Source organism: Salvelinus fontinalis, chromosome 27, assembly GCF_029448725.1.
Source record: "Salvelinus fontinalis isolate EN_2023a chromosome 27, ASM2944872v1, whole genome shotgun sequence".
Classification (NCBI taxonomy): Eukaryota; Metazoa; Chordata; class Actinopteri; order Salmoniformes; family Salmonidae; genus Salvelinus; species Salvelinus fontinalis.
Genome location: NC_074691.1, coordinates 1,138,177 through 1,282,355, shown reverse-complemented (window position 1 = coordinate 1,282,355; position 144,179 = coordinate 1,138,177). Strand labels below are relative to the sequence as shown.

At 42.4% G+C, this 144,179-nt stretch overlaps 6 protein-coding genes and 1 pseudogene across 6 annotated transcripts; 3 read left to right on the top strand and 4 right to left on the bottom strand.

Moving 5' to 3' along the window:
- Window positions 1-20,039: 20,039 nt before the first annotated feature.
- On the bottom strand, window positions 20,040-21,440 carry LOC129824841 (putative nuclease HARBI1; annotated as a pseudogene).
- Window positions 21,441-26,133: 4,693 nt separating this feature from the next.
- Window positions 26,134-28,731, top strand: LOC129824840 (proteasome subunit alpha type-6). Its single transcript, XM_055884346.1, has 7 exons — window positions 26,134-26,332; window positions 26,990-27,084; window positions 27,203-27,284; window positions 27,524-27,679; window positions 27,944-28,122; window positions 28,316-28,410; window positions 28,537-28,731. Exons 1-7 carry the CDS (start codon window positions 26,257-26,259, stop codon window positions 28,592-28,594), a joined length of 741 nt encoding a protein of 246 aa, XP_055740321.1. The 5' UTR covers window positions 26,134-26,256; the 3' UTR covers window positions 28,595-28,731.
- Window positions 28,732-31,359: 2,628 nt separating this feature from the next.
- On the bottom strand, window positions 31,360-33,839 carry LOC129824839 (NF-kappa-B inhibitor alpha-like). Its single transcript, XM_055884345.1, has 5 exons — window positions 33,527-33,839; window positions 32,893-33,001; window positions 32,360-32,656; window positions 31,980-32,237; window positions 31,360-31,764 (listed from the first exon to the last, which is right to left on the bottom strand). The coding sequence occupies exons 1-5, from the start codon at window positions 33,769-33,771 to the stop codon at window positions 31,732-31,734; spliced, it is 942 nt and encodes a 313-aa protein (XP_055740320.1). The 5' UTR covers window positions 33,772-33,839; the 3' UTR covers window positions 31,360-31,731.
- Window positions 33,840-57,475: 23,636 nt separating this feature from the next.
- Window positions 57,476-65,837, top strand: LOC129824837 (heat shock protein HSP 90-beta). Its single transcript, XM_055884344.1, has 12 exons — window positions 57,476-57,624; window positions 58,899-59,042; window positions 59,281-59,487; window positions 59,582-59,741; window positions 60,577-60,710; window positions 60,847-61,155; window positions 61,685-61,850; window positions 62,102-62,292; window positions 63,707-63,854; window positions 63,967-64,235; window positions 64,833-65,166; window positions 65,282-65,837. Exons 2-12 carry the CDS (start codon window positions 58,899-58,901, stop codon window positions 65,392-65,394), a joined length of 2,175 nt encoding a protein of 724 aa, XP_055740319.1. The 5' UTR covers window positions 57,476-57,624; the 3' UTR covers window positions 65,395-65,837.
- A 22,301-nt stretch (window positions 65,838-88,138) lies between these two features.
- LOC129824836 (adenosine 3'-phospho 5'-phosphosulfate transporter 1-like) lies at window positions 88,139-106,352 on the bottom strand. Its single transcript, XM_055884343.1, has 4 exons — window positions 105,838-106,352; window positions 101,579-101,766; window positions 101,145-101,305; window positions 88,139-95,414 (listed from the first exon to the last, which is right to left on the bottom strand). The coding sequence occupies exons 1-4, from the start codon at window positions 105,855-105,857 to the stop codon at window positions 94,482-94,484; spliced, it is 1,302 nt and encodes a 433-aa protein (XP_055740318.1). The 5' UTR covers window positions 105,858-106,352; the 3' UTR covers window positions 88,139-94,481.
- Window positions 106,353-108,212: 1,860 nt separating this feature from the next.
- Window positions 108,213-117,496, bottom strand: LOC129824835 (NF-kappa-B inhibitor epsilon-like). The gene is made up of 6 exons (XM_055884342.1): window positions 116,739-117,496; window positions 114,073-114,175; window positions 112,722-112,932; window positions 111,666-111,754; window positions 110,593-110,841; window positions 108,213-109,173 (listed from the first exon to the last, which is right to left on the bottom strand). The coding sequence occupies exons 1-6, from the start codon at window positions 117,074-117,076 to the stop codon at window positions 109,105-109,107; spliced, it is 1,059 nt and encodes a 352-aa protein (XP_055740317.1). The 5' UTR covers window positions 117,077-117,496; the 3' UTR covers window positions 108,213-109,104.
- Window positions 117,497-122,361: 4,865 nt separating this feature from the next.
- LOC129824834 (transmembrane protein 151B-like) lies at window positions 122,362-143,976 on the top strand. Its single transcript, XM_055884341.1, has 2 exons — window positions 122,362-122,997; window positions 142,408-143,976. Exons 1-2 carry the CDS (start codon window positions 122,911-122,913, stop codon window positions 143,848-143,850), a joined length of 1,530 nt encoding a protein of 509 aa, XP_055740316.1. The 5' UTR covers window positions 122,362-122,910; the 3' UTR covers window positions 143,851-143,976.
- Window positions 143,977-144,179: the final 203 nt, after the last annotated feature.

Genomic DNA, 144,179 nt, shown 5'->3' with positions numbered 1-144,179 from the left:
TTTTTTAGAATAAGGCTGTAACGTAACAAAATGTGGAAAAAGTGAAGGGGTCTGAATACTTTCTGTATGCACTGTATACATGGTTTCAGTACAGTTACCCAGTTTTCTATGTATGCTATAGATATATATTTTCAGATCTACCCCACTGAACAGACCTGCAATGATATAACAAATGGAAATGCGCTGTCAGAGAATATATATCTGTCCCAAATGGCACCCTATTCCATACATAGTGCACTACTATTGACCAGAGCTATATGGGCCCTAGTCAAAGGTAGTGCACTACAAAGGCAATAAAGTGCCATATGGGTCTGGCCCTATGGCCTACTAAACTCGATCGCCACACTGACGTGCAGTGTTCCTGTGGCTTGGCATATTTATGTTTGTTGGTTTATTACTGGCTTATTTATACAGTCGTGGCCAAAAGTTTTGAGAATGACACAAATATACATTTTCACAAGGTCTGCTGCCTCAGTTTGTATGATGGCAATTTGCAAATAATCCATAATGTTACGAAGAGTGATCAGATGAATTGCAATTAATTGCAAAGTCCCTCTTTGCCATGCAAATGAACTGAATCCCCCAAAAACATTTCCACTGCATTTCAGCCCTGCCACAAAAGGACCAGCTGACATCATGTCAGTGATTCTCTTGTTAACTCAGGTTTGAGTGCTGACGAGGACAAGGCTGGAGATCACTCTGTCATGCTGATTGAGTTTGAATAACAGACTGGAAGCTTCAAAAGGAGGGTGGTGCTTGGAATCATTGTTCTTCCTCTGTCAGCCATGGTTACCTGCAAGGAAACACGTGCCGTCATCATTGCTTTGCACAAAAAGGGCTTCACAGGCAAGGATATTGCTGCCAGTAAGATTGCACCTAAATCAACAATTTATGGGATCATCAAGAACTTCAAGGAGAGCGGTTCAATTGTTGTGAAGAAGGCTTCAGGGCACCCAAGAAAGTCCAACAAGCTCCAGGACCGTCTCCTAAAGTTGATTCAGCTGCGGGATCTGGGCACCACCAGTACAGAGCTTGTTCAGGAATGGCCGCAGGCAGGTATGAGTGCATCTGCATGCACAGTGAGGCGAAGACTTTTGGAGGATGGCCTGGTTTCAAGAAGGGCAGCAAAGAAGCCACTTCTCTCCAGGAAAACATCAGCGACAGACTGATATTCTGCAAAAGGTACAGGGATTGGACTGCTGAGGACTGAGGTAAAGTCCTTTTCTTTGATGAATCCCCTTTCCGATTGTTTGGGGCATCCAGAAAAATGCTTGTCCGGAGAAGACCAGGTGAGCGCTACCATCAGTCCTGTGTCATGCCAAAAGTAAAGCCTCCTGAGACCATTCATGTGTGGGGTTGCTTCTCAGCCAAGGGAGTGGGCTCACTCACAATTTTGCCTAAGAACACAGCCATGAATAAAGAATGGTACCAACACATCCTCCGAGAGCAACTTCTCCCAACCATCCAGGAACAGTTTGGTGACGAACAATGCCTTTTCCAGCATGATGGAGCACCTTGCCATAAGGCAAAAGTGATAACTAAGTGGCTCGGGGAACAAATCATTGATATTTTGGGTCCATGACCAGGAAACTCCCCAGACCTTAATCCCATTGAGAACTTGTGGTCAATCCTCTAGAGTCGGGTGAACAAACAAAATCATACAAATTCTGACAAACTCCAAGCATTGATTATGCAAGAATGGGCTGCCATCAGTCAGGATGTGTCCCAGAAGTTAATTGACAGCATGCCAGAGCGAATTGCAGAGGTCTTGAAAAAGAAGGGTCAACACTGCAAATATTGACTCTTTGCATCCACTTCATGTAATTGTCAATAAAAGCCTTTGACACTTATGAAATGCTTGTAATTATACTTCAGTATTCCATAGTAACATCTGATAAAAATATCTAAAGACACTGAAGCAGCAAACTTTGTGGAAATTAATATTTGTGTCATTCTCAAAACTTTTGGCCACGACTGTACGTGAACTTACAGTAATGCTGGCCGGTCAGTCCAATGTGCATATACCGTAGATAGCTTGCCTGAATGGTTGTGTCTACGTCTGTCTAGCAGGGTTTCATGCGAGTTATATTCAAACGTTTTACTGTGACATTCATGGTAGGATATGTGGGGTAAACCACAGATATCCCCCTCTATTGTTACAGCCAACACCTGGTAGTTGATACACAACATTTGCTCATTCATTCATTCATTCAGAGTAAATGGTACATCTCTAACTCAAATGCAAACAGAACCCTACTCAATTTATAGATCGGCAGGTAAGGATGATTCATATTTACTTACTCACTAATTTCTCAGAGAAAAAAACAGTTATAGATCAGTTTTCTATCGGAAAAAGCGAAGATAAGGTGGGTGGTTGTAAAATACAGCCAGGTCCATAATTATTGGCACCCTTGATAAATATGAGCAACATGGCAGCACAACATGGTAGCAGCACAACATGGTAGCAGCACAAAACATTGTACAAAAATTATTGGGCACAGACAACTGCACAAAGGTCAAGAAGGTAGAGACAATACATCACGCAAAGCAGCCACAACTGTCAGTAAGAGTGTCCATGATTGAGTCTTTGAAGGAAGAGTTTGAGATAAAACTGTCAAGTTTGAGTATTTTTTGCAGCTTTTTCCAGTCGCTAGCTGCAGCGAACTGAAAAGATGAGCAACCCAGGGATGTGTGTGCTTTGGGGACCTTTAACAGAATGTGACTGGCAGAACGGGTGTTGTATGTGGAGGATGAGGGCTGCAGTAGATATCTCAGATTGGGTGGAGTGAGGCCTAAGAGGCTTTTATAAATAAGCATCAACCAGTGGTTCTTGCGACAGGTATACAGAGATGATCAGTTTACAGAGGAGTGCAGTGATGTGTCCTATATGGAACATTGGTGGCAAATCTGATGGCCGAATGGTAAAGAATATCTAGCTGCTCGAGAGCACCTTTACCTGCCGATCTATAAATTGCGTCTTCGTAATCTAGCATGGGTAGGATGGTCATCTGAATCAGGGTTAGTTTGGCAGCTGGGGTGAAATAGGATCAATTACAATAGAGGAAACCAAGTCTAGATTTGACTTTAGCCTGCAGCTTTGATATGTGCTGAGAGAAGGACAGTGTACCATCTCACCATACTCCCAAGTACTTGTATGAGGTGACAACCTCTAGCTTTAAACCTTCAGAGGTAGTAATCACACCTGTAGGGAGAGGGGCATTATTCTTACTAAACCACATGACCTTTGTTTTGGAGGTGTTCAGAACAAGGTTAAGGGCAGAGAAAGCTTATTGGACACTAAGGAAGCTTTGTTGGAGAGCTTTTAACACAAAATCTGGGGAGGGGCCAGCTGAGTATGACTCTCTCATCTGCATATGGATGAGAGAGCTTCCTACTGCCTGAGCTATATTGTTAATGTAAATTCAGAAGAGCATGGGGCCTAGCATCGAGCCTTGGGGTACTCCCTTGGTGACAGGCAGTGGCTGAGACAACAGATGTTCTGGCTTTATACACTGCACTCTTTGAGAGAGGTAGTTATCAAACCAGGCCAAAGACCCCTCAGAGACACCAATACTCCTTAGCCGGCCCACAAGAATGGAATGGACTACCGTATCAAAATCTTTGGCCAAGTCAATAAAGATAGCAGCACAACATTGCTTAAAATCAAGGGCAATAGTGACATCATTGAGGACCTTAAAGTTTGCAGTGACACATCCATAACCTGAGCTGAAACTAGATTGCATACCAGAGAGAATACTACAGACATCAAGAAAGCCAGTCAGTTGATTATTAACAAGTTTTTCCAACACTTTTGATAAACAGGGCAAAATAGAAATAGACCTATAACAGTTAGGATCAGCTTGATCTCCCCCTTTTATTTAAGGATGAACCTTGGCTGTCTTCCAAGCAATGGGAACCTCCCCTTAGAGGAGAGACAGGTTAAAAATGTCAGAGATAGCCTTGGCAATGATAGGGGCAGCAACCTTAAGGTCAATTATATTAATTTATACTAATACAATTGCTCAGAGAAAGAGATTTTGTTTAATTAACAAGTAATAAAAACAATATATAAAGGATAGTGGTATAAATTATTGGCACCCCTGTTTTTAATACTCCAGGCACCCTACCCTAGCGAGGATAACGAGCCTTTTTCTAAAATGTTTTATGAGATTGGAGAATACATTGGGAGGGATCTTAAACCATCCCTCTATACTTTTTCCCAGATCCTTGATATCCTTTGTCTGTGCTTATGGACAGCCGTCTTATTATAATAATAATTATAATACATTTCATTTGTATAGAGCTTTTCATAACTCTGTAATCTCAAAGCTCTACTGAGGAAGAAATAAAAAAATATATATACAGTACCAGTCAAAAATTTGAACCCACCTACTCATTCAAGGGCTTTTCTTTATTTTTACTACATGGTAGAATAATAGTGAAGACATCAAAACTATGAAATAACACATATGGAATCATGAAGTAACCAAAAAAGGGTTAAACAAATAAAAATATATTTTAGATTCTTCAAAGTAGCCACCCTTTGCCTTGATGACAGCTTTGCACACTCTTGTCATTCTCTCAACCAGCTGCACCTGGAATGCTTTTCCAACAGTCTTGAAGGAGTTCTCACATATGCTGAGCACTTTTTGGCTGGTTTTCTTTCCCTCTGTGGTCCGACTCATCCCAAACAATCTCAACTGGGTTGAGTTCGGGTGATTGTGGAGGCCAGGTCATCTGATGCAGCACTCCATCACTCTCCTTCTTGGTCAAACAGCCTTTACACAGCCTGGAAGTGTGTTGGGTCATTGTCCTGTTAGAAAACAAATGATAGTCCCACTAAGCACGAACCAGATAGGGATGGCGTATCGCTGCAGAATGCTGTGGTACCCATGCTGGTTGTGTGCCTTGAATTCTAAATAAATCACTGACAGTGTCACCAGCAAAGCACCCCCACACCATCACACCTCCTCCATGCTTCACGGCAGGAACCACACATGCAGAGATCATCCGTTCACCTACTCTGCGTCTCATAAAGACACAGCGGTTGGAACCAAAAATTTCACATTTGGACGTACCAGACCAAAGGACAGATTTCCACCGGTCTAATGTCCATTGCTCGTGTTTATTGACCCAAGGAAGTCTCTTCTTCTTATCCTTTAATAGTGGTTTCTTTTGAAGCAATTGGACCATGATACCATTGTACCATTGATACCATTGTATAATGGTGCCGGAGAAGATGGCTGATGTTTTTTTGTTTTGTTTTTTTGCAACTTATTTTTTAACTTATTCTGTACATAATGTTGTTGCTACTGTCTCTTATGACTGAAAATAACTTCTGGACATCAGAACAGCGATTACTCACCGATGCTGGCACTAAAACTGCATTCAATGAGCTGTATTCCTCCATAAGCAAACAGGAAAACTCTCATCTAGAGGCGGCGCTCCTAGTGGCCAGGGACTTTAATGGAGGGCAACTTAAATTTGTTTTACCAAATTTCTAGCAGCATGTTAAATGTGCAACCAGAGGGAAAAAACTCTAGACCACTGTTACTCCACACACATTTACTCCACACACATTTGGTCAATCTGACCATAATTCTATCCTCCTGATTCTTGCTTACAAGCAAAAATTAAAGCAGGAAGCACCAGTGACTCGGTCAATAAAAAAGTGGTCATATGAAGCAGATGCTAAGCTACAGGACTGTGTTGCTAGCACAGACTGGAATATGGTCCGGGATTCTTCCGATGGCATTGAGGAGTACACCACATCAGCCACTGGCTTCATCAATAAGTGCATTGATGGCGTCGTCCCCACAGTGACCGTACTTACATACCCCGACCAGAAGCCATGGATTACAGGCAACATCCGCACTAAGCTAAAGGCTAGAGCTGCCGCTTTCAAGGAGCAGGACTCTAACCCGAAAGCTTATAAGAAATCCCGCTATGCCGTACGACAAACCATCAAACAGGCAAAGCGTCAATACAGGACTAAGATCGAATCGTACCACACCGGCTCCGACACTCGTCGGATGTGGCAGGGCTTGCAAACCATTTCAGACTACAAAGGGAAGCACAGCCGAGATCTGCCCAGTGACATGAGCCTACCAGACGAGCTAATCTTCTTCTATGCTCGCTTCGAGGCAAATAACACTGAAACATGCCTGAGAGCACCAGCTGTTCCGGACGACACAGCCGATGTGAGTAAGACCTTTAAACAGGTCAACAGGTCTCTGTTATTATCTATGCATAGTCACTTTTATAACTCTACCTACATGTACATATTACCTTGACGAACCGGTGCAGCCGCACATTGACTCTGTACCGGTACCCCTTGTATATAGTCTCGCTATTGTTACTTTACTGCTGCTCTTTAATGACTTGTTCCTTTTATTTCTTATTCCTATTCCTATTTTTTTAACTGCATTGTTGATTAGGGGCTTGTATGTAAGCATTTCACTGTAAATCGTACGTCTACACCTGTTGTATACGGCGCATGTGACTAATAACATTTAATTTGAAGGCCTGATTCACACAGTCTCCTCTGAACAGTTGATATTGAGATTTGTCTGTTAATTGAACTCTGTGAAGCATTTATTTGGGCTGCAACTTCTGAGGCTGGTAACTCTAATGAACGTGTCCTCTGCAGCAGAGGTAACTCTGGGTCTTCCTTTCCTGTGGCGGTTCTCATGAGAGACAGTTTCATAATAGCGCTTGATGGTTTTTGCGACTGCACCTGAAACTTTCAAAGATCTTCTAATTTTCCCAATTGACTGACCTTCATGTCTTAAAGTAAATATGGACTGTCGTTTCTCTTTACTTATTTGAGCTGTTCTTGACATAATATGGACTTGGTCTTTTACCAAATAGGGCAATCTTCGATATATCTTCACAACACAATTTATTGGCTTCAATGCATTAAGAAGGAAAGAAATTCCACAAAAACAAGGCACACCTGTTAATTGAAATGCGTTCCAGGTGACAACCTCATGAAGCTGGTTGAGAGAATGCCAAGCGTGTGCAAAGCTGTCATCAAGGCAAAGGTGGCTACTTTGAAGAATCTCAAATATAAATATATTTTGATTTGTTCACACTTTTTTGGTTACTACATGATTCTTTGTGTGTTATTTCATAGTTTTGATGTCTTCACTATCATTCTACAATGTAAAAAATTTAAAAATAAAGAAAAACCCTTGAATGAGAAGTTGTGTCCAAACTTTTGAACTGTATGTAAATGTGATATTTCAATTTTTATATATATATAAATAAATTAGCAAAACAAATACACTGCGAAAAAAAATAAAGGGAACACTTAAACAACACAATGTAACTCCAAGTCAATCACACTTCTGTGAAATCAAACTGTCCACTTAGGAAGCAACACTGACTGACAATAAATTTCACATGCTGTTGTGCAAATGGAATAGACAAAAGGTGGAAATTATAGGCAATTAGCAAGACACCCCCAATAAAGGTCTAAATATTGCTGTTACATTGCACAACCTTCACAACCTTCACCCTGACCTTAGAGAGCCTTTTTATGTCTCTATTTGGTTTGGTCAGGGTGTGATTTGCGGTGGGCATTCTAGGTTTTGTTTAATTATTTCTATGTTTTGGCCAGGTATGGTGCTCAATCAGGGACAGCTGTCTATCGTTGTCTCTGATTGGGAACCATACTTAGGTAGCCCTTTTCCCTCCTTTCAGTGTGGGAAGTTAACTTTGTTTGTGGCACATAGCCCTTTAGCTTCACGGTTGTTTTGGATTGTTTATTGTTTTTGTCGGCGTCATAATAAATAAAGGAATATGTACGCTCACCACGCTGCACCTTGGTCTACTTCTGTTGATGGCCGTGACACTTCAATGTTATGTCATAATTATGTACAATTCTGGCAAGGAGTTCTCACATATGCTGAGCAATTACGGCCTTTGTTAGGAATAAATGGACTTCACACAGTTCGCAACGAGCCAGGTGGACCATACTGCTGCATATACCCTGACTGCTTGCACGGAACGCAAGAGAAGTGACAATTTCCCTAGTTAGAAGAAATTAATGTTAGCAGGCAATATTAACTAAATATGCAAGTTTAAAAATATATACTTGTGTATTGCTTTTAAAGAAAGGCATTGATGTTTATGGTTAGGTACATTGGTGCAACGACAGTGCTTTTTCGCAAATGCGCTTGTTAAATCATCACCCGTTTGTCGAAGTAGGCTGTGATTCGATGAGAAATTAACAGGCACTGCATCGATTATATGCAACGCAGAACACGCTAGATAAACTAGTAATATCATGAACCATGTGTAGTTAACTAGTGATTATATTAAGATTGATTGTTTTTTATAAGATAAGTTTAATGCTAGCTAGCAACTTACCTTGGCTTCTTGCTGCCCTCGCGTAACAGGTAGTCAGCCTGCCACGCAGGCTCCTCGTGGAGTGCAATGTAAGGCAGGTGGTTAGAGCGTTGGACTAGTAACCGGAATGTTGCAAAAACGAATCCCCGAGCTGACAAGGTAAAAATCTGTCGTTCTGCCCCTGAACAAGGCAGTTAACCCACCGTTCCTAGGTCGTCATTGAAAATAAGAATGTGTTCTTAACTGGCCTGCCTAGTTGAATAGAGGTGTAAAAAAAAAAAAAAAAATCGGTGTCCAAAAATACCGATTACAGATTGTTATGAAAACTTGAAATCGGCCCTAATTAATCGGCCATTCCGATTAATCGGTCGACCTCTACTATACACACACTTACATATGGATGTTGTGTTGTAGATATGTGGTAGTAGAGTAGGGGCCTGAGGGCACACACTTAATGTGTTGTGAAATCTGTTGTGAATGTATTGTAATGTTTTTAAAATTGTATAACTGCCTTAATTTAGCTGGACCCCAGGAAGAGTGGGGATTCATATGGGGATCCATAATACATACAAATACATGAGCACACTGCCTAAAAGCCATAGGATTTACCTTTTCTCTATTTGTGGTGAGGTGATAGACAGTTTAACATTGACAGTGTTGTTTTTTTATTCCTATTTTACCATACCAAAGTCCTATTCTTAAGCATAAATTAACGTATGTTACTATTGATACAGCATCTCACATTAGCCAAGAAGCTATTGACTGTACCAGCACAAGCACACTTCTTATTTCTGCTGAAATTCAGCCCTAACAGGAAAGGAGACCGGAGACCTGTGTGAGAATCTTCTAAATATTTGCTGCAAATACAGAACTGAAACTTTCTGGAAACAGCAGAGAATGGGATGGGTGTAACAGAATCATCTTACACCTGGCATTAGCTCAGGTCAGGGAACATATAAAACGCTGGCTGTGTTTTCCAGGTACAGACAAACCCTGGGGTGAACAGAAACCGCAGACCACGTGTAACCACACCAACCCAGGACCTCCACATCCGGCTTTACCTGCGGGATGGTCTGAGACCAACCACCCGGACAGCTGATGAAACTGTGGGTATGCACAACCGAAGAATTTCTTCACAAACTGTCAGAAATCGTCCACGTGCTCGTCGTCATCATCAGGGTCAGGAATTGACTGCAGTTCAGCGTCGTAACCAACTTCAGTGGGAAAATGCTCACCTTTGATAGCCACTGGCACGCTATATATATATATAAACAAAGGTATGTGGACACCCCTTCAAGTGAGTGGATTTGTCTATTTCAGCCACACACGTTGCTGACAGGTGTATAAAAGTGAACACACAGACATCGAGCACAAATCTCCATAGACAAACATTGGCTGTAGAATGGCTTTACTGAAGAGCTCAGTGACTTTCAACATGGCACTGTTATAGGATGCCACCTTTCCAACAAGTCAGTTCGTCAAATTTCTGCCCTGCTAGAGCTGCCCCGTTCAACTGTAAGTGCTGTTATTGTGAAGTGAAAACGTCTAGGAGCAACAACTACTCAGCTGCGAAGTGGTAGGCCACACAATCTCACAAAATGGGCCCGCTGAGTGCTGAAGCACGTAGTGCATAAAAATAATCTGTCCTCAGTTGCAACACTCACTACTGAGTTCCAAACTACCTCTGGAAGCAATGTCAGCACAATAACTATTAATCTGGAGCTTCATGAAATGGATTTCCATGGCCGAGCAGCTTCACACAAGCCTGAAATCACCATGCACTATGTCAAGCGTCATCTGGAGTGATGTAAAGCTCGCCGCCATTGGACTCTCTGAAGTGATGAATCACGCTTCACCATCTGGTAGTCTGTCGGACAAATCTGGGTTTGGCGGATGCCAGGAGAACGTTTCTTTCCCCAATGCATACTGCCAACTGTAAAGTTTGGTGGAGGAGGAATAATGGTCTGGGGCTGATTTTCATGGTTTGGGCTAGGCCCCATAGTTCCAGTGAAGGGAAATCTTAACGCTGCAGCATACAATGACATTCTAGATGATTCTGTGATTCCAAATTTGTGGCAACAGTTTAGGGAAGGCCCTTTCTTGTTTCAGCATGACAATTCCCCCGTGCACAAAGCGAGGTCCATACAGAAATGGTTTGCCGAGATCGGTGTGGAAGAGGCTGGCTTGCACAGAGTCCTGGCCTCAAACCCATCAAACACCTTTGGGATGAATTTGAAAGCCGACTGCGAGCCAGGCCTAATCGCAAAACATCAGTGACCGACCTTACTAATACTCGTGGCTGAATGGAAGCAAGTCCCCGCAGCAATGTTCAACATCTAGTGGAACGCCTTCACAGAAGAGTGGAGGCTGTTATAGCAGCAAAGGGGGGACCAACTCCATATTAATGCCCATGATTTTGGAATGAGATGTTAGACGAGCAGCTGTCCACATACTTTTGGTAATGTAGTGTATGTCTGTGTGGCAGGCTTGGCACACAGCCAAGTCAACCGCCTCAGTGCTCCTAATGAGTTTAGAAGGTACCTGACCACAGAGAAGAGCTGTGAAGATACAGGGAGGTCACATCTCTGCTCATTGTGGGTGGTAGTTAGGGGGTTGGGTCAAAGGTCACAGAAGGAAAGGTAGCTTCTCTTCAGACACCCACGGATTAACACTCTGAGGCAGAGGCAGGCTAACGGGGGGTTTCAGTCAGGCCGCCTGGTTGAGAATCACTGAGGTAAGCCATCAAAACGGCAACCTTTTTTCACACCTTTTGATGCAGAAAGGCGTGGTGGGATTTACAAAGCAACTGTTTTAGTATTTCACAACCATTCCTCCATGTCCCACTAATCAAATACCTCTCAAAGTTTTTTTTCTATGAATAAATGCTAATATTGAGTGTCAATCTGTTGTTTCATGATGTGACTTGATAACAACAAACCACAAGCTTTTAGAAAAGGGATTGGCGTACACAAGTCCCCAGAAATCAAAAGTAAAAGTAAAACCACATTGTAAATTCATCTTGCTTATCCACATATTTTATTCCTTTTTCCTTCAAGGCATTCTCAAAAACATTCAGTTTCTAAGAAACTGTGAAATGTACAGCACCAACATTTTATTCTTATCTCAAGAAAGTACAGTACCTCAGTACTTTGAGATTTGCTACTCTCACTGTGATGAACAAAGAATTTATGAAGAACTTACTATCAACTTTATTTCAATCAGGGATATGAGTTTCCTAGAACTGTGTGTTCTATTTGTTTTTCTTACTAAAATCATTATGCGTGGAAAGATAAGTTCACAGACGTCTGGAATATAAATGTGTCAAATGTATGCACTTCAAATGAATGGATCCCACGATTACAAAGGAAGGCAGTGTCATTGAGTGTCTCTCACCTATTAACCTTTGGTATGTTTGGAAAATATGAGCAAAACTATGATGGCTCTGAATGAAAATATGTACTCACTGCCAGTGGAGATCCCCCAGCACCCCATGAGTAGGTCTGTGACTGTCTGTCCCACGCATCGCTACATGAGGAATGGCGGTGGGGGTCTTTCCTCTCAAAAAGGGTAGGTAGGCTATAGACTATAATGAATGAAATATTCTGCTTCCTTTGATATAGAAAGAACAGAAGTGAGAAATACAGAAGACAGGAAAGGGAAAGACTAATGAGAGGTATCAGGTCTGTTTAATGGGGTTGGGGGATGTCTGTGTACATTGTGAAACATTAAAACAAGGTGGCAGGTGGTGCTTTTCAACAGTCATTTTCTATTTCCCCCAAAATATTTTAAATTCCTTTGTTTCAAATGTCAGAAGGTGGCTGAAAAATCAAGTCTGTTTAGAGCTATTGTCTGACATTTGCTCTGACGTTTTACAAAAGCAAATGAGTTATAAAACTAAACATTGCAAATATGTGCCCTTACCACAATAGACAGTCTGGAGTTGTGAAATCCTATGTGGGCATTTTAGTCTTGTCACACCCTGATCTGTTTCACCTGTCCTTATGATTGTCTCTACCCCCTCCAGGTGTCGCTTGTTTTCCCTGGTGTATTTATCCCTGTGTTTCCTGTCTCTCTGTGCCAGTTCGTCTTGTATGTCTTTCAAGTCAACCAGCGTGTTTTCCCGTACTCCTGCTTCTATTCTCTTTTTGCTAGTCCTCACGGTTTTGACCCTTGCCTGGACTCTGTACCCGCCTGCCTGACCATTCTGTCTGCCCTGACCTCGAGCCTATATGCCACTCTGTACCTCCTGGACACTAAACTGGTTTTGACCTTTTTCCTGTCCACAACCATTCTCTTGCCTACCTCTTTTGGATTGATTAATAAATATCAAAGACTCTGCCTCCCGTGTCTGCATCTGGGTCTCGCCTTTTTCCCTTCTAAGTCTTTCCAAACAAAGCCCTATCTCTCAACACTATTGAACCCGAGACAACATTTAGTGACAAGGAGTAACTATGGCTATAGGGAAGCAATTTAATCCAGCCGTGAGTCCAAAAGGGAAATGCCTGGCCTGCGAAGTACGTACATGGTACAATTCAATCCCATTATAATCCCTGTTCTCAAACATTACCAGGAACAGGGAAAGATAACCTCTACACAAACAGTCAGGCCTCCCAAGAACAGGGTAAAGGAAGTACTGTATGTTCTGCCACATGGACTACAGTACTTTTTGTTTATTGGTGATTACACATAAGAATTTCATAAGAAAAACGTTTCCCTCCAGCGGTAGAGTGCTTTCCTTCCTTCATGGAAGGAAGTTTATGTTTTTTTTGTCTGGTAAAATTCCTGGCAGGAACTCCCCTGTCTCTCTAGAGGAGCACACAGAGGCCAAATAAGGAGTACAAGGAAATGGGGGATCATGACTTGGGCTGTTACAACATTTAGTGACAAGGAGTAACTATGGCTATGACTGCAGACTGCAGTCAAATTTCACGTGACCATTAGTCACGGAAACTAGGCTTCTCCAAGCTCTGATGCTGCTCACGGTCATTAGCCTACCAAACTTGCTAACTGCCTGGTACTCAGCACTCTATTGTCCCTCTAATCATTCTGACATCAACACAAATGTTTTTGAAAATCAAATCAAACACATGAGAGCTCATGTTGCGCAACATTTCTATAGGCTATGCAATTGCGTGATTAAACAGAGTTTTGATGGCCTCTATTAAAACAGGAGGATCCCATCAGCTTTCTATAGTCTAGGCCTACTATACAGTTGAAGTAGGAAGTTTACATACAACTTAGACAAATACATTTAAACTCAGTTTTTCACAATTCCTGACATTTAATCCTAGTAAAAACTCCCTGTCTTAGGTCAGTCAGGATCACCACTTTATTTTAAGAATGTGAAATGTCAGAACAATAGTAGAGAGAATGATTTATTTCAGCTTTTATTTCTTTCATCACATTCCCAGTGTGTCAGAAGTTTACATACACTCAATTAGTATTTGGTAGCATTGCCTTTAAATTGCTTAACTTGGGTCAAACGTTTCGGGTAGCTTCGGTTCCACAAGCTTCCCACAATAAGTTGGGTGAATTTTGTCCCATTCCTCCTGACAGAGCTGGTGTAACTGAGTCAGGTTTGTAGGCCTCCTTGCTAGCACACGCTTTGTCAGCTCTGCCCACACATTTTCTATAGGATTGAGGTCAAGGCTTTGCGATGGCCACTCCAATACGTTGACTTTGTTGTCATTAAGCCATTTTGCCACACCTTTGGAAGTATGCTTGGGGTCATTGTCCATTTGGAAGACCCATTTGCGACCAAGCTTTAACTTCCTGACTGACGTCTTGAGATGTTGCTTCAATATATCCACATCATTTTCCTCCCTCATGATGCCATCTATTTTGTGAAGTGCACCAGTCCCTCCTGCAGAAAAGCACCCCCATGATTTTTCCATGATGTCAAGCAAAGAGGCACTGAGTTTGAAGTTAGGCCTTGAAATACATCCACAGGTACACCTCCAATTGACTCAAATAATGTCAATAAGCCTATCAGAAGCTTCTAAAGCCATGACATAATTTTCTGGAATTTTCCAAGCTGTTTAAAGGCACAGTCAACTAAGTGTATGTAAACTTCTGACCCACTGGAATTGTTATAAAGTGAATTATTGTCACGTTCCTGACCTATTTATGTTAGTTTTTGTGTGTTAGTTGGTCAGGACGTGAGGTTGGGTGGGCATTCTATGTTATTTGTTTCTATGTTGGTTTTGGTTTGCCTGGTATGGCTCTTGATTAGAGGCAGGTGGTTTGCGTTTGCCTCTAATTAAGAGTCATATTTAGGTAGGACATTCTCACTGTTTGTTTGTGGGTGATTGTCTCCTGTGTCCGTATGTTATTTTCGTACCACATAGGACTGTAGCGTTTGTTTGTTTCGTTTTCGTTTCGATGTCGTCTGTTACCTGTACGTAAGTTTATGTTTAGTTATGTAAGTTTATGTTCAGGTCTCGTCAACGTCGTTTTGTTATTTTGTAGTTTGGAAAGTGTTTTGTTTCGTTTCGTGTGCCATCGTAATTTATAATAAAGATGGCTTATTTCCCTGAGCCTGCGTTTTGGTCTGAAGATCCTTCTCTCCTCACCTCTTCCGAGGATGAGGAGAGCGTCATTCGTTACAGAATCACCCACCAAGCTAAGACCAAGCGGCAAAGGAAAACGAAACGGAGTAAGGGACAGGAGAGAAAGGATTTCTGGACATGGGAGCAAATAATGAATGGAGAAGGTCCCTGGGCTAAGGCAGGAGAAAATCGCTGTCCCAAAGCTGAGCTGGAGGCACGGAGGAGAGCAGAGGCTACCGGGGAGAGGAACCGGAGCTATGAGGGAACGCGTCTGGCACGGAAGCCAAAAAAGCCCGTGAGTAATTCCCAAAAATTTCTTGGGGGGGGCTAGGAGATAGTGGGCCAAGGGCAGGTAGGAGACCTGCGCCCACTTCCCAGGCTTACCGTGGAGAGCGGGAGTACGGGCAGGCGCCGTGTTACGCAGTAGAGCGCACGGTGTCTCCTGTACGAGTACATAGCCCAGTGCGGGTTATTCCACCTCCCCGCACTGGTAGGGCTAGATTGAGTATTGAGCCAGGTGTCATGAGGCCGGCTCAACGCGTCTGGTCTCCAGTGCGTCTCCTCGGGCCGGCATACATGGCACCTGCCTTACGCATGGTTTCCCCGGTTCGCCTACATAGCCCGGTGCGGGTTATTCCACCTCCCCGCACTGGTCGGGCAACCGGGAGTATTCAACCAGGTAAGGTTGGGCAAGCTCAATGCTCAAGAGTGCCAGTACGCCTCCACGGTCCGGTATTTCCGGCACCACCTCCCCGCCCCAGCCTAGTACCTACAGTGTATACACTACGCACTAGGCTACCAGTGCGTCTCCAGAGCCCTGTACACACTGTATATTCTCCCCCTACTAATCCTGATGTGCTTGTCCTCAGCCCGGCGTCACCAGTGCCGGTACCACGCATCAGGGATAGAGTAGGCTCTGAGAATACAGTGTGCCCTGTCCCTGCTCCCCGCACTAGTAGGAAGGTGCTTGTCATTAGCACGGTGCCTCCAGTTCCGGCACCACGCACCAGGTCTACAGTGCGCCATATCCGGCCAGAGCCATCCGTCTCCTCAGCGCCATCTGAGCCATCCGTCTCCCCAGCGCCATCTGAGCCATCCGTCTCCCCAGCGCCGTCTGAGCCATCCGTCTGCCAGGAGCCTGCAAAGCCGCCCGTCTGCCATGAGCCTGAAAAGCCGCCCGTCTGCCATGAGCCTACAGAGCCGTCAGCCAGACAGGAGCCGCTAGAGCCATCAGCCAGACAGGAGCCGCTAGAGCCGTCAGCCAGACAGGATCTGCCAGAGCCGCTAACCAGACAGGATCTGCCAGAGCCGCCAACCAGACGGGATCTGCCAGAGCCGCCAACCAGACAGGATCTGCCAGAGCCGCCAACCAGACAGGATCTGCCAGAGCCGCCAGCGAGCCATGAGCAGCCAGAGCCGTCAGAGCGCCATGAGCAGCCAGAGCCGTCAGAGCGCCATGAGCAGCCAGAGCCGTCAGAGCGCCATGAGCGTCGAGAGCCGTCAGCCTGCCATGAGCGTCGAGAGCCGTCAGCCTGCCATGAGCGTCGAGAGCCGTCAGCCTGCCATGAGCGTCGAGAGCCGTCAGCCTGCCATGAGCGTCGAGAGCCGTCAGCCTGCCATGAGCGTCGAGAGCCGTCAGCCAGCCATGAGCGTCGAGATTCGTCAGTCAGCCATGAGCTGCCCTTCAGCCTGAAAAGGCTAAATACCCAGAACTGCCCATCAGTCCAGAGCTGTCTCTCTGTCCGGAGCTGCCTTTCAGTCCGGAGTTGCCCCTCTATCCTGATCTCCCTCTCTATCTTTATCTACCTCTATATTCTTATCTATCCCTCTGTCTTGGTTTATCTCTCTGTCCCGGTGTTGTCATTATTAGATGTGTTATTAAGAGGATTTTGTGGGGGAAGAAAGAGGGTGGACATGCTTGGAGGGAGGAGGCTAGGATGGATTATGGTGGGGTGGGAACCGCGCCCGGAGCCTGAGCCACCACCGTGGTTAGATGCCCACCCAGACCCTCCCCTAGACTTTGTGCTGGTGCGTCCGGAGTTCGCACCTTGTGGGGGGGGGTACTGTCACGTTCCTGACCTATTTATGTTAGTTTTTGTGTGTTAGTTGGTCAGGACGTGAGGTTGGGTGGGCATTCTATGTTATTTGTTTCTATGTTGGTTTTGGTTTGCCTGGTATGGCTCTTGATTAGAGGCAGGTGGTTTGCGTTTGCCTCTAATTAAGAGTCATATTTAGGTAGGGCATTCTCACTGTTTGTTTGTGGGTGATTGTCTCCTGTGTCCGTATGTTATTTTCGTACCACATAGGACTGTAGCGTTTGTTTGTTTCGTTTTCGTTTCGATGTCGTCTGTTACCTGTACGTAAGTTTATGCTTAGTTATGTAAGTTTATGTTCAGGTCTCGTCAACGTCGTTTTGTTATTTTGTAGTTTGGAAAGTGTTTTGTTTCGTTTCGTGTGCCATCGTAATTTATAATAAAGATGGCTTATTTCCCTGAGCCTGCGTTTTGGTCTGAAGATCCTTCTCTCCTCACCTCTTCCGAGGATGAGGAGAGCGTCATTCGTTACAATTATAAGTTAAATAATCTGTCTGTAAACAATTGTTGGAAAAATGACTTGTGTCATGCAAAAAGTAGATGTCCTAACCGACTTGCCAAAACTATAGTTTGTTTACAAGAAATTTGTGGAGTGGTTGAAAAATTAGTTTTAATGACTCCAACCTAAGTGTATGTAAAATTCCAACTTCAACTGTTTTTATTCATGAACTTTCCTGATTTTAAGTACATTGCTTTCCTTATTTGCTTGACAATCACCTGCTCACAAAATGTCATGACCGTAATCATGACGACACTCCTCTCTGAATATGGCTACATATTTCTGCTACTGTAAATATCTGATGGATGACGAAGAGTGTGAGTAGGAAATGGGCTGCTGATCATTGCTGAAAAAGTTGGCATTCATTGTGTGTCCAATGAATGTCCAGCATTGGCCAACCACGTATGCCTAGAACTTGGAATAGAATAGGAATAGCTTTAACTTCTATTCTATTAAAAACTGTTTTAAGTGAGAAGTAAGGATTGGTATGAAGCCGAAAAAGAAAGGAAATTCACATTAGCACCACAATGCCTACTCCACCCATGATCTACCAAGGTTTTCCAGCACACAGCTTTGACCTAATAAAGTAGCTACACTATACTGTATATACAAAAGTATAGCTAGGTAGTTAGGTAGCTAGCTAATGTCAGCTATGCTAGTAATGATAGTGATAAGGATTATCAAAATATACATAAACAGATACATAACCAGCAGTTTATGGTCTATCTACCGGCACACTCATCACCACTGGTTGGTCTCCAGCCTCACCACCAACGGTCATTGATGAGGTGAACAGTATTAAGTTTAGTAGGTAGGTTTAGTCTGTCCTGTTCAAACTTCAACATAGTACATGTTTGTTTGTCAGACATCACCTATCCCTAACTGCCATTGGTAATAGAAAAGTGACTGTTTGTATGCGTTCACAGATGCAGAAAGACCTGGGGCCTGTTGCACAAAACTAGGATAAGGGATTAAGCCAGGATATCTTGGTGATCCTGGCTCAATTGATCCGTAATCCGGTTGCACTAAAGATGGATAGGGGGCAGGAGGATATGTTATGGTATAAATTACCATGGAGATTTATTCTGTGGAGCTAGCCTGCTCCAGACCAGGCTAAATTCCAGGATCTATTTAATCTCATCCTTAATGTCAGTCAGCAGTCACCACAAATGGAAACCAATAGTTATTTCACTGCTCACTATACATTGTTATCACATATAACTAGACCCACTGTCATTATTTAAACGTTTGTGATCATTCATTTCAATGATTTTGGATAAAAAATAATTTTTAGATGATGTTGCTATCATTAGATAATTTACAGTTTCCCATAGACTATAAGGCTATATATAAAATGATAGAATATTAGGGCCACAGAGGGGAAAAAAACACAAGTAATAATATTGTAACCAGTTGTTTTAAAGGAGGACAGTTGTTAAAATGACAGATGTGGGGCATTTCGTGAAATTGTACTTCAGTATGGTTTCATAAACAAAGACATGCTGATGTGCCAGAATATTAAGTATCACATAAGTATCAAAACTGTAAAAACAATATGTAGCTTTTCTGCAGAAAGAACCAGCCTCATAAATTTATGACTTTATCCTTTTTCTTCAGTGTGGCCCTAGTACTCTGTCATATAAACAAATACACATTCCATATGAATATAAAAACACAATGTGTAACATTATGTTCCTTTATTGAATAAGGACAAAACAAAGCAGGTAAACCATCAGCTCCTTTCGAAACTGAAGTCACAGTGACTCTACAAGATGGAAAGCACAGAATCCAAGCATATTATACAAAATGATACATACACATTCAAAGGTCTGTATATAACACACCCTGCATGTCTGCACACTAAAATAAATGCAGGACAAATCCATACACATCAACTGAACAGACAAATGAATGGATGCAGTAGCCTCCCTGCAGCCTTGTATTACACACAGTATACCGCACAAACATCATAAGAGGCCAAATTCGTAAAAAAACGAACCCAAAAAAAAACAAATTCCTCTGCCACCGCAGGACATATTTAACCAAAATTGAAAGCACACATACTAACTAAAATAATTCAACACATATTGGTCCCTCAGCAGCCGACCACTGTCGTCATCAGGGAAGATTGCCGGATTGTCCCAGTCCATGGCTGGTGGCACTCTGGGGGCCCTCTCCTTCCTCAGGCAGGCCACATTGTGGAGGACAGCACAAGCCACAGTAATATCACATGCCCTAACAGGGCTGACCCTTAATTTGTGAAGGCAGTGAAAGCGTGCCTTCAGGAGGCCAAAGGTCATTTCAACTCTGGCCCTGGTCCTGGCATGGGCATGGTTGTAGGCCTGCTGTGCTTCCTGGGGGTCTGTGAAAGGTGTCAGGAGAAAAGGCTGGCAGCCATACCCCCTGTCTCCCAGCAACACACCAGAGAATTCACCTGTCAACACAAAATCTCATCATTACTACCTCATAAACACAGTGATATTCTTGACACAGCCATGATGGTTATAAATAGGGGTTGTGTGGCTTACCTTGTGATAGGCACTGATAGATTTCAGAGGCCCGAAAGATTCTGGAGTCATGGACTGAGCCAGGCCATTTTGCCACAACATTGCTGATCACACAGTCAGCATTGCAGACCATCTGAAATCATAAGATGAGGAATATTACACCAATCAATGCACATCACTGGCAATGCAGAGTGTTCGTCAATGGACAATATCAAAAAGTTATGTTCACCTGAACATTAATGCTGTGAAAGGATTTCCTATTCACAAAATCGGCCTCATGGGCACCTGAGGGGGCTTTTATCCTTGTGTGTGCAGTCCACTGCACCAATGACATTGGGGAAACCTGTCACACAAAGTAATGAGTATCCTACTATGTGTTAACAGTTGTCCTGTAATTTGTAGATCCTCTTACCTGCAATCCTATAGAACTCCTCTTTGATGTCACAGAGTCTTCTGTGGCCAGGGAAGGAGATGAAGACATCTGCTAATGCTTTGATAGCCAGACACACACTCCTTATTGTGCGGCAAATTGTGGCCTTGTTCAGCTGTTCTGCATCCCCCACTGAGTACAGGAAGGCTCCACTAGCAAAAAAGCGCAAGGCCACACAAACCATTTGCTCCACACTCAGTGCATGGCTCCGTGCAGTGCGGTGCTTAATCCTGGGACCCAGTAGTCTGCATAGATACCTGATGCCATCTGCAGAAAACCTGTATCTTTCATATAGATGGTCATCAGGGAAGGCCAGTGGGTCCAACCGGTCCCTGAAGACCCTTTCTCGCCTGAAGGCTCTCCTCAGCACAAGTGCTTCTTCATCCACCACATCTCGCACGAATGGGCATGCCATTGTCAGAGCAGAAAGGAACACACAATTTTGGGCCTTCATATAGGCTAGTGGCCACACCTGGTGCTGGGGGGGTGGGCAAAAGAGGGCGATGCCTTATAACGATGACTTGGTTGTACTGATTGCTGGGAAAATAAATAAAAAACGTAGAAAGATGCCACCGTCCTGTGTGCTCACAATAAGAGCTCATATGTCATGGCTCACTTGACTTTACGAGAATATACCTAATTTTTATTTTGAGCTGTGTCATCTTCTTGGAGCTGGGGGAGGAAAGAAAAATAATGATTAATACATTTGTGTTACAGTTAGCATACAGTGTACATTGAAGGCATATCTCACCTCCCTCTCAAGTTTTTTTATTTCAAGGTCCAATTTCCTAATTGTCCTCTTTTTTATTTCGGACTCCAGTGCAAGATTTTCCATCTTTTTCTTCTTGTACTGAATGTCTATGTCTGCCAGTTCTATTTGGCGCCGGAGGTGGTTGCCATACAACTTTCTGATAGCTTGTGAGCTCTGTGAACACAATACAATTAGCGCAGCTGGAATTTGGCAGGATGTGGTGTCCTTTTATTAATACGCACTATGTTGCCAGGCTGGTTTTCCCACTGTATAGCATCTGGGTCCTGTAAAAGAAATTAGATTTTTTGATTTTGATGAGGACTCCTCACCATTGTAGAGTAAATAGTACTTTCACAGTCTTAACATGATACCTCATGCCTTCTGGAATCCAGAGAGATGGTCTCCTCCTCATCATCGTCTCCATCATGTGCTGTTGCTGCTGCACTGGGGCCTTCACCCTATCACATTTAATCGGATTCATATTGAAGCTAGTAGACAAGACATGCCAGGCCTACAGTATGCCTTTGATGGAGTACTCACTGGATCAGCATCGTCTGGTGCTTGTGCTGGTGGCTCTAACAGGAACACAGTGCTGCCAGACACTGCAAGGCAATAGGTAAACCAAAGTCAGACAGTCCAAATTGATTCAATATGAATGTGGTTGTATCCCATGTAGAGATGGAAGGACATACCTTGAATGAAGCGGGTGGCATCTTGGGAGGAACCTATGCTCGTCTCTTTCCCCCCAGGGATCCCCTCTAAGACGGGCCTGCCTTTATTTAGCTCCAAGGCCATGTCCTCTGCTGGGGTAAGGTCAGCCTTTGGTGACCCACCACCCGTGCCTTGTCTGTGGGTATTCTTTTTCACTGCTAAAACAGTACAGACAATGTGTGAGCAGGCACCTTCTGGGTACAATATATGCTTGTGCTTTGTTAAATATTAGTCAGGGACCATACCATTCTGCAGAATGTTCTTGTATTTGATTTTGACCTGCTGCCATGTCCGTTTTGGCCCGTTCATGTTTAATCTACACACACACACACACACACACACACACACACACACACACACACACACACACACACATTTAATGGAGTCACACTGCAAAAAATTACTTGGTATTTTTGTCTTGTTTTCAGTAAAAATATCAAAAAATTTATCATAGCTTTATACAGTGTGATGGAGTTACTTTACACAATTTCACTCATATCTGCAGTGCATTTCAATTAAAAATGTAACCGTTTCATAATTACAGTACAACTGCATTTTTGGAGATGTGAATTAAATATTTGAATTGTAATTGTGATGTTTCAGCGGAGCGGTGACTGTGTAATTGTGCACTACTTACGCATTCAGGCGGTCTGCAATACTTTGCCACGCTTTTTCTCTTTGCTTTATCACTGTGGCGGTGTTGCCTTTCTTCTTAATTATATCTTTTACCTCCTCGTATGCCTCCATGAGGATTCGTGCTTCCGACGGGGAAAAGTACGCGGCTCTAGTTGCCATGGTAAATCAGTTAATCTGTGATCTGTGGCGGGGTCTATTTGAGTGAGCCGTGAGCGCGCACCTATCCAGGATTGGTTTCACCTGGCTTAATGAATCCGTGTCTGCTCATCCTGGCTTGGTCTTTGTGCAACCAATTAAGCCTGGACGCACATGTTTTGGCTTCAGTGAGCTCAGCTGAGTCATTTATCCCGGATGTCTTAATTCTACTTTTGTGCAACAGGCCCCTGGCACTCAACACATCCACTCAACACATCCACAATGAGGTGATTACTAATAATACAGTGCAGCAAAAATGTCCATTTTCATTCCATGTGCCACTGATGAACTCTGCCTCAACTGCTTTTGTCTGATGGTAGCCTCAGTTGTTTGATGGAGAGACCATAATTGGTTAGGTTTTATCAGATATTACCTATCCTGCCATTGGTAATAGAACAGTGTATGTAAGCATTTTTATGCGTCTGGCCATGCTTTCCACCTGGCTACCCCTACCTGTCAACAGCCCTGCACACCCCACAGCAACTCGCCCAAGCCTCCCCAATTTCTCCTTCAACCAAATCAGTGTCAAATCGGAGGGTCTGTTGTCCGGACCTCTGGAAGTCTCTATGGGGGTGCCACAGGGTTCAATTCTCGGGCCGACTCTCTTCTCTGTATACATCAATGATGTCACTCTTGCTGCTGGTGATTCCCTCATCCACCTCTACGCAGACGACACCATTCTGTATACTTCTGGGCCTTCTTTGGACACTCTGTTAACTAACCTCCAGACGAGCTTCAATGCCATATAACTCTCCTTCCGTGGCCTCCAACTTCTCTTTAATGCAAGTAAAACTAAATGCATGCTCTTCAACCGATCGCTGACCGCACCTGCCCGCCCGTCCAGCATCACTACTCTGGACGGTTCTGACTTAGAATATGTGGACAACTACAAATATCTAGATGTCTGGTTAGATAGTAAACTCTCTTTCCAGACTCACATTAAGCGTCTCCAATCCAAAATTAAATCTAGAATCGGCGTCCTATTTCGCAACAGAGTATCCTTCACTCATGCTGCCAATCATCCCCTCGTAAAACTGACCATCCTACCGATCCTTGACTTCGGTGATGTCATTTACAAAATAGCCTCCAACACTCTACTCAACAAATTGGATGCAGTCTATCACAGTGCCATCCATTTTGTCACCAAAGCCCCATATACTACCCACCACTACGACCTGTACTCTCTCGTTGGCTGGCCCTCGCTTCATACTCGTCGCCAAATTCACTGGCTCCAGGTCATCTACAAGTCTTTGCTAGGTAAAGCCCTGCCTTATCTCAGCTCACTGGTCACCATAGCAGCACCCACCCATAGCACGCGCTCCATCAGGTATATTTCACTGGTCACCCCCAAAGCCAATTCCTCGTTTGGCCGCCTTTCCTTCCAGTTCTCTGCTGCCAATGACTGGAACGAACTGCAAAAATCACTGAAGCTGGAGACTCATATGTCCCTCATTGACTTTAAGCACCAGCTGTCAGAGCAGCTCACAGATCACTGCACCTGTACATAGCCCATCTGTAAATAGCCCATCCATCTACCTCATCCCCATACTGTATTTATTTATTTATCTTGCTACTTTGCACCCCAGTATCTCTACTTGCACATTCATCTTCTGCACATCTATCACTCCATTGTTTAATTGCTATATTGTAATTACTTTGCCATTATTGCCTTGCCTTATCTTACCTCGTTTGCACACACTGTATATAGACTTTTTCTACTGTATTATTGGCTGTATGTTTGTTTATTCCATGTGTAACTGTGTTGTTGTATGTGTCGAACTGCTTTGCTTTATCTTGGCCAGGTCGCAGTTGTAAATGAGAACTTGTTCTCAACTAGCCTACCTGGTTAAATAAATTAAAGAATTGAAATGTGTTCACAGAATTTTGGATGGAGCCAGCACGTGGAGACTTGCAAGATGATGCGATGAAGTCCAGACTGACAGACAGGCATGATACTGATGTCTCTGAATGTCACTAGTCATAACATTTTTACTAGCTACAACTTTTACTTGTATTTGCTTTTTTATTATTGAATTGAATGGTATCAGTCAATTCGGGGAGGCATTGACTGATACCATTCTGTGTGTTCTGCAGCAGTGTCAGGTACTCCTGTTTTATACAGGACACCACACAGGAAGGTATGACATGTTTGTCAAAATGCAGATAGGCACAGCATCTGTATCAGCTGTGAATGACAATGAAATAAAGATGAAAGGTGCATATTGTTATATTGGCAGAACACTGCTTCTAAGGTATTATGTAAAGCACGTGTCAAACTCGTTCCACGGAGGGCCTAGTGTCTGCAGGTTTTTGCTCCTCCCTTGTGCTTGATTGATGAATTAAGGTCACTGATTAGTAAGGAACTCCCCTCACCTACTTGTCTAGGTCTTAATTGAAAGGAAAAAACAAAAACCAGCAGACACTCGGCCCTCCATGGAATAAGTTTGACACCCCTGATTGAAAGGATTGTTTATTCTACATGTACCTGTTACTACATTTGAAAGTTATCAGAACACTTTAGAATATCTCCATAAATTCAGCAATTGCATTCTCATATTACTCTGTTGGTTACTGACCTATTCAAAGCTCCCTCCAGCATCTCACCATACATCTGTCTGTAGCTATTAAACTGCAGGAGGTTTATTTGTTGTGATTGAGTGGGGAGAAACAGCTGCGGGCAAGGTTCTGACAAATGGGTGTGTCTTGTTGTTGGCAAGTACATACCTAAGAATCACTCACATCAAACCACACTCCCAAGCCAACTCACGCCTCACTTCTGTCTTGGCCACCAGCATTTGTTGAGTAGCAAGCCAAAAAACAAGGCTAAATCAGCAAGTGCAGTTCCCCTTTAAGCTGTTTGACCAGAGTAAAAGGCCAGCAACACTCAGTATTATTCTCAGAACCCCATGAAATGACACCATATAATGATTCTACAGACCCTACTGAAAACTCCCCACCCAACTTTTACATCTGAACAAATAATTGTTTTTCCTGTATAGTGCTATAACTGTACCATAGATATTGTCCATGGCCAGGCACACCCATTTTAAGCTGTTTTACCACAGTAAAAAGCCAACAACACACTGTATTATTCAGAGCCCCATGAAACGACACCATATATAAATTCTACAGACCCTACTGAGTACTCCCCACCCCATTTTTACATCAGCACAAATCGTTTTTTCTCTATAACCCAATATGTAATGCATACATAGTGATTTGCATTGGGGGCATTTATTTGACCTTGGACATATTTTAAAAACCCACATTTAATGCAAATGTCACTTAAATATGAACAAATATGAATCAATGTTCATGTTTAGAGGATTATTTTTCATACATCATGAATAAATACAGGGTAATGACACCTTTTACTACCATTACGTTGGGGACGTTTATTTAGAACGTTTCTCCGAAATTCCGTGATCCGGAAGTACTTTTAGTATTGCTGAGACGCTGATTCATTTATGCATGAAGTGAGGTTTGTGTTTACAACATATTTCTCACTTTTTAGCTAACCAAATTCCAACCAAGATGTCCCGGGGCTCAAGTGCAGGTTTTGATCGTCACATCACTATCTTCTCTCCAGAGGGTAGACTCTACCAAGTTGGTTAGTACGGTATATTTTCATTTGCATGCACACAATACTGTACCCAGCTAGGTAAATGCTCTGTCATTGTTCCTAGCTAAGTAGCTAACGCTAATAAGTTGATAACTAGCTAACTTGCATTACGTCTATAGTCATTTTTTAATTTAACATATTCAAATTCTGCATGTAGTTTTAAGTTTCGAAATTTAATTTGACTGCCCCCCAACGATATCCGGACAATAAGCAGAATGCTCAGCTTGCTAGGCTAACACCTGATAAGAAACACAATTAAAATAACTAGCTAGCTACCTACTCACTCAACGTGAAAATGTAATTTGTACTATATTGCTACTGAAAACATGTTGCTTTATTGTGGTAATTGCAGTCGTGAGTGCAGCTAGCTAGTTGCTAGTGAGGGAATCTAGCTAACCACAGTATGTTGTTAGCAAGCTAGAAGTCTCGCGAGGCCATCTTGGTCAATCTCAACGTGAAGGAAGAATGGGTGTCAGATACAATTATGTGTATATTCATTGGTCAGACATAGAGATCCTATTTAATTAGAATTGTGATTCCTAATTCTATGGTGCCAGAGGTGTGCAGTTATCTGAAGTGCTTTTGATTTTTGTTGTATGCATTGATTCAATCATGTTCTGAATAATCCTGTTGTGTTTTACACAGAATATGCTTTCAAGGCCATAAACCAAGGTGGTCTCACGTCAGTAGCAGTCAGAGGTAAAGACTGCGCAGTAGTCGTCACACAGAAGAAAGTACCGGTAAGTTCAGCTGTAAAACCATGACCTCATTGTTTTAGGCTTTTCACAAGTGGAGTACTAACTTAGTCCAACAATTGGATTCCTTAAAAAGGATGTTACCTTGTTTTGTCTCTACTAGGACAAGCTGTTGGATGCCTCCACAGTCACTCACCTGTTCAGGATAACAGAGAACATTGGCTGTGTGATGTCAGGGATGACAGGTAGGAGTAGGATACACAATACCTTAGCAAGACTACTTGGTAAACTGCTACGATGGTCAAAGCCAACTCTTATTAACAACTACAACAACTTCACTTTTACTTGTATCCCAACTCATATAATTCAACTCTTACCAAGAAAAAGTACTCTTTCCCCCTTCCATGTGCATAACATTAAGGCCTACCTTGAAATTGCCAATTCCCAGTGCTGGCTCTAACTGCTTGACTCTTCTCTCCTCCAGCGGACAGCAAGTCCCAGGTTCAGAGAGCGCGCTACGAGGCAGCCAACTGGAAGTACAAGTATGGTTATGAGATCCCAGTGGACATGCTGTGTAAGAGGATTGCTGACATCTCTCAGGTGTATACACAGAATGCTGAGATGAGGCCGCTGGGATGCTGTAAGTGCATGTTTATTCATGTTCACCATCACTGGATTTATGTGTGTTGGAACTGAAATTTGAAGCACAAGTTCTACATACTAGGCAGTCAAAAGCATGCAATTGTAATAAGCTGTGTTGTACTCCTAATTTTAATTCTGACAATTATAGAAAGACAATGCCAATGTATCTTTTCCCTGATATTGTTTACAACTCTTAGATTATCTTCTGCACAAACAAAATGTTCTCCTTGACCAATATCATGTCTTTCCTTCTGCTTTTCAGGCATGATAGTGATAGGTGTGGATGAGGAGTGTGGTCCCCAAGTGTACAAGTGTGACCCTGCAGGCTACTACTGTGGCTTCAAGGCCACTGCTGCAGGGGTCAAACAGACAGAGGCCACCAGCTTCCTGGAGAAGAAAGTCAAAAAGAAACTCGACTGGAACTTTAAAGAAACTGTTGAGGTAGAAAACCCCTTCCACTCAGCTAACTGTGTACATACAGTACAAAGTTTAGTGATACAACAAAATGAAAGTGAAATTAACTACAAAGTGAAATGTTGTACGGTCAGCATTTGTTTCTCCCCTCTGCAAAAACAGTAGATGTGATTGCAAGTGGTTTAATTGTATCTCTCTCCTTCTGCCTCCCTCTCTTCAGACCGCCATCACCTGTCTGTCAACAGTCCTGTCAATTGATTTCAAGCCCTCTGAGCTGGAGATAGGAGTCATCACAACAGAGGATCCTAAGTTCAGGTGAAGCACCACTCTGCTCTGAACACTCTCACTTAGCATCATTAGGCCCCATATAAAATACAGTAAGACCTTTAAGTTCATAGTGAGGAATGTCGAATTTGAATCTGTATTTTTTTCTAAATGCAGGATTCTGACCGAGTCTGAGGTGGACATCCACCTGGTGTCCCTAGCGGAGAGAGACTAAGCCCAGAAAGACTACAGAGTCCCAGAGAGAGATGTGTAACTGAATGATGGGATTTGTAGTCCCCCAGTTGAAGAATGGTGTTATCCTTGTTTGCTGTATATTTTACCCCCTGTTCCATTAAAAATGTTTCTAGTAAATTCTTATATTTGAATTCATTTATTTTCAGTTAGATCTCTTAATGTCGGGACATGTTTTTTTCTCAGGTACTAGTGACAGACTGTGTAGGAGTATGACAATATTTTTCTTTTTAAATCAGTGCTCATTGTGTGACCATAGATTTGACTGAATTCTGTGCACCGGGCCTTTGTTATATGACCTAGTACTAATTTGACATTTTTTTTTACCTGTTTAAAGATCTGTTCCAGAGGTTTTGTATATGTTTTCGCTAATAATTCTGAAAGTAGTACTCACGAGGGAAAACGGGGTTCAGGAAATGTTGCACAGTTGTGTATTACGTCATCCATTTCGTATGCTACATCCAACATATAAATAAATTGCAATTCGTAGGATGTGTTCCGAATTGCAATTCGTACAATATATTACAAATTTGTAAGTGCATTTCTACAATATGTTTGTAAGTGCTTAAGATCCTATTCTCTCTTTAAATTAGGTGACCTGACTGAGACAGATTTAGAAACTGGGAAACTTTTGAACATTGCTGCAGAGTAGAACATTGACTTCCTGTTGTGGTTCTGCTCATTTAATCACGTCATACTACTGCAGAACTGTGGTAGAGGTTCTTTACTACAGTCAGTCAAAACTGGTTGTGTCCTGTTTAGCTCCTATCATTTCTATGCATTCTCCACTTTCAGAAAGTCAAAAATAAATTTGTTTGAAAATGCACCTCAGGCGCCAATCACAAGGCAAACTGTCTTGTGCAATATTTATATGTGATGAGAGAGATGTGAGTAAAAGGTGTTTACATACCTGAATGCATAGCGGGTAAAGGTTTAATGTTTTCCAGATAAATGTATTATCAATAAGTGAACTAGATGGGTTATTTTCCTATTGGAAAGGGTCACATATCGAATGTGGTTTAGATTACAGAGGCAAAAGACTAATCCAAAGTCTCAGGATTAGTGTTTTGTTGACTCGTCATGTTAGTTCTATGTCCAGAGGGTATGAACAGATTACATGCAGAGGTACTGTTGTGTCCTTGGGTGAGGCTGAGTCAGATTCCTTAGGAAATCCCCTGAGAATCCAGAGGTCCATAGGCCAACTGATGTTTATGACCCACAGCAATTATAGGGTCCATTTTACACTGCCAGTAGTCCAAAGATCATGCATTTTTCTACCACTGACTGACTATAATAGTGTTTATCAGATGTGCAACTGGGAGCAAGGGTTGCTGAAGGAGAGCTGCGGATTTTAAAATATTCGTATGAAAATCTGTCGCAAATTGGTTGGAAACCTGGGGTATGTTTAGTCAGCTGAAATGCAGCCTTGTCCTGTGTTATACTTTTAGCTCTCAGGGTTTCCCAGTAGTCATTACTGCTACTGGTAATACAAATAATAGGCATCGGTAGTCCAGTCTGGTAAATTTCAGTAATTCCCAGTTTGGTGAACAGTAGGTTTTCTACAGAATGAGTCGGCACTTCCTATGCCTACCCAGACACTGATTCAGTGGTACTTTTGAGGTGTAATGTTTTGTATAAAACAGTGCAGAACAGGAGCTCCTCTAACACATCCAATCCGGGAGGGACTTTTAACTATGTGACTCACAGATCTGATGACCCCACCCCAACCAAGAAACCCCAGACTAGTCCTCTGTAGCTCAGTTGGCATTTGCAACACCAGGATAGTGGGTTTGATTCCCAGAACTACCCATATGTAATATGTGTGACTGGTACTTTGGATATAAATGGCATATATTATATATTTCAAGTCCTGTGTGTGTTATGTGGGGGAAGGGGAATTCACTTGTCTTGCAAGTCTGTGAAAAATGTACATGAGCCTTGTGCAATGGTGGGAAAAAGTACCCTGTTTTCATACTTGATTAAAAGTAAAGATACCTTAATTGAAAATGACTCAAGTGAAAGTCAACCAGTAAAATACTACTTGAGTAAAAGTAAAAAAGTATTTGGTATTACATATACTTAAAGTATCAAAAGTGAATGTAATTGCTAAAACATAAGTATCAAAAGAAAAAGTATAATTCATTTAAAATTCCTTATACTAAGCAAACTAGATGACACCGTGTTCTTGTTTTTTTAAATGTGTGGATAGCCAGGGGCACATTCCAACACTCACACATAATTTACAAACGAAGCATTTGTGTTTAGTGAGTCCGCCAGATCAGAGGCAGTTACATTTTGGAATGTTCTCTTTGGCCCTTTCTCCTGTCCTACTAAGCATTCAAAATGTAAATAGCACTTTTGGGTGTCATGGAAAATGTATGTTGTAAAAAGTACATTATTTTCTTTAGTAAAAGTTGTCAAAAATATAAATAAATAGTAAAGTACTGATACGCCAACACAACTACTTTCAAGTATTTCTACATAAGTACTACATAAGTACATAAGTACTACACCACTGGCCTTGTGTGGGATTTTCCATGTCAGTTAGTGAGTAGTGTTGGCTAAGTTAGGCAGTTTATTGAGATGGTTTGATACTGTATATTACTGTGTAAAAATGGACATGGAGAATTACTAGTGTGACAGGAAATTCAGGACTGTACTGTGAGACAGTTTGCTGAAATAATCATTGTGTCACAGGAAATGAACCAAAACCACAGTGCGTAAGAGTAGGAAATAGAGCAGTCAAAATCCATTTATAGATGCATATTTTATTCATTATTTTCAATAGTGTTTCACTCACATTTAATAAAAACATTCACAAGTATAAAAATATCTCTGTGTATTTACAATATATTACTGATATATACATGAAAATAGGAGAATTCTGAGGTCAGAGGTCATATTATGTGTTCCGGTGCGTTTGATCTTCATAGAACACCAGACTTCCATCCCGACCGAACGGCATCTTCAGTCTTGTCTCTCTGTCGCCTTGTATGTCGGCAGGCTCTAGGCGGCTCTCCCGAAGGCTTCTGGGACCTGGAGTTCCCAATGGGCTTTGACTGGACTGGCCCATAGCAGCTTCATCGACTTGACTTCACATCACCATGTGATGTGACCACTTCAATTCTGCCCGAATGTAATGTCATCGTACATCTGTGTAGAAAAAAAAGAAACGAATCTGTAAACTCAACTGTCATTTAAATAGAAAAAAATATTTATTTGGTAGTAAGTATTCAATCCATTTGAACAGATAGAGCCTTCCCCCCCTCTCTCTAGTACTGCAGTTTTTAATTAATTTAACCTTTGTTTATATAGAGATCAAATCTCTTTTACAAGTGAGACCAGTGTAGCTGTTGTTAGCTTCTCACCTGTTCATCATCAGACATGCACTCCTCCTCGCTCTCTTCTGATTCGCTCTCAGGCAGCTCTCTAAGCTCCTGGTCTGTCTTCTCATACAGCTGGTGGCAGATCTCTGTGTTCTGACGCCCGTAGGTCAGGTGGTACGGCGTGTAGCCCCCGTATGTCACACTGTTGACGTCTGCCCCCAGGGAGAGGAGCCGGTGGACCAGGGATAGGTTCTGGAGGTCTACAGCCAGGTGGAGCGCTGTACGACCGCTACATTGTTCCTGAGGGGAAACAAAAATACACCAAACATTAGTTTTTTGGGGTTTGAGAATACATTTAGGTTTTCAATCATCAATGGGGATACTTGATTATTGGCAACAGAATACCTGTGTGATGAACATACCTGTGCATTGATGTCGGCACCAAGCTGAACCAGACTCTCCACCATGGAGAGGTATCCATTAATGGAGGCGAGGTGGAGGCAGTTGTGTCCGCTGTAGTTGGGGAAGGTGAGGATGTAACTGAGGTGGCGGAGACAGTTCTGGGTGATCACACTGAAGGAGGTGAGAGAGCCCTTCTTACAGGCGATGTGGAGGGCGGTGTTCCCACTGTCGTCTACTAACCGCGGGTCACACCCGGCCTTCAGTAGCCTCTCTACCAGATAGGGCTGTTCTGTGATTACTGCCAGGTGGAGCGCAGTCTGAGAGAAGAATTAGGTGGTTAGATATTGTTTTCAGGTGTAAATACCACCATTTAGATGGCTTGTTTATAACAGTTAATAACTATATGTGTAGTAATGACCACTTGTTTCAATAAGACAGTTGTTTATCAACCAATGAATTGTTTTAATTAACGAATTAAGTATGTTTTTTTATTAACCTATATATTTGTTAAATTGATCAATTATCTATTTCCCCATTGGTCATCAATGATTACCTGTCTCTGATTGTTTTGTGCGTCCAGTAATATATTATCATTGTGTGACAGTTTGATCATCTGCTCGGCTTGTTCTGTGGCTTCATGAATAATGGCCAGGTGGAGAAACCTGTGTGGAGGAGGGGAAAATAAAACGTTTAAAAAAAGGCTGCGATTCAGATATGCATGGCGCATAGGAAGTGGTTGAACAAAGCGCGAACACTAGAGCCTTGCGCAATAAAGGATTATTTTGGGTTATTTCCACCAGTTGCGGCTTGACACATCTGATGCATTATCATTCCTGGCATCTCGTCAGGGACTTTCCTAACTGCGCAGAGCTGAGTTTAGCAACGCCTAGGCGCAGCTCTGAGGCAAAGTACATACTCATCATACAACTGAGTCCAAAAGTCATGTTGTTTACTTGCAAATTATGACTATCAGCTGCTCAATTTTACAACATCTTGGTAAAATGAGCCTATCTGTGAGTTTTGTATACTTTATGAAAGCACAGGATTTTGCATAAAATGCTGTATTCTTAAAACATTGTTTTAGAATATAATAGGATATTTCAATTTGCCTTTTTGCACTTGCAGTAGGCCTATAGGCCTACATCCCTTTTAAATGCAACATTACCCAAAGATAAAAGTGAACTTACGTGTCGCCGTCCTCGGTCACTGTTTTCCTCCAGGGTTCATTACTGCAGGGGTTTGCCAAGACTTCGACATTGGCCACTCTCAATTCCTCCAGCTCCTTCACAAGGTTACCATATTCATCATCTTTTAGAGAATCCAGACCGCTATCAAAACGGTCTTCTTGGTAAGGTACCATTTTCCCGTGTTTTGATTCCATATCATCATAGTTATAATCCATTTGTTTGTGGTTTGAAACTGTAACATCCATAGTGAATAAGACAAGTCGACTCACTTCTCTGTTCTCTCTCAAGTTTGGAATTGGAGTGTGTGTTGGAGGGAGGCGCCAGCGGGTTTAATGCTCTACGGGGAGGAGACAAAAGAATGGGGGATTTCCACATTGAGTTATCTCAACACAACTAGCAGGGAAACTCATAGACTGGGCTTTTATGAGAAAAATTCCCCTTCGAATTAGCCCCACAGACTCAGAGTAAGAATGAAAACTTGTAGTTTCCTATTAGACATCCAAATCTACCTGTGATGCAGACAGAAATACCTTCAATGAATGAGATAAATGAATGAGAGACAAACGGGTGCCTTTGACAGGTTCTAGAATAAATCCCTTTTCACTTAGGGAATTAATGTGTCATAACGAGGTAATTGAGGGAAATTACATAATTGTTCAGCACATTTTGCAGATTTTGACTGTATACAGGAGAGACTAGTATTTTGATAACTATGCATGCAGGTGTTCCATGGAATGTAAATTGAAGGTCAACCAGTGTGTGAAATATCATATTAGTTTACCCTATTTATTATTGTACGATTACAGTTCTGCACCTCACCTGATCTCATATGCTATCATACATGAATAAAATGCATATCTGCAAGCATAAACAGATAATACATTGCAAATGTATTCTCCATATGGCCAGGTTTTTAATCCAGGTTGGGATACCATGTTGGAGGGATGTTTGCAGCCTTCATGTAAGAATACAGAACAAAAGTCCAGTGTGGGGAAAACAAAACCAAAATCTTCCCTCTAGTTGCATGGTTCACATGTCTTTGGTGAATCAGATAGAGTTGGGAGACAGATGATTCCACAGGGACTCTGACTGCAGAATAAAACCAGGGGGCATGGTGTACATAACCCCACAATGAAACTGACACTGCTGCATGTTCCTTCATGGGATATAGCCTACTGGAGTAACCCTTGATGTGCTGCAAATACCTAATGTAATATTACATGACATTCCCTTGGAAATCAAAAGAGTTTCCCTAAAACAACACTATTGAGAGATGTTGTGAAGATGTAGGTTATGCAAACATCTTTGGTATTTACATCATGCTTGACGTCTGACCCAGTCCAAGGATGTGAATGTGCGAGGGGGATATCACCCCAGAGGGAAACTTCTCACCTTGCATAACATCTCTGCTGGCTTTACCTTGCGTGACAGCGTTTATAAACTCTATACTGTCTACCTGGGATAGCCTCACCCTGACAAATCAACTGAAAACGTCATGTTTGCACAGGGACAGATGATTTTAACAACATAGCAACCGTAACCACTAACAGTAAGCATGCACACATCTGTGGGGCGATACTGGGTGAGATGACACTGTACACACACACACACACACACCCTGCTGTCTGATGTAAAGTGAGGGTGTGCGTCACACCGTCAGGAGTCTGCCTGTTGTGGCAGGCACACTCCTCTATCTGTGTAACAGAACATCTCTCTGACAAGTAAAGTGCCACAATACTGAAACTAGGCTAAGGACATAATATGCTTTTTCTGGAGGGGATTTCAGTCTAATTTCATAATGTTATCATGACTTTTGATTAGATTTTTTTAAGGAACCCCCCCCCCCCAAAAAAAAAAATATAGGAAGTTCCTGTTAATTTGCTATAGTAAAATGTTGTAACATCCTTCCTTCAGCCACTTTGTTTTGTGTTTACTATGGTTTCCATGCGCACCATTTCTATTGCCCTCTATCGGGTTGCAGTTGTAACAGCTACTTCCTTGCTTGACTATTACACAAGCATATGCATTGCTCAAGGCACCACATAAACTTGTTTGCAAAGATAGTGCCCTTATGATGTTTCCAGTGACCTAATGATTTTAACATTTAGGCTTACTCCAACGTATAACTTTAGTCTGGATTCAGACTTCAACTATCTATTTATGGGACGTCATTTGTGTGATCACATCTTATATTCAACTGATTTGGTAGTTTCAGTAGTCATTCATTGTTACATTAGTCACATTCGTTTTTCCAGTCAGTTTTGTGTTACTGCCCTATTTTGCTGTTCAGTCTTATTAAAAAGCCCTAGAGTTGATGTCCGCGCCCCCGTGGAAATCTAATTAGCATAATCAAAAATCCCCCTAGAAATCTGCCTATTTAAGCTAGAGATATCTGTTTGTATGGGTGGCGTCACAATCCACTGCATCTGCCAATGTCATCCTTCCGCATCTGCGGTGAAAGGTGGGAGAGCTACAGTTGTGTTTGTCAGACCAGGAGACATCCTGAAAATCGGTCTTATCGAAAGTGTCTGTAGCACCCGAACGGTTTGGCGTACAAAACTATTATCACCCCTCTATGGAAAGACGAGACTCTCATGAACACGTAGCTCTCTAGCATGCCCACAAGCCTCACAAGACTTGTCTGAAGGTAGCCCGGTACCAGTTTTAAAAAATTAAGGAAGTAGTTTAGTGCCTAAAAAAGGGGTTAAATATGTGAGGGTTTTTAATGCCTAGAGCGGTCCTAAAATTCAAAATCAAAGCTACATGATCCTTGCTATGACCAATTTAAAACAATTCATATGTTAACTTTGTACAGTAATTTCCAGTCTGTTTTCCAATAATACTGCAAGGCAAGTTCCCCTTTCTAGGAACAATTTGATATTCCAGTCTAAAAATAGAATCACACAATGACACAGCATGTATAACTTCCTCCACTGTTCCATATACTGTATGTCAGGGGTCAGGTGTGTGTGTTTGTGAGAATGCATGTGTGTGTGTGAGTGGACACAGTTACAATACCATGCAGATTGATTTAGTTTAAAATAATGCCTTCTACCTTCTGTTCTAGGACCTTAATCTGTGGACACAGCACCCACCCACAGTTCTTACTGACTTCCCCCACTTTCTGTTTAATGAGCCAATGTGAAAATGAAAGGGCACTTTAACATGTCAATCAGATGGCACCATTTATGTTCCACTGTCTGAATAGTATTAAATAGTCAACCTTTCTGCTCCTGAATTGACATGTCAGAAGTGACTCACATCCGACTCATGCTATGGCCAACATGTCTAAGGGACTTCACCCGTCCCTTATCCACATAAATATATTTATAACGTAAATTGGACTGATGTAATTTGACATAATAGTGGATGTCTGATGAGTTATTCTCAGACACAGATTACAACAGGGTTTCAGTTAGAGTGAGGTGACAATGAGGACATACTTTGTATATATAGTGTATCTTATTATGTGGACACCCCTTCAAATTAGTGAATTCAGCTATTTCAGCCACACCCGTTGCTGACAGGTGTATAAAATCAAGCACACAGCCATGAAATCTCCATAGATAAAACATTGGCAGTAGAATGGGCTTACTGAAGAGCTCAGTGACTTTCAACGTGGCAGTGTCATTGGATGCCACATTTCCAACAAGTCAGTTCGTCAAATTTCTGCCCTGCTAGAGCTGCCCCGGTAAGTGCTGTTATTGTGAATTGGAAACGTCTAGGAGAAACAATGGTTCAGCTGCAAAGTGGCTGGCAACACAAGCTCACAGAACGGGACCTCCGACTGCTGTAGCGTGTAAAAATCGTCTGTCTTCGGTTGCAACACTCACCACCGAGTTCCAAACTGAGTCTGGAAGCAACATCAGCACAAGAACTGTTCGTCTGGAGCATCATGAAATGGGTTTCCATGGCCTAGCAGCCACACAGAAGCCTAAGATCACCATGCGCAATGCCAAGTGTCGGCTAGAGTGGTGTAAAGCTCACCGCCATTGGACTCTAGAGCAGTGTAAATCCGTTCTCTGGAGTGATGAATCACACTTCATCATCTGGCAGTCCGTCGGACCAATCTGGGTTTGGCGGATGCCCGGCGAACAATACCTTCCCGAATGCATAGTGCCAACTGTAAAGTTTGGTGGAGGAGGAATAATGTTCAGGGGCTGTTTTTCATGGTTTGGGGTAGGCCCCTTAGCTCCAGTGAAGGGACAACTTAACACTACCGCATACAATGACATTTTAGACAATTCTGTGATTCCAACTTTGTGGAAACAGTTTGGGGAAGGCACTTTCCTGTTTCAGCATGACAATGGCCCCGTGCACAAAGCGAGGTCCATACAGAAATGGTTTGCCGAGATTGGTGTGGAAGAACTTGACTGGCCTGCACAGAGCCCTGACTTCAACCCCATCGAACACCTTTGGGATGAATTGGAACGCCGACTGCGAGCCAGGCCTAATCGCCCAACATCAGTGCCCGACATCATTAATGCTCATGACTGATAGTTGAAGTCTGAATCCAACTCCATATTAATGCCCATGATTTTGGAATGATATGTTCAACGAGTAGGTGTCCACATACTTTTGGTAATCTAGTGTATGTTTCTAATAGGAAAGGTATGAGGCAAGTTTTAGCTGAACCCATCCTTACTACAACAAGAATAGTCAAGGTATGTTCGTACATTCCTCAAAACAAGCAGAGATTTGGTTACAAATCTTGTTACCTAGAAAAAGGTATATCTCCTAAATGAACAGATTGTTCATGTAGCAAGACAATGACCCAAAACACACAATCAAGTCTACATAAAAATAGCTGGAAGCAACTTATTTTAAGTTTTGGTATGGCCTAGTCAAAGTCCAGACCTAATCCCAATTGAGATGACTTGAAATGAGCAGTTCATGCTTGAAAACCCACATTTGTTACTGAGTTAAAGCAGATATGATATAAGATTGGGCCAAAATTCCTCCACAACAACGTGAGAGACTGATCACAGGAAACGTTTGGTTGGAGTCGTTGCAGCTAAATGTGGCACAACCAGTTGAGTGTAAGGGGAGAAATAGTTTTTCACATAGGGGCATTGGGTGTTGCATAACATTGTTTATGAAATAAATGAAATAAGTATGTCATTGTTGTGATATTTTATCACTCCAGTTCCCTCTATCTAATATTAGGTTTTGCTTGAAGATCTGATAACATTCAGTATCTAAAATATGCAAAAGCAGTGAAAATTAGAAAGGGGGCAAATACTTTTTCACGGCACTGTAGAAAAGGAGCATACAAATCTTTGGAACAACTTCAGCTGTCCAAGATCTAGCATGCCATTCTAATATATTTCTATGGTCTATTCTAAGGACTTGGCAAATACTTTTTCACGCCACTGTAGATTCACCGAAACTAAAACAAAATCAGTCCTCAGATCATGCCTCTCCCCTCGTCGTTCTCAGGGTTTCATGCTGAGTGTGTGGTGCTCCTGTGTGGTGCACATTTTCGAGGAAACGTGGGTGAATTTCAGAGTAGGTGTAATACCTTTTACACTCAAGCATTCCCATGGTCAGATAATGACAGACCTGAGATCTGGGTGTCATGAGGGCGTTCCTCTCCCTGTCTGATCCACTGCTCCAGTGATATGGTTGAATGCATTCAGATGTGCAAGTAACTAGGTTCCTTTTTCAGTTATTTTTTATTTTTTACTGGAGCTAAACTTCTCACTGTTTAGGCCTATATCAAGGTATCACTTCCAGGCTACCGAATCCCCCAAAGAGTTCAATCACTTAATGGTCAAACTCTGTGAAGTGTCCCATGTCTTCATATCTTATCTTAGCTGTTAAGGGTCTAAGGTGAATAGAAGCCCCAAAGGTCTCTATTTCAATGTCTATACTAGCATACCCCCTTTTATCATTTGGACAATGAACGCAAATGGACAATGAACCCAAGCATACTTCCAAAGTTGTGGCCAAATGGCTTTAAGGACAACAAAGTCAAGATATTGGAGTGGCCATCACAAAGCCCCGACCTCAATCCCATAGAACATTTGTGGGCAGAACTGAAAAAGCGTGCGCGGGCAAGGAGGCCTAAAATCTCAGTTACACCAGCTCTGTCTGTCAGGAGGAATGGGCCAAAATTCACCCAACTTATTGTGGGAAGCTTGTGGAAGGCTACCCAAAACGTTTGACCCAAGTTAAACAATTTACAGGCAATGCTACCAAAGACTAATTGAGTGTTGGTAAACTTCTGACCCACTGGGAATGTGATGAAAGAAATAAAAGCTGAAATAATAAATAATTCTCTCTACTATTATTCTGACATTTCACATTCTTAAAATAAAGTGGTGATCCTAACTGACCTAAGACAGGGAATTTTTACTAGGATTAAATGTCACGAATTGGGAAAAACTGAGTTTAAATGTATTTGTCTAAGGTGTATGTAAACTTCCTACTTCAACTGTACGTATGTGGCTGTGCTCAGTAGCCAGACTAGTGACAGGTTCACACACACAGTGAGATCAGGAAAATACTGGAGATACCAGACTGACAATCACAGGCTCACAGCAGCATTATATCCTGTGTGGGGTGTATTCTAGGTCAACTCAAAGGCTTCAAAATGAAGCTAGTGTAGTGGGTAAAAAAATCTTTGAGTTGAAACTAAAAGTACAGGAGATTCAGGGGATACCTTTTTTAAATTTTTGCTTAGACTAATGCTATTCATTCCTATGCTGTCAGGCATTCATTATGCAGTAGATGCAATTACAGTCGGGACACAAGAGGGCGCTCTTACTATTGTCTTGGACTAGGGATCAAGGGACTTCTGAGCTGGCTTGATTATTAAAATAGAGTCATTTGATAAAATGTTATCATTCTCATGTTCTTTCTTTTCCCACTGCATTTCAGATTACTGTTCTGCTGCTCTCAGATCTACATTCTGAGGGTAGCAACCCCTGTTAGTCTAGCATATTACCAAAAATGAAGCAATGTATTAGATGTGTGCAGTGGCGATTTTAGCATGTAAATCTTGGTGGGGAAACAAAAAAAAAGAAGTGGGATGCATGCCAGCAAAGCCACTACACTACACAACACAACACGAAACAATACATTAATTGCACTATAATGGTGACAAACGGTGCCCACAAACGGTTAGGGCCTACATAAAGCTCTCCCAACAGCAGAGTCCCAAACAGTAGAGTCCCAACACCTTACCACTGCTACACCTGGCTATCAGTGGAGCCTTGTCTGGCAGAGAAACAGTTAATTCAGCCTAATTTTCTGCCTTTAAAAAAAACATAGCTGATATGGCTGGCTTGCTTAAACAAATGTGGTTTCTACTGACAATTGAGATGTACATACTATGGCGTAAGGGGACGACAAGCGGATAAGAGGCAATCTGTAGTTTCGATTAAGACATTAATGAGCAAGCGATGATGGACGTAGTCAACGTAACTATTTGTTCAGCACTTTTGAAATGTACAGCGACAGAATTCAGAACATGGGCCATTCTTACAGTGCTCTCCCTGTACAAGTCAGAACCATAGGATAAATACAGATGGCATCTAAACAGACAATGAAAGCTCCTACAATATTCGATGATTACGTTTCTCTAAAACATGTTATAGGCTATATGTGCACCACCAAGTTAGAACAATAGGTGAAATTAGGAGGTGAAAATAGACCAAATTATTAGGGTGAGGTCAAATAACACAATTCTATTATAGAATGTTGTGTGTGCTGAATTTGCACGTGCAAGCCAAGCGCCACCACTATTATCAGTAGCACTGTCAAAGCTGTACAAAAAAGTTGCAAACAAGCACACACCGGGCCACGAACAATGTGTTTACAATACTGTGTTGGTGAAAATAGACCAAATTATTAGGATGAGGCACATGGGCTACTAACAGTTTACTAAATCAAATCAACTTTTTGGGGTCACATACACATGGTTAGCAGATGTAATTGCGAGTGTAGCGAAATGCTTGTGTTTCTAGTTCCGACAGTGCAACAATATCTAACAAGTAACATCTAACAATTCCAGAACAATACCTAATGGAATAAGGAATGGAATGGAATAAGAATATATAAATATAAATATATGGATGAGCATTGACAGAGCAGCATAGGCTAAGACGCAGACGAAGATGGTATAGAATACAGTATATACATATGAGATGAGTAATGCAAGATATATAAACATTATTAAAGTACACAACATACACTTAGTTTTACTTTCTTATACATATCTCCATTGCATATTATATCATTTATGCAGCAGCACACAAGACATTTTTGGACTCCCCTCGTGAAGGAGGTGCAGCAGTAAATTTTGTCATCAAACTTTGTCATCAAAGTCTGGTATTCTCTGGATTTATGGTGGGAACTCTGGAGAAAAAAACACACAGCCACTCCATTGATTAACAGGCTAACGTTAGTGGTTTCTTTGCAACGCTCGCGGTTAGCCACTGATTCCTTCCAAACGACTCATTGTTGAATTTGCGATTTCCAACTTGTTGTGTAATCTTTATGTCCAATGGCCGATGAGCACCGATACGTTTTAGCTATAATTTCTCTTCATTATTTCTCTTCATTTGACAAGAATTAAAAAGGATTTGCCAGTAGAGTGTCAACTTGATTCATGATGATGACTGCTATAGTAGCTAAGACTTTGAAAGTCAGTCCAATCAAAGCTACTGTAAATATAACGTGATTTGATATCCTTTTATTTGTGGCCAATGACCTTAATCCTTCTTGGAAGGGCATCTGTAATAAAACTCTATGGCAGGATCCAAAGGGCTGAAATTTTGGATTACTAACCACTTAAACTGGTGATGACATACTGTCCCCATGAGTGACAGACCACTGAGCCAATCACGGCGCAACGCTCCGTATTTTCTGCTGGCTCGCCCCACCACCACAGAAAGTACTGAGCTAGGCTGAAACACCTGCATTTTGTAGCTGCCTTACTCAAAAAAAAGAGATAATGTGTTTATGCAGTTTTATTAACTGAATGATATATTTTTTTACAATGTTTGCAAACTGATATGTGACACGTATTAATGCCCAAATAACATGCAAAACAGGCAAGCCCCCCCCCAAAAAAAATATATAGAGATATATATATAGAGAGAGACATTTAGATATATAGATTTATATATATATACAAATAAACAGTATATTTATGTTATTATTCATTTATTTTTTGCTAAAAATGTGGGTCTGCCCCACCTGCCTTGACTGACGGATCACCACTGGAAGTGTGAAATTCCAGAAAATGATGTTAGGGCTTTAGAAGCTTTTGATAGGCTAATTGACATAATTTGAGTCAATTGGAGGTGTACCTGTGGATGTATTTTAAGGCCTACCTTCAAACTCAGTGCCTCTTTGCTTGACATTATGGGGAAATCAAAAAAAATCAGCCAAGACCTCAGAATTTTTTTGTTGTTGTTGGTTCATCCTTGGGAGCAATTGCCAAATGCCTGAAGGTACCACCGTTCATCTGTACAAACAATAGTAAGCAAGTATAAACACCATGGGACCACACAGCCTTCATACCACTCAGAAAGGAGATGCGTTCTGTCTCCTAGAGATTAACGTACTTAGGTGCGAAAAGTGCAAATCAATCCCAGAACAACAGCAAAGGACTTTGTGAAGATGCTGGAGGAAACAGGTACAAAAGTTTTTTATCCACGAGTCCTACATCGACATAACCTGAAAGGCCGCTCAGCAAGGAAGAAGCCACTGGTCAAAAACCCCCATTAAAAAAACAGAATACGGTTTGCAACTGCACATGGGAACAAAGATCGTACTTTTTGGAGAAATGTCCTCTGGTCTGATGAAACAAAAATATAACTTTTCCGACATAATGACCATCGTTATGTTTGGAGGAAAAAGGGGGAGGCTTGCTAGCCGAAGAACACTATCCCAACCGTGAAGCATGGGGGTGGCAGCATCATGTTGTGGGGGTGCTTTGCTGCAGGAGGGACTGGTGCACTCCACAAAATAGATGGCATCACGAGGGAGGAAAATTATGTGGCTATTTGAAGCAACATCTCAAGACATCAGTCAGGAAGTTAATCCTTGGTCGCAAATGGGTATTCCAAATGGACAATGACCCCAAGCATACTTCCAAAGTTGTGGCAAAATGGCTTAAGGACAACAAAGTCAAGGTATTGGAGTGGCCATCACAAAGCCCTGACCTCAATCCTATAGAACATTTGTGGGCAGAACTGAAAAAGCATGTGCGAGCAAGGAGGCCTACAAACCCGACTCAGTTATACCAGCTCTGTCAGGAGGAATGGGCCAAAATTCACCCAACTTATTGTGGGAAGCTTGTGGAAGGCTACCCAAAACGTTTGACCCAAGTTCAACAATTTAAAGGCAATGCTACCAAATACTAATTGATGAAACTGGAAGGAAAGGCAGTCAAATGAAGTGTTGACTTTGGGGATGACTAGTGCAATGTAACTGCTGGAGCAGGTGGGTGTTGCTATGGTGATCAGTGAGCTGAGATAAGGCTGTGCTTTACCTAGCAAAGACTTATAGATGACCTGGAGCCAGTGGGTTTGGTGACGGATATGTAGTGAGGGCCAGCCAACGAGAGCATACAGGTCGCAGTGGTGGGTAGTATATGGGGCTTTGGTGATAAAATGGATGGCACTGTGATAGACTACATCCAGTTTGTCTGTGTGGGTGCACCATTTCAGATTGTCAGTGATGTGTACGCTGAGGACCTTAAAACTTTCCACCTTCTCCACTGCTGTCCCGTTGATGTGGAAAGGGGCGTGCTCCCTCTGCACTTTCCTGAAGTCCACGAGCAGCTCCTTCATTTTGTTGACCTTGAGGGAGAGGTTATTTTTCCTGGCATCACTCCACCAGGGCCCTCACCTCCTCCCTGTAGGCTGTCTCGTCATTGTTGGTAATCAGGCGGCCTACTACTGTTGTATCGTCTGCAAACTCGATGACTGAGTTGGAGGCGTGCGTGGCCACACAGCCTTGGTCGAACATGGAGTACAGACGGGGGCTGAGCATGCACCCTTGTGGGACCCCTGTGTTGAGAATCAGCAAGGTGGAGGTGTTGTTTCCTATCTTCACCACCTGGGGGTGGCCCGTCAGGAAGTCCAGGACCTAGTTGCACAGGGCGAGGTTCAGACCCAGGGCCCCGAGCTTAATGATGAGCTTGGAAGGTACTATGGTGTTGAAGGTTGAGCTACAGTCAATAAGCAGCATTCTGACGTAGATATTCCTCTTGTCCAGATGGGAAAAGGCAGTTTACAGTGCGATATTGATTGCATCGGCTGTAGATCTATTGAGGCGGTAAGCAAATTCAAGTGGGTCTAGGGTGTCAGGTAAGGTGGAGGTGATATGTTCCTTAACTAGCCTCTCAAAGCACTTCATGATGACCGAAGTGCGATAGTCATTTAGTTCAGTTACCTTTGCTTTCTTGGGTACAGGAACAATGGTGAACATCTTGAAGCAAGTTGGGATAGCAGACTGGGATAGGGAGAGATTGAATATGTCCGTAAATACTCGAGTCAGCTGGTCTGCGCATTCTCTGAGGCCACAGCTATGGATGCCGTCTGGGCCGGTAGCCTTGTGAGGTTTAACACGCTTAAATGTCTTACTCACATCGGCCACAGAGAACGTGAGCCCACAGTCCTTGGGAGCCATGTGTTATCCTCAAAGCGGGCGAAGAAGGTGTTTAGCTTGTCTGGGAGATTTAGACATTGGTGTCTGCGATGTGGCTGGTTTTGCCTTTGTAATCCATGAATGTCTGTAGACCCTGCCACATACGTCTCGTGTCTGAGCCATTGAATTGCGACTCCACTCTGATGTTTTGCCTGTTTGATTGCCTTATTGACGTAATAACAACACTCTTTGTATTCAACCATATTTCCCAGTCACCTTGCCATGGTTAAATGCGGTAGTTTGCGCTTTCACTTTTTTGCACGAATGCTGCCATCTCTAAACGGGTTTCTGGTTTGGGTAGGTTTTAATAGTCACTGTGGGAACAACATCACCTATATACTTCCTGATGAACTCAGTCACCATGTTATTCTCAAGAGGCTACCTGGAACATATCCCAGTCCACAAGATCAAAACAATTATAAACCCAGATTTTAGTCTGTAGCCTATGCCTATTGACAAGTCAAGTCAATCTCGCAAATGGGCCATTTATAACGGTTTGTAGTCTTAACATCTGGCACATAGCCTAACATTCATTTTTTAATGTTCATCCAAGTGTTTCTTGCTCAGAGATTTCGAGATCCTCTGTCTAACTTTCATCACTCAATCTCTCCTGTCGGATGTATCTATAGTTATGCACATGCGCAAAGAGAATTTATTTTAAATTATAAACCTGGTTCGAGCCCTGAATGCTGATTGGCTGGAAGCCGTAGTATATCAGACCATATACCACGGATATGACAAAACATCACATTTTACTATTCTAATTACATTGGTAACCAGTTTATAATAGCAATAAGGCACCCTGGGGGTTTGTGGTATATGGTCAATATAACATGGCTAACAGCTGTATCCAGGCACTCCGCGTTGCGTCTTGCTAAAGAACAGCCCTTAGCTGTTGGCCCTATATCATACCCCTTGTGCCTTATAGCTTAATCATAGCAGTCAAATCGACATCCATTGATGGAAAATTATCTTTTCTCTTGCCACAAATTCAAATTCCTTAATTACATCACGTCATAGCTTGCAATAATAATTATTTTGATGAAACCCAATTTTTTTTAAATCTAAAGTCGTTACAAGTTACTATGATATTCCTTCTTAATTGGCTCGATAATGTCATGGGAAAAGGGTTTATTGTATAGATATGACAACTCCTGTCTTGCTTTTGTGAGGGTTTTGAGTGGTCATTGGGTTAGACCTTTTAGCTTGACCTGGCAACCCTGCCTTACACAACATTTAGCTAGCTCGTCTTCGCTTGTTGCTGTTAGCTAGCACATGAACAAGTAGTACTGCAGTAATGACATGACACAAATGACCATCATAGCTTGATTCTTCATAAATCTTTGCACTACACAATACATTTATGAAAACAGTCAGCCTTCGAATGCTAGCTACCTAACTTTAGCTAGAAAATCAGCGTTGAAACAAGTTACCTAGCAGGAATTTTAGTTTGTCTGGACGTATTAAAAGCTAGCTAGCTACATCATGTCAATCCTGTCGTATGGTTTGCTTGGTTAGCTAGCTAGCTAATAGTCAATGCCATGGCAAGCAAGGTAGGAATTAAGCTAGCTAGCTAGCATATCATGCTAGTGACAATGCTAACCATTTAGCTCGCTAATGTCAGCAAGCTAAATACATGACTCTGAGTCTGGCTGGCACTGGCAGGAGTATGGGGTAGGTTTCTCAGAATAGTTCCTGATTACACTAAAGAGGGTTTTTAGTCTCTCTTACTACAAGAACCCTTGGTTTGGACTTGAACATAATTTTCAGTTGAGTTGAATTTCAAAGCCGGCTAACGTCCAGCTCAAAGTTTATGGAATAAGCTATTTTCACTTTAAATTGACTTAAATGGTGCAGATCTCGGTTCCTTATCGTTTAAGTTCACTGCTCCTATGTCTTTGACTCATCCTACTATAGTTTATACTTTTATATAATCTTTGTTGTTTTGTCTTTGTCTTTAGTTTCTCTTAATGCTAGGGGTTACGAAACAATGTGAAGCGCAAGGCCTTATTTTTATTTGCTAAACAATTTCGAACAGATTTTTGCTTTCTTCAAGAGTCTCACTCAATTTCGGCTGATGCCAACTTCTGGAGGTCACAGTGAGGCAATGATATTTGGCTTTCCCATGGATCTGAACGCTCCGATGGTGTCACTACAATGGAAAATACCTTTGGTGGTAATATTCTACACTCGGAATGTGACCCCTTTGGTCACTTTATTTGTCTTGTGGTCAGTTACAATGGCATTTTTTTATTTTTTTTTATTTATTTTACCGTTATTTTACCAGGTAAGTTGACTGAGAACACGTTCTCATTTGCAGCAACGACCTGGGGAATAGTTACAGGGGAGAGGAGGGGGATGAATGAGCCAATTGTAAACTGGGGATTATTAGGTGACCATGATGGTTTGAGAGCCAGATTGGGAATTTAGCCAGGACACCGGGGTTAACACCCCTACTCTTACGATAAGTGCCATGGGATCTTTAATGACCTCAGAGAGTCAGGACACCCGTTTAACGTCCCATCCGAAAGACGGCACCCTACACAGGGCATTACGCTCATTACTGTAAACTTCTACGGTACAACACCTTCGTTATTATTGATAGGAGGGGACTTTAACATTACTATAGATAATTCAACTGATAGATGGCCTCCAGGTAGACCAACCAATCAGAATTTGGGTTTAATACTTTTTATGGAAAAGTTTGATCTTACTGATATATGGAGAGAGAGGTTTCCGGCTGACAGATCATTCACTTGGAGTAACAAAACAGGTTCCAGACAATCCAGAATAGATTTTTGGCTTATATCCAAATGTATTGATAGTGAGTGTTACTACAAATATCTGTACTACTCCCCTCACAGACCATAGGGCTATTTACATTGATATCAAAATATTTACCCCTGATACTAACCTTGGCAGAGCATCCTACTGGAAGCTAAATAGCTCATTATTAAATAATGATATAGTTAAATTTGAGGTTAAAGATCTGCTCTCATACTTTTGGGAAAGGGCTTGTGAAGAAAAATCTTATTGCAAGAACTGGGAGCTCTTTAAATTTGAGGTGTCCAAATACCTTAGAAAATATGGTAGTAATCTTGCTAAGACCAGAAGAGCTGAGGAGGAAAAGGTGATCATTAAGATAACTTCCCTTTCTCAGAGGTCCCCAGCCGGCCTCTCGGGGGAGGAGAAGATGGAACTAATTGAGTTACAAAATAAACTGGATAATATATATAGATTAAAAGCAGAAGGAGCCTTTATTAGATCTAGGGAAAAAATGGATTGAGGAGGGAGAACAGAATTCATCCTATTTCTTTAGACTTGAGAAATTTCACTCTAAAAATAACACTATCCATAAATTAAACATTGATGGTGTTATTACAGATGACCAAAAATGAATCGCTAAATACTGTAGCAATTTTTACAGAAAATTGATTAGCTCTACGTACTGTCAGGAATCCACAGATATGTTTTTTTAACTCACTGAATAATGTTCACTATATCAGTGATATAGAATCTAAACAGTGTGATGAACCCATCAAAGTTGAGGAGATTATAGAGTCAATAAGTGCTGCTCATCGATAACTGGCGTCCAATTTGTCTTCGTAATAATGACTATAAGATATTAGCCTTACTACTTGCAAAAAGAATTAAAGAAGTCCTGGATGCAATCATTGATGAAACACAGTCTGGCTTCATGAGGAACAGACATATTTCTAACAATGTCAGACTAGTATTAGACATACTTGACTACTCAGACCTAATAACTGAGGATAGCTTCATATTATTTTTTAGATTTTTATAAAGCATTTGACACAGTAGAGCATCAGTTTCTCTTCCACTCCCTTGAGAGACTTTGCTTTGGGAATTTTTTCTGTAAGGCTATTAAGACTCTCTATGCAAATGTTAACAGCTCTATCAAATTGAAATATGGCACCTCACCTAGATTTTAGTTAAAGAGAGGAATTAGGCAAGGTTGTCCTATCTCCCCGTACCTGTTTTTATTAATCACCCAACTTCTTGCAAATTCTTTAAATAATAGTCCTGTACAAGGTATTTCCATAGCTGGTAAAGAAATTATTATAAGCCAGCTGGCTGATGATACTACACTTTTTCTGAAAGACCCTAACCAAATTCCCATATCGATCAATGTGATACAATCCTTTTCCAAAGCATCTGGTCTATATCTTAACATTAATAAATATGAACTCATAGCTGTCAAAGATTGTGTGACACCTTCATATTATGGTATTTCAGTAAAAAAAAGAACTTACATATTTAGGCATAACTATTACAAAGGATCAGAAGTCTAGAGGCTTACTAAATTTTAACCCTCTTATTAAAAATACCCAGAAGAAGCTAAATCAATGGCTACATAGGGACTTATCTTTAAAAGGATGAGTCCTAATAACCAAGGCCGAAGGTATCTCTAGACTAACATATGGCACTCTATCTTTATATCTTGACAGTAAAATAAGCAAGGAGATAGACCAGATGCTTTTCAACTTTCTTTGGAGAAACTGTACCCATTACATTAGGAAAACTGTTGTAATGAACACTTATGAGAATGGTGGACTGAATTTTCTGGACTTTACTATTTTAAATAATACTTTTAAGATCAATTGGATAAAACAATTCCTAAGAAGACTCACTTCTATCTGAAATTGTATTCCTCATCATGTCTTCTCTACTTTTGGTGGCTGTCACGCCCTGGCCTTAGTATTCTTTGTTTTCTTTATTATTTTAGTTAGGTCAGGGTGTGACATGGGGAATGTTTGTGTTTTGTTGGTTTTGGGTGTTTTTATGGTAAAGGGGTTGTTGGGTATAGTATATGGGTTTGTGTGGAGTACATGTGTCTAGTGTTGTCTATGTATGTTTAGTTGTCTAGGAGAGTCTATGGTTACCTGAATGAGTTCCCAATTAGAGACAGCTGATTTCGGTTGTCTCTGATTGGGAGCCTTATTTAGGGTAGCCATAGGCTCTCATTGGTGGTGAGTAATTGTCTATGTCAGAACGTTTGTAGCCTGTTGTATGTGCACATCGTTATTTAGCTTCACGATCGTTTTGTAAGAGTGTTTTGTTTTCGGTTTGCCTTCTTCACCAATGAAAGGAGATGGCTTATTTTCCTAAAGCTGCGTTTTGGTCCGTCAATCCACCACACGATCGTGACAGTGGCTTTAACTTCGTGTTGTTTTGCAATTATAATATTGACAAAATTCCAGTGAAACTTTCTGCTTTTCATCGGCAGGTTTTCTTGTCATGGTCCTTAATTTATAAACACAATTTTTCTCCATATTATATATGGAATAATCGGGATATATTGTATAAAAATACTTCTTTGTTTTTAGAATATTGGTTTCGAGATAATATCCTATTGGTGAGCCAACTGGTAAATGCAGAGGGTCTTTTACTCAGTTATAAGTATTTATTATCACTTTACAAGGTCCCTGTGACACCTAAAGATTTTGCAATTGTTTTAGACGCCATTCCCTCAGGTGTTGCTCTGATAATCAGGAATGTGTCAAGACCTGACCTTCAGAGCCTACCTTCTATTGACCCTGTTGACTCATCAGTAGGAAAGATTTGTTTCTCTTTTGGTCCATTCAACAACAGAGCGGGATGTTGTATCTATACCTTATGTCATGCCTTATTGGAATGGATTTATTGATAATATCTGTTGGGAAAAAGTTTGGATGTTGCCACACACACCTACTTGTTAACAAAATTAAGGAAGTTTACTTTAAAATTATTCATAAATATTATCCGGCCAACCACTATATGAAGAAGTTTAAGAAAAACATCAACTCAAATTGCTCCTTTTGTAATGACCACCCAGAAACAGTGTGTCACGTTCCTGACCTGTTTTCCCTTGTTTTGTATTTATTTAGTATGGTCAGGGCGTGAGTTGGGGTGGGTTGTCTATGTGTGTTTTCTATGTTGGGTTTTTTGTGTTCGGCCTGGTATGATTCTCAATCAGAGGCAGCTGTCAATCGTTGTCCCTGATTGAGAATCATACTTAGGCAGCCGGGGTTTCACGTGTGGTTTGTGGGTGTTTGTTCCTGTGTTAGTGTTTCGCCACACGGGACTGTTACGGTATGTTCGTTTATTGTTTTGTATCGTGTATTGTTTTCGTGTTCATGAAATTACCATGGAAACGTACCACTCTGCAAATTGGTCCTCCGATCCTTCTCGTCCGATGAGGAGGACGACTTAGACTACCGTTACACAGTGTTGCATCTTTTTTGGCATTGTATTCATGTAAGAAAACTGTGGCAAGACATCAGTAGATTTATAATTGAACACATTTATGAAGATTTTACACTATTGTGGAGAGATGTACTGCTTGGATTCTTTACATAGCAGTACATCTCTCCACAATAGTGTAAAATCTTCATAAATGTGAATTAAGCTGAAACATTTTTATGTAAATCATTTCATATTTCTTTTGGCCAAATTTCATATACACAAATGTAAAATTACAAACAAAAAAAACACATTTTCTTACCCTACAAAAAGAAATTGAACTGTATTTTAAGACAGTTAAATACTCTACTAACAAAAAAGCTGTTAGAATTGTAAGTGTATGTATGTCCCTTAAGGTCCTTGTGTAATTGTAATGTGATATTGTACCCCCTAGCTCGATTGTCCATTGTATATAATCTATATATATGTGTTCCCTTATGTACTTTCTGTATTGATTTGTTGTTAATAAAAAATATATTTTAAAATAAATAAATAAAATCAAATAAAACAATGACTCGTGACTTGACTTGGAATTGAGCCTTATAACTCGATCTGACTTGATACCCTCCCCAAGCCCAAATATGAAAAATTATGCCATTAAAAAAAGTGTGCAGCGCATCAACTCATCATTTAACGTATTACAGTTTGAATCGGACAGCAGTCAATCACAAAGAATGGTAAGTCGTGGCTAATATAGCCAACAGCTATATATTTTATTACTTTACTAGTGTATCATGTAGGCTAACGTTAAATCAATGAGCCTCCACACAGTCAGTCAGTGCGGGAACGTGATCATTGCACCCAAGATTGAGCTACAACTGGCTAGGCAGTTGGTAGCCTAAATCCTGCCTGATGGTACTGCTGTTCCTAAAACGATTAACATACTGTAACCACACAGAGAGAGAGTGTGTGTGTAAGGTTGGGCGATTGTGTTCAAGCCTACATCGCCCGATTGCGCCCCATAGCGATCCTCGATAGTCGATCACTACTTCCATGGAAATATATAACGTTAATTTGGAAAGTAATAAATATGTAGGTATTTTTAAAAGCATTCATGATTTGCGTAAATGTAATATACAGTGGGCAAAAAAGTATTTAGTCAGCCACCAATTGTGCAAGTTCTCCCACTTAAAAAGATGGGAGAGGCCTGTAATTTTCATCATAGGCACACTTCAACTATGACAGACAAAATGAGAAAAATAAATCCAGAAAATCACATTGTAGGATTTTTAATGAATTTATTTGCAAATTAAGGTGGACAATAAGTATTCGGTCAATAACAAAAGTTTATCTCAATACTTTGTCATTGCCAACAAAGGGTATATAACAGAGGTCAAACGTTTTCTGTAAGTCTTCACAAGGTTTTCACACACTGTTGCTGGTATTTTGGCCCATTCCTCCATGCAGATCTCCTCTAGAGCAGTGATGTTTTGGGGCTGTTGCTGGGCAACACGGACTTTCAACTCCCTCCAAAGATTTTCTATGGGGTTGAGATCTGGAGACTGGCTAGGCCACTCCAGGACCTTGAAATGCTTCTTATGAAGACACTCCTTCGTTGCCCGGCCGGTGTGTTTGGGATCATTGTCATACTGAAAGACCCAGCCACGTTTCATCTTCAATGCCCTTGCTGATGGAAGGAGGTTTTCACTCAAAATCTCACGATACATGGCCCCATTCGTTCTTTCCTTTACACGGATCAGTCGTCCTGGTCCCTTTGCAGAAAAACAGCCCCAACGCATGATGTTTCCACCCCCATGCTTCACAGTAGGTATGGTGTACTTTGGATGCAAGTCAGCATTCTTTGTCCTCCAAACACGACGAGTTGAGTTTTTACCAAAAAGTTATATTTTGGTTTCATCTGACCATATGACATTCTCCCAATCTTCTTCTGGATCATCCAAATGCTTTCTAGCAAACTTCAGATGGGCCTGGACATGTACTGGCTTAAGCAGGGGGACACGTCTGGCACTGCAGGATTTGAGTCCCTGGCGGCTTAGTGTGTTACTGATGGTAGGCTTTGTTACTTTGGTCCCAGCTCTCTGCAGGTCATTCACTAGGTCCCCCCGTGTGGTTCTGGAATTTTTGTGATCATTTTGATCGAGGGAGATTATCAGTGGTCTTGTATGTCTTCCATTTCCTAATAATTGCTCCCACAGTTGATTTCTTCAAACCAAGCTGCTTACCTATTGCAGATTCAGTCTTCCCAGCCTGGTGCAGGTCTACAATTTTGTTTCTGGTGTCCTTTGACAGCTCTTTGGTCTTGGCCATAGTGGAGTTTGGAGTGTGACTGTTTGAGGTTGTGGACAGGTGTCTTTTATACTGATAACAAGTTCAAACAGGTGCCATTAATACAGGTAACGAGTGGAGGACAGAGGAGCCTCTTAAAGAAGAGTCTGTGAGAGCCAGAAATCTTGCTTGTTTGTAGGTGACCAAAAATTTTCCACCATAATTTGCAAATTCATTAAAAATCCTACAATGTGATTTTCTGGATTTTTTTTTCTCATTTTGTCTGTCATAGTTGAAGTGTACCTATTATGAAAATTACAGGCCTCTCATCTTTTTAAGTGGGAGAACTTGCACAATTGGTGGCTGACTAAACACTTTTTTGCCCCACTTTACTATTACTCTTGTTAAAAATATGAAATGGTAATACATTTGGTGAAGAGCACATTATGACTTGTTTAGGACTCGAAACTTTACTTGATACTTGACGGTCTTGACTTGAGACTTGACTTGGGACTTGAGTGCTAAGACTTGAGACTTACTTGTGACTTGTAAAACAATGACTTGGTCCCACCTTTGCTTATCACCCACCAGTATGCTATGCACATTTGCAAGCAATGCATGTGTGGATCTATCTGTTTGCTAACCAGCTAAAGTAACTAGCTAGCTAGATTGCTTCACTTACCAGTAGCAGAGTTGGCTTTCGTGATTATTATCGCTAGTATCCAGCATGTTGGTGTAGCACATGGGGATGTGTGAAACTTACTCCTCAGCCTGAAGTGTCCCCACATGTGCTAGCGAATAGCTAGCTTGTTGCGTGCGCTAACTGATAAGACACTTCACAGTAGGGTGGTCACGCGTGCTAGCAAGGCAGAGGTACCGAGTTCGAGCCAGGTATGGTCCGAAGGAAGTGGTACTTGCTAAGCATACAGCGTGATGTCCTTTACAGTGGTGCTGTGACCCGGATCTACAGTTGCGCTCAGATCAACACTGGGTTCACTGTTGAATAAGTTTGAGGAGTGAATGTAGCACTTGGGGATGTGTGCAACTTACTCCTCAGCCTGAAGTGTCTTCACTTGCGCCAGCAAATAGCTAGGTTTTTGTGTGGCACCGACTGGTAAGATGCTTCAGGAGGGTGGTCACATGTGCAAGCAAGGCAGAGGTCCCGGGTTCGTGCCAGATATGGGCCAAATCGGGAGGAAGTGGTACTCGCTAAGGAAACAGCGTGTGATGTCCTTTACCCTAGCACTGGTCGTGCAGAGGAGTCTGAAATATGGTCCAACTAGGAAAATATTCTCAATTCCTTGCTGAATGAAAATTGCACACAATTCCAGTTTTCATTCAGAAGCTGAAACTAGCATCAAAGCAACTTTTTACTGACAGTGTTTCCTAATCTCCGCTCGTGGGCATTATCAGCTGTCGCACAGACGGACTGACAGGCAGGAGCCATTACGACAATTACACTTTTTTTCTGTATCACTCAACTAATTTATTAAGAGTCTCGTTTGTAATGAGCGGGATATAGTTATATATGTAGCCTATTGTTGATGTGTTGTTGTAGTCGTGGATGGATCAAAGGAACAAATAAAACGTGCGTGAGATAAATTATCAATAGGCCTATATGAGTCATAATTCCATTGAGAAATCTGACCTGCAATAGGTCTCTATCAACAAAATATCACAATACAGTGCAGAGTGTTCGATTTGGCTGCTGGAGGGCAAGGAGGCCCCTAGCTCCGCTAAAACCATTGACAGTTGTCAATGGTTTTAGCATGCCATTTTTCAAGGGATTGTTAAATAAATGCTATAGCTAATTATTTGGGTTTTAATATCATCACCTATTTGAAGAGTACAGTCAGAACTACACATTTCCGATTTTTCCACATTTAGCTCTATCGTCAGAGTTATACAGCAAGTAACTGCATGCTTTTCATGATCAGTAAACATCAATTGATCACATCATTTCAGATACGCAAGGGTAGCCTATCCATTTGGCATGTAGCTAGCTAGCTAAGAAAACAACATGTTAACAACAAGTGACATCACCCAGGTGAGTGCTACATTCCTGGAAATGGAGGACCAGAACCAGAGAAGTGGCTCCTATGGAGTGACTGACCAGCAGGTGTGGTGCCCTGTTGTAGAGCTCGTTTTTTTTTTCAGACTCAATCAAATGTATTTATAAAGCCCTTTTTACATCAGAAGCACGGTGGCTAAGAAAAACTCCCTAGAAAGGCAGGAACCCAGAGAGGGCTCTGAGGGGTCTGAGGGGTGGACAATCCTCTTCTGGCTTATAAGAGTACATGGCCATTAAGGCCTATTTGTAAAAAAAAAAAAAAAAAAAACTGCTGTACTTATAATTCGTTAAATCACTTTGAAGTGACCTAAATGGCAATTTAATCTTTCATAGATACATTTCGAAAGATGTATTAAACCAGAAAAAAAAGTAACATTCTATTTGGGATTTACTGAGTCTGGCTTTAACCCTAACTTTAACCACAATGCTAACCCTGTACCTAACCTTAATTTTTTTCATACATTTTTATGATATACTTTTCTTTGCAAATTCACTCTATCTACTCCGATTTCAGAGCACTCTCATCTGATTGTGCGAGAGTGCAGAATAACTGATGAATTTACAAACACGCAACACCTGTTGAATGACTGTTGTCAGTAAACTTCAGCAAAAAAAAAAACTTTCATTGTTGCCAGCAGCACTTTTAGTCACTAACACTCTTTATAAACTGGGTGTTTTGAGCCCTGAATTCTGATTGGCTGACAGTTCGAGCCCTGAATGTTGATTTGTTGTACCCATATACCACAGGTATGACAAAACATTCATTTTAATTGCTCTAATTACGTTGATAACCAGTTAATAGCAATAAGGAACCTCAGGGGTATGTGATATATGGCCAATATACCATGGCTAAGGAGCTGTGTCCAGGCACACCTTGTTGCTTAAGAACAGCCCTTAGCCGTGGTATATTGGCCATATACCACACCCCCTCGGGCTTTATTGTATATAACATGAAAACAGCCTAACCATGGGCGAGTAAAATGGTCAGAGTGAGGAGTTCTCTCGTTTGTGTCTGGAAGTAGCTAGCAAGCTTGCCAACTTTAGCCAGTTAGCTTGAGTGCTTCATTGCCGTTGTGAGGTCAGAACTCTGGGATCAATCCTTTTCCTCGGCCAAAGCGAAAGCTCAGAATTTACGAACTACCCAGAGCCACTCTGACACACTGGAGACAATTTACGAACCCTTTGTGTCTGTGGTGCTAGGACTGAGTTTGACAAGCACGTGACGTCAGTTTTTAGGCGGGTTTTTCATGGAAAGTGCTGGAAAAAACGAAGTACAGCCACTAGAGCTGCTTGATATTCTTCCGCGAGATTAAAACGATAATTTCCACCGTTTTGTATATATTTTGTAATATGTGGCAACTTGATACACAGTCCGATTGATATTAAATCACATGCTTCTTTCTCTATGCAGTATGTCCACTAAATGTGAATATTTGCTTTAAATAACTCTAGTCTATCCTGCAATGTCATCAAAAGTCGGCAGTTCAAATAACTGTCAATAGCCTTTCACAAAGATGTTTCTGATAATTTACCTGAGTGCATGCTGAGGAAATTGATGATAAAAATGGATGAAGATCATCATCATGATAGAACGAAGGAAAATAACAATCACTTCGGTTAAGATATTCATATTTATTTTTAACGTGACAAGAATTGACATGCATTTTAACTTGAATGTATGGGATTCGTAAAGGAGATGCTGCACCCACTGATGCCGCAACACAGCTACAAAGTGCTGCGGATGGATACCCCCGCACAGTCAAACACACAAGAGGGTATAAAGATATCGGTCTTTTAAAAGCAAATCCCTTTCTAGTTTCCTGCGTCATAGAGCCGAGGGGACTGGTGATATTGGTAGCATTTTATTCAAGAGACGTGAACGGAACAAATAAAGGTGTGTACATACTGTATTAACCCTAAAGCTCGTCTACGTACTCAGATATTGTTACCTTTATCAAATCAGCGCTCAAAAGTCACCCTCATGCTAGTTGGATAACGTTAGCCTGTCATCTCTGGTTTGTCCAGCATCAGTCTTCGAGAATGTTCGATTCGGTAGCTAGCATGCGCGCTAACTAGTTTACAAACGTCTGCTACATGTTAAGTACATAATGCTTTTATTTATTTTCCTTATTTGTACACTAAATGATCTAGTTAGCCTTTCCGGCAATGTCATTCACCACATCCACTGTGACAACTGATTCTGCCTTACTGGGTATTAGCTAACTAACGTTAGCCAATCTAACGTTGGCTAATTAACTTTCTAAGAAGGTAAATTTAGGTTAATTTGAATTACTTCACTAGTAAGTGTAGATGACAGAACGTATCGTTAACTGGATTGGCTATCAAACTGTCAACGACTTCGTCAGCATAATGCTACTAGCTTTCATTGTCCGGTTGGCTAATGCAATTAACACTAGCTGCACTTGCATGGCTTCTGACACTTAAATTGATGCAGTGTTATTTTAGTGGCCAGTGGAACTGCCCTGAAGTTGGAATTGGTTGTGCAAAAGTGTAGGTAACTAATTACGTTACATTTGCTACAATGGGTGACCTGGTCCCTTTTCAACTCCAGTAGCGTTAATTGTACAGTCTGGACATCGGCAGCATGACTTTGCGCAACGACACGCTAACTAACTTAGCTACTTCCTCGTGCTTGTCTTGCATTGCTGAATCGTCGTCGCCTTTCCATGGAATTAGCGACTTGATAACTACGTGCGATTTAACATTTTAATTCAGTTAACGTGCTGGAAGTCAATTTGGAGGGAGTTCTTTATGGATTTCCTTAACCGTTCACCGAGTTTGTAAACCACGTGCTGGCGACGTCTATTGTCTCCAGGATGTCGCCATGTTGTTGGATGGTTCCTCAACATCCGGTAGTTGGTCTTTATCAGGAGGAAATGCAAATGATTGTGGAACACTTGTTCGAAGTCTCCAAAATGGAATTGCTTGTGTTAATGCATACTTTTATAGTACATTATGTGGCCAGATTGGCATGACAATTAACTGGTGGGATTTGATGACTGAACTATGGGGGACATTTCAACTGAAAGCAATTCACTCAACTTGTTGCTAACAGCAATCACTAGAATGCATGCACTTAATTTAATTCTGTACTTGTAATATACGGTCATTTGGGCAATTTCATAACGTTGGTACTTTTGCCCCCAGATGCCTGAAGAAATGCGCCAAGAGGAGGAGGCTGAGACCTTTGCCTTCCAGGCAGAGATTGCTCAGCTCATGTCCCTCATCATCAACACCTTTTATTCCAACAAGGAGATCTTCCTCAGGGAGTTGATCTCCAACGCCTCTGATGTAAATATTTGTTTATTAGGGAAGCATCAAGCTGTTCAGTCTAATTGTTGACACTACTGTACAGTGTAATACTTTAGCATCCAGCAAGCTCATCCATACAATAACCAAACTTCAGTGCATAAGGATGATACCAACTTTGAAAAGGATGTGTGGTGGAGGTTGCGTATGTAATAAAATACCCCTTTGGACTTTTCCAGATACTTTGATGCTGTCGTCTGCTTTGTTCAATATCTTTCAGGCTTTGGACAAAATCCGCTACGAAAGTCTGACGGACCCCACCAAGCTGGACAATGGCAAGGAATTGAAGATTGACATCATCCCCAATGTGGAGGAACGCACCCTGACCCTCATTGACACTGGAATTGGCATGACCAAAGCTGACCTCATCAACAACCTGGGAACTATTGCCAAGTCTGGCACCAAGGCCTTCATGGAGGCCCTGCAAGTATGTCCATTGCATTACAGCAATATTCAATAATATGCCTCAAATACTATTCAGTTGAACATTGAGTGATCCATTTTTTTCCTGTCTTTGCTAGGCTGGAGCTGACATCTCCATGATTGGGCAGTTCGGTGTGGGATTCTACTCCGCCTACCTGGTGGCAGAAAGAGTGACCGTCATCACCAAGCACAATGATGATGAGCAGTACATCTGGGAGTCTTCAGCCGGAGGCTCATTCACAGTCAAGGTCGACAGTGGTATGTGTCTCACCCAATGAAGGCTATGCGGGTGGGTTTGTAAAATGTACAAATCCATGAAAAACATAAATTGCCTCTGCATTGTTTTGAGATTGGATCACAGGTAGGGCTGTGGCGGTCATGTAATTTTGGCTGACTAATTGGTCATCCAAATGACCACGGTCACATGTCTCTCACATTTCTCCTCCAAAATGCATGTGCTTCCCTAGAAATAGAATGGGTTTCCCCATGCAAGTTAATGATGGCATAATGGGTGGACTGGCAGCCATTGCGAGTGTACCCATAGGAGAAAAGCAGGAAATTAAAGCACACAATTTACCCATCAATAGGTGCTGTGACTTGATTCAACTGACATGACAAAAATACATTCTGTTGCATGAGCCCCCTCAGAAAACATAATTTGAGCAAATGTTCTACATTTACCATGGAAATGATTGCCTCTAAATACCAGGCAGCCATTGCGAGTGTACCCGTGAGTCAAATTGCCAGGGTTAGAGGTTCCAGGACCATTCTATTGCATAGGACACCAAATAGTTGTTTGCTACATCACGTGTTTTAGCAAGGATCAACAGTTTCATCATGTTGAAGTCCATGTTACAGCAGAAACAAACTCAACCGCGCGAATGCCTGGCCGCCCCTGCTTCAGTCAGATATTTTTGGGGTGGAACAAACAGCTAAGACAGTCATGCAAATAAAATGCCAGTGAAAATATATACATGTCTGTTATACGGTATTGTGCCAGCCCTAATAATAGATGTTATTAAAGCATGTCTATTGTAGTGATGCTGGAATGGGCAATGATGGGTGTATACTTTTCTGTTGACTTAATTTCCAGGGGAGCCCATGTTGCGTGGAACTAAGGTGATTCTGCACATGAAGGAGGACCAGACTGAGTATGTTGAGGAGAAGAGGGTCAAGGAGGTGGTCAAGAAGCACTCTCAGTTCATTGGATATCCCATTACACTTTTCGTGAGTATAGAATTATGGGAGTATTTATAACTAAAGTGTGATTAGTGACATTTATGTAGGACTGGTTTAGGGCACTAAAGTTAGGGGAAGTTTTCCATTAAATAAACAAAATTGTTTATTTTTTTTGTGTGTGCAGGTTGAAAAGGAGCGTGAAAAAGAGATCAGTGATGATGAGGCTGAGGAGGAGAAGGAGGAAAAGGCAGAGGAAAAGGTGGAGGCTGAGGACAAGCCCAAAATTGAGGACGTGGGCTCGGATGACGAGGAGGATTCCAAAGACAAGGACAAGAAGAAGACTAAGAAGATCAAGGAGAAGTATATTGACCAGGAGGAGCTGAACAAGACCAAGCCCATCTGGACCAGGAACCCTGACGATATCACCATGGAGGAGTACGGGGAGTTCTACAAGAGCCTGACCAATGACTGGGAGGACCACCTTGCAGTCAAGGTACTATCACTAAAATGTACATAAATTACGATGTCAAAATGGTATGCCGAGAAGGTATTTCTAGATGGCCTGGTTCCAGATCTGTTTGTACTATTTACGCATACACTACATACAAATTCGCGTAACACGCATATTGACCCAACAAACACGCATGCGTACACATTACATACGCACTCACACTTTTACACTCATTTGCTGGTGCTACTGTTATATTTTACTATCCCGATGCCTAGTCACTTCACCCTGCCTTCATGTACACATCTACCTCAAATACCTCTGCACATTGGTCTCATACTCCCTGTATAATGCTTAATTCTTGTTTATTGTATTCCTCTTGTTACTATTTAAATGTTAAACTCTGTATTGTTGGGAAGTAAGCAAGCGTTTCATGGTAGTCTACAACTGTTGTAGTTAGTGCATGTGACAATTTTTTGGGGGGTGGGATTTGGCTACAAAGCACAGACAGATCTACGTGCAGGATAAGGTGATGGGCGTGTAGTAACCCTCACCTGCTTCTTCCCCTTTGCAGCACTTCTCAGTGGAGGGCCAGCTGGAGTTCCGCGCCCTGCTCTTTATCCCCCGCCGCGCACCCTTTGACCTCTTTGAAAACAAGAAGAAGAAGAATAACATCAAGCTGTATGTCAGGAGGGTCTTCATCATGGACAGCTGCGAAGATCTCATCCCGGAGTACCTGAGTAAGTAGCCTAGTCTCCAGATAGTCTGGAGGTCCAAAGTGGCTGCCACTTTGTCCCCTGGCCGTGTATAATTTCAATGCCACCGACTACAAATAAAGCATTGTTTCTTCACACGTAGGCTAATGGCAAGCATAGATAATGCCCCTCTGAAATAGTTGGCTGCTTGCCTTCTCTGTAGCCGTGTTTAAATACAGCAATTTCTGTAATGGAAACCGCTAAAGAAGTTAAATGTCTTCCTTCTCCCCCTGCAGACTTTGTGCGTGGTGTGGTGGACTCTGAGGATCTCCCCCTGAACATCTCCCGAGAGACGCTGCAACAGAGCAAGATCCTCAAGGTCATCCGCAAGAACATTGTCAAGAAATGTATGGAGCTGTTCGGTGAGCTGGCAGAGGACAAGGAGAACTACAAGAAGTTATACGATGGCTTCTCCAAGAACCTCAAGGTAACTTTGGGAGATGGGTGGGAACTTAGGGATCTGAATTTCTTGAGCAAAGATTGTTTTGCTACTTGTAATCAAACTTGTCCTGTGCCACATTTGCTGTCATCTGGTGTTCTTCAATGCATAAATGTGATTAAACCAAGGTTTAAAGGTTACACACACCACACTGACCAAAAAGTTATTTTGTTGGCATTGCCGTATGTTCATATTAACAGTAAAACATAATCAAAACCTATTTATTTCACTTGCTGTGCTGTTACCTTCAGTTGTTTCATTCTAAACCAGGATTTCATCATACATGTTATGCAGTAACGTTTCAGCTCCGTGGCCTCTTCCTCTTTGCACACTCACTGTCCGTTTCCAGTGTATGCAACATTTCACATAAACCCTGTTTCTTGTCTGCATCGACGTAGCGGTCCTTGTACCTAGCATCGAGCATGGCGGCGACACAGTAAAGAGGCTCGGAATGCCACTGACTCTCTTGTTCACAGCGTCAAGTATATTTTAACCCCACGGTCTGTCGGCAGTTTTGTTGAGCAGGCGTTTTAATGCCATGACAGGGTATCGCGTCTGCTGCAGACGTAGTTGATTTGATTGTTTGTTGAGTCAGTAGTTTCGAATGGTGCTAGGAATGTTCATGTTCTCAAATGGCAGCAGCGGTATGAGAACCAGCACATTCTTGAGCATGCAATACGGCTTCTTCAGTACTAAATCCTCATCGACCCACTGTGCTGTCAGACTTGGCATGCTCATGGGGCTGACATCACTGGGCCAAATGTCAGTCGTGACACTCATAGATGTACGTTTCGACAATACTGTAACTCTGGTAAAGCATCAGCTGAGAAATTGTGTGTACCGGGTGCTCGACCAGCCGACGAAAGCCAACATCCACAACAGAGGACGGTTGCTTGTCAAGAGCAATGAATTCCATTGTCTTGGTGTTTTTTAGTGGTCTCGCTGGAATGTACAGATTCTTTCAAATGTGTGCTTAGTATTTCTGCTTTTGTTCTGTAGTGCTATATATATTAAAAAATGTGGCGTTATGTAGGTATGCACGTCAGCTGTGACATCGGTTTTGCACGTTGGCGTTAAACTGGGCCTTTTTGGCTGATATCGGCTGACGTTCCCCTATTTATTTTTTAAAATTTAGCAATCCCTAGTAGTTTGCCCAATTTCTTAAATATAAGCTCTCTCCGCATACCCGGTGGGTCTAGTTATTGTGCTGTTCCAAACCAGTATCCATCCCTATTTAGTATTTGAAGAACTATTGACTATATATTTAGACTGGCTTCAAGAGCCACAACCTTAAACTTCAATAGCTAAATGATTACATAGAACAGTTCCCCAGGAAAAAGTTGAATGTGTAGTAACTCCTATTGACTACCAGGTTTTACTAATGGTAATTATTTCTCTGCAGCTGGGGATCCACGAGGACTCCCAAAACCGCAAGAAGCTATCCGAGCTGCTGCGCTACCACAGCTCCCAGTCCGGAGATGAGCTGACATCCCTCACAGAGTACCTCACCCGCATGAAGGACAACCAAAAATCCATCTACTACATAACCGGTGAGTCTAGTTACACATTCAGTCAACATAACATTGAGCTCCAAGCCCAATAGCAGTCATTGAATTTAATCATTTAGACACAGAAGTTGACTGACGTCACATTTTTCTTAAGGTGAGAGCAAGGACCAGGTGGCCAACTCCGCCTTTGTGGAACGCGTGCGCAAGCGTGGCTTCGAGGTCCTGTACATGACGGAGCCCATCGACGAGTACTGCGTCCAGCAGCTGAAGGAGTTTGACGGTAAAACCCTGGTCTCTGTAACCAAGGAGGGGTTGGAGCTGCCTGAGGATGAGGAGGAGAAGAAGAAGATGGAGGAGGACAAGACAAGGTTTGAGAACCTCTGCAAGCTCATGAAGGAGATCCTGGACAAGAAAGTAGAGAAGGTAAATGATGGTAACCAACCTGTGCTTTCTGCAAAAGAAAATTGCCCATGCCTTTAATCTCTTTCTGTGCTCTGAATTTTGGTGATTGACAATTAGATTTTTTATTTCTGGTTGTGAACAGGTGCCATAGTTCATCATAAGCTAACATTGACCCTGGTGAGTCCTTTGACCATGTAGATTGAAGTGTCCAGTTAGGCTCGCGTGGTTGTTGTGAAGCTGTCCCGGCTTTGCCATTGGCTTGACTGGGAATGCCCAGTGTGTCAATGTAGTTTGTCCCCAGGAGGTTATGCCATTACCTAGATGACCTTGTGAGTTTGACGCAGTGTTTCTTTAGTGGTGAATGCTTGCAATAATGACGTTCTAACATTAACACCAACCTTTTCCAGAGTTGAGAATTTGCCTGTTTCTGACTACATTTTGGATGTTTTGTGTGAAATCTAACAACTTTCCAGCACAATATTTCACTTACGATTTTTCCCCCTTGTTTTTAAAGCTGATCTTTTGACAATTCAATTTAGGGTCAACTTGCCTGCACTGGCTTGTCACACCTGTGTGCTGTTAGTTTGTGACCTAACATTTGCCTCTCTGCCCCTTCAGGTGACTGTGTCAAACAGGCTGGTGTCGTCGCCCTGCTGCATCGTGACCAGCACGTATGGCTGGACGGCCAACATGGAGCGCATCATGAAGGCACAGGCCCTGAGGGACAACTCCACAATGGGCTACATGATGGCCAAGAAGCACCTGGAGATCAACCCAGACCACCCCATTGTGGAGACCCTAAGGCAGAAGGCTGACCTGGACAAGAACGACAAGGCGGTGAAGGACTTAGTCATCCTATTGTTCGAGACGGCATTGCTCTCTTCAGGCTTCAGCCTGGATGACCCCCAGACTCACTCCAACCGCATCTACAGGATGATCAAGCTGGGCCTGGGTAAGGATGCACACTCGGAACTGTTAGGGGGAAGGACACTTTTCTAAAGGGTAACATGGTTGACTATAATGGAAATGGGGCTGTAGGCTAGGTCTAATTTCTCTTCCCCTTTCAGGAATCGATGATGACGAAGTGATCCCTGAGGAGCCCACCTCTGCACCCGCCCCAGATGAGATCCCACCTCTAGAGGGAGATGATGACGCTTCACGCATGGAGGAAGTGGATTAAACCTACCCCTGTATAGCCTCACTTTTTTTCCCCAATCGAACATCTGTTTATTTGCTCTTTTTTTCTAAACTGGAGAAACCTGGTCGGTGTCCTTTTATGGTATAACAAAATAATTATCTTAACTCCTGCTGCCCAGTGGACCAGTGTTGCTCTTGTCTTGAGCCTTCTGTTAAAATTCTAGAATAGCAGTTGATTTTGTAATAGTTATCGGTGGGCAATTCATTAAAAAAAACAGTACCCTGTTGCACTGAGTTTTAAATGTTGGACTGGTAGCTATGTTAGGGGAAATGGAACATTCCATTAGACTGACACTGGGGGGGTGGTTCTTCTGATGTGCAACTTGCACGCTGCTTGGAGAGTGGACTGCAAGATTCCTTTGCCTGAATCCAGACCTGTCTGTTCATTTTTTGTTTTGCAAAAATTAAAAGACTTAAGACCTTAAATTTTCTAATTTGTCTGGACTATTAGTTTGTTCTTCCTAACATTAGAAACTGGAGGTTGATGAAACAGACCTCAAGAATGAGTCATGTCAGATTTCCATTCAAACAACCACTATATGTCCCTGTTTCTTAATCTTAACCTAGCCCTTCACAATATTTATGCTTGTGGCAAAGGTACAATGCTTGTTTGAACAGTTAACACAGCAGGCTATAAACCACCACATTTATTGGGAAAACTACACTTGTATAAATGCAACAATTTTACAGAGTTGCATGTCAATTGAAATAAGTAAGCCCTAATCTATGGATTTCACATGACTGGGAAGGGGCACAGCAATGGGAGGGCATCGGTCCACCCACTAGTCAGTTTTATCTGTCAGGGGGGCTGGTCTCAGACTTGCACTGGATGTGGCGGTCCTGGGCTGGCGCGTTTACACGTGGTCTGCGGTGGTTAGGTCAATTGGACGTATTGCCACTTTGTAAAAACGACAGGTGGGTTATGGTAGCAAAATTAACATTAAATAATCTGGGAACAGCTCTGATGGCTGTTCCAGCAGTCAACATGCCAATGCAGGCTCCCTCAACTTGACATCTGTGGCCTTTTACTGTCCCCAGCACAAGGTGCCATGATCAAGCTGTTCAATCAGCTCATTGATATGCCACACCTGTCAGGTGGATGGCTTGTCTTGGCAAAGGTGAGATGCTCAAATGGATGTAAACAAATGTGCACAATGTGCAGTGGTGGAAAGTCATACTTGAGTAAAAGTAATTACGCCTTGAATAGAAAATGACTCAAATGAAAATCCCTCAGTAAGATTCTACTTGAGTAAAATGATTTGGTCTTAAATATAAGTATCTAAAGTAAAAGTAGAAATAATTTCAAGTTCTTTATATTAAGGAAACCAAATAGCGTTTTTTACATTTACAGATAGCCAGGGGCACGCTCCCAACATTTGCATTTTTATTTATTTATTACAATACCAATATTACACACTAATACAGGGACATTCCTGTGAATAGAATGATAAAATAAACCGGGCGTTTTAAGTTTCACACGTTTGAGGGATTTATAAAATTGCAACAGTTCAATGAAAACTTAAAAAGAAGGAGTTTTCCCCACCCCATTTACAAATTGTGAATATAATATTTGACCAAGAGAATAATGTTAATAAAATAGTTATGATCGGAATTACAAGGATAAGCATAATGCCATTTAACATCAAATGTAACATTGGTAACTTTTGAGATCTCATACACAACCATTCATGAATTTCAATTCATAGTTTACTAGAATGGCGGCATGAAAATAAATGTTCTATAGATTCTGAATCAGAGGAACAAAAAACGAGGCATTTTGTCAAAATGAAACCTTTTGTGCAAGAAATTAACAGAGTAGACGGAGGAAAATATTTTCTAAACTAAAAAATGTGTTTCTTTAACTTGGGATAACTGGACAATTAAGGTAAAAGGTAGTTGCCTTAGCATGGGTTGGTCACTTCCATAGCAATATATTGAATTATAATCACCTAAAATGACTGAATTAACTGCCAATTGTATCCACTTATTGTTGAATTTTTTTATCCAAAAGGTTCAAGTCATTAATTTGTCAACTTGGAAAAGTGGGAACAACCTCATAATATAACAAAGGGTTCTTAATAAGTCCAAGTAAAGGAAGTGGAATTGCTTTGCAAACCTGAAATGTATCAATGAACTCATTAAACGTCAGAAACCCCTCGGTGTTGTCTAACAAATCACCAGCAAAATTAATACCCTTGTCAAACCAAAGGCTTTTAAAAATTGATTTCCTATTAATTTTAATAACTTGAATATCTTTTTTCAGAAAAATAAAATGTTCTGGTGAAACTTAGACAATTTCACAGGTAATTAAATCACATTTCATTAGGAATTCCACCAAGTCCACCAAGTTTATTAAACAGACTGTTAGGGATATGATACCACATAGAGGATTAGACAAACATCATTTCAACCATTTAATTCTTAAAGTACCCACTAACGACTCAAAATCAGTAGCCTGTAAATCTTCACGATCATAGTCATTCACTAATTGAGATTTCCGAAAATAATGCATTTCATTCCTCCAAATAAATCTAAATATAACAGAATTGACTTTTTTGATGTTATTAGAAGAAAGAAAAAAGGGACTGACTGGGTAAATTATTCTAGATAAACCATCAGTCTTGGATGAAAGAATACAACCCAAAATTGAGATATCACGTTGCAGCTCCCAACTTAACAAAACTCTCATGGAATTAATGCTATTATCAATGTTTAAAGATTCTCTATCTGAATTTGTTTTAGTGAGAACAATTCCAAAATATTTAACTTCCTTTTTAACAGGTATGGAGGTCATGTTGACCCTATCCTTTAGGAAAAGGGCAGTATCATCTGCAAATAGACTTATATTTATAACTTTGACTGACATTTATATATTTATCTTTACCAAAAATACAGATCCCTTTTAAATTCTCAGATTTAAGAAATAAGAAATACGGCTAGTAAATCTGTGGCTAAAATAAATAGAAGACGGGAGATTGGACAACCCTTTCTAATTCCTCTAAAAATAAAGAAACAAGGGGATGTTCCATTACTCTGTCACACCCTGGCCTCTGTTATATTGATTTTCTTTATTAGTTTAGTCAGGTCAGGGTGTGACATGGGGGATGTTTGTGTGTTTTGTCTAGTTTAGGGTGTGTGTATTGTTTAGGGGGTTTTGTAGTAGGTATGGGGTAGTGTTCAGTGTAGGTGTTTAGGAAAGTCTATGGTTGCCTGATTTAGTTCTCAATCAGAGACAGCTGTTTATTGTTGTCTCTGATTGGGAGCCATATTTAAGGCAGCCATAGGCTTTAGGTGTTTGTGGGTAATTGTCTATGTTGAACGTTTGTAGCTTGTGTATGCACTTACGTTTGTAGCTTCACTTTTGTTTTGTAAAAGTGTTCGTTTCGTGTTTCGTCATCTTTAATAAAAGAAGATGTCTTCATATCCCGCTGCGCCTTGGTCCGCTTATTATGACGATCGTGACAGAATTACCCACCAACAAAGGATCAAGCAGCGGTGTAACGGGAGAAAGCAACAGGACCCACCTACACAGGATTTCTGGACATGGGAGGAAATACTGGATGGTAAAGGGCCATGGGCTCAACCTGGAGAATATCGCCGCCCTCGTGAAGAGCTGGAGGCAGCTAAAGCCGAGAGGCGGCGGTATGAGGAGGCAGCACGGAAACAGAAGAAGGATGTGGGCTACACTGCGTGGGAAGAGATCGACAGATGGGCGATTGACCCTAAGAGAGTGCCGGAGCCCGCCTGGGATTCTCTGGCGCAGTGCGAGGAGGGATACCGGCGAATGGAGGCAGCACGGCAAAACGGTAGGAAGCCCGAGAGACAGCCCAAAAAAACTTGGGGGGGGGGGGGATTTGGAGCAGTCGGCGAAGTTGAGGGGTGAGTCTGAGATTGTCGAGAAGTTATTGGACAGATTGGAGGAGAGTGAACGAAGGGGAGATTATGAGACATTCGAGGAGTTGTTGACAAAATTGGAGGAGAGTGAAGAGAGAGAGCTGTTGATTTGGCAGAGTATGCATGGCATTCTCCCTGAGGAGCGTATTAGCTGTTCGATGCCACCTGTGTCAGTTCCTCGTACTCAGCCTGAAACTTGTGTGAAAGTTCCGGAAGATTTGATGCCGGCTATACACACTAGGTCTCCAGTACATCTTCACAACCCGGTGTGTCCTGTTCCTGCTTCTTGCACTCATCCTGAGATGCGTGTCCCCAGCCCGGTACCACCAGTTCCGGCACCACGCACTAGGTCTAATGTGCGTCTCCAGGGTCCAGTATGCCCTGTTCCTTCTCCCCGCACTCGCCCTGAGGTGCGTGCCCTCAGCCCGGTACCACCAGTCCCGGTACCACGCACCAGTCCTATAGTGCGCCTCGAGAACTCAGTGTGCCCTGTTCCTGCTCCCCGCACTAGCCTTGAGGTGCGTGTCTCTAGTCCGGTACCACCAGTTCCGGCACCACGTACCAGGCCTACTGTGCGCCTCAGCCTGTCAGAGTCTGCCGTCTGCCCAACGCCGCCTGCACTGCTCGTCTGCCCAGCGCCGTCTGAGCTGCCTGCCTGCCCAGCGCTATCTGAGCCATCCGTCTGCCCAGCGCCATCTGAGCCATCCGTCTGCCCAGCGCCATCTGAGCCATCCGTCTGCCCAGCGCCATCTGAGCCATCCGTCTGTCCCGAGCCATTAGAGCCGCCCGTCTGTCCCGAGCCGTCAGAGCCGTTCGTCAGTCAGGAGCCGCTAGAGCCGCCAGTCAGCCAGGATCTTCCAGAGCCGCCAGTCAGCCATGACCAGCCAGAGCCACCAGCCAGAGCCGCCAGCCAGCCATGACCAGCCAGAGCCGCCAGCCAGCCATGACCAGCCAGAGCCGTCAGCCAGCCATGACCAGCCAGAGCCGTCAGCCAGCCATGACCAGCCAGAGCCGTCAGCCAGCCATGACCAGCCAGAGCCGTCAGCCAGCCATGACTAGCCAGAGCCGTCAGCCAACCATGACCAGCCAGAGCCGTCAGCCAGCCAGAGCCGTCGGCCAGCCATGACCAGCCAGAGCCGTCGGCCAGCCATGACCAGCCAGAGCCGTCGGCCAGCCATGACCAGCCAGAGCCCGTCGGCCAGCCATGACCAGCCAGAGCCGTCAGCCAGCCATGACCAGCCAGAGCCGTCAGCCAGCCATGACCAGCCAGAGCCGTCAGCCAGCCATGACCAGCCAGAGCCGTCAGCCAGCCATGACCAGCCAGAGCCGTCAGCCAACCATGACCAGCCAGAGCCGTCGGCCAGCCATGACCAGCCAGAGCCGTCGGCCAGCCATGACCAGCCAGAGCCGTCGGCCAGCCATGACCAGCCAGAGCCCGTCGGCCAGCCATGACCAGCCAGAGCCCGTCGGCCAGCCATGACCTGCCAGAGCCCGTCGGCCAGCCATGACCAGCCAGAGCCCGTCGGCCAGCCATGACCAGCCAGAGCCCGTCGGCCAGCCATGACCAGCCAGAGCCCGTCGGCCAGCCATGACCAGCCAGAGCCCGTCGGCCAGCCATGACCAGCCAGAGCCCGTCGGCCAGCCATGACCAGCCAGAGCCCGTCGGCCAGCCATGACCAGCCAGAGCCCGTCGGCCAGCCATGACCAGCCAGAGCCCGTCGGCCAGCCATGACCAGCCAGAGCCCGTCGGCCAGCCATGACCAGCCAGAGCCCGTCGGCCAGCCATGACCAGCCAGAGCCCGTCGGCCAGCCATGACCAGCCAGAGCCCGTCGGCCAGCCATGACTCAGTGTATTGTAGAAAGAGTGTATTTCCTTATTAATCATATCAAGATCATCAGATATAGTGTCATTTACATAAATGGATGAAATACTATTCCTAGTCTGCCTACTTTTCTACAAGTTAAAGAAATAAGATGTTTTTTTCACCTTTCTCAATCCATTTGGCCTTTGAACAGATGAAGGCACCCTGTGCCTTATCATTGTATATGTCATCCAGTTCACATTGGCATTTAGCAAGCTCGGCTTTTTCATCTTCATTTAAATCAAATCAAACTTTATATATCACATGCGCCGAATACAACATGTGTCGTAGACCTTACCGTGAAATGCTTACTTACAAGCCCTTAACCAACAGTACAGTTCAAGAAACAGTTAAGAAAATATTTACCAAATAAACTCAAGTAAAAAATAATAAAAAGTAGCACAATAAAGTAACAATAACGAGGCTATATAATGGGGGTACCGGAAGTCAATCCGGAAAATTTCAGGAACTTTGAACGTTTCTTTAAGTTCAGTCGCAAAAACCATCAAGTAATATGATGAAACTTGCTCTTATGAGGACGACCACAGGATAGGAAGACGCAGAGTTACCTCTGCTGCAGAGGATAAGTTCATTAGAGTTAACTGCACCTCAGATTGCAGCCCATAGAAATGCTTCACAGAGTTCAAGTAACAGACACATCTCAACATCAACTGTTCAGAGGAGACTGCGTGAATCAGGCCTTCATGGTCGAATTGCTGCAAAGAAACCACTACTAAATGACGCCAATAAGAAGAGACTTGCTTGGGCCAAGAAAAAATTAGCAATGAACATTAGACCGGTGTAAATCTATCCTTTGTTCTGATGCGTCCAAATTTGCGATTTTTGGTTCCAACCGTTGTGTCATTGTGAGACGCAGAGTAGGTGAACAGATGATCTCCACATGTGTGGTTCCTACCGTGAAGCATGGAGGAGGAGGTGTGATGGTGTGGGGGCGCTTTGCTGGTGAAACTGTCTGTGATTTATTTAGAATTCAAGGCACACTCAACCAGCATGGCTACCACAGCATTCTGCAGCGATACACTTCGTGGGACTATCATTTGTTTTGCATCAGGACAACCTCCAGGCTGTGTAAGGGCTATTTGACCAAGAAGGAGAGTGATGGTGCTGCATCAGATGACCTGGCCTCCACAATCACCCAACCTCAACCCAATTGAGATGGTTTGGGATGACTGAGTTGGACCGCAGAGTGAAGGAAAAGCAGCCAACAAGTGCACAGCATATGTGGGAACTCCTTCAAGACTATTGGAAAAGCATTCCTCATGAAGCTCATGAATGCCAAGAGTGTGCAAAGCTGTCATCAAGGCAAAGGGTGGCTACTTTGAATAATCTCAAATATAAAATATGATTTGATTAACACGCTTGGTTAATCTGATTCCATATGTGTTATTTCATTGTTTTTCCAGCGGACCACCAGCGGACCAGCTGACACCGTTCATATTATCAGTATCTTTCCACACAGTAATGAATCCAAAATAATGTACACCCCTCTCAAAAATCTTTGCAAATGTATTGTAAAACACATTACAATATAAAAGTATCTACATTGAATGAATATGCATTTTATAATAAAAAATATATATTATACAATTAGTAATAATAATATAATAAATGTGTATATATATATATACAGTGGGGAGAACAAGTATTTGATACTTTTAAATTCCGTCTCTCACAGTTGAAGTGTACCTATGATAAAAATGACAGACCTCTACATGCATTGTAAGTAGGAAAACCTGCAAAATCGGCAGTGTATCAAATACTTGTTCTCCCCACTGTATATATACATTTATTTTTTATAAAAAATCTATATTATACAATTAGTAATAATAACAGAATACATGTATATATATGTATGTATATATATTATACAATTAGTAATAATAATAAAATAAATGTATATATATACATTTATTTTATTATTATTGCTAATTGTATAATATATATTTTTATATATACACTGCTCAAAAAATAAAGGGAACACTTAAACAACACAATGTAACTCCAAGTCAATCACACTTCTGTGAAATCAAACTGTCCACTTAGGAAGCAACACTGATTGACAATAAATTTCACATGCTGTTGTGCAAATGGAATAGACAAAAGGTGGAAATTATAGGCAATTAGCAAGACACCCCCAATAAAGGAGTGGTTCTGCAGGTGGTGACCACAGACCACTTCTCAGTTCCTATGCTTCCTGGCTGATGTTTTGGTCACTTTTGAATGCTGGCGGTGCTTTCACTCTAGTTGTAGCATGAGACGGAGTCTACAACCCACACAAGTGGCTCAGGTAGTGCAGCTCATCCAGGATGGCACATCAATGCGAGCTGTGGCAAAAAGGTTTGCTGTGTCTGTCAGCGTAGTGTCCAGAGCATGGAGGCGCTACCAGGAGACAGGCCAGTACATCAGGAGACGTGGAGGAGGCCGTAGGAGGGCAACAACCCAGCAGGGTTGGGAATCACCCGCAGCAAGAGCGACATCATTGATATATACAGAGAAATGAGTCGGCCCGAGAATTGAACCCTGTGGTACCCCTATAGAGACTGCCAGAGGTCCGGACAACAGGCCCTCCGATTTGACAAACTGAACTCTGTCAGAGAAGTAGCTGGTGAACCAGGCAAAGCAGTCATTTTAGAGACCAAGGCTGTTGAGTCTGCCAATAAGGATACAGTGATACAGCCCTGGCCAGGTTGATGAAGACGGCGTACAGTACTGTCTTTTATCGATGGTGGTTATGATATCGTTTAGTACCTTGAGCGTGGCTGAGGTGCACCCGTGACCAGCTCGGAAACCGGTTTGCACAGCGGAGAAGGTACGGTGGGATTCGAAATGGTCAGTGATCTGTTTATTAACTTAAAACATTGACTCAGAAAAATGGGTTAAATTGCTGGCAGAGACAATGGGGTGAAAGTAGTAAGGGCAGACATTTTAATAGTACAGGGAAATCCGTACAGGAGATAGACATAATGGGAACAGAAGGGAGGAGGTTATGTTGTGTAGGATGAGATTAGGGCATACAGGATTTAAATTCATATTTGAAATTGATGGTACTGGAATGTGGAATGGCTGTATGGTAGAGGAAACGGTTGAAATGTATGCTGTAGAACGTGAGAGGTTGTTTGACAAGGTCAGAGAGATTGGACAGGAATGGGGAGTCGGAGATATTTTGGGTGAGGGTAGTGAGATTTGTCGGGAACTATGTTATTAGAAATTCAGGGTTAAGAGAAAATAGTTGTATAGATAGGCTGTGACCAGTCTCACACTCTAGTACAGTAGGATGCGATTCGACAATAAAACTTGAAGCAGATAGGATGTCAATGGTATCCAAGATGGCGTAGCAGTGTAGACGTCTTTGTCCTGTCGTGTCCCGTGTCCCTTGTATATATCTTTTTACATCTTTTTCTTCGCATATCTTTTAAAAATACTTTCTTAAACCTCAACTTCTAAATACTCTCCTGCAACCCGCCTCACCCAATGTGGCGTGGATCTGCTTTTTTCTAAAGTATTTCTATTTACTTCTGATCTGGAATCCATCTACTGAAGATAGCCAGCTAACTGCCTACCAGCTATCAGTTAGCAAACCATTGCTAGCGGTCATCAGCTAACCTTTAGCTCGGAAAGCTCTCGCTAGTTCGAACAACGTGACTAAAACCAGAGCATAACGGACCTATTTCTCTCCATATCCCCGGATTCCTACCGCAAACTCTGAACATTTTCATCTGGATCTTCGCAACTAGCTAACCACAATCCCGGGTGACCACTCCTGGCTAGCGTTTCCATCCCGGAGCAAGCACCAATTAGCCTAAAGCTAGCCCGGCTAGGGCTCCTGTGCTACCACTGAAGCCCACTCCTGGGCTACAATATCCGGACCCCTTTACTGCCGGTACGGAGCACGGAACCCCGCCGATCCTCTACGACTGGAATACCGACATAATCTGCCCGAGGACTCCAACAGGCCCCTCAGGCGTGACGCCCGCTGAAGGCCCATTCTGCTAACCTACTAGGCCTGTTAGCTACCTAGAGCTACCTGGAACCCTACTAATTCCACGACTGGTCTATCGACGTCACCGCACGAAGAGGCAAAAACAGACTCCCCCCCCCCATCGCGACGTCCCCCAAAGGCTAACTTGCCTGCCCCGGTCTGCTAACTGCTAGCTTATCTTGCAGCTAGCGCAGCCAGGAAGCTAGCACCAGTTAGCAAACACAATTCTACAATTCACAACCTCTCTTTCGCCATCGCTATCCGGCTTGGATTCTCTGTCGACACGACCACGTCTGGTTTGCAGACGTGCCCTCAACCGGTGCCCTCAACCGGCCTCCGTCTGAGCAGACCCCCTCCGTCTGAGCAGACCACCCCCCCGGGCTACTAACTTTAAACGCGTGCTAGCTTAGTGGAGGCCTCACTGCTCCATCTACGGCTGCCCCCTGGACACTATGATCACTTGGCTATATAGCTGATGCCTGCTTGACTGTCCATTAATTCACGGTACTCCATTCTGTTTATTTGTGTTTTATCTGTCGGCTCTGTGCCTTAACTCAGGATCTGTGTGTAGTTAATCCGACCCTCTCTGCCCAGTCGTCGCCATTTTTACCTTCTGTTGCTGTGTTAGCTGACTAGCTGCTGTTATCTCACCTGCTGTTTTAGCTAGCTCTCCCAATCATGACCTGCAATCACTTTATGCCTTATTGTATGTCTCTCTCAAATATCAATATGCCTTGCATACTGTTGTTCAGGCTAGTTATCATTGTTTTGGTTTGCAATGGACCCCGTAGTTCCACTCTCCGTACCTCTGATACCTCCTTTGTCCCACCCCCCACACATGCGGTGACCTCACCCATTGAGACCAGCATGTCCAGAGATACAACCTCTCTTATCATCACCCAGTGCCTGGGCTTGCCTCCGCTGTACCCGTGCCCCACCATACCCTGGTCTGCACATTATGCCCAGAATCTATTCTACCACGCCCATAAATCTGCTCCTTTTATTCCTTGTCCCCAACGCTCTAGGCGACCAGTTTTGATAGCCTTTAGCCGCACCCTCATCCTACTACTCCTCTGTTCCTCGGGTGATGTGGAGGTAAACCCAGGCCCTGCATGTCCCCAGTCACCCTCATTTGTTGACTTCTGTGATCGAGAAAGCCTTGGCCTCATGCATGTCAACATCAGAAGCCTCCTCCCTAAGTTTGCCTTACTCACCGCTTTACCACACTCTGCCAACCCTGATGTCCTTGCCGTGTCTGAATCCTGGCTTAGGAAGGCCACCAAAAACTCTGAGATTTCCATACCCAACTATAACACTTTCCGTCAAGATAGAACTGCCAAAGGGGGAGGAGTTGCAATCTACTGCAGAGATAGCCTGCAAAGTTCTGTCATACTTTCCAAGTCTATGCACAAACAGTTCGAACTTCTAATTTAAAAAATTAATCTCTCCAGAAATAAGTCTCTCACTGTTGCCGCCTGCTACCGACCCCCCTCAGCTCCCAGCTGTGCCCTGGACACCATCTGTGAATTGATCGCTCCCCATCTAGCTTCAGAGTTTGTTCTGTTAGGTGACCTAAACTGGGATATGCTTAACACCCCGGCAGTCCTACAATCTAAGCTTGATGCCCTCAATCTCACACAAATCATCAAGGAACCCACCAGGTACATCCCTAAATCCGTAAACATGGGCACCCTAATAGACATTATCCTGACCAACTTGCCCTCCAAATACACCTCTGCTGTCTTCAATCAAGATCTCAGCGATCACTGCCTCATTGCCTGTATCCGCCACGGGTCCACGGTCAAACGACCACCCCTCATCACTGTCAAACGCTCCCTGAAACACTTCTGCGAGCAGGCCTTTCTAATCGACCTGGCCCGGGTACCCTGGAAGGATATTGACCTCATCCCGTCAGTTGAGGATGCCTGGTCATTCTTTAAAAGTTACTTCCTCACCATATTAGACAAGCATGCTCCGTTCAAAAAATGCAGAACCAAGAACAGATATAGCCCTTGGTTCACTCCAGACCTGACTGCCCTCGACCAGCACAAAAACATCCTGTGGCGAACTGCAATAGCATCGAAGAGCCCCCGCGATATGCAACTGTTCAGGGAAGTCAGGAACCAATACACGCAGTCAGTCAGGAAAGCAAAGGCCAGCTTTTTCAAGCAGAAATTTGCATCCTGTAGCTCTAACTCCAAAAAGTTCTGGGATACTGTAAAGTCCATGGAAAACAAGAGCACCTCCTCCCAGCTGCCCACTGCACTGAGGCTAGATAACACGGTCACCACTGATAAGTCCGTGATAATCGAAAACTTCAACAAACATTTCTCAATGGCTGGCCATGCCTTCCACCTGGCGACTCCAACCTTGGCCAACAGCCCCGCCCCCCCCGCTGCTACTCGCCCAAGCCTCCCCAGCTTCTCCTTTACCCATATCCAGATAGCAGATGTTCTGAAAGAGCTGGAAAACCTGGACCCATACAAATCAGCTGGGCTTGACAATCTGGACCCCCTATTTCTGAAACTGTCCGCCGCCATTGTCGCACCCCCTATTACCAGCCTGTTCAACCTCTCCTTCGTATCATCTGAGATCCCCAAGGATTGGAAAGCTGCCGCTGTCATCCCCCTCTTCAAAGGGGGAGACACCCTGGACCCAAACTGTTACAGACCTATATCCATCCTGCCCTGCCTAGCTAAGGTCTTCGAAAGCCAAGTCAACAAACAGATCACTGACCATTTCGAATCCCACCGTACCTTCTCCGCTGTGCAATCCGGTTTCCGAGCCAGTCACGGGTGCACCTCAGCCACGCTCAAGGTACTAAACGATATCATAACCGCCATCGATAAAAGACATTACTGTGCAGCCGTCTTCATCGACCTGGCCAAGGCTTTCGACTCTGTCAATCACCATATTCTCATCGGCAGACACAATAGCCTCGGTTTTTCTAATGACTGCCTTGCCTGGTTCACCAACTACTTTGCAGACAGAGTTCAGTGTGTCAAATCGGAGGGCATGTTGTCCGGTCCTCCGGCAGTCTCTATGGGGTACCACAGGGTTCAATTCTCGGGCCGACTCTTTTCTCTGTATACATCAATGATGTTGCTCTTGCTGCGGGCGATTCCCTGATCCACCTCTACGCAGACGACACCATTCTGTATAGTTCCGGCCCTTCCCTGGACACTGTGCTATCTAACCTCCAAACGAGCTTCAATGCCATACAACACTCCTTCCGTGGCCTCCAACTGCTCTTAAACGCTAGTAAAACCAAATGCATGCTTTTCAACCGTTCGCTGCCTGCACCCGCACGCCCGACTAGCATCACCACCCTGGACGGTTCCGACCTAGAATATGTGGACATCTATAAGTACCTAGGTGTCTGGCTAGACTGCAAACTCTCCTTCCAGACTCATATCAAACATCTCCAATCCAAAATCAAATCTAGAGTCGGCTTTCTATTCCGGAACAAAGCCTCCTTCACTCACGCCGCCAAACTTACCCTAGTAAAACTGACTATCCTACCGATCCTCGACTTCGGCGATGTCATCTACAAAATAGCTTCCAATACTCTACTCAGCAAACTGGATGCAGTTTGTCACAGTGCCATCCGTTTTGTTACTAAAGCACCTTATACGACCCACCACTGCGACCTGTATGCCCTAGTCGGCTGGCCCTCGCTACATGTTCGTTGTCAGCCCCACTGGCTCCAGGTCATCTACAAGGCTATGCTAGGTAAAGTGCCGCCTTATCTCAGTTCACTGGTCACGATGGCTACACCCACCCGTAGCACGCGCTCCAGCAGGTGTATCTCACTGATCATCCCTAAAGCCAAAACCTAATTTGGACGCCTTTCCTTCCAGTTCTCTGCTGCCTGCGACTGGAACGAATTGCAAAAATCTCTTAAGTTGGAGACTTTTATCTCCCTCAACAACTTTAAAAATCTGCTATCCGAGCAGCTAACCGATCGCTGCAGCTGTACATAGTCCATCTGTAAACTACCCACCCAATTTACCTACCTCACCCCATACTGCTTTTATTTATTTACTTTTCTGCTCTTTTGCACACCAGTATCTCTTCTTGCACATGATCATCTGATGATTTATCACTCCAGTGTTAATCTGCTAAATTGTAATTACTCGATTTATTGCCTACCTCATGCCTTTTGCACACATTGTATATAGATTCTCTTTTTTTTCTACCATGTTATTGACTTGTTTATTGTTTACTCCATGTGTAACTCTGTGTTGTTGTCTGTTCACACTGCTATGCTTTATCTTGGCCAGGTCGCAGTTGCAAATGAGAACTTGTTCTCAACTAGCCTACCTGGTTAAATAAAGGTGAAATAAAAAAATAAAAAATAAAAATGGTGAAGGCCACCATTGGCGTGTCGTAGGCAAACGTAGTATGGGGGACGACTGCTTTCCCTCACCACAGAGGAAGCCAAGGCCGAGCGTTGTCCAGAGGAAGGAAGGGGGAGGAGCACAGAAAGCAGAGGCAGTGTGAGGGATGCATCAAGGGCCGCTGGCGTCAGGGCAGGATGAACAACCGCGGAGGTCGCAGAGGTGGACATCCTGTGGGCAAAGAGGTGCCCGTAGAGCTAAAAGTATTTAGTCAGCCACCAATTGTGCAAGTTCTCCCACTTAAAAAGATGAGAGAGGCCTGTAATTTTCATCATAGGTACACTTAAACTATGACAGACAAAATTAGGAAAAAAAATCCAGAAAATCACATTGTAGGAGTTTTAATTAATTTATTTGCAAATTATGGTGGAAAATAAGTATTTGGTCACCTACAAACAAGCAAGATTTCTGGCTCTCACAAACTTCTTCTTTAAGAGGCTCCTCTGTCCTCCACTCGTTACCTGTATTAATGGCACCTGTTTGAACTTGTTATCAGTATAAAAGACACCTGTCCACAACCTCAAACAGTCACACTCCAAACTCCACTATGGTCAAGACCAAAGAGCTGTCAAAGGACACCAGAAACAAAATTGTAGACCTGCACCAGGCTGGGAAGACTGAATCTGCAATAGGTAAGCAGCTTGGTTTGAAGAAATCAACTGTGGGAGCAATTATTAGGAAATGGAAGACATACAAGACCACTGATAATCTCCCTCGATCTGGGGCTCCACGCAAAATCTAACCCCGTGGGGTCAAAATGATCACAAGAACGGTGAGCAAAAATCCCAGAACCACACCTAGTGAATGACCTGCAGAGAGCTGGGACCAAAGTAACAAAGCCTACCATCAGTAACACACTACGCCGCCAGGGACTCAAATCCTGCAGTGCCAGACGTGTCCCCCTGCTTAAGCCAGTACATGTCCAGGCCCGTCTGAAGTTTGCTAGAGAGCATTTGGATGATCCAGAAGAAGATTGGGAGAATGTCATATGGTCAGATGAAACCAAAATATAACTTTTTGGTAAAAACTCAACTCGTCGTGTTTGGAGGACAAAGAATGCTGACTTGCATCCAAAGAACACCATACCTACTGTGAAGCATGGGGGTGGAAACATCATGTTTTGGGGCTGTTTTTCTGCAAAGGGACCAGGACGACTGATCCGTGTAAAGGAAAGAATGAATGGGGCCATGTATCGTGAGATTTTGAGTGAAAACCTCATTCCATCAGCAAGGGCATTGAATATGAAACGTGGCTGGGTCTTTCAGCATGACAATGATCCAAAACACACCGCCCGGGCAACGAAGGAGTGGCTTCATAAGAAGCATTTCAAGGTCCTGGAGTGGCCTAGCCAGTCTCCAGATCTCAACCCCATAGAAAGTCTTTGGAGGGAGTTGAAAGTCCGTGTTGCCCAGCAACAGATATATATATATATATATTGTCATTCTCTCAACCAGCTTCACCTGGAATGCTTTTCCAACAGTCTTGAAGGAGTTCCCACATTTGCTGAGCACTTGTTGGCTGCTTTTCCTTCATTCTGCGGTCCAACTCATCCCAAACCATCTCAATTGGGTTGAGGTCAGGTGATTGTGGAGGCATCTGATGCAGCACTCCATCACTCTCCTTCTTGGTCAAATAGCCCTTACACAGCCTGGAGGTGTGTTGGGTCATTGTCCTGTTGAAAAACAAATGATAGTCCCACTAAGTGCAAACCAGATGGAATGGCGTATCACTGCAGAATGCTGTGGTAGCCATGCTGGTTAACTGTGCCTTCAATTCTAAATAAATCACAGACAGTGTCACCAGCAAAGCACTCCCACACCATCACACATCGTTCCTCCATGCTTCACGGTGGGAACCGCACATGCGGAGATCATCCTTTAACCTACTCTGCGTCTCACAAAGACACGGCGGTTGGAACCAAAAATCTCAAATTTGGACTCATCAGACCAAAGGACAGATTTCCAGTGGTTTAATGTCCATTGCTCGTGTTTCTTGGCTTAAGCAAGTCTCTTCTTCTTATTGGTGTCATTTAGTCATGATTTCTGTGCAGCAATTTGACAATGAAGGCCTGATTTGGGTTGGCGCCCCCCCTTGGGTTGTGCCGTGGCGGAGATCTTGTTGGGCTATACTCGACCTTGTCTCAGGATGGTAAGTTGGTGGTTGAAGATATCCCTCTAGTGGTGTGGGGGCTGCTGTGCTTTGGCAAAGTGGGTGGGGTTATATCCTGCCTGTTTGGCCCTGTCCGGGGGTATCATCGGATGGGGCCACAGTGTCTCCTGACCCCTCCTGTAGTTTATGTGTCGGGGGACTAGGGTCAGTCTGATATATCTGGAGTACTTCTCCTGTTTTATCCGGTGTCCTGTGTGAATTTAAGTATGCTCTCTCTAATTCTCTCTTTCTTTCTTTCTCTCTCTCGGAGGACCTGAGCCCTAGGACCATGCCTCAGGACTACCTGGCATGATGACTCCTTGCTGTCCCCAGTCCACCTGGTCGTGCTGCTGCTCCAGTTTCAACTGTTCTGCCTGCGGCTATGGAACCCTGACCTGTTCACCGGACGTGCTACCTGTCCCAGACCTGCTGTTTTCAACTCTCTAGAGACAGCAGGAGAGGCAGAGATACTCTCAATGATCGGCTATGAAAAGCCAACTGACATTTACTCCTGAGGTGCTGACTTGTTGCACCCTCGACAACTAATGTGATTATTATTATTTGACCATGCTGGTCATTTATGAACATTTGAACATCTTGGCCATGTTCTGTTCTAATCTCCACCCGGCACAGCCAGAAGAGGACTGGCCACCCCTCATAGCCTGGTTCCTCTCTAGGTTTCTTCCTAGGTTTTGGCCTTTGTAGGGAGTTTTTCATAGCCACCGTGCTTCTACACCTGCATTGCTTGCTGTTTGGGATTTTAGGCTGGGGTTCTGTACAGCACTTTGAGATATTAGCTGATGTAAGAAGGGCTATATACAAATGATATGATTTGAAATTTGATTTGATTCATGCAGCCTGCTCTGAACAGTTGATGTTGAGATGTGTCTGTTACTTGAACTCTGTGAAGCATTTATTTGGGCTGCAATTTCTGAAGCTGGTAACTCTAATGAACTTATCCTCTGCAGCAGAGGTAACTCTGAGTATTCGTTTCCTGTGGCGATCCTAATGAGAGCCAGTTTCATCATAGTGCGTGAAGTGTTTTGCAACTGCACTTAAAGACATTTTAAAAGTTCTTGAAATTTTCCGGATTGACTGACATTCATGTCTTAAAGTAATGATGGACTGACATTTCTCTTTGCTTATTTGAGCTTTTTCTTCCCATAATATGGTATTTTACCAAATAGGTAAACTGGTCTTTACCAAGAAAGAGAAGCTTAGACATAGCCCCAGAGAGATAGAGATATGCCGGTGTCATGCTACGACACCGACATGCATTTCTTTGTCAGATGGCTACTGCTTCTGCAATACAGATATAGATGTATAGAAAGAGGGTAATTTGTACATTTTCTAACCAAATATTTATGCATTTATGCACTACCCTCCTTCTGTGCCCCCCCCCCCCCAATTTAAAAAAAAAAAGTAGTAAGTTTCGATCTGTCTCTAAAAAGAAATGTGTTGTCAAACCTGTGGTATACGGTCTGATATACTACGGCTGTCAGCCAATCAGCATTCGGTGCTCGAACCACGCAGTTTATAATTCTATAAGTGTAATTTCACCACCCAGCTGTTGGTGGGAGTAATACACCATCCTATCTGGGACCATTCAACATCCTGTCTCATTCATGTCTCAGAGTTTGTGGCTTGAGAAGGTACAGTGCATTCGGAAAGTTCAGACCCCTTTGATTTTTCCACATTTTGTTACGTTACACAGCCTTATTGTCCTCATCAATCTACACACAAAAGCCTATAAGGACAATGTGAAAACAGGTTTTTAGAAATGTTTGCAAATGTATATATATATATATATATATATATATATATATATATATATATATATATATATATAAAAAATAAAAAAATAAATATCTTATATAAGTATTCAGACCCTTTGCTATGAGACTCGAAATTGAGCTCAGGTGCATCCTGTTTCCATTGATAATCCTTGAGATAATTCTACAACTTGATTGGAGTCCACCTGTGGTAAATTCAATTGATTGGACATGATTTGGAAAAGCACACACCTGTATTTTTTTAATTTTAATTTAACTAGTCAAGTCAGTTAAGAACAAATTCTTATATACAATGACGGCCTAGGAACAGTGGGTTTAACTGCCTTGTTCAGAACTGCAGATTTTTTACTTTGTCAGCTCGGGGATTCGATCTAGCAACCTTTCGGTTACTGGCCCAACGCTCTAACCACTAGGCTACCTGCTAACCACTGGGCTACCTGCTGCCCCAAGGTCCATGGTCACTCTGACGGAGTTCCTCTGTGGAGATAGGAGAACCTTCCAGAAGGACAACCATCTCTGCAGCACTCCACCAATCAGGCTTTTATGGTAGAGTGGCCAGACGTAAGCCACTCCTCAGTAAAAGGCACATGACAGCCCGCTTCGAGTTTGCCACAACGCACCTAAAGGACTCTCAGACCCGGAGAAACAAGATTCTCTGGTCTGATGAAACCAAGATTGAACTCTTTGGCCTGAATGCCAAGTGTCACGTCTGGAGGCAACCTGGCACCATCCCTACGTTGAAGCATGGTGGTGGCAGCATCATGCTGTGGGGAGGTTTTTCAGCGGCAGGGACTGGGAGACTAGCCAGGCTTGAAGAAAAGATGAACAGAGTAAAGTACAGAGAGATTTTTGATGATAACCTGCTCCAGAACGCTCAGGACTTCAAAGGTTCACCTTCCAACAGGACAACAACCCTAAGCACACAGCCAACACACACAGCCAAGACAACGCAGGAGTGGCTTCGGGAAAAGTCTCTGAATGTTGTTGAGTGTCCCAGCCAGAGCCCGGACTTGAACCCGATCAAACATCTCTGGAGAAAACTGAATATAGCTGTGCAGCAACGCTCCCCATCAAACATGACAGAGTTCAAAAGGATCTGCAGAGAACACTGGGAGAAACTCCCCAAATACAGGAGTGCCAAGCTTGTAGCATCATACCCAAGAAGACTCAAGGCTGTAATCACTGCCAAAGATGCTTCAACAAAGTACTGAGTAAAGGGTCTGATTACTTATGTAAATGTTATCAGTTTTATTTTATTACATTTTTTATTTGCAAACATTTCTAAAAACCTGTTTTTGTTTTGTCATTATGGTGCGTGTAGATTGATGAGGGAAAAAACACTATAACGTAACAACATTTGAAAAAAGTCAAGGGGACTGAATACTTTCTGAATGCACTGCTGGAGTTGGACGCTACATTTGTTTGCGTTTGTTCACCAGAGGTAGAGGCAGTAAGGGGCTGTGTTTGTGACTGTGTGCAAGTGTGAGGGGACGCATTTGCTCACTGCAGCATGCCCACATCCATACACCCCCAACATTGCTCGCAATGAGACATTTTTCAGAGTTCATTTTGTGCAATTCTACACATTTGACCATGGGGCGTAGAGAAAATGTTGCCGTTTTAAAGCAAGTTTGCTCCAATTCTACACATTTTGCCATGGTGCAGAGAGAAGTTTTTGCATTTTTTTTTAATTTCATGCAATTCTACTCATTTTGCCATGGGGCGGAGAGGAAAATGTGCTGTTTTACAGGTAATTTCCTGCAATTCTACACATTTTGCCATAGGGTAGAGAGAAATAATTGCAGTTTGTTTGCAGTTTGCAGGTCAGGCACTGATGTTGGGCGATTAGGCCTGGGCTCAAGGGGTTGCGTTCTAATTCATCCCAAAGGTGTTCGATGGGGTTGAGGTCAGGGCTCTGTGCAGGCCAGTGAAGTTCTTCCACACCGATCTCGACAAACCATTGCTGTATGGACCTCGCTTTGTGCACGGGGGCATTGTCATGCTGAAACAGTAAAGGGCCTTCATCTAGAATGTCATTGTATGCTGTAGCGTTAAGATGCCCCTTCACTGGAAGGGGCCTAGCCCGAATAATGAAAAATTGCCCCAGACCATTATTCCTCCTCCACCAAACTTTACAGTTGGCACTATGCATTGGGCCAGATAGCGTTCTCCTGGCGTGCGTCAAACCCAGATTCGTCTGTCGGACTGCCAGATGGTGCAGCGTTATTCATCACTCCAGAGAACGCGTTTCCACTGCTCCAGAGTCCAATGGCGGAGAGCTTTACACCACTCCAGCCAACGCTTGGCATTGCACATGGTGATCTTAGGCTTGTGTACAGCTGCTTGGCCATGGAAACCCATTTCATGAAGCGCCGAAGGATCAGTTATTGCGCTGATCTTGCTTCCAGAGGCAGTTTGGAACTCAATAGTGCGTGTTGCAACCTAAGACAGCACTCGGCAGTCCCGTTCTGTGAGCTTGTGTGGCCTACCAATTTGCGGCTGAGCCTAGGGCCAGTTGCCCATCCCTGATGTAGAATGTTTTTCAACTTGAACCACAACAGTAATGGTAGTACTAACTACAGACTGGTTCCACTACCCCTGAGAATGTCTCTGTTTCTACTCTCAAGGAGTTGACCCAGAAAGATATGTTCTGAGGTTATGAGTTAATCATGCAATCAGTGAGGTGCATAAAAAAAGTTGCCACAAATTCTTTGAAATCACATGGTTTGTAGTATAACACAGAGGCCTGCTGAGGGGGTGGAGATAATGGGTGGATTTGCACTTGAAGCATTTTAGTTTTCAGATATTGTATGGAAATTAGTTGTGGGTGTCTTGCCCACTTCTCAAACATGGGTTAAGTCATTTTGATACTGAGAGGTCTGACCAAGCTATGGCCTTGCACAGTCATGTGTCATTTAGAAACACGATTGATGGAGACCCCTTGCTAGCCTACTATAAATATCAGTGGCCTATTCAGTGGAGTGAAACAATCAGAATGCAGTAGTAGATTTGTAAAAAAAAAAAAGTTTAATGCCAGCACACACTGATGGGGATGCATTTTTAGACTGGACTTTTAAACATTCAATTTCCCCTGATAATTCTGTTTTACTACTGGAACTAGAGGTTTCACATGTAGTAAAGATTTAACTTGTGTGACTTCAGGTTCAACAAATGACTTCCTGTGGAACACTTTTTTCTTTAAAAAAAAATCTGTTGATGTCGTCTTCATTCTTGACACCCACGGTGGTGACAAAATAAATTGTAGTAGTGTTGAGTTATTAGGAAACCCTTGCCGCAAGTAGGAGGTGATATGTTCATTCTTGAACACTGTACAACCTCCTTACAAAAATGATAAATCATCTAAATCTGATTATAGAAATGTTATCATGGGGGTCAACAATGTCAGTTGTTTTGGGCAATTAATGGATTTACTGTGGTTGATTCTGAATGGTGTGATATAATATATATAGTTTTTACAATGTCACAAGGATGTGTGTGCCATATTTGCTTTCATGGTAAATTGAAGCCCCAAGATACAGTGAAACAAAATAGACAAATATGGACGAGCACAGCTTGCACAATGTGATTTCAATTGTACACTGAATATGTCACTGTATCTTTCTATTGTGGTCTCTTGCACAATACTAGTGTCATATTTCATTTCCATTATGCTTAAGGCCTGAGAATGAGTAGAGCAACAGGGTGACAGGATAGAGAATCTGAATAGCAATCTGTGATATGTAATAAATCATTAAGCTACTATATCTGAAATGAAAAAAATATTTTTAGTTGAACTTTAAAGAAGAGGGAGGAATTCAGATTTTGAGAACCTGAGATGCGACCTAAAATAAAGGACAAAATAACTCGACCCACCAATTTATAACCTTTAGGATTAGATCAAGTGGGATGTAACATCACATTAATACGTCTGTTCTGTTCCACTACTACAGTAAGCCGTTTCATCAATTAACCCTTTCCTGCCATTCACAATGAAAGCCTGTAGTGACTGGTTAGTTTCCCCAGCAGTGGGAAGGTTGACTGAGGGTTGCGCATGTAGCCTGCTACACCTTTTTCTCTGTTCAGTTACATTACTGAAAAGAGGCATGGAGATGCCCACGTTATCACACACACACACTGATCTGGACGGCTTGGGAGTAGGAAGTGTTGTAATGAGAGCTCAGGGGGGAGTTCCCCCACGTGGCTGTGTGTGTTTCACACGGGAATGAAAATATATCGCATCACATCAATATAACACATTACCATACTAGCTTCAATTGAACAACATAGGCTAAGAGACCACTTATGGAGAAGATGTTGAAACATTGTTCTATTTTACACATTTACTGTAACAGACCTCACTTCTTACTGACTCCTTGAGGTAAACCAATACTTCCTACTGGATTAAGATAACACGATCTTTTCCTCAGGTTACAATACCAAGAGGTCATAAGCTTTTATGGTCAATCATCAAAATGTGTTCAGGAAATAATTAATCAGTAGTTTAGAGTAAGCCACCCTAGGTCACAGCTACATCTCATAGCACCCTGGCCTTTTCAATAACAACCTCCAAAAAATTCAAGGTGGAAATCATAAATTCTTATAAAAACAAAAAAACATTTGAAGTCTTAAGTTCATGTATTTCAATTAATTTAATGATAAAAAAAATAAAATCTATCAATCTAGCCTACTAGTTGAAATACTACAATGATAAAAAACAGAAAGTACCGGTTACATTGCATTTCCCTTGTATGCAGAGGTCCTCATCCACGCCAAACCCTAAGCCTGTCCAATCGATCCTTCACATTCTAGAGAGTGTCAACCACCACCATCCATTCAGGCCACATTAAAACATTCACACATGAAAGAACAGACAACAGTGCAGCTCTCCTCAAAATAAGCATGTCATTATGGACAGATAAAAAATGCGATGAATCCATCATAAGGAACATGTACTGTTATGTGACTACGCTCCATGTGTCCAAAAAGGTTAGTTTCAATTGAAGCGAAAGATCCCAAGACAATGTTTACAAAGGTTTGCATTGCTTTCTTCCCCAGGTTATTCCCCCAGGCAATGTTGAAGACTATGTGAAAACCATTGACCTATCATGAATATGCCACGTCCCACGACCCATGCTATGACATTTGCTTTGCCAGTAGTACAGTACAGTTGTTTAACTGTAGTCCTTATCTAAGGCTGATAGAGCTGGGGCTAACCATCCATTCAAACATCACCACCCTTAGCCTTGTCGTCAGAAACCAGAAGCATCCTGTTTTCAGGGGAAAAGCAGAGAAGAGCCGAAGCCTGAAAACCAAATACTTCCGGTTTCTTCCGACCCCACTCACACATTTATTTTACAGGTGCTACGTTAGGTTAAAACACCAACTGACATTGAAACAAAAGTGTCAAGCTAATGCAAACAGAACATCAAAAGAATGTACAGTGCCTTGCAATGGTATTCAGACCTCTTGGATTTCTTCACATTTTATTGTGTTACAAAGTATTCTAATTGATTGAATTGTCATTTTTTGTCAACAATCTACACAAAATACTCTGTCAAAGCGGAAGAAAAAAATCATATATTTTTTATTAATAAACATTTTAAAACATATAGTTGTTGCATAAGTATTCAGTTCCCTGAGTGTTATGTGTGTACATGTTAGGCAGCAATTACAGCTGTGAGTCTGCTTGTGTAAGTCTAAAGCCTTGTTCACACTGTAGGCCTTAATGCTCAAATCAGTTTTGGACTACTGTACTGACTGTCCAAACAGCAAGTTACAAGTGACCAAGTCAGATGTGTAGGTTCAGACAGCTGAAGGCTACACTTTTTTAGCTAGCCACAGCAGTCAACTAGCTAGCAACGTAGCTATTTAGCTTTCTAGCACATTCACTAATTTGTTTGTAAACAATTACCAAGCTAGTTAGCTACCACATATGCTTGTCAAACTGTCAACAGAGTAGCAAGCAACAAGATAAGCCGAATAACAGTCTAAAAACCACTTGAGGGTAAATAAATCAGATTGGACTGTACAGACATGGCCAAGAATCAGATTTGTATCGGACTTCAAACTACCTAGGAAGGTGGTTTGAAATGTGACTTGAAATTGACGATTCCATGTGCTTTTTGGCTGTTCAGACTGCAGGAAAAAGATTAAAATCGGATATGGAAATAAATATGATTGAGTCACTTCAAACTGCCAATGTGAACACGGCTTAAGGCACACCTGAACTGTGCAATATTTTGCCAATTAATCTTTTCAAAATTCTTCAAGCTCTGTCAAGATGTTGGGGATCAAGGCTGGACAGCAATTTTCAAGTCTTGCCATAGTATTTCCACCAGGCTTGAAAATAAGGAGGCAGTTACTCAGTGATGTGTTGTATTTGCCCCAAACATAGGGATTAGAATTTAGGCCCAAAAAGTGTATTCCTTTGCCATGTTTTTTTTGCAGTATTACTTTAGTGCCTTGTTGCATACAAGACACATGTTTTGGAATAGTTTTATTTTGTATATTTGTGTTCTTCTCACTGTCATTTATGTCATTATTGTAGAGTCACTACAATGTTGTTGATCCGTCCTCAGTTCTCTCCCATCACAGCCATTGTACTCTGTAACCGTTTTAAAATAACCAAATGGCCTCATGGTGACATCCCTGAGCAGTTTAATTCCGGTCCTGCAGCTCAGTTCAGAAGGACGACTATCTTTGAAGTGTCTGGGTGGTTTAATACACAATGCACTGCATCATTATTAACTAGACCATGCTAAAAGATATTCAATGTCTGACTTGTTATTGTTGGCCATCTACCAACAACTGCCCTTTTTAAGAGGCCTTCGAAAAGCTCCCTGCTCTTTGTAGTTGAATCTGTGATCGAAATGCAATACTTGACTGAGGGACCTCACAGATGTACAGAGCATTCGGAAAGTATTCAGACCCCTTACCCTTTTCCACATTTTGTTACCTTACAGCCTTATTGTAAAATGTATTACATTTCTATTTCTCCTCATCAATCTACACACAATACAACAAAGTGAAAAAGTGAACAGGTTTTTTGACATTTTAGCAAATGTATTAAAAAAAACTACAGAAATACCTAATTTACATAAGTATTCAGACCCTTTGCTATGAGACTCAAAATGGAGCTCAGGTGCGTCCTGTTTCGATGAATCATCCTTGAGATGTTTCTACAACTTCATTAGAGTCCACATGTGGTAAATTCAATTGATTGGACATGGTTTGGAAAGGCCACACACCTGTATATAAGGTCACACAGTTGACAGTGCATGTCAGAGCAAAAACCAAGCCATGCGGTCGAAGGAATTGTCCGTAGAGCACCGAGCCAAGATTGTGGCGAGGCACAGATCTAGGGAAGGCTCCCAAAACATTTCTGCAGCATTGAAGGTCCCCAAGAACACAATGGCCTCCATTATTCTTAAATGGAAGAAGTTTGGAAACAAGATTCTCTGGTCTGATGAAAACCAGAATTAACACTTTGGCCTGAATGCCAAGCATCACGTCTGGAGGAAACCTGGCACCATCCCTACGGTGAAGCATGGTGGTGGCAACATTACGCTGTGGGGATGTTTTTCAGCGTTTTTCAGGACTGGTAGACTAGTCAGGATCGAGGGAAAGGAACGGAGTAATGTACAGAGAGATTCTTGATGAAAACCTGCTCCACAGCGCTCAGGACCTCAGACTGGGGCGCAGGTTCCCCTTCCAACAGAACAACAACCCTAAGCACACAGATACGACAACTGGGAGTGGTTTTGTGACAAGTCTCTGAACATCTCTGGAGACCTGGAAATAGCTATGCATCCAACCTGACAGAGCTTGAGAGGATCTGCAGAGAAGAATGTGAGAAAATCCCCAAATACAGGTGTGCCAAGCTTGTAGACTACAAGACTATACCCAAGAAGACTAGGCTGTTATCGCTGCCAAAGGTGCTTCAACAAAGTACTGAGTAAAGGGTCTAAATACTTATGTAAAATGTTTTTTTGTTTGTAATAAATTTCCCAAAAATTCTAAACCTGTTTTTGCTTTGTCATTATGGGGTATTGTGTGTAGATTGACGAAGAACAAAAATCTATTTAATCCATTTTAGATTGAGGCTGTAACGTAGCAAAATGTGGAGTCAAGGGGTCTGAATCCTTTCCGAATACACTGTATGTAAGGGGGACAAAGGAAGGGTTAGTCATTTAAAATAATGTCAATCCATATTATTTCACACAGTAAGTTTATGTAACTTTTTATGTGATTTGATAAGCTAAATTTTTACCCCTTAACTAATTTAAGGGCTGAATACTTATGCAAAGACTATATTTCGGATATTTTTTATTAATTAAAATAAATCCACTTTGACAGAGTATTTTGTGCATATTGTAGACAAAATTACAATTAAATCCATTTTCATCCCACTTTGTAACAAAATGTGATATAATCAAGGGGGTCTGGATACTTTTGCAAGGCACTGTATAGCCTATAAGACATGTGTACAGCCTATACATAGGACATTGCTGACATATTGCTGTGAGTCATTCATTTATCTCAAGTGTTACAGCAAAAGCAGATGGGCTGAACCAAAGTTACGAGTGCTGTAAATTTGAATGTACAACTTTATAAAAGGTGAATGCAGTTTGTCAAATCTTTTAGTTGTCTCTATGGGTGATTATTGACTTTATGGCTTGTTTGAATACAAATTCACATTTGCAATTTAATAATACCAGAACAACTGGTCTACAGTACCAGTCAAAAGTTTGTACACACCTACTCATTCAAGGGTTTCCTTATTTTTACAATTTTCTACATTGTAGAATAATAGCGAAAACATCAAACCTTGAGAGAATGTCAAGAGTGTGCAAAGCTGTCATCAAGGCAAAGGGTGGCTACTTTGAAGAATCTCAAATATGAAATATATTTTGATTTAACACTTTTTTGGTTACTACATGATTCAATATATTTTATTTCATAGTTTTGATGTCTTCACTATTATTCTACAATGTAGAAAAACCCTGGAATGAGTAGGTGTTTCCAAACTTTTGACTGGTACTGTATGACCTGTTAGTGTAACAAATAATTTAAGTATTTGGTTTGATTGTAAAGCTGTACACGTAGGGCTAAATGAATTGTCTGGAAATCCTCCACGTTGTCTGGGTCAGCCAGGCCACTAAATGAATGCCACCATACTTAAACTAACATTCAGTATGAAAATGTATGGCATTTATCCAAATCAAATACTTCAATAATATGGTTTGCCTAGTTGAATCCTACACCAACAAAACAAGAGAACAAATAATTGTGCAGGCTGTTTGTTCCAAGAGCTGAAGTTCGAGTCATTCCGCCTGGTTGCAACTCTTGCTGGCATTTGACAGTTAATTGTCTTTTACCTGACCTAACGTAAGTGCGTCCTATTCAAAAATAAGATGGGCATCTTGAATGCTGCTTGAAATCTCACTCTCCCTCCCCTCTCACTCCATATAAAATAGAACATAGTAACTTCTGCAAAGTTCTTTTTGATGGTCTGCTGGTAAGCTGTGCATTTATTCGTGTGATGTTGTTAGGAAAATAGTAAAACATTTTCTGTCGGGTCACTCCGTAACTTTCCTCATCATACACTATGGTAAGCCATGAGGAACAACATCAGTCAACTAAAGATGTATGAACTATGCTTTTCGTATGATCTGAAAGGGCGGTAATTTGACTTAAGATCCATCTGACACAACCTGGACATTCGTGTAAATCCTTCCTTGATCTCAATGGTAGACTTCTAATTTTTTTTTAGTTAAGCACATAGATCTCAAGTCAGAATAATGCCAAAAGTGAGACCTCTACCATACCTGCTTCTTTATATGAAACAAATAAAATATTCTCAAGCAGCATTACCTGATCATGAACTGGTAATGATTAAACATTTCTCTCATGCCATGTCCAAAATGTACAACAATGCAATTATTAGTTTTAAACTAAATTGATGCAGTATCTACACAGAGATTATCCAAAATGGGACCTTACTTGGGGCCTGCTCACCATAGTATCTCATGTCCTCTTTTCATAGAGGCCTTATAAGCTTAATATGGTGCCATTCACAATATTACATTACCGATAGCTGAAGGCTTGCGGTATACAGCTCATGTACTAGTGATTACCCCCAAACTACACCGCAAACATCAGATTTTTGTTCTTTGACTGCAGCTCCAGAAGCATATCGCAAAGGCTGAAATCAATAGCCATTTTATTACTTGTTTACATTTCACATGCCAATGTGAAATGTGTTTGAGCTGGGTTTGACAGACAAAACATACAGGCGACGACTGCTGTGTAATTTCGGGGTCATAGACACTTAAACGGGTGACTGCTGATTGGTCCAGCCGAATCACTCCCATTGACCTGTATCCTTGAAACCTGACCCTAGGCAACAGTGACTAAGGTCTGAATTTAATGACAGACTCTTTTGGCATAGAGAAACTACATCACTGCCTACGTCGATAAGGGTAAAATATACATTCTGGGGACTCTCCCAACAAATCAAGAAGCAGATGTCAGAACGCCGTGATTTTGCAGGCAATAACTTTGCAGTGGTTTTAGTTAAGGTAGTTGATGCAAACTATCCACTTGCATAATTCACTCATTAAAAATAACCTTCCTGATCATTTTGCATTTTATTCAAGCAGATAAAGTGGTGACTTAGGCAGTAACATAGTTCCTCTATGACAAGAGTCCATCATTGAAACCACCCTAGTCACTGTGTTTCCTAGGGTTGGGTTTTCGAGACTAATTGACCTGTGTGACGACGGCTCGGTGCGTGTCAAGTCAAACACCTTTAAAAAGACACTAGAATCCCTTTCTGTACCTTTCCTATACAAAGTAGAAACCCATTAAATGAACACAAAAAGTCAAACGGGACACACAGAGACAGAAAAAAAAAACAACGGAAACGTGGCTTTAGTTTTTGTTTTTCCAGTTCCCTCCTCAGACTCCTCCTCCTAGACCTTCTGCACCTGTGGCTGCGGCGCCCTGCGTCCTGCCTTCATGCGGATGCGGGCGTAGACGCGCAGGAAGAGGGCGAGGAAGACCACGGCCATGCCGAAGCCCCCCACCATTGTGACGGCGTGACCATACAGGAAACAGGAGAGCAGGATGGCGATGGCCTGCCGAAGGGTCATGATAATGGTGAAGATGGCGGCGCCGAACTGTGCGATGGTGTAGAAGATGAAGAGCTGGCCGCATGCTGAGCACACCGACAACAGCACGGCATGGAATGCAAACTCCGAATGTCGCGTCATGAAGGCCAGCGAGTCGAAGAAGGCGCCCTGTTCCAGCAGCGAGCCAACGGTGAAGAGGCAGGAAAAGAGGTTGACGCCGAACATCATCTGTACCGACGACATCTTGCACTTGAACAGGTTGTCCTGCCAGTTGGACGTGAAGCTGTCGAAGACGATGTAGCCGACCAAGATGACCACGCCGCTGAACGTTGTGACCGTAGACGGGTGCTTACCGGTCGTACTCGTCAACAAGAACATGCTGACGCCCAGAGAGATCAGAGCCGCCGTCAGGTACTCCCAGTACTCGTAGCTCTTGTGCGACACAATCTTACCCATTAACATGACGGGGATCACTTTAGAGGCCTTAGCCAGCACCTGGGTGGGGAAGCTGATGTACTTGAGGGCCTCGTACTGGCACCAGCTGCTGAGGACGTTGGAGAGCGAGGCGAACGAGTATTTATACATGGGCGCACCGTGGCGAGGCTGCTTGAACAGGAGACACCACAAGCCAGACACAGTCAGCGCCAGGATGCGGTTCATGAACACCAGGAACTGGGAGTCCTTGAAGCGCTCGCCCTCCTCCTCGGGGGTGGAGGCCCCATACGAGCGTGTCATCACCCTCTCCTGTAGGACACCCCATGTCAGGTAGGATGTCTGGAGAGAAAACAAGATAACATAGATAAGGAGACTAAACTGTATGACGTACATGAGATATAATTGTGAATATGTTGGTATCGCTGTTTAGCCTTTTACACTTGTGGGAAATGGCCTATATGGACATTAGTGTTGCACGGTACACCGGTACCGTACCAAAACATCATAATAACAACATTTTAGAATACTGTAGTATCGTTTCATATGATACAACCAAATTTTCGGCCCTGCTAATCTAAAGAACCTGCTGGCGCCTGTAATAAAATGTTTATAAAGTCAGCTACATTTAAGCAACAGCCACTAGTCTCTTGTATGCGCAGGTCCCATAATATCTACTTCACTTTCATGCGCATATCACGTGTGGCAGCTATAACCAGCCAGTCACGTACCCTACCTGCCCTCACTCACCTGCTTCTCGCTAATTATTGGTTTGATAAACAACGCTGTTCAGTCATGTTACCTAGCTAGCGAACAACTTGGTAACCTGGTAGGTCTAGGCAAATTTGATTGACACAGGAAGAAAGGAAAAGGGTCTGCTACTCATGAGATGTGTTTCAAAGGTAAGATTCATATAGGCCTAATGCAAGCCTCAACTATATCAATACATCTCTCTTTCTGGTGCTCCTTAAATTTGGTTAGGTGCCTAATCAAATAAAGCTTTATTTATATAGCACATTTCAGACATGAATGCAACACAATGCGCCTCACAGAAAAAAACAAATAAACAATGAAATATTTACCTCACAAGAAACACGAGGATGAACTAAAAAATAATTTAAAACTGAAAGACTAACGTTTTAAAGTTGGAAGCAGTGTGTGTGTGTTTGTGGGATAGAGGGAGACAGGAAGGGAGGGAGTGTGTGTGTCTGTGTTAACTGAAGAGTAAAGGTTTCATGCAGTGTTTTCCCTTACTGCTACATTGACATGGAGATCATTATGCAAGTACAGTTGAAGTCGGAAGTTTACATAAACTTAGGTTAGAGTCATTAAAACTCGTTTTTTAACCACTCCACAAATTTCTTGTTAACCTCTTGTGGCTGAAGGGACAGTATTGAGTAGCTTGGATGAAAGGTGCACAGAGGTGCCCAGAGTAAACAGCCTTCTCCTCAGTCATAGTTGCTAATATATGCATATTATTATTAGTATTGGATAGAAAACAGTCTGAAGTTTCTAAAACTGTTTGAATTATGTCTGTGAGTATAACAGAACTCATATGGCAGGCAAAAACTTGAGAAAAAATCCAAACAGGAAGTGGAAATTCTGAGGCTGGTCGAGTTTCAACCAAGATCCCATTGAAATCACAGCGAGATATGAATGAGTATTCACTTCCTACGGCTTCCACTAGATGTCAACAGTCTGTAGAACTTTGTCTGATGACTCTACTGTGACGGGGGGCCGAAGGAGACAGGAATGAGTCACCACTGCCATGAGGTGACCATTCTTTGACCATGTACGTTCACATGAGAGAGAGCTCCGTTCCATCGCTCATCTGAAGTCAATGTAATTCTCCGGTTGGAACGTTATTCAAAATTTATGTTAACAACATTCTAAAGATTGATTCAATACATCGTTTGACATGTTTCTACTGACTGTTACGGAACTTTTGGACATTTTGTCACGTTTTAGTGAACGCGCTTCGTGACTTTGGAATTGTTTACCAAACGCGCTAACCAAAGTAGCTAATTGGACGGAGATTATCGAACAAATCAAGCATTTATTGTGGACCTGGGATTCCTGGGAGTGCATTCTGATGAAGATCATCAAAGGTAAGGGAATATTTATCATGTCATTTCTGGTTTCTGTTGACTCCAACATGGCGGCTAATTTGACTACAGTTCTGAGCGCCGTCTCAGATTATTGCATGGTTTGCTTTTTTCCGTAAAGTTTTTTGAAATCTGACACAGCGGTTGCATTAAGGAGAGGTATATCTATAATTCCATGTGTATAACTTGTATTATCATGCACTATCAATGGATGTTTTTGGAACTAGTGAACGTAACACACCGATTTTTTTATATACATATTAACTTTATCAAACAAAACATACATGTATTGTGTAACATGAAGTCCTATGAGTGTCATCTGATGAAGATCATCAAAGGTTAGTGATGAATTTTATCTCTATTTGTGCTTTTTGTGACTGCTATCTTTGGCTGGAAAAATGGCTGTGTTTATTCTGTGGCTTGGTGGTGACCTAACATAATCGTTTGTGGTGCTTTCGCTGAAAAGCATATTTGAAATCAGACACTTTGGTGGGATTAACAACAAAATTATCTTTAAAATGGTATAAGACACATGTATGTCTGAGGAATTTTAATTATGAGATTTCTGTTGTTTTGAATTTGGCGCCCTGCACTTTCACTGGCTGTTGTCATATCATCCCGTTAACGGGATTGCAGCAATAAGAAGTTAACAAACTATAGCTTTGGCAAGTCGGTTAGGACATCTACTTTGTGCATGACAAGTAATTTTCCAATTGTTTACAGACAGATTATTTCACCTATAATTCACTGTATCACAATTACAGTGGGTCAGAAGTTTACATACACTAAATTAAACAGCTTGGAAAATTCCAGAAAATGATGTCATGGCTTTAGAAGCTTCTGATAGGGTAATTGATATCATTTGAGTCAATTGGAGGTGTACCTGTGGATGTATTTCCTGGCCTACCTTCAAATTCAGTGCCTCTTTGCTTGACAATCATGGGGAAAAACAAAAGAAATCAGCCAAGACCTTAATTTTTTTTTTGTAGACTTCCACAAGTCTGGTTCATCCTTGGGAGCAATTTCCAAACGCCTGAAGGTACCACGTTCATCTGTACAAACAGTAGTACGCAAGTATAAACACCATGGGACTACCATTCAGGAAGGACGGTAGTCCTAGAGATGAACATACTTTGGTGCGAAAAATGCAAATCAATCCCAGAACAACAGCAAAGGACCTTGTGAAGATGCTGGAGGAAACAGGTACAAAAGTATCTATATCCACAGTAAAACGAGTCCTATATCACCATAACCTGAAAGGCCGCTCAGCAAGGAAGAAGCCACTGCTCCAAAACCGCCATAAAAAATCCAGAATATGGTTAGCAACTGCACATGGGGACAAAGATCGTACTTTTTGGAGAAATGTCTTCTGGTCTGATGAAACAAAATTAGAACTGTTTGGCCATGATGACCATTGTTATATTTGGAGGAAAAAGGGGGAGGCTTGCAAGCCAAAGAACACCATCCCAACCGTGAAGCACGGGGGTGGCAGCATCATGTTGTGGGGGTGCTTTAATGCAGGAGGGTCTAGGTGCACTTCACAAAATTGATGGCATCATGAAGGAGGAAAATTATGTGGATATATTGAAGCAACATCTCAAGACATCAGTCAGGAAGTTAAACCTTGGTCGCAAATGGGTATTCCAAATGGACAATGACCCCAAGCATACTTCCAAAGTTGTGGCAAAATGGCTTAAGGGCAACAAAGTCAAGGTATTGGAGTGGCCATCACAAAGCCCTGACCTCAATCCCATATAAAATTTGTGGGCAGAACTGAAAAAGCGTGTGTGAGGAAGGAGGCCTTACAAACCTGACTCCAGTTACACCAGCTCTGTCAGGAGGAATGGGCCAAAATTCACCCAACTTATTGTGGGAAGCTTGTGGAAGGCTACCCGAAACGTTTGACCCAATTTCAACAATTTAAAGGCAATGCTACCAAATACTAATTGAGTGTATGTAAACTTCTGACCCACTGGGAATGTGATGAAAGAAATAAAACTGAAATAAATCCATTCTCTCTACTATTATTCAGACATTTCACATTCTTAAAATAAAGTGGTGATCCTAACTGACCTAAAACAGGGATTTTTTTACGAGGATTAAATGTCAGGAATTGTGAAAAACTGAGTTTAAATGTATTTGGCTAAGGTGTATGTAAACTTCCGACTTCAAATGTAGGTACTCCTATAGGGTTAATTTAGAGTTATTAATGTAACTTTAGATGTTCTACAAACGTTGGCCTACATGTTTTGATTTTTAATACATTGTAAGGCTGCATGATATGACTAATGATGATTTGAAAAAAGTAGCATGAAAGGCATGAGCCCTGCTTTGTTTTTTTGTGCAGGCTGTACACTCTTCCTCAGTCTCTCATTCATAATTTGACAAGCACTTGATAATGCCTCGAATTTCCCGGCGGCATCCCCTTTGTGTGGCCGTAATGCCCCCTAAAAAAATCTATGCCTTTTGCAGCCAGTGGCCGTTGTGCCCTTAGGCTGAATATAATAATTAAAATTCACTCCGAGTGCTGCGTGCTCCGAAGCACCTCTCACTCACATGACTCTCCATCACGTGATCGCGGATTAATGTGCTTAATTTGAAGAAGTTATTTGTACACTTTAGTTGTGATACAAACCTTATCAAAACATATAGGTCAATGGGCTAGGCTACGAGGTGTGCGACAATGATTAGAAAAAGTCACACAAAAAAAGGCATTGTCTTACCCTGGGCGTCATTCACAAGTGATAATATATAATTCACAAGTGATAGGCTAATATTGTCAGCCATCGGACTATTCTTGATTAAATCTTGTCTTTACATATACTAAATAATATATATGTGGGAAATTTGTTTTGCTTTAGAATGGACTATTATCATTTTCAAAAAAATACATGTCACCTATGCACTTAAATTGCGAATGCTTTTCCCGTTGTTCATTTCCATGCCAGCCTGGTAGGTTATACTCCTGTCGTTAAGAGAAGCAATGTGCTTAATATTAGGAAAGTTGACAAATAAATATAGTAGGCCTAGCCTATAGAAAGCTTAATAGAGGCCATCAAAACTTGGTTCTCACACAATTGCATAGCCTATAGAAATGTTGTGCAACATGAGCTCATGGGCTCTCTTGAAGTGTTTGATTTGCATTGATGTCAGTGATTATTTAACCTTTATTTAACTAGGCAAGTCAGTTAAGAACAAATTCTTATTTACAATGACGGTCTACCCCGGCCAAACCCGGACGATGCTGGGCCAATTGTGCGCCGCCCCATGGGACTCCCAATCACGGCCGGATGTGATGCAGCCTTAACCAGGGACTGCAGTGACACGTCTTGCACTGAGATGCAGTGCCTTAGACCGCTGCGCCACTCGGTACACCAGAGTGCTGAGTACCAGGCAGTTATCAAGTTTGGTAGGCTACTAATGATCATCAGCAGCATCAGAGCTTGGAGAAGCCCAATTACTGTGACTAAACGGTCACGTGGAATTTGACTGCCTTCCTGAATTGTGACTGCCTGTTTGGTGGTAATACAGTCACAGTAACAGCCCTAGTCATGCGTGCATTCAGTTGCATGTTCCGCAGTGAATATTCTTCATAATATACAAACATATGCTCATTCTGTTCAGAACAACCCAGGGCATGCTGCCATGTCATCTTTTAACTGTTCATCAAACATAGTGATCATAAACGTTGACAGTACATGACATGAGTTTTATGAAATGGAAATGTGAAGTGCACATTTGGACTCGCTTGTATGAGATCAAAGCAGTATTTATTATAATCATCAACATCTCACCATTTATTTCACGTTACTGTACAGCCACTGCATTCCAATTTATGTGCTTATCAGTGGCCAAATCTGCCATTTTCAACCCATATACAGTATTGAGTGCAAAAGGCTACAACTAGAAAATCTACCCAATCAAAATGTAATACATTTCATTTATATAGCCCCTTTAACTACTTTACCTGAAGTCCCGCAGCGCAGAAGACTAACTTGAAGGCCTGTCTGGCCGACGAGCCCGAGTCAGCGTCATTTCTCGGAGCTATGGACACGTCGTCCAGGAGACCAGTCTTCGATTCACTACCAAACACACAGGCCTTTATGACAGGATAGCAAATGCCACGACCTGGGAGGGGAAAACACTGGTCAGGAAGATATTTTAAGGTCCAGCACACATCGACCATTCACTGATTCATCAAAACAAAACACAATGATCATGTTAACATAGAGAAACTGTGAATTGCAACTTGAAGGATACACCGAGCTTTAACGGACTGAATTCAGAATTAATGTGGAGAAAAACTGTAGGTCTATTTGTGTGCGTATCATTCTGCGTGTGTGCCAGCCAGGTATATGCGTGCAGAGTGTGCATTATCACCAGTCTGTAGAACATCCACACCTGTTTCGAGGTAGTTGATCCTCTTGAAGTAGCCAATGAGAAAGTAGCCAGGTATGATGATGGTGGCGTAGCCCAGCACGTTGAGGAAGAAGCGGAACAACCACACGTCGTGCCAGTCCTGTAGCAACGAAGACTCTTTGTCAGCCGCCAGCGTAGACGGGAGGATCAGCACCAGGCCAGGCCAAAGCCTTCAGCACATACAGGATAAAAGTACTAGTATTAGTACCGGAGGCATGGCAGGTAAGTTCTGTAATAGACTGGTTAACTATAATAAACTCTCAGAAGCATGTTTTTCCCCACATGGTTTTAGAGTGATGGGTTGAAATACTGCAGACGCCTCTCTGATGAGATACTAAAACTTAGATTCTAGTATTTATTTACAACTTTAGACTTTAGTAGATTATGTGACTTGGGTGGGACATATTGGAAGGTGGGGGACAGTGTAATTTAAAGCATAATTAACACATAACACCCATTGGCCTGAAAGCAGAGTAAAGAGAAGAGATGATCCATTTCTACACAACAGCCCCGTATTAGTCCAGGTAACACAACCTATTTCCACCTGTCATGTTCACACTGATCCTTTACACTAGCATCCTTTTCCAGATGCCACTAACTTACCTGCACACACCAATAGCTCTCCTCTCCGTTACCCATCTGGGGAGGGAGGGGATGACCTAATCAGGCCATGTGAAAGGTGTGCTCCCTCCCTGGCTGCTGTGGCACAGTAGTGGATCACTTTCACTGGGAGGGAGGGCCCCCACCTCCTCCTTCACCCCAGAGGACTGCCTACCTCTGCCTGCATGCCTGACTGGCTCACACAAACAGGGGCTCTTTGTGTGAGCCTCTACCCCCGGCCAGACCAGCCAGTCAGGCCACAGAAGCAGCAACAGGAGAAGCCGCCACTATAGCATCGCCCAGTGCAACCTGGGCTTTGAACAAGCAGCTCATTACATGGCACTGCTACCAACAGTCCAGCCGCAGCTGGAAAAATGCATCCGAAACAGAAAAATTTCCGCATTTAGGCTTTGTGCCGCAGTTGCTGGGATTCCATCTACTTATCGCATGGGTCATCTTTGAAAGTTACACAATTGGAAAGAGGGCCGTGTTGCTTTTACAGTACCAGTCAAACGTTTGGACAAACCTACTCATTCAAGGGTTTTCTATATTTTTACTATGTTCTATGCTGTAGAATAATAGTGAAGACTTCAAAACTATGAAATAACACATTTGAAATCATGTATTAACCAAAAGTGTTAAATCAAAATATATTGCCTTTGCCTTGATGACAGCTTTGCACACTCTTGGCATTCTCTCAACCAGCTTCATGAGGAATGCTTTTCCAACCGTCTTGAATTCCCATACATGCTGAGCACTTGTTGGCTGCTTCTCCTTCACTCTGCGGTCCAACTCATCCCAATTGGGTTGAGTCCGGGTGATTGTGGAGGCCAGGTCATCTGATGCAGCACCATCACTCTCCTTCTTAATCAAATAGCCCGTACACAGCCAGGAGGTGTGTTTTGGGTCATTGTCCTGTTGAAAAACAAATGATAGCCCCACTAAGCACAAACCAGATGGGATGGTGTATCGCTGCAGAATGCTGTGGTAGCCATGCTGGTTAAAAGTGTGCCTTCAATTCTAAATAAATCACAACGTCACCAGCAAAGCACCCTCACACCACCTACTCCATGCTTCACAGTGGGAACCATCAGACCAAAGGACAGATTTCCACCAGTCTAATGTCCATTGCTCGTGTTTCTTGGCCCAAACAAGTCTCTTCTTATTGGTGTCATTTAGTAGTGGTTTCTTTGCAGCAATTTGATCATGGAGGCTGGATTCACAGTCTCCTCTGAACAGTTGATGTTGAGATGTGTCTGTTACATGAACTCTGTGAAGCATTTACTTGGGCTGCAATCTGAGGTGCAGTTAACTATAATGAACGTATCCTCTGCAGCAGAGGTAACTCTGGGTCTTTCGCTGATGGTCCTCATGAGAGCCAGTTTCATCATAATGCTTGATGGTTTTTGCGACTGCACTTTAAGAAACTTAAAAGTTCTTGACCTTCATGTCTTAAAGTAATGATGGACTGTTATTTCTCTTTGCTAATTTGAGCTGTTCTTGCCATAACATGGACTTAGTATTTTACCAAATAGGGCTATCTTCTGTATAACTCCCATACCTTCTCACAACACAACTGATTGGCTCAAACGCATTAAGGAAAGAAATTCCACAAATTAAATTTTAATAAGGCACACCTGTTAATTTAAATGTATTCCAGGTGACTACATCATGAAGCTGGTTGAGAGAATGCCAAGAGTGTGCAAAGCTGACATCAAAGCAAAGGGTGGATACTTTGAAGAAATTCAAATATATATTTTGATTTGTTAAACACCTTTTTGGTTAATACATGATTCCATGTGTTATTTCATAGTTTTGATGTCTACACTAGTTTTTTTTACAATGTATAAAATAGTAAAAATAAAGAAAAACCCTGGAATGAGTAGGTGTGTCCAAACTTTTGACTTGTACTGTAGGTACACTGCAACAGTTAGCCTAGGCCTAATTGTTTGAATGATTAGGAATGGATTGATTGAACAAGATTAATCTGAAAAAATCTAGCCATTAAAGAACCTGTGATTCACTTTGTTCCAGGATGCTCAAAAATGCAGTGGGGGAATTTCTTGAAGGGACACCTTCCTTCTATAAATAAAGACTTATGGGACAAGACTTATCTTCAGATAACATCAGATGACTTCAAAAAAGGATAGAAGAATGCATTGTTACTAAATATACATTGCATAATTGATTCTCAGATGTGGAGGGAAAAATAGCTGGTTCAAGAGCTAAAATAGAACTGCTGGGTTGAGGTTTTCCTTTGAAGCTTACTAGGTCTTATGCATGTTGCCATGATAAAGATGGTATGGGAAAAGTTGCCCAAGTTGTAGGAAACCTATTGTATTCTTAATTTAAAAAATATAAACAACATGTAAAGTGTTGGTTCCATGTTTCATGACCTGAAATAAAAGATCCCATAAATTTTCAATTTGCACAAAAAGCGTATTTCTCTCAAATTTGGTGCACAAATTTTTTCACATCCCTGTTAGTGAACATTTTCTCCTTTGCCAAGATAATCCATCCACCTGACAGGTGTGGCATATCTAGAAGCTGATTAAACAGCATGATCATTACACAGGTGCACCTTGTGCTGGGGACAATAAAAGGCCACTAACATTTGCAGCTTTGTCACACAACGCCATATATGTCTCAAGTTGAGGGAGTGAGCAATTGGCATGCTGACTGCAGGAATGTCCACCAGAGCCAGATCATTTAATGTTGATTTCTCTACTATAAGCCACCTTAAATGAAGTTTTAGAGAATTTGGCAGTATGCCCAACTGCAGACCCTGTGTACCCACGCCAGCCCTCCACATCTGGCTTCTTCACCTGCAGGATCATCTGAGACCAGCACCCGAACAGCTGATAAAATGTAGGAGTATTTCCATCTGTAATAAATCATTCTGAGTTCCCAGGCCCACCCATAACTGCGCCCCTGCCCAGTTGTAAATCCATAGATTAGGGCCTAATGAATTTATTTAATTTGACTGATTTCCTTATGAACGAACTCAGTAAAACCGTTAATTGTTATGTTGCATTTATATTTTTTGGTTAGTATAGTTGTAGCGGGTGGCTTATTTAACATCAAACAGTGGCATTGCATCCCTTACACACTTATAGGACTTGAGACTAGTATGTTGGCCTGGACCCATAAATGACTAAACTGTACATGTTATTTTCTGTCTACATTCATCAAATTGTAGTAATACAGCAAGCACTGATGGACTAAAAGCTGAAACGTATGAACAATTCACGACAACATGTCAGATACATTTAGCAATGGCTAGGTTCTTTCTGCATTTATTCATTATGGACCTAAGCTAACCTGTTCAGTGTAACTAGTCTACAATCTGTGACAAGGACAACAATCCTATTTACAGACACATAGATAACTTTGATAACTTGTAATGACTATGATTTGGGCATTTCAATACACAACACACATTCTCTACATTTCAAGGCAAGTTAGCTAACTAGCCAAAACATATCGTCGAGTGCAGTCTGACAGCTGTTTACAAGGGCACGCTCACACTGACAACTGGCAGTTAGCTGTGCTAAATATAATTTTTCTTGCTTTACTTTGGGTTTAAAGTGAATGCAATTCAAAATGAATGGTTAGAGGCATCAGCACAAATGTCTTCCTACCTCCATAAAAAAGATGGCATTTTCCACCCACCAACACTTATTCTGGTCTAACACCTGGCGTTGCGAACACCCCGAACTCAACCACTTTAGCTACAATGAAGCGTTTACGCAAATTAACTGAGGATATCCTTAATGTAAAAGCTAATTTCTTTCTGGCTGGCTGTTTCCTTTCCCGGTGCCTTCACAACTTATCAATTGCCTATGTGTTCACTTCCATAAAGAATCCCCTTCAGTGGAAACCTGGAAAATGCGAAGCCGGATTTCATTACATAGCTGAGATTGTAGACCTCCGTCGCACATTGCCACCTGTAGGGCTGGAAGAATAAATGCACATGCCCACTTTACGAGCAGTACCAAGATAGGCAGCTAGTAAAGTGGGCTAAAACGAGTAAAACGGCTTCTCAAATAAAAATTCCTGATCACATTTGTAGACGATTTCATGGCGACGTTGGCTAGCTAAACTCATGCGTAGAAACGAGCTTGGGTCTAACGGTTGTCTCGCACCGAACTGCGCATGTGCAAGCCATCATCAACTCAAAGGCACTCCTTCGATATACATTTGTTTTTGGCGAAAATGAAAACGTGTCAGTTTATCACTTTCATGAGGTTGGAGTCATAACATCAACTGCTTGTGACATTGGCTCGAATCATCTAGTTTGTGCCTTTAGATCTAAGGAGGAATTGTTCACTTCCTCTCATTGACTTCAAACCCCGAACCCCGGCCTGATTGTTTCGCAAGAGTTCCCGAGAAGTCTCGCGATATTGCGCCTCCGGATTTAGAAACTCTGACAGACTGGCTACAATATGTTCTAATATTTTTTTTTTCATTGTATTCACAGGAATGTCCCTGTATTGATGTGTAATATTATTGTATCAATAAAAAAAACCTTCATATCAACCAAATTGACCATTTATAAAGTAGAATGCATGTCTATCTCCCAACAATGTAATACAAACAATATTTTCAACATATTTTTCCAAAACATATTGCAATTAAAGTATTGAACCATTTATATTGGTGAGTTCTCATTTATCCACACCGAAAAGCACATGTTTGGAAAGATACATGCCCCTCAAAAGAGGAAGCCAGGTCAGCCAACATACCAGCAAACACATGCAGTTATCTAGCTGAGGAACGCTCCACTCCTTGATATATGAGAACGTAGTTGAGCATCACCTTAGCTAGCAGTTATCCTGACAATGAGGAAGTTTTTCTGTCCAAAAACAGACTTTCTACAAGCAATATACACTGAGTATACAAAATATTAGGAACACCTTCCTAATATAGTTTGTCGGTGCATGGACTCTACAAGGTCTTGAAAGCGTTCCACAGGGATGCTGGCCCATGTTGACTCCAATGCTTTCCGCAGTTCTGTCAAGTTGGCTAGATGTACTTTGGGTGGTGGACCATTCTTGATACACACAGGAAACTGTTGAGCGTGAAAAACCCAGTAGCGCTGAAGTTCTTGACACACTCAAACCTATGCGCCTGGCACGTACTACAACTCCCCGTTCAAAGCACTAACATATTTTGTCTTGCCCACTCTCTGAATGGCACATACACAATCCATGTCTCAATGCTTAAAAATCTTTCTTCAACCTGACTCCTCTTCATCAACATTGAGATAATTTCCACAACCCCTGACAAACTAGCCTTGCTTATCTGGCTTATTCTGGGGAATTGACAAATTTTGTCAAGTCTAGTTTATGCCCAAATAATGACTTAAGTCACTCAAATGCTTGTGAAAGAAAATAGGCCAACATACAAATAGAAGGTAAAACATTCCCCACAAACAAAGAAGAAATTAATCCCTCTGCCTCATTGAAAGGCTTCTTTATTCTCTGGTCCCAGTCTCACCTTGAGCCTGCGTCTGAATATTCATCATGGGCAGACAGAGTATAAAGAGAACAGACAAGTGATCTGGGTGAGTGGAATTTCCAGACTTATTGTACCTAAGAGGGTTATCAGGAAGAATCAAGCAACCGGCAAATAATGTTTCACCAAAAGCAGCTGACAGGAAAATGAGAAATAAGGAGTTTTGTAGTTATCAATGAGGCTTTGTTCTCCCAAGTCAGCATCCTACAATGTTTAGAACAATTTATTGGATGGATTTGCTGTACATGTTGAGTCAGCAATAGCCTGCTAACAAATTGGATTAAAATGTGAGTGTTGTCCAACCAGATTCTTTGCCACAAAACATCTAGTCTACAGTATATAATCTACATAATTGATTAAATCCTTAATTCTAGATGCCATCCTTTTTGTATTATCCTCCCTGCTCAGATAGATGTACATATACAGTACTATAAACAATTAATGACACACTTCAATTAAAAACTCCAAAGATAGGTTTGACAATGACCAAAAAAAAGAGTGAAGCTATAATCTTATTTATTTTATTACAAAATATAAGAGTTTGAAAGTGTTAAACATCTAAACAAGCCAGTCTGATTCAGTACACCATAACAAGGATCATACCTGATTTATCAGAGATGGAGGAGAACGATGGTAAAATAGGGAAGATTTTACTGTATTGAAAATACAGCTGTTATGATTGTGTCTTACCAAGAGTGGAAAGGCAATGCATTCAAAGCAGAAACCGAGAACTGAAACATACAATGAAAGATATTAAATTATGATGAAGAACTTCTCTCCATAACAGATTTAGTGACTAAAGTATAATTCAAAAACATTTTCAAGCTGAAACAATGTTCATTTATAGCATGACAGCAATGTATTTTCTGTGTTGAAGCTACATTTCCCACTATAAATCAGTTATTATACACACACGTGATAAAGAGGTAGATTCCCTGTGTACTTTATAGGGTAATTAAAAAATGTAATTTAATTATTTCTGCTCATATTCATACACTTGTTTTTGGAAGTAAATCAGTTACCTTGTATGAGAAAATGTTTTATTTAAGTCTAGATTAGATTCTCCTGCTGATTTTTCTGTATTTGAAAACAGGTATCAACCATCAAATTATATGACAGACAACTTTGTACCACTTCGCTAGCAGAGAATAAGCAACTTTTCAATGTGAGTGTCTAAAGAGTTCACACATTCACATATACACACACACCGCACAACAACGATAAATAACCCTACAGCGAAGATTTATGTAAATTAAAAACCACCTTTAAAACAGAAAATTACAAACATGATTGATGTAAAGCTACACTTTTCTGACGAGGCTCCATGATGATGTTCAAGAGGTCAAATGTCACCTGTTGTAGAGTATTCAGGTGGTGAGAGAAGTACACGGTCAGAATGGTACTCTAACCACTGACCTGCCCTGGATTTGGATGTCATCAAAAGGGAAAAGAGCAAGGATCTGAAATAAAAGCACATGGTGGGGGTTACATGTCACATTATATGTTCTACCTTTGGCCAGACAACAGTCCAGTCAGTCTCCTTCACAACAGGAAATAATCTGGAGATGTTTCACCCCCCCCCCAAAGCATTAAAAAAATATATTTCAAGCATTCTCAGTGAATATCAGACTGAGTCACATGAAACACTTTGAGCTGGTTTCCCAGACATTCACTACACGACCAAGAAGCCTCCACGACAGCCTCCACTAGATGTTGGAATATTGCTACGCGGACTTCCAATCAACCACAAGAGCATTAGTGAGCCCGGGCACTGTTGGGCGATTAGGCCTGGCTCGCAGTCGGCGTTCCAATTCATCCCAAAGGTGTTCGATGTGGTTGAGGTCAGGGCTCTGTGCAGGCCAGTCAAGTTCTTCCACACCGATCTCAACAAACCATTTTTCTATATGGACTTCACTTTTTGCACGGGGGCATTGTCATGCTGTAAAAGGAAAGGGCCTTCCCCAAACTGTTGCCACAAAGTTGGAAGCACAGAATCGTCTAGAATGTCATTGTATTTTTTAGCATTAAGATTTCCCTTCACTAGAACCATGAAAAACAGCCCCAGACCATTAGCCCTCCTCCACCAAACTTTATAGTTGGCACTATGCTTTGGGGCAGATAGCGTTTTCCTGGCATCCTCCAAACCCAGATTTGTCCGTCGGACTACCCGATGGTGAAGTGTGATTAATCACTCCAGAGAACGCGTTTCCATTGCTCCAGAGTCCAATGGCGAGCGAGCTATACACCACCCCAGCCGACGCTTGGCATTGCGCATGGTGATCTTAGGCTTGTGTGCGGCTGCTCAGCCATGGAAACCCCTTTCATGAAGATCCCGACGAACATTTATTGTGCTGATGTTGAGTGTTGCAACCGAGGACAGACACGCTACGCGCTTCAGCACTCGGCGGTCACGTTCTGTTCTGTAAGCCTGTGTGGCCTACCACTTCCCGACTGAGCTGTTGTTGCACCTAGACTTTTCCACTTCACAATAACACCACTTACAGTTGACCGGGGCAGCTCTAGCAGGGCAGAAATGTTAAGAACTGACTTGTTGGAAAGGTGGCATCCTATGACAGTGCCATGTTGAAAGTCACTGAGCTCTTCAGTAAGGCCATTCTTCTGCCAAAAAGTCTGGAGAATGCATGGCTGTGTGCTCGATTTTATACACCCGTCTGCAATGGGTGTGGCTGAAATAGCCAAATGCACTAACTTGTAGGGGAGTCCATATACTTTTGTAAATTGTAAATATAGTTTAGTTTAAGGCTATAACTATAGTCCTGGACTAAAAAGCATGTTCAATGGAGAATCTGCATTGAAAGTGCTTTTTAGTCCACTACAAGGATTGTGTGTAGGACTCTGGCCCTTCCTCTATATCTCACATCATCATTGCCGCCAGCTAGATCCAGTGCCGTCTCATCCTCTATGTTCCTCAGCATCTTATCTGCCCCGGATTGGCAGAGCAGGTTGGCGATGGCTGCGTCCTGCCGGGCAACGGCGAGGTGAAGTGGTGTGCAGCCGTTAAACATCGGCACGTCCACATCGGCTCCCTTGTTCAATAGCAGCGTCATAGAGACAATGTCATGGAGCTCCACTGCCAGATGGAGAGGTGTTTTACCGCTCGTACCTTCCTGGGGGAGAGAGAGAGGACAGACGTGGGTTAGGGACTCAAATAAAATGTGCCCTAAAAATAGGATGGGAAGGGCGCAAATGTAGGGAGCAAAGGGTCAACAAATCTTAGTAAGGGCATTTTACTAATATCTATTCATTCAAATACTGAAAACATTCAATGAGGCAGCTTGATATCTACTGTATAGCATGTTTATTTCGCACAGAAAGATATCCAAGGTAGGGTTAGGTCAGTCTACTATGTTGTGTTCTATATCTATCTGTGTCTGACTCAGACTTGCTGGCCTGGGCCTCTTCTCTGATGAGTCTAGCTGCTCCAGAAAAAGCCCCCATTACATCAGGCTTTCTAGCCCAGCAGCCTCATGACCAAACTCTAATTACCTTGTCATGAATCTATCAGAACCTGCTGAGCTCAAGGCCATATCACTATCAGTCTCACTACAGCAGTGCACAAGTGCAGCAGATGGGAGTACAGTAAAGTACATAGCGTGAAGGAGACACTGTATTTCTAAGTGAATGCATCATGTCATAATGAGTGCATGGTATTTATTTAGGACAGTATAGTGTAGTTTGATCATCTATGTCGAGGTAAATATTTCTGAGGATTTAGCTATGACACATTGAAGTACTAACTACAGTATTATAGCACAATGTAATGCACTACGTGAGTAATACAAGCCCAGTGAGCAAAATTGTCTGAAAGAGGTTTTTTCAATGTATTTATCAAAAATACTTTTCTCAACATCTTTTCAACATCTAGTGTTCATATAGTGCTTATAGCGAGGTTATTGTAAAAGAGTACACCCGGGAGAGTAACTGGACTAACCTGGATGTTGAGGTCTGCCCCTTTTGTCATCAGTAGCTTTATCAGACGATGCTGCCTGTTCACAGTGGCTAGGTGGAGAGAGGTGAGACCTGAAAAAGAAGACACTCCTTTCAAAAACCACATTTCTGAATGTGCGATACGATGAATTTGAGTAGATGTTATAGCTAGTATCATCAGTAAGGTCATACCACGTGACACACAATAACCTACATAGGCTACATACCGAACAAAATATACAATTGTTTACATCAATAAACATGATTCACATCTGCAAAGCCTACTAAGCTGGGAACATCGAAAACTAGCTAGACAGCAACAACGATTCATTTACACCAGTTTTGTCTCGCACTGTGCAATGTTGCAATAAAACACAACACACGAGGTGGGTACATCCTCGGATAGACGCCAACACACTAACAGGAATTGACACTAAATAAAGAGCCATCACATCATGGTATCATTATAGCCTCGTACACAGCCTACAAGCTGATCATCCTGGGCCCTGATCAGTAGGCAAAAGTTATGGAATGTTCAAATAGAAATACATTAAAACAGAACTATGATACTCCCCACTTAACATTAAAACTCATTCAGTCTGTCTACAAACAGGCTCTCAAAGTGCTTGATATGAAGCCCAATAGCCATCATCACGGTTACATCCTCAAAAAGCAGGCGCTCCTGAGTTGGGAAAATCTTGTGCAATACACCGACGCATGTCTTGTATTCAAGATCCTAAATGACCTGGCTCCCCCTCCACTGAGTACTTTTGTTAAACAGACAACCCAAACATATGGCACCAGATCCACAAGGTCTGCCATGAGAGGTGACTGTATAGTTCCCTTAAGGAAAAGCACCTTTAGTCAATCTGCTTTCTCTGTGAGAGCTTCCCATGTCTGGAATACACTGCCAGACGACACACATAACTGCACCACCTATCACACTTTCACAAAAACCATGAAGACATAGCTGAAGGTCAATCAGATTTGTGAACATAATCCCTAGCTGTGTATTGCCGCTTTCCATGTTGTCTGTAGCTTATGGGCCCTGCTTTCTCACCTCTCCAGTTCTGGGACTCGAGCACAGGGGCCAGCTTGCTGGAGGAGACATTCCGGATCATCTCAGTGGCGCACTCGGCCCAGCCCTGTTCACAGGCCATGTGGAGCGGCGTGTTCCCCCCCTGGTCCTGCAGATCCAGGCTGGCCCCGCTCTCCACCAGGTCCCGCACCACCGACGAAAGGTTCAGGTAGGTGGCTAGGTGTAGCGGCGTCTGGGAACATGCATACAAAATAATAACTCCCATGGGTAGACTCAATATGGACGCCAGCCCACCCACCACTGAACTGGGATGGGGATCCCCTTTTTTGTAATTCTATGGGACCACGTACCAACCCGAACAAACCAACAAAGGGTTAGTATGTGAGGAGGGTGTGATATCTGACTTGGAGTCAGTATGTACCCGCTTTCAAAGTGATTTGAGTACAATCAGGATTACTAAGACCTGATATAGGAGCTGATCCTAAGTACAGTAGCTAGTATCTATAACTGAGCTTTACTATAGAACTCTGCCAAGTGAGGTGATTAGCAAAAATGCATTGGTAGGTCTGAGACATCTCAATGTGAAACTCCTGATTGAACTGGGTAGGGCTGACTAATATAACCAGTTGGGCCACCATTGCCTGTGTGGCTTTTGGTAAACGCTAACAGAACAGAGAGAGAACAAGGCTAGATGTGTGTGAGTCATGGTGCAAAATGCTGACTGTCATTTCTGACCTCCCAGACATTTTCCTCTGCGACCCATCAGGATGTCTCAAACGCCCCGTCAGCTTGCCTCACCATCCCTCATACCTCCTTTGCCCCTGTAAGTGACAGGTTACACACCCCACCCCCTTAATGTTCAGTCAAACGGCTCTTAAAAATGCACTGTCCAGTTGCACATTTCTCATCTATGACTACGTTCTCAGGCAGCCCAATTCTGATAGTTCTTCCACCAATGAAGAAAATCTGATGTGAAAAGATCAGATGTGATTGGTCAAAAGACCAATTTGTGAATTTTTTTTTTTTGTAATCTCAGCCTTAGAGACAAAAATATTCCAGATAAGATTTCTTGTTTTTGAACACGGGAAAGCAGGGGAGTTTCCAATTTCCATTTAGACTCCCTCATGAAATAACCCTAGAACCCCTCTCACCCACTGAACCGTTCCAGTGAGAGGATATACTACTGGAGAAAGGGGAAGAGAATGCTCTTCAATTACAGGATGCAGAAATAACATGATCATCTCTGTTTGTGTCATAAACATTGGCAGTTGCAATCATCAAGAGGAAGTATCATGGAGGTTAAGTAGTTTCAGTACACCAGTACCCGTGTTGAGGGTGTAAAGAGAAGAGGGTGTGGCTGTGTCTTCTGTACCTGGTACAAGTTGTTCTGAATGTCTAAGACATCTTTGGGGAACAGCTGTATCAATTGGTGAGCGAAGTGTTCATCTTCATGGATGATGGCTAAATGCAGGAGTCTGGAGGGGCGACAAAAACAAACCATTTCTTATAAAATGTCAATCATAAATCAATGACATTTCTTACATTTTACATTGCAGTTGTCACAAAGTGCTTCTGCAGTAACCCCGCCTAGGCCGCACAGTAAACAAAAGCAGTTTTGAGTTGCGGTCACTTAAACATTGCGTTCAACTGAAAAGTGAGCAGCCCGGGGAGTGGAAACATTTCTCATGACATTCCTAGTTACTTTAAATATTTAAAACGTGAGCAGCCACAGGATATAATAAATGGATTTTATCATGTGATGGAAAGAATGACCTGCTGGAGAATTCTTAGAATGTCATCTAGATCTACCTGGAAATGTAACACATAGCATCCCATGAATGAAAACTGCTTAGTAGGCCACAGTGTTCAGTTGTTGCGAATGTTGCGCAATAATGGAACTTTTATGCTAAGAATAGTCATGTCAAGCGGATGTTTGATTGCACAAAGCCCTTAAAATATTTATCTTCTCAGTTATCATTCGTTGTAAATGAACTCGTTATTTGGATAATATCCTAAGATCGAACAAACAGAACCATCGGGTTATTACTGAATGTTTAGCAAACACAAGCCTCAGGCCTATGAACATGAACTACTCAGTTAAAATAGCAAATGCAATACATTGTGTTCTTTACTGCAGCCCATATACAAAGTCATGACATTTGATACATTCAATCAAAGTGGAAAACAAGAAACCCTTACCCCAAAAGCCAAAGGGGAAGTTCTAGCAGACAAAAGAGCCAAATGCAGGAAATGGAACAAGGCCACTGCCGTGCTTTATTTAACCCTACAACAAGGCTTTCCAGAACACATTGTTCACACACTTCTCCCTACATAGTGCACTACTTTTGACCAGGGCACTCATTGTCTACCTAACTAACTAATGTGAAAGTAGTAACTCGTTTAGCCTATCCTTGTTCCATGCTAAATGTCTTCAGGCAAATCAATTTCTCTTGTAACTTCATTTTAAGACAATCCATTTGACAATAAAAAAGCCACTTTAAAAAAAAACTAAAAACATTTACTTGCACAAGTAAGACCGTAGTTTATGATTTAATAACTCCTCTTCAAAGCAGAGCCGGTAGCCTAAAATACTTTTTAAAAAAAACTCTCAAATGGGACTTCCTAGTTTGAATAACAGTTGGGTAAGATAAAACAAAGAAAAAATCCCATGGGGGAAATTAAATGCCTGCACCATGATACTTTCTCAAGTCACAGGATTGATGTAACATATTGTGGGTTCTTTCTGTTGTTGGGTAAATATAGTACAGGTCAGAGAATGCTTCCTTGTGACCTAGTCAGACAACGAGAGCAAGGATATGAAAGGATGTCAGAGAGACAAAAATATGCTGTTACTCTATCAATGGAATGGTTACACAGATTCACTTCGACTTTGAACAATTGATAGCGATCAACATAATATATTTCTGTAATATAATATAATACTGACTCCAAAGACAAAGCCAGGACTGAGTGGAACGCAAAATCACATGTAGAAGGCCGATAAGGCCAAAAGTTTGCATGTCTGTGACTGCGTGTGTAGAAATTGTATGAATTTCATTGATCAGCCTATTATTGGACCGAGTGAGAGAAGTACTATGTGAACATGTGCCCTGCCTTGTCTATCATGGGGAATTTCCACAGCCATGTCTCTTACACTTCTGCTTTCCAAGTCGAGACACCCCACATGAGTCCATCCACGATCATGACAGCTTTCACAGGCCTGAGTGTATCACTCTAAACTTAAACTCTCTAAATCGACATCACATGCCACAATGACTGGAATAGGATTAACATGACATACGCAAAGAGGTGAATTTCTCCAGCGCAGGCCAAAACTACAGCCCATCCCCCAAGCCTTTTATTCATTCAGAAAGCAACAACACTGTGGGTTGCTTGATTGTTCAACTGCAAATTCGTGCATTAGGCCTAGCCTACAAAAATGCATCCATCTTCAAATTGTTATGGTGGTTAACACACAGACATCCAGTCATCCCATCAGACATGATGATGTCAAAGAAAACATCACCGGTTTGTTGATAGTGGTAATTTTAGTCTATGCTCTAATGGCCAGTTGAACCCCCCTAAAAGGACAACCAAAGAGCAACACCTATCCAATTCTGTCAGTTGTACAGGGTGTATCTGGGAGCGTCTCTAGGGGCAAAGGGTTGGGTTTTAGATTGGACACAAATGTATGGGATAGAACAGACATCACATTGTGCATTGGGATTAAGTTGGTTGATAATTGTAATCATGGCCCAATTAGTAACTCAATCGCCTATGCTATGCATTTTAGACTGTGAAAAGTCATATAAATTACGGTTGGCCCTACTTTTATCTATACTGAAAAAAAGGGTCAATTAAATGCATAATAAACACGTTAATGCTTGCAAACATCCACATATGCGTGTATTTCTTGATACATCGTTTCACCTTAAGGTCGTCGACATGGACACATTTTACTTATTCAAGAACATAGGCATAGGATACATTTAAATATGTATTACTTTAAAGATGTAAATTTAAAAAACTTAGGCCTACGTGTCTCCATCTTCAGTGATGTTGGTGAGAAGGTTCTCTTTATGTTCAAATTCTGTATTCTTCGCACTGTCATCTTCAGACTCCGAAATGTTGCAGCCCTCTATTATCTCACTGAAATTCTCAACAGTTAGTGACGACGAGCCATAAGCAGAATCCAACCGCTCCTCTGTGTTGCTGCTACATTTGTCCATGGCTTCACTTGATTCAGAAGTCGAATCCCATACCGTTTTGCTATAGGGATCATCTTTCGTAAAATATTGTAATGATTCAACACCAGAGTCTATTCGGTTCTCCTCCAATAAATTCACTTTCCCATTCGCATCTTCAGCGCTTGCCATGGTGGACCCCGGCCCGCAGTCACTCCAGGTAGGCTTTGCTAGGTTAAAACCCTAAAATAACTACCTGTTGCTTGATGGTGGGAGCAGTCCTCGGTGGAAAAGTCGATCACACCAGAGTAGGAAATCACTGTTCCTTTGTTGCTTTTCATGCCACCAGGTCGAGCGCTTTTCTTTCCCCGCACAACTGCAGTTAAATGAAAATAAGTGAAGTCATCTTGCGACACCGTATACATGCAAAATGGGCCATTTAGTTCAAACCATAAAAATACTTCAAAATCAGCAACAGGATTTAAAATACATTTGGTACGCTCATAAACGGAGGTCAGCCTACATAGTTGTGAGCACGTGAGCAATGAAAGGCGAGAGGGTAAGCGCTCAGCACTGACATTGGGGAATCCCCGAAGGGCGTGGTATGCGTTTACATTACAACCACCCACCAACGCCGTGGAGTCTCCCTGGTTTTACAGGATATGTTTGACCAATGTTCCCCGTACGGTGCTTTCATATGTGTCTATTTATAAACTAGCATGTCACAACCGGGAGATTCACAAGTTAAGTAAATAGGGAGTTCATTTTTCAGTGAGTAGGCAAGAGGCCATTTCTTAGGCCTAAAAACAGCCTAATCTAATGTTGCAATATGGAGACAGAATACAAAAAGTGTAGCCTATGAGTTGACCTATAAGTAAGCATTTAGAATAGGCCTATTACAAACATGGAAGTAAAACTTCAGTGGCCTATTAATATAGCCTACTAAGATGCTGACCAGACCACACGCGCATGCATATGATGATTATGTCCACCAACACCAGATGCAATCAGGACATGTAAATTGAAATATCAAAACGAACTCTGAACCAACTATATTAATTCGGGGACAGGTCGATAAGCATTAAACATTTATGGCAATTTAGCTTGCTGTTGCTAGCTAATTTGTCCTGGGATATAAAATTGGGTTGTTATTTTACCTGAAATACACAAGGTCCTCTAATCCGACAATTAATCCAAAGATAAAAGGGTAAAACAAGTTTGTTTCTAGTAATCTCTACTCCTTCAGGCCTCTTCTATTGATTTTATATGGCGTTTGGCAACCAACTTTAAGGTGCATTTGTAACAGTATAACTTTAGTACGTCCCCTCGCCCCGAACTCGGGCGCGAACCAGGGACCCTCTGCACACATCAACAACTGACAACCACGAAGCGTCGTTACCCATCGCTCCACAAAAGCCGCGGCCCTTGCAGAGCAAGGGGAAACACTACTTCTAGGTTTCAGAGCAAGTGACGTAACTGATTGAAACGCTATTAGCGCGTACCCGCTAACTAGCTAGCCATTTCACATCCGTTACACTCACCCCCCTTTCAACCTCTTCCTTTTTTCCCGCAGCAACCAGTGATCCGGGTCAACAGCATCAAGGTAACAGTATAACTTTATGGCGTCCCCTCGCACCCACCACGGGCGCGAACCAGGGACCCTCTGCACACATCAACAACAGTCACCCACGAAGCATCGTTACCCATCGCTCCACAAAAGCCGCGGCCCTTGCAGAGCAAGGGGAAACACTACTTCTAGGTTTCAGAGCAAGTGACGTAACTGATTGAAACGCTATTAGCGCATACCCGCTAACTAGCTAGCCATTTCACATCCATTACACATTACCACTACCAACTGGAGTGTAGATCTCAGTTCATCTTTCAATCACCCACGTGGGTATATGGTCCTTAAAACCAATGAGGAGATGGGAGAGGCGGGACTTGCACGTCAGGCATTACAAATAGAACCAAGTTCTTTTTTAGCACCTGGCTACGCAGATGATGCTCGTTGACACACACCAGCAGTGTTGGTGCAATGATTTAGTACATTTATTTTGCAACGCTTCGTCAGCATGTAGCATGTATGTGTACATTTATTTTGTGACGAGAGCAGTGTAGTCAGCATGTTAGCCTATGATGTTCAATACTGTATTATTCTTCTCTGGTGGGTGTTCATCCCAATGGACTAAAGGAGCCCAACGTTACTCCTTATAGTCCAAGGACCTTACATGTTCTGTTTAGATGCAAATTGGCGCTAACAACTCCATCTAAACGTGAATCGATTCTCAATTGCAGTACAGTTCTAGAAACATAAAGCCCTCTACTTTCATATCACATCAAAATGTTTAAAGCAAGGGCTTTAACATTGTGGCCATGAGAGGGCAAAATCAGCCTACAGCAGGCTACAGGCGATAATACAAAATTATTAGGTAAAACATGTTAATATGTTGTAACTAACTACAGCAACATAAAGTGTTAGTGTTACCAAGGATTACTTTAATACTATTCATATTTATGATACTAGATTCGCAGAACAGAAGCAGTAAAGTAGTCTTTCCCATAGCATGAAAAGATTTTCTGGCATTTCAACTTGCTGTCAAGAGTAGGCTAGCTGTTACATATTTGTTCCTGCAGCTAATGTCATTAATGTTCCAAGTCCAATCCTACCTGGCCATACTTTTTGAATGATTAGATGCTGTAAGCTGATTACATCATGCTCACGTAGTCACTGTGCCATCTAATAACTTCACTCTGGGGTGAGCCATAAAACTGGACAAGGTCAAACTAGCCTATTGGAAACTAATGGTAAAGGCTTGGATTTTCACTGAACCAAGGATGGTTTTCATTGAGTAGGCTATATATGGAGCAAAAATTACTGTATAAAATAAATAATTTAAATACTGAGCTATATTGTATGATCTAAAAACTGTGGCCCTTATTTTATAATAATACAATTGCTCAGAGGAAGATATTTTGTTTGTATTACTTGTTGAACAACAAGTAATACTTTGTCTTCTCAAAAAGGTAGGGGTCAAAATTATTGACACCCCTGTTTTCAATACCTTACCTTGTGAGGATAACGTCACTGAGCATTTTTCTAAAATGTTTTATGAGTTGGAAAACATATTGATAGGGCTCTTAGACCATTCCTCCATACAGAATTCTTCCAGATCCTTGATATCCTTTGTTTGTGCTTATGGATTGCACTCTTCAATTCAAACCACAGGTTTTCAATTGGTTACAAGTCTAGAGACTGAGATGGCAATTTAATTTTTTTTATTTTGTGGCCAAATAACCATTTTGTTGTGGATTTTGATGTGTGCTTGAGGTTATTGTCTTGCTGGAAGATCCAGAGGCATCCAGGATTTTGGCAAAAAATGTCCTGGTACTAGGTAAAGTTCATGATGCCTTTGACCTTAAAACTTCTTGTCAATAGGGGGGCGCTGTTTTCACTTTGGAAAAAATCATGCCCAAATTAAACGGCCTCGTACTCTGTTTTAGAGCATACAATATGCATATTATTACTATTGGATAGAAAACACTCTGAAGTTTCTAAAACTGTTTGAATTATATCTGTGAGTAAAACAGAACTCATTTGGCAGCAAACTTCCATACAGGAAGTGAAAAATCTGAAAACGAGGCTCTGTTTCAGGGCCTGCCTATTCAACTGGCTTTTATTTATCGATATGTATGCACTTCATACGCCTTCCACTAGATGTCAACAGGCAGTGGAAGGTTGAATGGGGTGTCTAGCTTGATCTGAGGCCGAATAAGAGCTTTTGGAGTGACAGGTCCGGTATTTTCTTTGTCTTCGACGGCGCGCGGGGGGGGGGGGGGGTCTCAACATTGTCTCCTGAAAAGCGTTCGGTATACACGGCGAATATCTCCGGCTCTGATTTTATTTGATACATATGAGAAAAACATCATAAAGTAGTTTTTTTCAACCGAGTTTTATCAGTTTATTAAACGTCTAATGGGACTTTTGGAATTTGCCGTTCTTTGCGCCAAGAGAGGATGGGAATGTTCGCGCCACAATACTAGCCAAGGTTGCTAATTCGACAGAAGAAATGGACATTCTATAACTAAACAACGATTTATTCTGGAAATAGGACTCCTTGTACAACATTCTGATGGAAGCTCAGCAAAAGTAAGAAAACATTTATGATGTTATTTCGTATTTCTGTGTAATATGTTGATGCCTATTCTCCGCCGTGTTGGTGAGCGCTGTCTCACAATAACCCAAGCTGTATGTTGTGGTAAAGTTATTTAAAAAAATCTAACACAGCGGTTGCATTAAGAACCAGTGTATCTTTCATTTGCCATACAACAAGTATTTTTATTTAAAGTTTATGATGAGTTCTTTGGTCAGATTAGGTGATTGTCCAAAATATCTCCGGACATTCTGGGGAAATGTTGCTACGTATTCACAATGTATAACCACGATTTTCAGCTCTAAATATGCACATTTTCGAACAAAACATAAATGTTTTGTATAACATGATGTTATAAGACTGTCATCTGATGAAGTTGTCCAAAGGTTAGTGATTAATTTTATATCTATTGCTGGTTTTTGCGAAAGCTACCTTTGCGGTGAATAAATGCCTTTGTGTGTTTGGCTATTGTGGTAAGCTAATATAATTCTATATTGTGTTTTCGCTGTAAAACACTTAAAAAAATCGGAAATATTGGCTGGATTCACAAGATGTTTATCTTTCATTTGCGGTACACTATGTATTTTTCATAAATGTTTTATGATGAGTATTTATGTATTTCACGTTGCTCTCTGTAATTATTCTGGCTGCTTTGGTGCTATTTTTGATGGTGGCTGCAATGTAAAACTATGATTTATACCTCAAATATGCACATTTTCGAACAAAACATAAATGTATTGTATAACATGTTATAAGACTGTCATCTGATGAAGTTGTTCAAGGTTAGTGATTCATTTTATTTCTATTTTGTCGGTTTTGTGAAAGCTACCTATGCGGTGGAAACATGGTGAAAATATGCGGTTGTGTGTTTGGCTATTGTGGTTAGCTAATAGAAATACATATTGTGTTTTCGCTGTAAAACATTTTAAAATTCGGAAATGATGGCTGGATTCACAAGATGTTTATCTTTCATTTGCTGTATTGGACTTGTGATTTCATGAAAATTATATTATATGATATCCCTGTCCAGTTAGGCTAGGCTATGCTAGTCAGCTTTTTTGATGAGGAGGATCCCGGATCCGGGAGGGTGATGAAGTAGAGGGCCTGAGGACCAGTGGTAGCAAAATAGCCCCATAACATCAAAGATCAACCACCGTATTTTACAGTAGGTTTGAGGTTCTTTTCTGCTCATGCATTGTCATTTCAACACCAAACCCACCACTGGAGCTCTATTTTCATGTCATCCAACAAATGTAAACGCCTGGAGTTTGATAAACGGGATTGGAACCGGTGCTTTGGTAAAATGACCTGAACATAGAGCTCTTTGGCCATGCGCATCAGTGGTGGGGTTGGCGTTGAAATGAGAATGCAAATGCCTTCTCATCATAAGTACCTGGAGAGGATTGCAATCACCACACATCACCAGGTGTGCTCTTATACATTCTGCCTGTGCCCATCTCAGGGGGAAGCACATGTAGCCTAGTCTACAGACAAGCCTACTTGCCTTTGTCCTACAGCCTAGTAGTTTTTTTGTCCTAGTACCTCTTGTTGGGAGACAGTGCCTTAATCTATCGCAAGAGTATCCCGGAAGCACCTGCATCAAGGCGTGAAGAAGCCCATTTTTTCTACCTTGGACATATGAACCCAATACATTTCGCTTTGGATATAGGCTGCTGTAGCCATGCAGTGGCACCTCATGCTGTGGGGGAGAAGATGCTGCTTTACAATGGGAGCATGATGTAGGGGTTTCCTCCCGCTATATTGGTTGGATTATGTAGCCTGGGGTAGGCTTGCTGGCTAGTTTATGTTGCACTGTGATTTGGACCTCGGTTTTACTAAGGTGATCCATGCCCCTGTGTTTTTGCTATTGTCAACATGTCCCCAGCATCGGCTGCAACGGCCAGTGAGAGCAGCACCGCTACCGTTCCAGAGGAGGACACAGAAGAGAGCTCCCGCGAGGAGGTGAGAGAAGAGAAAAGCTTTGTTTAGCTTGCGGCTGTACGAGAGCTGCTAAGCGAATCGTGCATTTAGAAAATGGTTCATATTCATATCATAGCTAAATCCCACGTAAACTGAGCCCTATTCCGATTCTGAGATATCGGTTCAATTACCCACTTACAATGAACGCATTATGCGCTGCATCAGCACATCTGCACCAATCTTGTTTTGAATACGTTTCTTAGGCGACCGTTTATCACTGTAAATCGTATATGGTTTTGCCCATATTATTAAATATGTGGTGTAGTTTGACTGTGCAAGTTTCTGTGCGTGTGTGTTTGCGCGTGAGCGTAGGTAAACTACGTGAGTGTGTGCTTGTTTTTCTCTCCCTTCCAGTCAACGAAATGGTCATGTCCCCATGAAATGGTCCCTCTCTGGTGCGTATCAAAATTATTGACAGCCCCCTGTCTAAGGAGATATGACAGGCTATATGCTTTTCCTGTCATGGTCTTCCAAGGCAAGGGATAATGAAAGCCCTTTTAATGTTCATTTACACAACCATTTTAACATTTAGGGGAATTTCACAAAAAAGTATTATTTATACTTGTTACAATCAGGCCCTCTTGTTTTTACTGTCATTCTGAATAGGTTTACATCAGGAAACACTCAGTTGTATACAAATGTTTAACTGCTGGCTGGTTATATTCCGATCTGCTTTGTATAGCCAAGGATTGGCTGATGATTTAGTAGAAGGGGTTATTATCAGTAGATAGGATGTGTCACTAACCATTTTAATGTGTGAGTATTCATTACCTTACACTCACAGTTCCTATTATCACACTTCTGAATAAACCTAGGACTGAAGAATTTACATTTCCAATCAAGGTTTAAGTCTTGAGAGGTGCTGATGTTGAGTCAAACTTTTGTTTTTACTTTACATTAGCCTACATTGGCCCAATTATGACTTTTAACCATCAACATGGAAGTTGGGCAAGCAATATCTCTTCAATTAGCCCTTCTATTACACAAAATATTTTTTTTATGTAACGCAGAACCAGTCTTAACAATATAGAAGTGTCAGCTTGAAAGGAACTCAGTTGGAGGCACTAGATAGAACACACTAATAAGCCATTGCTCGAAATCGTTGAAATACAATGTAGGGTATTGTAGCCAATACAAATAAGTGATTTAAATGAAATGCCATGTAACAGGAAGTGTGAATGAAAGCCTGTGAACCCAAATAAACCCTAAAATAATCGCTGACTTATCTAACATCCTCACTTTGTGCTTCATCAACACCATTTGTTGAACACACCTCTGGTGAGAATTAGATCACCTGAGAGGATCATCATTGTGGCTGTTTGGAGCTCCATGCAGAATTCATCAGGGAGGTTTTTGTCTGTCATGCTTAATTGCTGTAACGGCTACAAATATGCGTTGTTACATTTTTTGAATGATATTACATTACCTCCTAATATCCAGCAAGAAGGCATTAAAACCACCCACACTGCATGTGAAAGAAAATCATTTAAAATTTTTGATATCATTAATTCATGATTCCAGCTGCCTCCACATTGATGATATTTAATTGCTTGGTGTTTAACTTAGTTTCACCATTTAAATATTAAGATTCCCGCTGCTTTTTCAATCAGCTTTTCTCAAATTCATCTTAAAATTTCAGAAGCAGTGACTGCAAAATGCATTCTTAATAAAAAATATTAATCAAGTTACTTTTAGAATTGACTCAACAATGGCTGTACTTGCTATTCTGCTTTCCTCTAGGGTTTCCCAAACCCTTTTTAAAACTGTGTTGTTGAGGCAAGTGGTCATGGAGAATATACAATATATTGATTTTTGCGATGTATGATATACATCAGACCAAAATAAACGCGGTTGGGCACTGGTGTTGGGAAATTAGGCCTGGCTCGCAGTAAGCATTCCAATTAATCCCAAAGGTGTTCGATGTGGTTGAGGTCAGGGCTCTGTCAAGTTCTTCCACACCGATCTCAACAAACCATTTCTGTATGGACCTCACTTTGTGCACAGGGGCATTGTCATGCTGAAACAGGAAAGGGCCTTCCCCAAACTGTTGCCACAAAATTGGAAGCATAGAATTGTCTAGAATGTCATTGTATGCTGTAGCGTTTCCCTTCACTAGAACCAAGGAGCCTAAACCATGAAAAACAGCCCCAGACCATTATTCCTCCTCCACCAAACTGGCACTATGCATTCAGGCAGGTAGCATTCTCCTGGCATCCGTCAAACCCAGATTCGTCCGTCGGACTGCCAGATGGTGAAGCGTGATTCATCACCCCAGAGAACGGAAACGCTCCAGAGTCCAATGGCGGCAAGCTTTATACCACTCCAGCCAACGCATGGAAACCCATTTCATGAAGCTCCCGACGAACAGTTCCTGTGCTGAAGTTGCTTCCAGAGGCAGTTTGAAACACAGTAGTGAGTGTTGCAAATTAAAAGTCTTACCAAAAAGAAAATGTAGTGTAATATCCACTGTGTTCAAATAGATGTATAACACAACAAGGACCCTTCAAATGCTAATATTAGATGAGTAGGCCTAGGGACACCACACCCACTACAATCAATTATTATCTCATGCTATGCTGCTTTAGTGCATATTATTTTATTGTCAATTCAGAAAGAGGGCACAACAGGGGCTGGAATGCAACAGGGGCTGGAAAGTGTGTCATGTTCGATTGATTACGGTGCTATCCGATGCCAGTGAATAACTAATATTCCATTGTGGTAGCGTTATCAGCAGAAGGGGGAAATTCAGTGCTAAGCCCTCTGCCCTGTGGGGTGTTTTGTTGACAGGGGACCATGTCACGTGACAAGGTAAGGGGACGATAATTATGGAGTGCTGTCAGGTGTTGTAAACCCTGAAATAGAGTTTGGTGAAACCTGTATTTAAATCCCCAAAAAGGTTGTCTATACAGTATTATTGACATGCAATAGAACCATGGAAAGAATGATATAAAGTGAACACAATGCCTCCTCTTCCTAGCTGTTTGCAGTGTCCTGCCCTCCTTGTGCACAGTACTGTTCAGTTCAGGTCCTTCTAATCACCCCAACCAACCATAAACAGGTGTCCCAAATAACCCCAAACAGGTAGCCCAAAGACCCACAAACAACCCTAAACAGGTACCCCAAACAACCACAAACAACTCCTAACAGGTACCCCCAAACAAGTACCCCAAACAACCACAAACAGGTATCCCAAACAACTACAAACAACCCCAAACAGGTACCCCATACAACCTTAAACAACCCCCAAACAACAAGAAGCATCCAGCCCCCTGGTCTGCGAACTTTAGAACGCAACCACAAACAACCCCAAACAGGTACCCCAAACAACCCCACAAACAACTCCAAACAGGTGCCCCAAACAGGTACCCCAGACAACCCCAAAGAACTACAAACAACCCCAAAAAGGTACTCCAAACAACTAAAAACAACCCCAAACAAACCCAAACAAGTACCCCAAACAGGTACCTCAAACAAACTTAAATAACCCACAAACAACCACAAGCAACCCCAAACAGGTACCCGAAACAACCAAACAGGTACCCCAAACAACCACGAACAACCCCAAACAGGTACCCCAAAGAGGTATCCCAAAACCCCAAATAGGTATCGCAAACAACCTTAAACAACCCCCATACAATCACAAGCAACCCCAAACAATGAGAAGCATCCAGCCGCCTGGTCTGCAAACCTCAAAGCACAAACAAGCCCAAACAGGTACCCCAAACAGGTACCCCAAACAACCCCAAAACAGGTACCCCAAACAACCCCAAAACAGGTACCCCAAACAACCCCAAATAACCCCAAACAGGTACCGCAAACAACCCCAAACTGGTACCCCAAACAAACCCAAATAACGAGAAGCATCCAACTGTAGATTATGCGTGATGATGCCGCCTGGTCTGCAAACCTCAAAGCGCAACCACAAACAGGTACCCCAAACAGATACCCCAAACAAGTAACCCAAACAACCCCAAACAACCCAAAGCAGATACCCAACACGACCACAAACAATCCCAAACAAACCCAAACAACAAGAAGCATCCAGCTGTAGATTATGCATGCTGATGCCGCCTGGTCTGTGAACCTCAAAGCGCAAACACAAACAACCCCAAACAGGTACCCCAAACAACCACAAACAACCCCAAACAGGTACCCCAAAGACCCACAAACAACCCCAATGAGGTACCTCAAACAGGTACCCTAAACAACTACACACAACCCGAAACAGGTACCCTAAACAACGAGAAGCATCCAGCTGCAGATGTCTCCTGGTCCACACTAGCTCTACCCCATGACATAGCTAGTAGCCCTGGTCTAGCTTAGGTCCCCTCTAACTGACTCTGGGTCGTTTGGGTTTGTTTGCAGTGATTAGTAGGACCTTTCAGTTCTAATGAATTCATCCCCTGCCCAAAGTACCACCATCTTTCCCCACCATGTTGGCGACGATGTCCAGCGAGCCTCCTGTACTATACACGATTAGGTCAATCAATCTTTGCTCCTTGTGTGATGACTGATAAGCAAATGTATGGATGAACTGCGCTATAATCCATCCATCCTGGGGCTTTTTACATCCCATAAGGCGTGACCAGCTTCTGATGCAGGCACTCGGGCTTGCAGTGCCCTTGGGTGGAAAAGATGCCACCAGCTTCATGGTGTCTGGATGAAATTACTGCAGGATGTAATTGGGATGGTTTGCTCTTTTAACAGTTCACAATTTTGGAATACTATTCCAATCCTTTAAGTGTTTTAGATATCCATTTGAATACATACCATTTATATTATGAAATATAATTATGTAGCTAGTACAGCTCATTTCACTTTTATTATGGTAGTCTTTACTGTATATTTGATCAGAAGACCCCTATATCCACATACGCCATTAACCGGGAGGGTTTCACATTCACTTGAAGTTACTGGTAGTATGTGAGGTTCTTGTATGTCATGGCGACATTCAGTGTTTTCTCAATGACCTGAAATGGGAAGATTCTCTTGAAGAGGTTGATCATGTGAAAGTTCAGATGAAGTGTGTGAGCCGTTTGATCATAACAAACTAAAGACATGAGCAAGCAGCTCTTTGGCGAATGTCAAATAATTTGTATTCCTTGTTTGTCATTATAACTAAGATTCAATGGTGGTTATTGGTGAGAAGCCGGGGGATGAGGATGGAGTGACTAGGAGGGCTTCAGACACTTCTATGTATAGCCGCGGGAAGTAGGGGTGCCGAGGGTGCTGCAGCACCCCCTGAAAAATCTGAAAAAAATCTGTAAAAGAATATCTATATTTCTTAATAAATTTAGTTTTTTCTCACAAAAGTAGTACACTGGGCCTTTACTTATTCCTGTATTAGGGGAGCGATATAGCCGTCTGATGCTCGGGCAATTTTTTTTTTTTTTTTTTTTTATATTTAGTTTTTTCACAAAAGTAGTGCACTGGAACTTCTTTAGTAGTCCTGTACTAGCGGACCGATGTAGCCGTCTATAGTGCGTGATTTTATTTTTCTCCCGCACTACAGATTCTCAGCACCCCCAACATTTACCCTTATATCCCAGCACATGGACACAATATGACCGTTTTCTAATGTTGAATTGTACCTTACATGGTGAAAACTATACATTGATTTCATTGTATATCCCACCAAGAGAAAATATTTTTTTTAGATAGTATTCCAGCTATATTAGATCAAATCCAGACAGGAATAATTATTTTAGCAGGTGACCTAAATCATACATAAAAAAATGATAATCTCATACTCAGCAAAATATACATCTGATTTAGAAATTAACATAAAATAAAAATAAATCTCTTACAAAATTCTATAAAAATCATTAGAAGGTCATTTAATTTATTTTATCTTTATTTTACCTTCATTCAACCAGGTAGGCTAGTTGAGAACAAGTTCTCATTTGCAACTGCAACCTGGCCAATATAAAGCAAAGCAGTGTGACACAGACAACAACACAGAGTTACACATGGAGTAAACAATAAACAAGCCAATAACACAATAAACAAGTCAATGACACAGTAGAAAAAAGAAAGTGTGCACAAGGCATGAGGAGGTAGGCAATAAATAGGCCATAGGAGCGAATAATTACAATTTAGCAAATTAACACTGGAGTGATAAATGAGCAGATGATGATGTGCAAGTAGAAATACTGGTGTGCAAAAGAGCAGAAAAGTAAATGAAATAAAAACAGTATGGGGGTGAGGTAGGTAGATTGGGTGGGCTATTTACAGATGGACTATGTACAGCTGCAGCGATCGGTTAGCTGCTCAGACAGTTGATGTTTAAAGTTGGTGAGGGAAATAAAAGTCTCAAACTTCAGCGATTTTTGCAATTCGTTTCAGTCACTGGCAGCAGAGAACTGGAAGGAAAGGCAGCCAAATGAGGTGTTGGCTTTGGGGATGATCAGTGAGATATACCTGCTGGAACGTGTGCTACGGGTGGGTGTTGTTATCGTGACCAGTGAACTGAGATAAGGCGGAGCTTTACCTAGCATAGACTTATAGATGACCTGGAGCCAGTGGGTCTGGCGATGAATATGTAGCGAGGGCCAGCCGACTAGAGCATACAGGTCGCAGTGGTGGGTGGTATAAGGTGATTTGGTAACAAAACGGATGGCACTGTGATAGACTGCATCCAGTTTGCTGAGTAGAGTATTGGAAGCAATTTTGTAGATGACATCGCCAAAGTCGAGAATCGGTATGATAGTCAGTTTTACTAGGGTAAGTTTGCCGGCGTGAGTGAAGGAGGCTTTGTTGCGAAAAAGAAAGCCGATTATAGATTTGATTTTGGATTGGAGATGCTTAATATGAGTCTGGAAGGAGAGTTTACAGTCTAGCCAGACACCTAGGTATTTATAGTTGTCCACATATTCTAGGTCGGAACCGTCAAGGGTGGTGATGCTAGTCGGGCGGGCGGGTGCGGGCAGCGAACGGTTGAAAAGCATGCATTTGATTTTTACTAGCGTTTAAGAGCAGTTGGAGGCCACGGAAGGAGTGTTGTATGGCATTGAAGCTCGTTTGAGGGCTAGTTAGCACAGTGTCCAAGGAAGGGCCAAAAGTATACAGAATGGTGTCGTCTGCGTAGAGGTGGATCAGGGAATCGCCCGCAGCAAGAGCAACATCTTTGATATATACAGAGAAAAGAGTCGGCCCGAGAATTGAACCCTGTGGTACCCCCATAGAGACTGCCAGAGGTCCAGACAACATGCCCTCCAATTTGACACACTGAACTCAGTCAGCAAAGTAGTTGGTGAACCAGGCGAGGCAGTCATTAGAAAAACCAAGGCTATTGAGTCTGCCGATAAGAATACGGTGATTTACAGAATCGAAAGCCTTGGCCAGGTCGATGAAGACAGCTGCACAGTACGGTCTTTTATCGATGGCGGTTATGATATCGTTTAGTACTTGAGCTTGGCTGAGGTGCACCCGTGACCGGCTCGGAAGCCAGATTGCACAGCAGAGAAGGTACGGTGGGATTCGAAATGGTCAGTGATCTGTTTATTAACTTAGATAGGCAGGGCAGGATGGATATAGGTCTGTAACAGTTTGGGTCTAGGGTGTCACCCCCTTTGAAGTGGGGGATGACCGTGGCAGCTTTCCAATCTTTAGGGATCTCGGACGATACGAAAGAGAGGTTGAACAGGCTGGTAATAGGGGTTGCAATAAGGATGGCGGATAGTTTTAGAAAGAGAGGGTCCAGATTGTCCATCCCAGTTGATTTGTACGGGTCCAGGTTTTGCAGCTCTTTCAGAACATCTGCTATCTGGATTTGGGTGAAGGAGAAGCTGGGGAGGTTTGGGCGAGTAGCTGCGGAGGGGGCGGAGCTGTTGGCCGGGGTTGGAGTAGCCAGGAGGAAGGCATGGCCAGCCGTTGAGAAATGCTTATTGAAATGTTCGATTATCATGGATTTATCAGTGGTGACCGTGGTACCTAGCCTCAGTGCAGTGGGCAGCTGGGAGGAGGTGATCTTGTTCTCCATGGACTTTACAGTGTCCCAAAACATTTTGGAATTAGAGCTACAGGATGCGAATTTCTGCTTGAAAAAGCTATCCTTTGCTTTCCTGACTGACTGTGTTTATTGGTTCCTGACTTCCCTGAACAGTTGCATATCGCGGGGACTATTCGATGCTATTGCAGTCCGCCACAGGATGTTAATGTGCTGGTCAAGGGCAGTCAGGTCTGGAGTAAACCATGGGCTAAAGCTGTTCTTAGTTCTGCATTTTGTGAACGGAGCATGCTTATCTAAGATGGTGAGGAAATTACTTTTAAAGAATGACCAGGCATCCTCGACTGACTGGATGAGGTCAATATCCTTCCAGGATACCCGGGCCAGGTCGATTAGAAAGGCCTGCTCGCAGAAGCGTTTTAGGGAGCGTTTGACAGTGATGAGGGGTGGTCGTTTGACCGCGGACCCATAACGGATACAGGCAATGAGGCAGTGATCGCTGAGATCCTGATTGAAAACAGCGGAGGTGTATTTGGAGGGCAAGTTGGTCAGGATAATGTCTATGAGGGTGCCCATATTTACGGATTTAGGGTTGTACCTGGTGGGTTCTTTGATGATTTGTGTGAGATTGAGGGCATATAGCTTAGATTGTAGGACTGCCGGGGTGTTAAGCATATCCCAGTTTAGGTCACCTAACAGAACGAACTCTGAAGCTAGATGGGGGGCGATCAATTCACAAATTGTGTCCAGGGCACAGCTGGGAGCGGACGGGGGTCGATAGCAGGCGGCAACAGTGAGAGACTTATTTCTGGAGAGGTTCAATTTTAAAATTAGAAGTTCAAACTGTTTGGGTATAGACCTGGAAAGCATGACAGACCTTTGCAGGCTATCTTTGCAGTAGATTGCAACTCCTCACCCTTTGGCAGTTCTATCTTGACGGAAAATGTTGTAGTTGGGTATGGAAATCTCAGAATTGTTGGTGGCCTTCCTAAGCCAGGATTCAGACACGGCAAGGAAATCAGGGTTGGCGGAGTGTGCTAAAGCAGTGAGTAAAACAAACTTAGGGAGGAGGCTTCTGATGTCGACATGCATGAAACCAAGGCTTTTTCGATCACAGAAGTCAACAAATGAGGGTGCCTGGGGACACGCAGGGCCTGGGTTTACCTCCACATCACCCGAGGAACAGAGGAGGAGTAGGATGAGGGTACGGCTAAAGGCTATCAAAACTGGTCGCCTAGAGCATTGGGGACAAAGAATAAAAGAAGCAGATTTCTTGTCGTGGTAGAATAGATTCAGGGCATAATGTGCAGACAGGGGTATGGTGGGGTGCGGGTACAGCGGAGGTAAGCCCAGGCACTGGGTGATGATAAGAGAGGTTGTATCTCTGGATAAGCTGGTTATAATGGGTGAGGTCACCGCATGTGTGGGAGGTGGGACAAAGGAGGTATCAAAGGTATAATGAGTGGAACTAGGGGCTCCATTGTAAACTAAAACAATGATAACTAACCTAAACAACAGTATACAAGGCATATTGACATATGAGAGAGACATACAGCGAGGCATAAAGTAATCACAGGTGTTGATTTGGAGAGCTAGCTAAGACAACAACGGGTGAGACAACAACAGCTAATCAGCTAAAACAACAACAGGTAAAATGGCGATGAATGGGCAGAGAGGGTCGGTTAACTACACACAGGGCCTGACTTCGTGGCTGGACGACAGATAAACAAAAAAAAATTAACAGAATGGAGTACTGTGATTAATGGACAGTCCAGCAGGCATCAGCTATGTATCCAAGTGATCATAGGGTCCAGGGGGCAGCAATAGAAGGAACAGGGAAGCCACGGAGTAGTCGCTACTATGCTAGCACGCGGGCGACACAGCGTTTAATTTTAGTAGTAAAGTTAGTAGCTCGGGGCTAGTAGAAGCGTCTGCTCTGACGTCCGACGGAGGCCGGTTGAAGGCAAAGTGGATGGAGTATTCGTCGGCAGACCAGTCGTGGTGGTGCGGCGGGGCGCGGCGCCGTGTCGACTAAGGATTCAAGCCAGATGGCGAAAGAGGTATTGTAGTTGTAGTAATTCAATTTTCTAGCTGGGAGATGCGCCTGGCTCACGGCTAACTGGTGCTAGCTTCGGGGCAGGGGCGTTAGCCACTATAGCCACTCGGTAGCAGCGGTGAACCGGTGCCAAGGTGCAGAGTTTACGGCAAGGATCCGGTGGAGTAGTGTGTTCTAGCCGTGTTTGGGTGGAGTCCGGGTGAACAACTGAGTAGGCTGGGAGGTGGGCCTCAGGGATAGCTTCGGTACTGGGTAACTCGGTGGGTGCTAGCTAGCTGTGAAGATCAGGAGTAATGGTCCAGGGATTACGGCAGGAATCCGACATTGTAGTGGAGAGACAGTCCGTTACTGGTAGCCTGGCGAGTATTTTCCAGGCAATATATATATATACATATATATATAAAAAGGGCTGGTACCTGTGCAGAAGGTAAAGGCCGCTAGCAGTGACTAACAATGACTAAATAGCTTGTAGCTAATTAGCTGGTTAGCTTCTGATGGCTAGGTGGTTCTTGCTATAAGGTCTAAACATTTTTAAATAATAGCGGTTCCGTATCACATTGGGTGAGGCAGGTTACCGGAAGGTATAATTTAACAAAAATGGAGAAGAGATTGAAAATAAAATTGAAATATATACAAAAAAGACGAAAAAATACAAAAGTACACGAGAGGACGAACAAAACACGTCTGCACTGCTACGCCATCTTGGATGATGGCGTAGAGAAGAAAATAAAACGTGAAATTAAGCAGGAATACGATCTTTTACTTTCGAAGAGAGCCAACAATTACATCTTAAAGTCAAATAAAGCATATTACTTAATGGCAAATAGACCTGGTAAATATCTCACAGCTCAAGCAAAAAGAATACCAGTTATAATTTAAAAAGATAAACATACAAATGCATAAATTGGAAATAACGTGATTAATTACATTTTAGAAAGCGTCTATGAAAATGTATATAAATCAGAATTAAACAACAGTTGGACAGATCCTATAGACTTCTTAGACTCAACAACCCTGAAGTGATAAACAGCAGAAAATATATATATAAATAATATATTATTTTTTTTTTTCGCTAAAAACAGAGATCACCCAAAAATAAATAGTATATACTGTTAAAACATTCACGTGGATTAAAGCACCAGGAATGGAAGGCTTTCCCATATAATTCTATTTAGCATTTTCGGACAAAATGAGCGCTCCTATTTACACAAAATAGCGCCCCTATTTACACATGAAAACAAACATGGCACTCAATTCAGTATTCAGTACTTCCTTTTTTTTTGTTGATACCATGTATCAAACAGTTATTTCAGTTATATTAAAAGCAGGAAAATCTGGAGTTCCCTACTGATTATAGACCCATAAGTTTAATGAACTGGGACAATAAAATAATAACAAATGTGATAAACTAGGTGTATGGGTGGGTCACTACTTCACACGAGAGCCATAATATCTTGTTTTTTAAATTAAAATGTGTTGTTTTTTGGCAAAAATACCTTCTGGAACATGTGAACTTTCATGTGCCTTAATAACAAACTTGTATGCCATCTGAAAATACGAATAAAATAGTTAAATTACGAGCGTAGTTGGTTTAGCCACAGAAAAAGTCAGCAACCTTCCCGCTAGCCATGAGTGGCTGAGATAATGAGTGGGCTGGACATGCCACTCAAGTTAAAGTGTACTGTTAGCTAACTAACTAATGTTAGCTGGCTGGCTAGCTAACGTTACGTGTATGATCTTATTCGTATCTCAGAGCCATTAGCTTGGCTAGTTATAGCCTAATGTTAGCTAGCTAACATTGAACCTGGTTGGTTAGCTACCTGCAGATTCATTCAGGGTAGTAACGTCATGAGTTGGATTTATGGTTTAGCTAGCTAGCCCAGCTAGCTACATTTTCAATTATTACACGTTTCTAATTTTGACAGTCGTTTTCATTTCAACTGTTAGCTAGCTAGCTAATGTTAGCTGGCTGGCTCGCTAGCTAATGTTATGTGTATGATCTTAATATTTGTATCTCAGAGCCATTCGCTTGGCTAGTCATGGCCTAATGTTAGCTAGCTAACATTGAACCTGGTTGGTTAGCTACCTGCAGATTCATGCAAGGTAGTAACATCATGAGTTGTGATTATGGGTCATTGTTTAGCTAGCTAGCTAGCTACATGTCTTAACAAAAGACTCTACTATGCAAGTGTCAATTTATTTATTATTATTATTTTTTAAATTTTATCCCATTTTCTCCCCAATTTTCGTGGTATCCAATCGCTAGTAATTACTACCTTGTCTCATCGCTACAACTCCCGTACGGGCTCGGGAGAGACGAAGGTCGAAAGCCATGCGTCCTCCGAAGAACAACCCAACCAGCCGTACTGCTTCTTAACAGCGCGCCTCCAACCCGGAAGCCAGCCGCACCAATGTGTCGGAGGAAACACCGTGTACCTGGCCCCCTTGGTTGGCACGCACTGCGCCCGGCCCGCCACAGGAGTCGCTGGAGCGCGATGAGACAAGGATATCCCTACCGGCCAAACCCTCCCTAACCGGTCGCGGCCGGCTGCGACAGAGCCTGGGCGCGAACCCAGAGACTCTGGTGGCGCAGTTAGCACTGCAATGCAGTGCCCTAGACCACTGCGCCACCCGGGAGGCCCCACAAGTGTCAATTTTAATAGAATGTCACTGTGTAACGCTCGTCGTCAGAAGGAGTGGACCAAAGCGCAGCGTGGTAAGTGTTCATGATTTCATTTAATATCAAAAACACTCGAACAAAGCAACAAAATGAAAAAGTGAAAAGTTCTGTCAGTTGCAGACACTAAACTTGTAGGAAAACCCTCAAACGGATCACTAATTCCTTTGACCTTACACAGCTAGTTAAAGTGCCAACCAGGGTGACTTGTTGCTCTAAAACACAGATTGATTCGGTGTTCAGTAATATACCAGAGAGAGTGACTAAATCATTCAATATGGTTACTGGGCTATCTGATCATAATCTGAGACTTATGGCCAGAAAGCTGTCTTAGAGCAGGTTTAACCTCTCTACTGTTAGAAAGCCGAATCAACTAAGAATACCTAAGAGTGAATTAAACTATTTTGAAAACACAATTAAGGGAATTAACTGGAATGATCTCTTGTCCTATACAGACGTGGAAGCTGATAGTCAGGTTTTTCTATCCACAATGCAGGCTACAATAAATGGTTTCCTAAAGAAAATCAAATCCAAACCTGGCCAAAAGAGCAATCTTCCTTGGCTAAATTGAGAAATCTGGAAATTGATGAAAGAACGAGATTATACTCTAAAAATAGCCCTAAGATCCAAATTAGAGCATGACAGACGTAGGTTTACCATGTTGAGAAATAAGGTGATGAAAGAAATCAGACAGGCCAAGGCAAACTTTTTTATTAACATAATTGGTGAAGCAAAGGGAAATTCTAAATTGATCTGGGAGAATCTAAAAAAGGGAAAGACCATAGTAACACTGCAAAAAGACTAGAAATCATGGTGAATAACAATCTAACACAGGATGCAGTCAAAATAGCAATAGCCTTCAATTCCTACTTTATTGACTCTGTCAGGGTACTGACACAGAACCCCTCGACTGGTTTCTTGGAATCAGAGCTAGTAAATGACACTCAACCTGTCTTCATCATAAGGGAGGTTTCTGAGTCAAAGGTGAACAAGGTGATTAGCTCACTAAAGAACTCTAAAGCCAAAGATGTGTTTGGGCTGGACTCTACCTTTCTTAAAAACTACAAAGAGTCACTCATTGGCCCCATTACTAAGGTCACCAACACATCTATTGGTCTCTGGATGTTTCCAAGGGTATGGAAGTCGGCCATAATAAAGGCCATCTTTAAATCGGGCAACCCTGCTGACGTGAGTAACTACAGGCCCATTAGTATACTACCTGTGGTGTCAAAGGTTGTTGAAAAGTGTGTAGCAGAACAACTGATTGCCCACCTCAACAACAGCCCCTTCACATTACACTCCATGCAGTTTGGCTTCAGAACGAAACACTCCACAGAAACGGCCAACTGCTTTCTTCTGGAAAATGTGAAGTCCAAGATGGACAATGGGGGTGTTGTTGGGGCTGTGTTTCTGGACCTAAGGAAGGCTTTTGATACTGTTAACCATGAGATTCTCATTTCAAAATTGTCCAAGTTCAACTTTTCCCCCGATGCCTTGAGATGGATGAAATCATACCTTGAAGGCAGAACTCAGTGTGTCAGAGTGAGCAAGGAGCTGTCACCCACTCTTAGCGATGATGTGGGCGTGCCCCAAGGGTCAATCCTGGGGCCCCTCCTGTTCAGCCTGTACATTAATGATCTGCCTTCTGTCTGTACCTGGTCTGAAGTTCAAATATATGCAGATGATACAGTGATATATGTGCATGCAAAGAGCAAACAACAAGCTGCACAAGAACTCACTACTGTAATGGTCCAGGTTACAAAGTGGCTCAGTGACTCGTGTTTGCATCTCAATGTGAAAAAAACTGTTTGTATGTTCTTCACAAAGAAGGCAACAGATGCTACTGAGCCAGATGTCTATGTGTCAGGGGAGAAGCTCCAGGTGGTATCTGATTTTAAGTACCTTGGCATCATACTTGATTCCAACCTCTCTTTTAAAAAGCATGTGAAAAAGGTAATTCAGATAATCAAATTCAACCTAGCTAATTTCCGATTTATACGAAATTGTTTGACTACAGAGGTAGCAAAACTGTACTTCAAATCTATGATACTCCCCCACTTAACATACTGCTTGACTAGTTGGGCCCAAGCTTGTTGTACAACATTAAAACCTATTCAGTCTGTTTACAAACAGGCTCTCAAAGTGCTTGATAGGAAGCCCAATAGCCATCAGCACTGTTACATCCTCAGAAAGCATGAGCTCCTGAGTTGGGAAAATCTTGTGCAATACACCGATGCATGTCTTGTATTCAAGATCCTAAATGGCCTGGCTCCCCCTCCACTCAGTATTTTTGTTAAACAGAAAACCCAAACATATGGCAGTAGATCCACAAGGTCTGCCATGAGAGGTGACTGTATAGTTCCCTTAAGGAAAAGCACCTTTAGTCAATCTGCTTTCTCTGTGAGAGCTTCCCATGTCTGGAATACACTGCCATAAGACACACATAACTGCACCACCTATCACACTTTCACAAAAAACATGAAGACATGGCTAAAGGTCAATCAGATTTGTGAACATAATCCCTAGCTGTGTATTGCCGCTTTCCATGTTGTCTGTTGTCTGTAGCTTGTGAGGTGTGGAAACACTTTGTTGCTTTTATGAATTTTCTCTTAATGCTTTTTGTTCTATGTTGCTCTGTCTGTATGCTACGTCTTGCTTGTCCTATGTTGCTCTGTCTGTATGCTATGTCTTGCTTGTCCTATGTTGCTCTGTGCGTGCTCACTGCTCAATGATTGTTTATATTGTAATTGTTTTTAATAACCTGCCAAGGGACTGCGTTCAGAGCTAGAAAATTGTATATCATACACTACAGCTGAGGAACAATGAGAAAGTAATTCTGCTTTGAAAGTTGCTAAACGTGTAACCTCACTTTTGAGAAAAATGGCCCTTGAATGTTTTGGTAAACCTACTGGAGAGCTCTTCTTTGTCTACACCCATTCAGCATCGCTCACACCCTCTTAAACGTTAGCCCCACCCATCTCTTTAAGGATTCACATGTGAGGCCACGTACTAACAAACCAAAGATTTCTAGACTAAAGGCTGGTTTAAACTATGGGTGTGTTCGTAAATTCAATCTGGACTGTGCTCAGAGTGCATTCATAAATTCAGAGCATTTCGCTCTCGGAGCGTTCAGAGCGCACACTGGACACTCTGGCCGAGAAGTAAGGTTGTTCCAAGCATTCTGACCTAACAACAGCAGTGAAGCACACAAACTAACTGGCTAACATTGGCGAGCTACTTCCAGAGACAAATGAGAGAGCAGCTCACTCTGACCATTTTACTCACCCTGGCAGAGCTGGTTAGGCTGTTTTTATGTTATCTAGAGCGTTGGTGACTGTAACTGTGCTGCTGGCAACAATTTAATTACGCTTTTTTGTTGACGTTTACTGACACCGGCCATATTCAACGGGTGTTGAGCGTTCGTAAATTTGTCAGTTATTCTGCACTCTGGCACACACAGATGAGAGTGCTCTGCAATCGGAGTAAATTGCCAGAGCGAATTTACCATCTATGTCTATCGACAGTTGTTGCAGTGACATCATGAACATTCTATTGAAATGGTTACTTGCATAGTAGTGGAGTCTTTTGTTTAGTCATGTAGCTAGCTAGCTAAACAATGAACCATAATCTCAACTCTTAACATTACTACCCTGCATGAATCTTCAGGTAGCTAACCAACCAGGTTCAATGGTAGCTAGCTAGCTAACTTTAGGCTATAGTTAGCAATGCAAATGGCTCGGAGATACGAATAATATTACTACACAGATCATACACATAACGTTAGCTAGCTAGTATGCTTTAACTTGAAATGAAAACAACTTTTTGACAAAATTAGAAACGTGTCATATCTGAAAATGTAGCTTAGACTATCTTACCCGTCCATATACATGGGTGGACGCTTCTCCCTCTCTGTCACGGATGCCATGGTTGCCCTAAATTTGAAGTAATCCGGAGACAGGTGTTTTATACAACAGCCTTCTGTGTGTTCTCTTTTTGACTTCCTCTACATATTTGCAATCAAATGCCAGAATTATCTCCATCTCCTTAGCTATCATTCTCTAATTCCATCCGGTATTCCACTGATTTCAAATCTCGGTCCTCCAGAAAGTGGAGAGCAACAGTTTTGCAGTTCTACTATGTGATACCTGTCACGTTCCTGACCTGTTTTCTGTTGTTTTTGTATGTGTTTAGTTGGTCAGGGCGTGAGTTGGGGTGGGCATTCTATGTTATGTGTTTCTATGTTGGGTTAAATGTGTTGTCTGATATGGTTCTCAATTAGAGGCAGGTGTTTGACGTTTCCTCTGATTGAGAACCATATTAAGGTAGGCTGTTATCACTGTTTGTTTGTGGGTGATTGTTCCTGTGTCTGTGTCTGTTTGCACCACACGAGACTGTTTCGTTTGTTCGTTCGTTTTGGTAGTCTGTTCCTGTTTCATGCGCTCTTCGTGTTTATGTAAGTTCTTGTTCAGGTCAGTCTACGTCGTTTGTTATTTTGTAATCAATTCAAGTGTTCTTCGTGTTTCGTCTTTCATTTATTAAATTCATTATGTATTCATCATCCGCTGCGCCTTGGTCCACTCATTGTCCTCAAGACGATCGTTACAATACCTTTAAAAAAGACAGCGTTAGAAAGGATTACCTACATATACTGACCAGCTCATGTTATAGACAGACGAGTGCAACCTGCAAGACTAACCCGATCTCATCTCTCGGCATGTCCAGCCCCCCATTATCTCAGCCAATCATGGCTAGCGGGAATGTTCCTCACTTTTTCCGAAGCTAAACTAACTAGGCTCATAATTTAACTATTTTTATTCATATTTCCAGATAGCATACAAGTTTGTAATTAAGGGACATGAAAGTTCATATGTTCCAGAAGGCATTTCTGACCAAAAAATACGCATTTTGATTTAAAAAAAATGTACGTTCAAATGGCTCTCCTACCCCAGTTTCCTGAAACGAGTCACATATGAAAGCAGATTTAATTAAATGGTACAATCTTCCCATAAATCTTACAGGTAAGTATAAGCCTCTTCAGAATGTAATGGAATTTATTTATTTTTGGTAATACCAATTACCCCACCGAAGATATTCTTTAAAAAAGTACACCCGGTCATAGAATAAAAAAGAAAGTTTTACATCTTCCTAAGTGTGAGGGAGTTTTTAACCTTCCAGACTTGGAATTGTATCAACTCACTACCCAAGGCTTTTACTTGTGACATATAGTTAAATGCACTAAAGGGGAACAATCGGTACATGTTGAAGATGCTCATGCTCATCCCCAGAATCTTTTTATTTTCAAAGGATAAAGCTAAGAACGTTAACAACTTCATAGTTAAGAACACTATAACAATATGGAAGAAAAATGTACTTATTCTACAAGAACAAATATCACTCCCTAAAAACACAACCCTACGGAACCCTTGGATAGCTTTTCAGAATTCACCAATAAATTGGTCCACATGGAAAAGTAAAGGCATAGATACCGTAAATGACTTGGTAACAGGAAATACATTTATTTCCATGATAGAATAAAAAATCTATTTTGGTCTGACCAATGTAGATATTTTCAAATCGATGCAACTTAAAAGTTACATATCACAACATTTTTTATTTTAAATCTTTTGGACATCAGAGCAACCTTGAAGGAATCTTATTTGGGTCAGAAAGAGATGTTCACATGATAGGAAAGACATACAAAATCTTACAGAGAGCATATCCAATTAATTAGAACAAATATAAACTATTGGAACCAAGACTTAAAAATAACTGATGTTGGCACAAGATTGAGGGAATGTTGGAGCATAACTAATGAAATTACAGTTAACGAAAATGTAAACTTAATCCAGTACAAACTATTGTATAGAATTAATGTATTATACAAGAGACAAAATAAAAATTCTACAGCACAATGGCAGAGTCATATCTTAAGTGTAAAACTAACAATGACTCAATAATCCATGCTTTCTAGGAATGCTATGAAGTCCAAAAGTAATGGGCAGAGCTATAAAGTTGGCTGTCAGAAGTATTACAATGTAAATGTACTTTTAATCTGTCTGTCTGCAAATTTCAAGACATGGCATATGGGGGTATAGTGCGATACCCAATGGGCTGATTCTCTTCTCATCACTCATCTTGAAAAAATGTATACATAGGCGACTGAGAAAAACAAATCTGTACAATTTAAGGCCATGTGGCAAATAATAATGCAGGCACTAGGGAAGGGAGTGTGAGCATGCGGATCTGGGCTGATGAGATGTAGTCGTTGTTTGTGTGCATCTGTAAATCAATGTTCGCATGTGTATGTTTGTACCTAGTGTTGGGAAAAATTGAATAGTATAAATTTTAAAAAGAAATGGAAACAAAGATTCTCGTGGGGAGGTTGATCATGTGAAAGTTCAGATAAAGTCTGAACTGTTTGATCATAACAAGCAAAGACATGAGCAAGCAGCTCTTTGCTCATGCATAAGATATGTCAAAGCACTTAGAAAGCTGAATTTTTCATGTGTTGCAAAGTGTAGTTGTTTTTGGCTCAAATTCTTTAAAGTTTACTGTTTATGCTATTGCTTCAAATATCCATCAATTCATCATTTTCATTGTGCATTTGATATGTATTTTCTCACTGTATGTATAATGGTTAGCAGAACAATGCTTACAGGTATGTTTTCCCAGACTCATTGGTATTTTCTCTCTCCATTTCCCCCTGTGCAGCAGCGGCCCCTGAAGCAGTCCCTCAGTAAGTCCCTGTGCAGGGATAGCCACTGGAAATGCCTGCTCCTGTCCCTACTCATGTACGGCTGCGTGGGGGCCATGACCTGGTGCCACGTGACCAAGGTGACGCGGCTTTCCTTCAACAGTGCCTACAAGGTCAAGTCAATGATGTATCACGAAAGCCCTTGCTCCAACGGATACATCTACATTCCTGTGGCCTTCATGGTCATGCTATACGTGGTCTACCTGGTGGAGTGCTGGCACTGCCGCACCCACAACGCACTGCTGTACAAGGTGGACTTGGAGAGTGTGGGTGAGCGCATCGGGCGCATGCAGCAGGCCACACCCTGCATCTGGTGGAAGGCCATCAGCTACCATTACGTGCGGCGCACGCGGCAAGTGACGCGCTACCGTAACGGCGATGCCTACACCACCACGCAAGTGTATCATCAGCGTGTCAACACGCACGTGGCCGAGGCAGAGTTTAACTACGGCAACTGCGGCGTGAAGGACATCTCCAAGCAGCTGCAGGGCCTGGACAGCTTCCCCGTCACCAAGCTGAGGTTCACCAAGTGCTTTAGCTTTGCCAATGTGGAGTCGGAGAACTCCTACCTAACCCAGCGGGCCCGCTTCTTCACCGAGAACGAGGGCCTGGACGACTACATGGAGGCCCGCGAGGGCATGCACCTGAAGAATGTAGACTTTAAGGAGTATATGATTGCCTTTTCGGACCTGGACCACCTGCCCTGGTACGTGTCCAACTACGTGTTCTGGGCAGCCGCTGCCTTCACCTTCTCCTGGCCGCTGCGTGTGCTGACCGAGTACCGCACAGCCTACCTCCACTACCATGTGGAGAAGCTGTTCGGCTTCGACTATGTCCCTGTCACACCGTCCGAGGAGCGACCACACTGCCACCACATCCCTAGGGTCAACACCATCGATTGCACCGAGCTGGAGTGGCACATCCGCTCCAACCAGCAGCTGGTGCCCAGCTATTCCGAGGCTGTTCTCATGGACCTTACTCAGCTCTCCTCAGGTGGCGACAGCAATGCCAACACCTACTCGGTGTGCGGCAGCTACCGGCAGAACTGCGAGCGCTGCCCCCGCACCATCAGCAGCTCATCCATCTTCTCGCGCAGTGCTCTGAGCATCTGCAACGGGACTAGCCCACACATCCCCTTCAGCGCCAGCCGTTTCTCATTGTCGCGGCTCTACGGCTCGCGGCGCAGCTGCTTGTGGCAGAGCAGCGGCAGCCTCAACGAGACGTCGTGCCCCACAGAGAGCACGCGCTGCCTGACATCGTCGGACCAGCCAACTAGTGAGGAGAACCCGCCGGACTACCAGGACGCACTCTACTTCCCCGTGCTCATTGTGCACCGCAACGAGGGCTGCCTGAACCATTCGCTGCACATGAACGGATCCTGCGTGGAGACCACCCTATGACTCCCACCTAGTCTAGACCTGAACAAGGAATGTAATGTCACTGTCCTTTCTGCTGGAGGTTGATGACTGAATAATAGATCTTATTTTCCCTTCCAGGGAAGGCTTACATGGATCTATCCCCCCCCCCCCCCCAATTAGACCACAGAACGACACACCACAGGCATTCCGGACCCCTTCCAGACCTCTTTCAACACAGTTTCTCAAAGACAAACTCCACACAGTACTGGATTAAATGCACCTTTTGGATGCTCACTCCACCTTTCCAATACCTTCCCTTGTAGCCCAGCCCATCTCAAATGAGGTGTCCTCCAATGATATGTTCATCATAG

Coding starts and splice junctions, on each gene's coding strand:
- LOC129824840 (XM_055884346.1), top strand. CDS start 26,257: ATGTCCCGGGGCTCAAGTGCAGGTTTTGATCGTCACATCACTATCTTC. Junction 27,680..27,943: donor GATGAGGCCGCTGGGATGCT/GTAAGTGCATGT, acceptor TCTGCTTTTCAG/GCATGATAGTGATAGGTGTG. Junction 28,123..28,315: donor ACTTTAAAGAAACTGTTGAG/GTAGAAAACCCC, acceptor CCCTCTCTTCAG/ACCGCCATCACCTGTCTGTC.
- LOC129824839 (XM_055884345.1), bottom strand. CDS start 33,771: ATGGATGTTACAGTTTCAAACCACAAACAAATGGATTATAACTATGAT. Junction 32,657..32,892: donor CACAAAACAATCAGAGACAG/GTAATCATTGAT, acceptor TTCTTCTCTCAG/ACTGCGCTCCACCTGGCAGT. Junction 31,765..31,979: donor GCATGTCTGATGATGAACAG/GTGAGAAGCTAA, acceptor TTTTCTACACAG/ATGTACGATGACATTACATT.
- LOC129824837 (XM_055884344.1), top strand. CDS start 58,899: ATGCCTGAAGAAATGCGCCAAGAGGAGGAGGCTGAGACCTTTGCCTTC. Junction 63,855..63,966: donor ATCCATCTACTACATAACCG/GTGAGTCTAGTT, acceptor ATTTTTCTTAAG/GTGAGAGCAAGGACCAGGTG. Junction 64,236..64,832: donor TGGACAAGAAAGTAGAGAAG/GTAAATGATGGT, acceptor CTGCCCCTTCAG/GTGACTGTGTCAAACAGGCT.
- LOC129824836 (XM_055884343.1), bottom strand. CDS start 105,857: ATGCCATCTTTTTTATGGAG. Junction 101,306..101,578: donor GATCAACTACCTCGAAACAG/GTGTGGATGTTC, acceptor TTCCCCTCCCAG/GTCGTGGCATTTGCTATCCT. Junction 95,415..101,144: donor TCTGCGCTGCGGGACTTCAG/GTAAAGTAGTTA, acceptor TTTTCTCTCCAG/ACATCCTACCTGACATGGGG.
- LOC129824835 (XM_055884342.1), bottom strand. CDS start 117,076: ATGGCAAGCGCTGAAGATGCGAATGGGAAAGTGAATTTATTGGAGGAG. Junction 114,176..116,738: donor ATCACTGAAGATGGAGACAC/GTAGGCCTAAGT, acceptor TCGCCCCTCCAG/ACTCCTGCATTTAGCCATCA. Junction 109,174..110,592: donor TAGCTGGCGGCAATGATGAT/GTGAGATATAGA, acceptor CTTTTATTTCAG/ATCCTTGCTCTTTTCCCTTT.
- LOC129824834 (XM_055884341.1), top strand. CDS start 122,911: ATGTCCCCAGCATCGGCTGCAACGGCCAGTGAGAGCAGCACCGCTACC. Junction 122,998..142,407: donor AAGAGAGCTCCCGCGAGGAG/GTGAGAGAAGAG, acceptor CCCCCTGTGCAG/CAGCGGCCCCTGAAGCAGTC.